General features: G+C 44.2%; 2 protein-coding genes and 1 long non-coding RNA gene across 6 annotated transcripts in view; 1 reads left to right on the forward strand and 2 right to left on the reverse strand.

The window, feature by feature from the left end:
• Positions 1 to 52550: 52550 nt before the first annotated feature.
• On the reverse strand, positions 52551 to 120357 carry pane1 (proliferation associated nuclear element). 4 transcript variants are annotated; one of them, XR_011348362.1, is made up of 8 exons: positions 120269 to 120357; positions 119314 to 119393; positions 114841 to 114939; positions 113374 to 113453; positions 112321 to 112412; positions 99637 to 99737; positions 56822 to 57142; positions 52551 to 52744 (listed from the first exon to the last, which is right to left on the reverse strand). XR_011348362.1 is itself a non-coding variant. In XM_069909997.1 (7 exons), the coding sequence occupies exons 1-7, from the start codon at positions 120323 to 120325 to the stop codon at positions 56935 to 56937; spliced, it is 717 nt and encodes a 238-aa protein (XP_069766098.1). In that variant the 5' UTR covers positions 120326 to 120357; the 3' UTR covers positions 56706 to 56934. The 4 variants fall into 4 exon arrangements, 3 of the variants coding, with proteins under 3 accessions (XP_069766098.1, XP_069766100.1, XP_069766099.1); XM_069909997.1 differs by lacking the exon at positions 52551 to 52744 and having other exon boundaries at positions 56706 to 57142; XM_069909999.1 differs by lacking the exons at positions 52551 to 52744; positions 99637 to 99737 and having other exon boundaries at positions 57120 to 57142.
• Positions 120358 to 130167: 9810 nt separating this feature from the next.
• LOC138748386 (small integral membrane protein 45) lies at positions 130168 to 136409 on the forward strand. Its single transcript, XM_069908485.1, has 2 exons — positions 130168 to 130447; positions 135707 to 136409. Exon 1 carries the CDS (start codon positions 130168 to 130170, stop codon positions 130372 to 130374), a length of 207 nt encoding a protein of 68 aa, XP_069764586.1. The 3' UTR covers positions 130375 to 130447; positions 135707 to 136409.
• The window catches only part of LOC138748388 (uncharacterized), a 29372-nt gene continuing 19696 nt past the window's right edge, over positions 134504 to 144179 (reverse strand). The window contains exon 3 of the long non-coding RNA XR_011347986.1: positions 134504 to 134772. This is a non-coding gene — a long non-coding RNA (uncharacterized lncRNA). The remainder of the gene's footprint in view (positions 134773 to 144179) is intronic.

Below are 144179 nucleotides of genomic sequence, written 5' to 3' on the forward strand. Positions count from 1 at the left end.
AGGAGGTCAAGATAAATATCTGACGCTTTGGACCTGAGCTCTTCTTCAGAATCAGAATCAGAATTATATATTTATGAACACATCACAAAATTTGTTGTTTTACAGCAGCATCACGGTGCAAACATTTTTTATAAACCACCTTACAAAATAAATAAAAATTGTGGGCAAAACAAAATCAAAGTGAGGCTTTGCCTGTGGTTCATTGTTCATTCAGGAGGGGAAGAAGCTGTCCTTGTGCAGCTGGGTGTTTGTCCAGGCTCCTGTACCTCCTTCCTGATGGTAACAGAATGAAGAGGGCGTGGCCTGGGTGGTGAGGGTCCTTGAGGATAGAGGTTGCTTTTTTAAGACACCACCACTTGTAGATATCCTTGATGGAGTGAAGTCTGGTGCCTGTGATGTCGCAGGCCAAGTTAACAACCCTCTGGAATTTATTCTTGTCCTGAGCGTTGGCACCTCCATACCAGCCAGTGCTGCAACCAGCCAGAATGTTCTCCTGGGTAGAAGTTTTCAAGAGTCTTCGGTGACATACCGAATCTCCTCAAACCCTTCACAAGGTACAGCTACTGGTGAGCCTTCTTCATGATTGCATCGATGTGGAGGCTCCAGGACAGATCCTTGGAGACGTTGACGCCCAGGAATTTGAAGTTCTTGACCCTCTCTACTGTTGATCCCTTGATGAGGACTGGGTCGTGTTCCCCTGACTTCCTCCTGAAGTCCACAATCATTTCCTTGGTTTTGCTGACATTGAATAATGTGGATTGAATAATGATCTTATAACAGGCTCGAGGCAACCTATGCACCCTCTCCTGCCCATGTTGCTCATCTAAGGAATCCTTGTTTCCCACTCTTCAGACCATCTGCTGGCAAATAGCAAGGTTTACATTTATATCCTGCCAAATCTGTGAAACTGTGATCCCACCGAAGACTTCAAAGTCAACGGTGCTCCTCCCTGTCCCTTCCTTCCTCATAACTTGCTGAGTTTCTCCAGCATTTTTGTGTATTACACATTAGACCTCAAATACAAAAGAGATCTCAAGGGGAGCCTGTGACATGATTGTGGCATAAACCAAGGTTAGACCTCATATAAATCCATCTGCAAATACTTGAAACAGATGGCCTTTGATTGAATTCAAAGCCAAAGCCTTGTGCTGACATTCGTTTATTGCCTGAGAAAAGAAAATGCTGCTTTATTAGAAAGTGAAGCTTAATATTGAAAACTGCTTTAGCCAGAACCATAGAACATTACAGCACAGATTACAATTAAGCCCCTTCAGCCTTTCTAGTCTGTGCTGAACCACTCTCTTTTGCCTAGTCCCTCTGACCTGCACCCAGTTCATATCCCTCCATTCCTCTCCCATCCACGTACCTGTCCAATGCACAGGACAGGAAAAGGATACAGAGATCTGTGAACTCACCCAGCACCATCACGGGCATCAGTCTCCACTCCATTGAGGACATCTACATGAGGTGGTTGTAATGCGCGTCGAAAGAACCAAAGACTTGTTGATCCAAACCAAGGATTTTATTAACTAAAAAACTGAAGCATATCACAAGTAGGTCGACCAGTCCAGAATGACCTGGTCTGGCTAGGAGCAATCCTTTAAGACCTGCCAGTAGGTGTGGCTACAGTCTCGGCCAATCACAGTCATCCTACACAACAATCTGTACATATACTCATTGGTGATAGAATCTGTACTATCACACTGGTGTTTTAAGAAAGCAGCCTCTATCCTCAAGGATCCCCACCACCATCCCCTCTTCACACTGATACCATCAGGAAGAAGGGACAGGAAGCTGAAGACGAACACCCAGCGGTACAAGGACAGCTCCTTTTCCTCCGCCATCAGATTTCTGAACAGACAACGACCTCAACTTTTTTTCTCTTTCTTGCACTAATTAAATATTTTTTTTAAATCTTGTATTTACGAAACTGTTATTTATTCCAGTTCTGCACCTGTCATGTACAATTACTGTTCCTGCAAAACAACAAATTTAGGGGCGCGTGTTTATGACAATAAACCTGATTTTGAGATATATGTACAGGAACATTCGGTGTAACCTCTCACTGTACCCGATCTGACTGCAGGTTGAAACCAGACGTGAAGTGAACTTCACTGATGACTGTGTTGTGATTTTCTTCATATTATATTTGTAGTCAACTGGCAGCAGATAAATAAATGAAGCCTTGACTTTCACACTATGTCATTAAATTCAAATCATTTTATCACAGTTAGATTATATGTGTACACATTAAAAGTGCTTTAACAGGAGCACAGGGATTAAGTTACCAAACCTATAATTTAGAAGCCTGTTCTAACAAGGCTGACTAGGGAAGTCAAAGACGGCATAAGAGAGGGCATACAATATTGCAAAAAGGAACAGTGGGATGGCATGGGCTTGGGTAGATTTTGAAAACTGAAGACAATTTAAAAAAGCAATAAAGGGAAACAAGAAGAAATAAGAATGTTAGCCAAAGGAGAAGAAACGTTTTTATCAGCTGTATAAAGAGTAAAAGAGAGGCAGGAGTGGACATTGAACCACTGGAAAATGGGGCTGGAGAAGTAGTACTAGCGGGGGGGGGGGGTGGGGGGGGGGGAAACAAAGAAATAGCGGGGGAACTGAATAAGTATTTCTTCACTGTGGAAGACACCAGTTAGATAGCAGTAGTTGGAGAGCCTCAGAATAAAAAGGACATCCCTTTAGAACAGAGATGAGACATTTCTTCAGCCCGAGGGCAGTGAATCTGGAATTCGTTGCCCCAGATGGGTGAGGAGGTCGTCAATGGGTAGAATGTGGATGACAGAGAGAAGGCAGGAGAATGGGGTTGAGAGGAAAAATACATCAGATGTGATTGAAATGGTGAAGCAAACTCAGTGGCCTAATTCTGCTCCAACATCTTATTGTCTAAAAATAAATTCTTCAGAAGTCATTGCTGCAGATGTCTGAAAGTTTGCTGTCTAAGCCCAGTCAAGGAGAAATCCTCCTCACAAACAGTAGTTGGATGTGTCATTGAATGGCCTAAGGTCTCCAGAAGGTGGAATATCCCAGGGGCAGGATGGGCTGATTTTCTATTTGACTCCATTCCCTTCTCAAGATTCCATTCTCTCCAGGAGTTCCCTACCAACGTCTGTCCTACGCCTCCCCAACCCCTCCCCTGGCTCCTCCTATGTCTCACATCTATCCAGAACTCCCATGTCCACAAAGTACCCTGCTCCCATCCTGGAGCACCAATTCCTGCTCCCCCCACAGCCCAGGGTTCTACTTGTACAGAGGATGGTAGGTTTCTGACAAAACACAGCACTGGAGAGACTCAGCAGATCAAACAGTGTAGTTTATGTAGCAAAGATAAAGATACCTAACCAATATTATGGGATTAAGCCCTTCATCAAGGTGTGAGCAAAATGAAGGCAGGCACCTGAATAAAATGGTGAAGGGGAGGAGAAGGAGAGGAGCACGGTCCCACAGACAGGAGGGAGGGCACAGGAGCAAACAAGGGGAGGGGAGATGGGTCTGTGAATGGACAGAGAAGGGGATGGAGAGCTGGAGGAAAGAAGACAGAGGGACAGAGAAGAGAGGGAGAACTGGGAGTGGTCTAGCCAAAACCGGAGAAGTCAGTGTTAATGCCATCCTGTTCGAGAGAGCCCAGATGGAATATTAGGTGTTGCACCTCCAATTATCAGGTGGCCCTGGTTTAGCAGTGCATGAGACCATGGACAGACATGTCAGTGTGGGAATGGGGCACAGAATCGAACTGGTTGGTCGTTGCTGCAGAGAGCAAAGGAGCTTAGTGAAGCGATCTCTCAGTCTGCGACCAGTCTCCCTCATGGAGAGGTCATAACAGGATACACAAGCGAAGTAAAGTGTTGTTTCACTTGGAAGGACAGTTTGGGGCCCCAAAAGGTGGTGAGGGAGGAGGTGTGGGTGCAGGTGTAGCACTTTCTGCGATCACAGAGGAAAGTGCCGGGGGGTAGAATTAGTGGGAAGCGATGAATGGACAAGGGAGTCTCTGAACGAAGTCAAAGGGAGGAGGAGAGGGGAAGATGTGTCTGGTGGTGGGATAATGTTGTAGGTGGCAGAAATTGTGGAGAATAATATATGTTGGTGGGGGCTGGTGGTGGGGGGGTGTTAGGTGAGGACAAGATGAATCTCATTTTGGTTGCATCTAGGAGAGGGGGCTAGAGTAGATGAGCGGAAAATAGAGGAGATGTGGGTTTAATGGCAGTAGAAGGAAGCCACGTTTTTGGAAGAAGGAGGTCATTTCAAATGATCTAGAAGGCCTCATCTTGGGAGCAGATACGACAGAGATGGAGGAATTGAGAGAAAGGAATGGAATCCTTCCAGGGGACTGGGCGTGAAGGTGTGTAGTTGAGATGCTGTGGGAGTTGGTAGGTTTGTAAAAACTCTCTATAGAAAGTTTGATTCCAGGGATAAGAAATGGGAGAGGGTCGCCAGGGATGGGCTGAGTGAATTTGAGGTTAGGTAGAAGTAGCTTTTTACTATTTTATGGCTCTACCTTCCTCAGGGCACTGTCTCTCCAGGACTGCTGATGTTCTGCCACCATCTTGTGCCTCGTGGTTTCACCTCTCCCTTCATCCAACCATCCCTCCTCCCCCTGTTCGCTGCTGTTCCCTCCCTCCCTTCTCCACCTATCACCTCCTGCCTTTGCAGCCACACCTCCCCCGTACTCTTTTAGTCGGATGCCTGCTGATATTTTTCCATAGCTTGATGAAGGCCTCAAGTCCAAAACGTCAGTTCTGTATCTTTACCTTTGCTACATAGAGGACACTGTTTGACCTGCTGAGTTTCTCCAGCGTTGTGTGTTTTTACTGCTGCTCTTCTCCTGTATGCAAGAAAGAAGAGGGTCCTGGGCCATAGAATAAAATAATGCTTCCTGTGGGAGAGCAGAAACATTTGCTTGCCGGTTAAATTTTGTTTTTGCTGCTCAAGTGGTGGGGCCTTGTCAGTGGCGAGTCCCACCCCTCACTTGTACATGAGATCAGCTCCCCTCTCACTGATGGAGTCCACCTAATAACAGACATTGCCGAGCCAAGCCATGATGCGTACAAACCACGCAAAAGGAAATTGTGCCTCTTAGCTTCTGCTCACTGTAGGTGGTCACTGGCCAAATGATGTCAAAGGGTTGCAAATTGCAAACTTTTCCTGCAGTTCGCAGCGGGTGAAGGCTGATCTTCTTGCTCCCCTGACACATTTCCGTGACGAGATTGCAGTAGAAGGGCAACATTTATGTCTGAAAGTTCAGGTTCGTCTGTCAGCCGATTGTGCCAGTACAACCCAACAAAACAGTGCTCTCCAAACCACGCTGCAGAACAGTGCAAGACACACGTACAGGCATAACACACAAATAGACATGAGACACATCCAGGCATGACACACGAACAGGCATGACACATGTACAGGCATGTACAAACAGTACATACATACATATATTAAATATATTAAATCTTCTTAATAAATAGTATAGTCAGGTCTTACTATTAGGGTCCTAATAGTTTTAGGAGTTATTCTCTGTGCCCACTGCTCCTCAATATGGTGGTCTGGTTCTAATATATCTGTATCTCTTTCCTGACAGGAGTAGCTGAAAGATGCTGTGTGCGGGGTGGGAGAGGTCCTCAATGATATTGTGAGCTGTCTTTTAAACAATGGAACAAGCTGCCACCTGACGTGGTAAATACAGGGTCACTCTTAAGTTTTAAGAATAAATTGGATAGATACATAGATGGGAGAGGACTGGAGGGTTATGTACTGGGTTTAGGTCAGTAGGACTAGCCAAATAATATTTCAGCGCAGACTAGAAGGGCTAAATGGCCTGTTTTCTGTGCTGTAGTGTTATATGGTTCAAAAAAAAAGGCAAATCCATTGATGGGGCTGTGGGGCAGACCCAGTGATCCTCTCTGCTGCTCTTACGGTCCTGTGGATTGACCTCCGCTTCATTTCTCTGCAGCAACCATACCGCACTAAGATGCAGCAGGCCAGGATGCTCTCGATGGAGAGCCTTGACCACTTCAGTCTTCTCAGGAAGAGCGGTCACTGTTTCACTTTCCTGACAAGTCAAGAGATGTTGTGCATCCAGGAAAGGTCACTTCTTAAGTGGACTCAGGAACTTAGAGCTCTCTCCACTACCAAGCTATTCGGGTGTAGAGGGGGGTAGTCATCCCTGTTCCTCCAGCAGTCCACAGTGCCAGGTGTGTTTCTATTTATTGATGTGTTGTGGGAGTCAGTGGCAAAGCCAGGATTTATTGCCTTTTCTACTCTTTCCTCCCCCATTACTTCAGTTGCTGAGCTAAAGGGGCTGCATACTGGTAAGAGGAGTTAAATAAGCAAATCTGCAGACTCTGAGGTCAAGTGCAATACATAAATGCGCTGGAGAAACCCAGCAGGTCACAAAGCGTCCATGGCAAGTAAAGGGTAACCAAAGCCTGGGGCCCAAAGTGGCGACTGTGGATGCTGCGTGACCTGAATTTCTCCAGCTGATTTGTGCACTGAACCCTGCTGATGCGGTTATTTCAGGACTGGCAACAAATGAACAGCAGAAAGACCCTCGCCGTTTCTTGGCAACATACTAGATGGTGCCAATGAACAGCAGAAAGACCCTCGCCGTTTCTTGGCAACATACTAGATGGTGCAAATGAACAGCAGAAAGACCCTCGCCGTTTCTTGGCAACATACTAGATGGTGCAAATGAAACTTTGGCTTTTTTCAAAAATGTAGACATGCAGCACGGTCACGGGTCATTTCAGCGCGTGCCACCCACTTTACACCCCATTAACCTACAACCCTCGGCATGTTTCAAATGGTGGAGGAAACCGGAGACCCCGGGGAGAACCCGCACAGACCCAGGAAGTACGCACAAACTCCTTGCAGACAGCGCGGGATTTGAACCCCGACCCCGATCGCTGGAGCTGGAACAACATTGCACTAACCGCTAAGCCAACCGTGTCGCTTATTTTGAGGAAATCCTCTTCTACATTCCTCTGGAGTCGTGATTCCACCACGCACACTTCAGTAGATTTCCACCTTCACTTGGACATAGATCATAACTCTTGAAGGAAGGGACCGGTGACAAAACGTTGAGCTATCTTCGTCATATCACAGAGGAGGTGAGTCTCAAAGATGGGCAGGGGCGGCTGAAACTAGGGATTTTGTTGGAATATCGCTTTGGGAAATTGTCAGCTCCTGAAAGGAATGAAGTCAAGATCAGCCATTCTCAACAGGTGCCCTGCACACCACCCCCCACAGGGGCCGCAGCACATATAAATGAAAGCCTTGTTTTTTTTTTAACCTCACATAGTAAATATTTTTTAAAGATTTTTATGTAGTCAGTGGATGAGAAGTGCAGAAGAAACCAAAATTAGACTCCTTCACAGGGAAGGGAGTTCATAATCTTTGAGCAGAGCCCTTGGGGCTGTGAGGGGTGGGGGGACATAGCTGAAAAAGCGTTGAGAATTGTTGGTCTAGGTTATGTATTGAATTAGATGACACAGTACACATTAAGTGTAAGAAAAGTAGGTTCCTTGGTGTTTGTGGATTATTTCCCCATTGGTTAATCAATCCTATTTTTTTTAGGTAAGTGAATGGTAGATAGATAGATAGGTACAAAAGAAGAGAAAAAAGTGAGATCGTGTCTGTGGTTCATTGTACATTCAGAAATTTGATGGCAGAGGGCAAGAAGCTGTTTTTGTACTGTTGGGTGTTCATCCTCTATCTCCTTCCTGATGGCAGCAGAGTGAAGTGGTGGGGGTCCTTGACGATAGAGGCTGTGTTCTTAAGATGACATCTCTTGTAGATGTCCTCGATGGAGTGAAGTCTGGTGCCTGTGATGTCGCTGGCCGAGTTCACAACTCTCTGCAGCCTTTCCCAGTCCCCTTTCCCAGTCCTGTGCATTGCCACTTCTGCACCAGACAGTGATGCAACTCGTGTAGAAATATGCAAGAGTCTTTAGTGACATACCAAATCTTTTCAAACTCCTAATGAACTACAGCCGCTGGTGAGCATTCTTCATGATTGCATCGACATGGAGGCCCCAGGATAGATCTTCAGTGATGTTGACACCCAAGAACTTGTTTAGTTGGAGAGAGTTACTCTCTCTTAACCTCCCAATCCTTCTTACCATATTTTTCTCTTTGTCATCTCCTCTGTGAGATTTTTTTGTTTGTCTTGGACTAATAAGTCTCTGATATGTTTCAATAATGAATGTTGGAGCAGAAGCTGTGGTAATATGTAATTACACAACTTGGTCACCAGGGGTCATCCCGGTGACCTTGTATATAAAGCAGTCCAGAGCTACAGTCTAGCCTTCCAGGTTCGTCTTGCAGAGAGACAAGACCTCTTAGTGTACATATTAGTTTATTAAAGTTGTCTTATACTCGTACTGCTGGTGTGGTTATTGTCAGTACAATTTAATAAACTAATATCATAGGTACTAGGATGGAAGCTGCTTCTGCTCCAACGCGCATTCCCGACCACCTGGAGACTCTTCCTGAGGAATGGAATCCGGGGACGACCAGCACGCATGTGCATCCAAGGACAGAGATGGCAAGGGACCACTGTACTGGAATCGTGGTGGAATGTGGGGAAGACCACAGAAGTATGATAGGGCAGGTAAGAAACAGCTAAGAGCCCTGTTTGCCCGTGGGTTCGCTGGTACAGGCGCTGCTGACCCTAAACCCCGGTCTGATCAGAATGGGGCCACTACAAGCGCGGGTGGAAGGATCTCCACAAGTCCTGCTCCCGATCGCCACGTATGTGCGGAATTCCCGATCACTCAGAGCCAGGGAAAGCAGACACCGCTATCGTCACTCTCCCAGCAGCAGTTTCCCCAGTACCATGGAGACCTGACACTATTGCTGGGATCCTTCTAAGCCAAAGACTCAAAGCCAGAGACTCAGCCAACAGCCCCAAACACCCAGGTTACTCCTCCAGCAGACACAAGCCCCACAGAGGCTCTACCAGCAGCTCCCAGTACCCCAGGGTCCGCCCTTGCTACACCTAGACCCAGAGACAATGTGGTGACTGGGAACAACCCCGGGGTGCCCCTACATTATCTAAGGGACCAGAGACTGCGGCTTAGCTGCAACCATACAGGCTGGAGCTCGACCCCAGAAATTCCAGAGCCAGCATGCACTTCAGCCGCTGGCAGAGATGCTTTCTGAATTACATGGAGGGTGCTGAGGCATCGGATAAATAGCTATTAATGCTGCTGTTAGCGCAGCTGGGAGACCACTCTTACTCCCTTATACAGGATGTCAGGTCCTACCAAGAGCCAATGAGCACTTTACAGAGGCATTAGAGTAAGGGGGATAGCGAACTCCATTCCCAGTACAGGCTCATGACCAGGTCACAACAAGTAGGGGAGTCTGCCAGAGACTTTATACTCTCTCTGAAAGACCTGGCGAGAGGCTGCAACTTTAAAGCAGTATCAACTCAGGAGTATGCGGAGGATCTTATTAGGGACAGAATTGTTACGGGCATACGGTCCACTGAGACGAAACATCGATTGCTGGAGAGAGGAATGGTGGGGCTAGATGAGGCTGAGACTATTGTAGAAGCTTTAGAAAGCACCAGGAAAGAATTGGAGGAGTCCTCAAAGGACCCTGGGGCTGGGACAAACGTCACACTGCTGGACTCTCTAGCCCCACAAAAAGAAAAGTATGCTGCCTCACAGGAATTCACAGTAGCAGCACACCTTGAGGGTCCCAAGTGCTTTTTCTGTGGACAAAGAAAGCACCCCAGAGCCCTCTGCCCTGCCAGAGAAAATGTCTGTTCCAAATGTGGAAAACGTGGGCTTTATGCAAAAGTCTGCAGAAGCCCCAAGGCCACAGCTAAGTCCCATTCTCATACTAATGAGAGGCGGGAAAGTTCTTCTTTCTCCACAGACAAACAGAAGAAGAAGAATGCCACGTGCAGCCGGCCATCTTGGACAAATGCTACAGAGCAGAGGTCACAGTCTTCAGAAGATGAATATGACGCCGAGTACTATCGGATGGAAGGACATGCCAGACTTGCTTCCCTACACATGAATCAGGTGAGTCCACACAATTTATCTGATGTCACTGTGTGCATCAAAATTAATGAAGTGAGGGTAAATTGCTTAACAGATAGTGGAAGCACTGAAAGTTTTATTGACTAGGGGTTAGTCAACTGCCTTGCCCTCCCCACACGCCCGAGTGAGCACTGGATCCTATTAGCAGCCAGCAGCCTTGCGGCTGAGGTAAAACAGTTTTGCAGGGTTACTCTAGAAATCCAGGGCACAAAATATGAAGGGTTCAAATTATTAGTACTCCCTCACCTCTGTGCCCCAGTACTATTGGGGTTAAATTTTCAGTGCCAGTTAGAAAGCATTACAATAGTGCACAGCGGGCCTCACCTCCCACTATGCCTTACGAAGAAACAACATTGCAGCCTGTCTGTCCTGAACATAGTACCCCCTCCGCTGTTCACACACCTGACCCCAGAATGCACACCAATAGCCACAAAGAGCAGGAGGTACAGCCCGAGGGACAGAGCCTTCATTAGGACAGAGGTCCGCAGGCTACAACAGAAGGGCATCATAGAGCAGAGCACCAGCCCCTGGAGAGCCCAGGTGGTTGTAGTAAAGTCAGGAGAAAAACTGCGCAGGGTAGTGGATTACAGACAGACAATCAACAAATTTACACTAGTTGCCTTCCCCCTGCCACGCATAGCAGACATGGTCAACAACATTGCGCAGTATAAGGTGTTCTCCACCATAGACCTGAAGGCAGCATACCACCAGCTGCCCATTAGAAACAGCAATCGCATTTACACGGCATTTGAGGCAGACGGCAGGCTGTATCAATTTCTGTGACTCCCCTTCGGTGTCACCAATGGAGTGTCCCTGTTTCAGAGAGAAATGGACCGAATAGTAGATGAGTTCCCACTGAAAGTGGTGTTCCCCTACTTAGACAACGTGACAATCTGTGGCCACACTCAGGAGGATCATGACACAAATTTAAAATGCTTCTTCTAGGCAGCCGAGGAAACGAACCTAACATACAACAGGGACAATTGCGTTTTTAGCGCCAGGAAGTTGCCAATCCTGGGCTACATAGTGCAGAATGGGGAAATCAGCCCAGCCCCAGCCCATATGCTCCCTCTCCTAGACCTCCCAGTGCCACACACGCTGAAAACACTAAAAAGGTGTTTGGGACTGTTCGCTTACTACGCCCAATGGATACACAACTACGCCAACAGGGCCCACCTACTTATAAAAACCTCCGTTTTCCCACTCTGCCGAGCAGCCACCAGAGCATTCAGGGACATTAGGGACCATATCGCTAAAACTACCATGTGGTCCATAGATGAGTCGATCCCGTTTCAAGTAGAAATGGATACATCCGATGTGACCAAGACGTATGACTGGTGGCCTTTTTCTCGCGAACCCTACAGGGGGTCAGAGGTAAGACACCCAGTAGTAGAGAAGGAGGCCTGAGCCACTGTGGAAGCAGTAAGGCACTGGCGACATTATCAGGCGTGCAGACACTTCACCCTCATCACGGACCAATGGTCTGTGGCTTTTATGTTCGATAACCAGAATAGGGGGAGAATTAAGAATGACAAAATCCTGTGCTGGTGGATAGAATTATCTACATTTAACTATGATATTCTATACCGCCCTGGGAGACTCAAAGAGCCCCCGAACGTGCTGTCCAGAGGCACTTGTGCCATCCTTAACCCCACGTTCCAGTTGAAGAGCTTGCACAATGAGCTGGGCCACCCGGGGGTCGCTAGAGTGTTTCACTTCATTAAAACCCAAAACCTCCCATTTTCGGTCGAGGAAGTGAGGTCAGTGAACAAGAGCAGCCCCATCTGTGCGGAATGTAAACTGCAATTTTACCGGCCAGACAAAGCCACCCTGATTAAAGCTACCAAACCTTTTGAATGCCTCAGCCTTGATTTTAAAGGCCCGCTCCCGTCCAATAATAGAAATGTCTATTTCCTAAACGTAATAGATGAATATTTCCGTTTCCCCTTCGCAATCCCGTGTTCTGATGGATCAGCAACCACTGTTATAAAATGCCTCCAACCCATCTTCAGCACATTTGGGTGCCCGAATTACATACACACAAACAGGGGAGCTGCATTCATGAGCACAGAAGTACAGCAGTACCTGCACGAGAGAGGGATTGCTACCAGCCGCACTACAAGTTACAATCCCAGGGGGAATGGACAAGTCGAAAGGGAAAATGCCACTATCTGGAAAACAGTCCTCTTAAATTTAAAAGCAAAAGACCTGCCTGTTACTAGATGGCAAGAAGTGTTGCCAGAAGCCCTACACTCTATACGTTCTTTGTTGTGTATTGCCACTAACATGACCCCACATGACCGTATCTTTTCTTTCACAAGGAAAGCCACGACGGGCACAGTGCTGCCTAAATGGACGATGACACCGGGACCTGTTCTCCTCTGGAAGCACTGCAGACCCCACAAAGCGGACCCACTGGTGGATCAAATGGAGTTGAGGCACACGAACCCTCAGTAGGCCTTCGTCACATTCCCAGATGGAAGAGAAGACTCGGTGGCCACCAGGGATCTTGCGCCAGCCGGATGTGTGAACAAAGCGGAGGAAACACAGATGTCTACGGATCAACAAGGAGCGTAGCAACAGTCACTAGAACAGTCGTCCATCGAGTCACCCCAGAGGACTAGACCACCCATCTCGGAAATCAGGACCCTGGGTACGCCCACCCCACAAAATATCACCACCCAGACGATGGCAGGACCTAATCCCATACAAGAGGATCCCCAGCCCAATCGGCCACATGGCCATCTAGTACTTCCCACTCCTACACCTCCACTTCTTCTTTTCTTCTTTGGCTTGGCTTCACGGACGAAGATTTATGGAGGGGGTAAAAAGTCCACGTCAGCTGCAGGCTCGTTTGTGGCTGACAAGTCCGATGCGGGACAGGCAGACACGGTTGCAGCGGTTGCAGGGGAAAATTGGTTGGTTGGGGTTGGGTGTTGGGTTTTTCCTCCTTTGCCTTTGCCTTTTGTCCACTAAGAAAGGCCGAAAGGCAGACCCCACTCCCCATCCCTATACCACTACTGAGGAGGTCCAGAAGGCAATGGAAGCCACGAAAAATTTTGGACTTATGAACTTACAAACAAGGGAAGGAGGATGGGGGGATGCCGGGGGGAATAACAATTTTTTAAGTGGGGGGGTGAATGTGGTGATATGTAATTACACCACTAGGTCACCAGGGGTCACCCCGGTGACCTTGTCTATAAAGCAGTCCAAAGCTACAGTCTAGCCTTCCAGGTTCGTCTTGCAGAGACAAAACCTCTTAGTGTACATATTAGTTTATTAAAGCTGTCTTATACTTGCACTGCTGGTGTGGTTATTGTCAATACAGAAACAACACTGAATCAGAGGAACTCCACAGGTCTGGATGAGCCGACAGCCACCACAGCTCAGGATTAATGCATTACTTGGTGTGAAAACAGCATCTCCTGACAACTGAGAGCTCATTTCTCAGCTCAGTCTCGCACGCCAAACCATTTGGATGTGTAAATGGCAGAGAGATGAGGATTTCTGTTGAGGTCTGAATCTAAATCTTCTCCATAAAGTGCTGGAAATTACGGTTTATAGACTGCAGGCACGTAACGGCACATTCAAGGAATTTTGCCGCTTCACAGGTGGGCCGTCTAAAACGGAATGTGCAGCCATTTGGAGGCAATTCCTGCCCTGTGATTTATCCTGCAGGACCCCAGCAACATTTTGGAGGAAGCCTGCGGTGTAAATCGTACCGGAAACATTAGTTGCCGGTGTCTTGGGTAAACTTATACCTCTCATTTTGTTCATTTTAGATTGGTCACAGTGTTTGAGCTACCGAAAGAAAATAGACACACACACCGAGAGCAGTTCAGTTTATACAAATGTTTATTACTAATTCAAAAGCTGATTTCACACTACAATATGCAAGCCCTTCCCAACTATACTTATCAACGCTTGGACTGGTCCCAACTGCCGAAGCGAGGCAACGACTGCACACTTGTAGTAGGTTGTCAGGGCGCTGGTAGCAGCTTCTCCACCTCCCCCGACCGGGACGTTGCTCGGACTCTGGCTGTTCTTCCTTCTTGACAAGGGGTGTTCCCACCCCTCGGAGAGTCTCAACTTCAGCAGCAGGACCACAGGCTTATATACCCCAAAAACAATTAATCATGTGCCTACTCCTTCTAATATTTGTCAGTCAAAATCAAAACTGAACATTACATTCTACAATTTAGAAGATTAATTATTATGGAACCAGGATGTTATAACTTCCTGGTTTATCTCGTAGATACAAAGACTTATTAAAACTTCTCGAGCAAGACAGGTTGTTACCAATTCGTCAATTTCAGAGTGTTGCATTTGACAACTGCTTTCCCTGGGCCTCACGGTGGAATTCCATTTCAAAGTGTATCTTCAGATAAGTCCCCATGGCTAAGTTTAATTACATCTGCTAGTTCTGAAAGTAAGGTGACCTGCGTGTGGACCCAGTGTCGTCAGTTCCACATAAGCAAAAAGCATCTGAGTACATGGTTTTAATCCTCCATTACATTCCACCCCTTGGTCACAATCTGTCATTTGCGAGGCCTAACCAGTATTTGAGTACAGAGGGAGCGAAAAAAGAGAAATCAAAACAACAATTACATAGATAAGCAATGACGCGAGCAACCAACGGAGGATAGTGTGGCCCACTCCCCCAAATGTAGCAGTTAGCCATGAGAAAGGATTCCAACCAAGGCTCAAATTATCCTTGTTGGCCACAATACCCAGATACTGGAGCTCACGAACAGATTTTGAAACATGCTGAACAATAACATATTTATATAAGCTGCACTTGAGGCTGGTGACCGAGGACTTCCTTGGTGTAATGCCTCGGACCGTGTCTCCCATGGGCAACTCACTCGGAACGTCCTCGACATTACAAATCCAATTGCTGGCATCAAAGCAGCTGTTAAGCCAGATCACCAGGAGTGTAAAATGGAGAACCTGGAACAAAGAAGCCTGACACATGTCACTCACGATACCGTAAGCGTTCAGTGTTTAAACAGACTAAATCATCCTGTCCCTCAATAGCTACCCACCGAGTGTTACCCTGGGCAGGTGTCACTATTTCCCCTTTTACAGGAGGGCCACTACCTGGTGGTGCCACCCATACCTTTTGTCCAACATTCTCTAGTTCGGGGATGGGGGGCAATGACTGTTATTCCTCTGGAATAGGCTGTAATTCAGGAGCGTGAAGAAGTCGGTGGAAAGGTGCACCTCCTTTTAAAGGGCGATGATTCAAATTGTCGACTGCCTGCTGCAGCACATGGCACCATCCCTTCTGGGTCCCCAGTGATGTTAACAAATGAATTTGTTCCTTCAGTAAGCTGTTCATTTGTTCAACTAACCCGGCAGCCTGCGGGTAATAAGGAATATGGTGGACCCATAAAATACCGTTGTCATTTGCCCAATCACAGATTGCTTTCCCGGAGAAGTGCGAGCCATTATCAGAATGAATCTCCTCTGGAACATCATAACGATAAATCAAATGGTTTTGTCCTTGGATAGTGCTAGCTTGGTCAGCCGTCTTGGTGGGAAAAGTAAAAACTAGGCCCGAAAAGGTGTCAACCATTACTAGGACGTAATATTTACCCATGCAGTCTAGCATGGGGCCTATGTAATCAATTTGCCAGACCGCAGCTGAGTGAGCACCCCGTTTTATTCGGCCATGCGGACCAGGTGGAACGGTATGGAACTTCACAAGCTGACATTCTGGGCATGTACATACGACCATGCGGACATCATCCTTATGGATGGATAAAGCATGTGTACGGGACCACATAGCTGATCCCTTCTCCCCCAAATGACCACTCTGTTCATGTGCCCATCGAGCCAGGGCGACGGTATCAGCACAGCTGATAGTGGCAAGCTGATCTGCTACTGCATTATGTTGAGCCATGTTAGTCGCCATATTGGTATGGGCATCAACGTGATAAACGGTTATCTCACGATGGTGGGAAGCATCCCACAACAGCTGCCACAACTCTTTGCCCCATACTGGGCGGTCATGTATCATCCAGTTGTTCTTTTGCAAATCAGGCATCCATACCACAAGTCCATTAGCCAAAGCCCAGGAATCAGTAAACAGGCGAAGAGGGTGATCATGGGGATCTAGTGGTAAAGTGACTGCCTTCAACTCAGCATACTGACTGGAGCCACCATCCCCCTCCTCCGATAACTGAGTTCCTGACCTGGGATGGTAAGCCACCTGTTCGTGTACGCGGCCCACCCCTTCAGGCCCTCTGGTCGCACGACTCTGAATATACCACTTCCATTTAACAATAGAAGACTGCTGAGCCCGCCGGATCTTTAGATTAGCATCATTAGCCAGGACCCAATTCATTATAGGAAGTGCAGGTCGCAATTGAACATCTGCATCGCCTGTCATTCTTTCAGTCTCTAGCAGGGCCCAGTAACAGGCTAGTAACTGTTGTTCAAAAACAGAATAACGAGTGGCAGCCTCAGGCATGGTACGTGACCAGAATCCTAGTGGGACTCGGCGACCCTCTTGTTTCTGCCAGAGGCTCCAGGAGGCCACATCATCAATATAATGGTGAACTGAGAGGGAAGGCGATACTGGAAGGTGGGTGAAGGTATACTGGCGCCCCTTCCAGGTAAAGGCGAACTGATCCTGTGAGTCCTCAGCTATAAGAATACTGAAGAAGGCGTTAGCGAGATCAATGACAGCATACCATGTTCCTGAGTTCCCAGTAGCAATGTTTTCAATAAGGGTGACAATGTCCGGAACTGCTGAAGCAAGTGGTGGGGCATGTTTGTTCAAAAAACGATAATCAACTGTCATTCTCCAGGAGCCGTCCGGCTTCTGGACCGGCCAAACAGGGCTATTAAAGGGCGATGTTACGGGCCTCACCACCCCTTCTTCTTGCAGAGCATCGATGGTGGCAGTAATCTCTTCCTGCCCCCCAGGGAGACGATATTGTGGAATGCACACTGGTTTCATGGGGGCTGGCACCATCACAGGATCCCACTTAGCCTGACCCACTACTAATTTTTTTGTAATAGTTCGAATTCCAAATTCAAATCCCCCTTGGCTAGTATTAAGGGCCATACCGGCCAACATATTAATACCCAGGATACACTCGTCAGTAGCAGCCACCAGGGCATGTAACCAGACAGGGGAAGGGCTATCACCCACCATGGCACAGACTTTTATTTCCTTTGCCAGGGTGACCGCTCCTCCCAACCCCTCTATTCGAAAGGCCGGTCCAGTCCAGAGGTCGGGATTACCAGGAATCACCGAGTGCTCTGCAACGGTGTCGACCAAAGCCAAGTATTGGCGATCATTACCCCCACCCCAGTGGATTGTTAACGGTATGTAGGGCCGCGGATCCCCGTGTGTGCGCCGTGTCTCGATGGAGTAGACACGGGAATCCTGCCCACACCTTCAGGCTTCAGAAGGGTTCGGGGGCTTCCAGGACCACATGCTATTGTTATCTTTAAGAGCCTGTTTAACCCATTGTTTTACCTCATCATGAGTAACTGGAGCAGGAGAAGCCAGCTCGATAGAAGCAGCAGTGGGAGCAGAAAGCACAGCTGGGCCAGGAGGACTCAGCAGCTGGGGATGATGTTCCCCTGCTTTTTGCCTAAATCGATCTCCAATGGCAGCCAGCTCTTTTACAGAGAAATCACGGATCATTGACTCCTTCCGACCCCTGTTCCCACTTTGGCTCACAGGGTCCTCCACCCAGTCTAGGGGAGGAGGTGGAGGCCATCCAACAGAGGGAGTAGGCCATAGAGCATAAGCAGGGGTTTGGGTATTTTCCCCTGGGTCCACATGGGAAACCGGGGTATCTATCCCTTCCATCTCTACCCTTACATCATCCCCCCTTCTGTCTGTTTGGGAAATCTGCTGCCTTATAGGGCGGGCGTGAATAGCAGATGGAGAGGGTAGTATGTTAGACACATGCTGAGGAGTATCTGCATTATTACCATTGTCATTCCAGATATTCCCATCCCAATCCTCAATTACATCAGGATCGTCACCATTCCTTATCATGGCATGAATACGATATGGATCGGGTTCTACTCCATGCCTTTCCTTATCTGCATAGAGCTGCTGCTGGAGTTTAATATTACGGCAAATCATTTGAACATGCTTATCTTCCCATTCTTTGGCTCTGTCCTGACTGGTGCGAACAATTTCGCTCATCATGGAACAGCATTGTCGCAGGACTTGTAGCTCCTCCTCTAATTGCTTTCTTTTGCACTGAGATTCTACTTCTCTTTGAATTAATTCTGCTTCACGCTGAACGGAGTGGCGTAATGCTGTGGCCAGCAACCAAAAACCATTTGTCAGCGTTCCCTTTTTATCAGGAAATTTACTTTGTCGAAGGAGAGTGGCAACCCGCTCTCCCAGAGGTGCACTTGATGAGTCTAACTTCTCATCCCAACTAATGGGTGGTCCCAACAAAGACAGGGTATTGGCCAACATGCCAAACCCATCGTCTTTGGAAGTCCATCCAGGAATCAAGAACTGCTCAGGGCTCACCTCTTTCTTTCGGCGAAACATCTTGAGACCAACCCTGCTCGCAGCGCCAATTGTCTTGGGTAAACTTATACCTCTCATTTTGTTCATTTTAGATTGGTCACAGTGTTTGAGCTACCGAAAGAAAATAGACACACACACCGAGAGCAGTTCAGTTTATACAAATGTTTATTACTAATTCAAAAGCTGATTTCACACTACAATATGCAAGCCCTTCCCAACTATACTTATCAACGCTTGGACTGGTCCCAACTGCCGAAGCGAGGCAACGACTGCACACTTGTAGTAGGTTGTCAGGGCGCTGGTAGCAGCTTCTCCACCTCCCCCGACCGGGACGTTGCTCGGACTCTGGCTGTTCTTCCTTCTTGACAAGGGGTGTTCCCACCCCTCGGAGAGTCTCAACTTCAGCAGCAGGACCACAGGCTTATATACCCCAAAAACAATTAATCATGTGCCTACTCCTTCTAATATTTGTCAGTCAAAATCAAAACTGAACATTACATTCTACAATTTAGAAGATTAATTATTATGGAACCAGGATGTTATAACTTCCTGGTTTATCTCGTAGATACAAAGACTTATTAAAACTTCTCGAGCAAGACAGGTTGTTACCAATTCGTCAATTTCAGAGTGTTGCATTTGACAACTGCTTTCCCTGGGCCTCACGGTGGAATTCCATTTCAAAGTGTATCTTCAGATAAGTCCCCATGGCTAAGTTTAATTACATCTGCTAGTTCTGAAAGTAAGGTGACCTGCGTGTGGACCCAGTGTCGTCAGTTCCACATAAGCAAAAAGCATCTGAGTACATGGTTTTAATCCTCCATTACAGCCGGTCATCCACTCTGCTGCACGTCCAACCCCCGGGACTGTTGCACTCAGGTACATGCAGTTTAAAAAGACGCCCAGTATGAACTGACACAAGGGCAGTAATTACATTAATTTTTTCCACGATTTTACCGACATTGCAGTTTGAAAAACACAAAAGATGTAAGGACTAGAAATAAAGGGTGTGTGTGTGTGTGAGAGTGTGTGTATATGTGTGTCAGTGTGAGTGTGAATGTCTGTGTGTGTATGAGTGTCTGTGTGTGTGTGATGAGGAGTTACTCCATTCTCATAGAGACTTTCCCACATTGACACATCTGTCCGTGGTCTCATGCATTGTTAGACTAAGACCATGCCTCTTCATTTATTTTTTTTAAATTTAGTCATGAATTCCTGCCCATGAATCTGTACCACCAAATTAACCTACACCCCTGGAACATTTCAAATGATGGGAGGAAACCAGAGCCCCCCAGGAAAACCCACGCGGACACGGGGAGAACATATAAACTCCTTATGGACAGCGCAGGATTTGAACCCCAGTCACTGGCGCTGTAAAGGTGTTGCGCTAACTGCTGCTGGGTTAAATGAAGGGTTCAAATGTGATATATCTACTTTACTGCCGATACAAAGTTGGATGCAGTATGGGCAATGAGGAGGGAGCGGAGATCCTTTATTGGGATATGGGCAGATCAGGGGAAGAAGCAAGGGCATAATGTGCAAAAATTAAAGGTCATCCCTGGTAAAACAAATAGTCGGGTAGATTATTTATGAAATGATGAGCAATTGAAAGGTGTTCTGCTGGACCTGCATGGTTTTGTGCAGGAATCACTGAGAGTTACCGTGCAGTTAAAAGAAAACAGTCAGGAAAGATCTTTAAATTTTAAAAATGTTTCTTTAAATGTTATTTACAGCACGGTAGAAGTCTATTCTGGCCATTACACCCAAATTAACCTCCAAATCCCGTACGTTTTGGAGGGTGGGAGGAAACCGGAGCACCCGAGGAAAATCGACACAGACGAGGGGAAAACGTGCAAACTCCTTACAGACAGCGTCGGATTCAAGCCCATGTCACTGGCGGTGTAATTTTTTTTCTTTGGCTTGGCTTCGCGGACGAAGATTTATGGAGGGGGTAAAAAGTCCACGTCAGCTGCAGGCTCGTTTGTGGCTGACAAGTCCGATGCGGGACAGGCAGACACGGTTGCGGCGGAAAATTGGTTGGTTGGGGTTGGGTGTTGGGTTTTTCCTCCTTTGCCTTTTGTCAGTGAGGTGGGCTCTGCAGTCTTCTTCAAAGGAGGTTGCTGCCCACCAAACTGTGAGGCGCCAAGATGCACGGTTTGAGGCGATATCAGCCCACTGGCGGTGATCAATGTGGCAGGCACCAAGAGATTTCTTTAGGCAGTCCTTGTACCTTTTCTTTGGTGCACCTCTGTCACGGTGGCCAGTGGAGAGCTCGCCATATAACACGATCTTGGGAAGGCGATGGTCCTCCATTCTGGAGACGTGACCCACCCAGCGCAGCCCTTCTCCATTAACAATGGCATGAAGCAAGGCTGTGTTCTCGCACCAACCCTCTTTTCAATCTTCTTCAGCATGATGCTGAACCAAGCCATGAAAGACCTCAACAATGAAGACGCTGTTTACATCCGGTACCGCACGGATGGCAGTCTCTTCAATCTGAGGCGCCTGCAAGCTCACACCAAGACACAAGAGAAACTTGTCCGTGAACTACTCTTTGCAGATGATGCCGCTTTAGTTGCCCATTCAGAGCCAGCTCTTCAGCGCTTGATGTCCTGCTTTGCAGAAACTGCCAAAATGTTTGGCCTGGAAGTCAGCCTGAAGAAAACTGAGGTCTTCCATCAGCCAGCTCCCCACCATGACTACCAGCCCCCCCACATCTCCATTGGGCACACAAAACTCAAAACGGTCAACCAGTTTACCTATCTCGGCTGCACCATTTCATCAGATGCAAGGATCGACAATGAGATAGACAACAGACTCGCCAAGGCAAATAGCACCTTTGGAAGACTACACAAAAGAGTCTGGAAAAACAACCAACTGACAAACCTCACAAAGATAAGCGTATACAGAGCCGTTGTCATACCCACACTCCTGTTCGGCTCCGAATCATGGGTCCTCTACCGGCATCACCTACAGCTCCTAGAACGCTTCCACCAGCGTTGTCTCCGCTCCATCCTCAACATCCACTGGAGCGCTTTCATCCCTAACGTCGAAGTACTCGAGATGGCAGAGGTCGACAGCATCGAGTCCACGCTGCTGAAGATCCAGCTGCACTGGGTGGGTCACGTCTCCAGAATGGAGGACCATCGCCTTCCCAAGATCGTGTTATATGGCGAGCTCTCCACTGGCCACCGTGACAGAGGTGCACCAAAGAAAAGATACAAGGACTGCCTAAAGAAATCTCTTGGTGCCTGCCACATTGACCACCGCCAGTGGGCTGATATCGCCTCAAACCGTGCATCTTGGCGCCTCACAGTTTGGCGGGCAGCAACCTCCTTTGAAGAAGACCGCAGAGCCCACCTCACTGACAAAAGGCAAAGGAGGAAAAACCCAACACCCAACCCCAACCAACCAATTTTCCCCTGCAGCCGCTGCAACCGTGTCTGCCTGTCCCGCATCGGACTTGTCAGCCACAAACGAGCCTGCAGCTGACATTGACTTTTTACCCCCTCCGGTGTAATAGTGCCGCGATAATCACTACACTAACCGTGTCGCCCGGGGGTCTCTCCTTTCTCTACTGGCGACATTCACCGGCAGCATGGCTCAGAAAGGGCACAAAGAGTTATTGAGGATCTCTGCCACCCATCACACAGTATCTGTGACCCACTGCCATCAGGAAGGAGGTACAGGAGCATCAACATCAGAACTGCCAGGCTTCTTGCCATAGGCTGTGAGATTGATAAACGGTGCCCTGTAACCTTGGGTGTCTTAGAAATGAAGCGACTAAATTATTCCAGAATATTTATCCATATTTATTTTCTATTTTATTTCTCTGGATGCATGTGATTATTATCTGCTGTGTGAGAAATGTGAAATATGTGTGCACCGTGGTCTAAAGAAATGCTGTTTCATCTGGTTGTGAACGTACAGTCAAATGATAATAAACTTCGAATTTTAAAAAATTTTAGAAGCCGAAACTGGCATTTAAACCCATGCCGCACAATTACACACAAATTAATTTACAACCCCGCTCATTTTCGGATGGTGGGAGGAAACCAGAGCCCCTGGCAGACACGGGGAGACACGGGGAGAACGTACAAACTCTTTGCAGGATTTAAACCCAGCTCTCTGGCTCTTTGATAACCACAACACTAACCATGAACTTGAATGTGCGTTGGCTTTTATTACACGGAGATATAAAGAAAAGCACATCTTTCTCCAATTATAGAATACTGTGATGAGAATGCATCAGGAATATTACACACAGGTACAATCTCCCTGCCGAAAGAACAATATTCTTACAAGAGGGTGGTGCAAGGAAGGTTCACCAGGTTGATTCCATTGACAGTGGCACAAGGAGTGATGAGCAAATTAGGTTTATCCCCTCTGAATTTGATAGGCTGAGACGTGATTTAATTAAAGTGTAGAGAATGGATGGGGTAGATGAGATGGGCTGGAGCTTCGAGAATCTGGGTCACAGTTTTGAAATAACAGCCAGAGAATTTGAATAAACCTGAGGAAAGATTGTTTCATCCAGAGAGTAGTGAAGCTTTGAAATTCATTTCCCAAGAGGGTTTTGGTGGCTCAGTCACAAACTCAATCAGGGATTCATTTAAGGGCTCTTACTTTTGCACTTCATTGATCTTCTTTCTCTCTCTGCACTTGTAGTTCTTTATTTGTTTACATGTGTACATTGTGTACAGATTTTTTTTGCACTACCAATCAGTGGTAATTCACCTCGCCCACAGTGAAAAGGAATCTCAGGGTCAGACGCGATGTACTCTGACAATAAATCTGAGATCTGAATCTGAGTATACGAGGGCCGACTCATCTAGATAATATTTCATGGCTCCTTTTACCTCTCTTAGTTCCCTTTTTAAATTCTCTCCTGTACTCAGAATCAGAATTTATTTTCATGAACATGTTACATAATTCGTTTCAGGTGCAAACATTGCTATAAGCCACATATTTTTTTAAAATTGTGCAAAAAGAGGAGAAAGTGAGGTTGTGTCTGTGGTTCATTGTCCAATCTGATGGCGGAGGGGAAGAAGCTGTCCTTGTGCCGCTGGGTGTTCGTCCTGGCTCCTGTACCTCCTTCCCGATAGTGGAAGAGTGAAGAGGTGGTAGGGCTCCTCGAGGATAGAGGCTACTAGCTTAAGACTCTTCCTCTTGCCAATGTCCTTGATGGAGTGAAGACTGGTGCCCGTGATAGTGCTGGCTGGGTACACAACTCTCCGTAGTCTTTTCCTGTCCTATGTATTGGCACCTCCGCCACCGGTCAGAATGCTCTCCATGGTACACCAGTGGAAATTTCCCAGAGTCCTTGGTGACATATGAAATCTCCTCAAACTCTTCACCAAGTATAGACACTGGCGAGCCTTCTTCATGATTGCATCAACATGAGAGCAGATCCTGAGGGATGTTGACACCCATGAACTTGAAGCTCTTGACCATTTCCACTGCTGACCCCTCGATGAGGACTGGTTTGCGTTCTGATTTCCTGATTTCAGGAGAACCAGGACTAAATCAGTAATGAATCCCGTAGAGTATTAAAGAAAACGGCCTCTACGAAGAGTACAACTCACTGCCACGTGGAATGGATGAGTCAAATATTACAATGGATGCAAAGAGGAGATGTATTTCATTCTTTTCATTGAAAGTTGATGCTGAGCACCACTGTAGCTGGCAGTACACTGGCATAGCAGTTAGCACAATGCCTTTACAGCGCCAGCGATTGGGACTGGGGTTCAAATTCCGCGCTGTCCGTAAGGAGTTTGTTCGTTCTCCCCATATCTGTGTGGGTTTTCCCTGGGGGCTCTGGTTTCCTTCCACAGTTCAAAACATACCGGGGGCATAGGTTAATGGGGTGTAAATTGGGCGGCGCGGGTTCGTGGTCTGAAATGGCCTGTTACCGTGTTGTATGTCTATGTCAGTGGTTCTCAACCTTTTCCTTTCCACTCACATACCACTTTAAGTAATCCTTATGCTATGCCATCGGTTCTTTGTGATTAGAAAGGGATTGTTTAAGGTGGCATGTGAGTGGAAAGAAAAAGGTAGAGAACCACTGGTCTACGTGTAGGCTTGCTTTCTCTGACCAGGCTGAGCACATTAAACTTTGTAGCATATTGTGCAAGATCAGGTGCTTTAGGCTGTGTACTTAGCAATGAATAATATGCTGACACTCCTGAACAGTGTCCTCCCACCCAGAGACCGTACTCCAGAATGGGCGAGCTTTCTGTATACAGCCAATATCCTCTACCCTACCAACTGTCCGATCCCCATATCCCTCAAACGCATCTTCATCCAAAAAGCATTCTAATCTCATCTTCAAATGTACTCGATAATCGAATAGCCAGAAATTGGTTCCACCAAAGAATTCCATAACTGCAGCAATTTCTCCTCCCACTCTCAACCCAGGCACAATAAAGGTACATTGCCACCCAAAAAGGCAGCAACCTAGAGCATGGTTTATTTGATTCAAAGCCATCATCAAACCAAAGGGGAGGATTTGACCCTTCAGCCATATAATAATCTGCTGCGTGCAGGAAGATAATCCAGAGGAGTGGGACTAATTGAAGAGCTTCTCTTTTTTTTATTATTATATATAATTTATTGAATATTTATTTTCTGTATTGCATAGTTTATTGGCATTGCCTTCTTGTTTACATTTCTCTCTTTTGTACATGTATCTTTTCTTGAGTACAATTTTTATTTTGCGTTACCAAAAAGTAGAAATTCTGCCTGCCCCACAGGGGAAAAAAAAATCTCCGGGTTGTATTTAATCTGACAATTGATCTAAACTTGGATGTGAGAGTAGAACTGAGGGACATAACCTAATTTTCTGAATGTTTTTTTTTAATTTTTATTTTTCACACTATAAACCATATTGACCAAGATACATACAGACATTTTTCTTCTTAAATATATACAGTGACATTTTCTCCCCCTTTTTCCCCCCTCCCTTCCCTCCCTCCCTCACCCCCTTCCCCATTTATTTGAAGTTCAATCTATAAGATACATTAAACCCGTTAAACAATGTTGTCACTCAATAAAAATAAACAAGAAATTTTACTGAGTCAGTTCTTTTCATTCTCTTCTCCTTCTGTCATTTTAGGTGGTGGAAGTCCACGGTAGGATTTCTCTATTGTGTTTCATGTATGGCTCCCATATCTGTTCGAATATTGTAATATTATTTCTTAAATTATATGTTATTTTTTTCCAATGGAATACACTTATTCATTTCTATATACCATTGTTGTATTCTCAAATTATCTTCTAATTTCCAGGTACATAATACATTTTTTTGCTACAGCTAGGGCTATCATAACAAATCTTTTTTGTGCTCCATCCCAATCAAGTCCAAATTCTTTGTTTCTTATATTACTTAGGAGGAAGATCTCTGGGTTTTTTGGTATATTGCTTTTTGTGATTTTATTTAATATCTGGTTTAGATCTTCCCAAAATTTTTTCACTTTCTCACATGTCCAAATTGCATGAATTGTTGTTCCCGTTTCCTTTTTACAGCAAAAACATCTGTCTGATACTGTTGGGTCCCATTTATTTAACTTTTGAGGTGTGATGTATAACCTGTGTATCCAGTTATATTGTATCATACGTAACCTCGAGTTTATTGTATAGTTCCGGAGCATAGCTTCTCCCATGTTTCATTCTTTATCTTTATGTTTAGATCTTGTTCCCATTTTTGTTTAGTTTTACCATTAGTTTCCTCGTTCTCCTTTTCTTGCAGTTTGATGTACATGTTTGTTACAAATTTTTTGATTATCATTGTGTCTGTAATCACATATTCAAAATTGCTTCCTTCTGGTAACCTCAGACTGCTTCCCAATTTGTCCTTCAAGTAAGTTTTCAGTTGGTAGTATGCAAACATTGTATCATGAGTTATATTATATTAATCCTTCATTTGTTCAAAGGATAATAATTTATTTCCTGAAAAATAATTTTCTACTCTTTTGATCCCTTTTCTCTCCCATTCTCTAAAGGAAAGGCTATCTATTGTAAAGTGGGTCTTTCCCTGTCTTTGGTATTACTGTAATTATTGCTGTTTTGTATGAATCTGGTATGCTTTGTGCTTTATCAATCTGGTTGATTACTTCCAGAAGGGGAGGGATTAATAAGTCTTTAAATGTTTTATAGAATTCTATTGGGAATCCATCCTCTCCTGGTGTTTTATTGTTCAGTAGTTTTTTTATTATCTCCTGTAATTCTTCTACTTCAAATGGTTTTATTAATTTATTTTGCTCCGCTGTTTGTAATTTCAGTAGTTCAATTTTAGTTAGAAATTCATCTAGTTTGTCTTCTTTCCCTTCATTTTCAGTTTGATATAGTTGCTCGTAGAATTCCCTGAAGTTTTCATTGATCTCCATTGGATTAGCTGATTTTGCGTCAATATTAGTTTTGGTAGTTGGTAATTTGTTTTATTCCTTTCTACATGAATCTTCTTCCAAATGTTGAGCAGATGATGTAATACCGGTGAATTCCTACATTGCACCAATTTTTCATCCCATTTATATAGTATATGTTCAGGTATCTTCTCCCCTATTTTATCTAGTTCTAATCGGGCCAATCTGGTTTTTACCTTGTTTGATAAAAATCTGATAGGTATCTTAATTGTGCGGCTCTATAATAATTTTTAAAGTTTGGTAGTTGTAAGCCTCCTTGTTTGTACCATTCTGTTAATTTATCTAGTGCTATCCTCGGTTTCCCCCCTTTCCATAAAAATTTCCTTATTATTTTCTTTAACTCCTTGAAGAATTTCTCTGTTAGGCGTATTGGTAATTACTGAAATAGGTATTGTATCCTTGGGAAAATGTTCATTTTAATACAGTTTATCCTTCCCATCAGTGTTATTGGTAAGTCTTTCCAAAGCTCTAAGTCATCTTGTAATTTTTTCATTAATGGATGGCAATTGAGTTTATATAAATGGCCGAGGTTTTTATTTATTTGTATAGCTAGGTATCGCATTGCTTGTGTTTGCCATCTAAATGACGATTCTTTCTTAAATTTTGAGAAATCTGCATTATTCATTGGCATTGCTTCACTTTTATTTGCGTTGATCTTGTACGCTGACACTTCTCCATATTCCTTCAATTTCCTATGTAATTCTTTTATTGATATTTCTGGTTCTGTTAAGTATATTATAATGTCATCTGCAAATAGACTGATTTTATATTCCTTGTCTTTTATTTTTATCCCTTTTATTTTATTTTCTGTTCTTATCAGTTCTGCTAGTGGTTCTATAGCTAACGCAAACAGTGAGGGAGATAGTGGACATCCCTGCCTTGTTGATCTGCTTAAGTTAAATTGTTTTGATATATATCCATTTACTGTCACTTTTGCCAATGGGCCCTTATATAATGCTTTAATCCAATTAATATATTTCTCTGGTAAGCTGAATTTTTGTAGTTCTTTGAATAAATAATTCCATTCTACTCTGTCAAAGGCCTTCTCTGCGTCTAAAGCAACCGCTACTGTTGGAGTTTTATTTCCTTCCACTGCATGAATTAAATTAATAAATTTACAGATATTGTCTGTTGTTCATCTTTTTTTAATAAATCCAGTTTGGTCTAGATTTACTATTTTTGGTACATAGTTGGTTAATCTGTTTGCTAATAGTTTAGCTATTATCTTATAATCTGTGTTAAGTAAAGATATTGGTCTATATGACGCTGGTGCAAGTGGGTCTTTCCCTGTCTTTGGTATTACTGTAATTATTGCTGTTTTGTATGAATCTGGTATGCTTTGTGCTTTATCAATCTGGTTGATTACTTCCAGAAGGGGAGGGATTAATAAGTCTTTAAATGTTTTATAGAATTCTATTGGGAATCCATCCTCTCCTGGTGTTTTATTGTTCAGTAGTTTTTTTATTATCTCCTGTAATTCTTCTACTTCAAATGGTTTTATTAATTTATTTTGCTCCGCTGTTTGTAATTTCAGTAGTTCAATTTTAGTTAGAAATTCATCTAGTTTGTCTTCTTTCCCTTCATTTTCAGTTTGATATAGTTGCTCGTAGAATTCCCTGAAGTTTTCATTGATCTCCATTGGATTATATGTAATTTGCTTGTCCTTTTTCCTTGATGCCAATACCATTCTTTTAGTTTGTTCTGTCTTAAGCTGCCATGCTAGAATTTTGTGCGTTTTCTCTCCTACCTCATAATATTTCTGTTTTGTCTTCATTATATTCTTCTCCACCTTATGTTTGTAGTGTTTCATATTTTATTTTTTTTATCTGCCAATTCTCTTCTTTTAGTTGTGTCTTCCTTCATTGCTAATTCTTTTTCTATATTTGCTATTTCCCTTTCCAACTGCTCTGTTTCCTGATTGTAGTCCTTCTTCATCTTGGTTATATAACTTATTATTTGCCCTCTGATGAACGCTTTCATTGCGTCCCATAGTATAAACTTATCTTTCACTGATTCCGTATTTATTTCAAAGTACATTTTAATTTGTCTTTCAATGAATTCTCTAAAATCCTGCCTTTTAAGTAGCATGGAGTTTAATCTCCATCTATACATTCTTGGTGGGATGTCCTCTAGCTCTATTGCCAATAATAGGGGTGAGTGGTCGGATAATAGTCTAGCTTTATATTCCGTTTTCCTAACTCTCCCTTGAATGTGGGCTGATAACAGGAATAGGTCTATCCTTGAATATATTTTATGTCTGCCCGAATAATATGAATATTCCTTTTCCTTTGGGTGTTGTTTCCTCCATATATCCAAAAGTTGCATTTCTTGCACCGATTTAATTATAAATTTGGTTTCTTTGTTCTTTCTGTTAGTTTTTTTTTCCAGTTTTATCTATGTTTGAACCCAAATTAAGGTTTGCTATCTTCAAAAAGATATCTTGCATAAATTTTTGATCTTCTTCATTAAATGAATATACATTGAGTAAATTCCAACATTCTGAATATATCTGACATTTTATCATTACATATCTCCCTGCTGGATCTAATATTTCCTCTTCTATTTTGATTGGAACATTTTTATTAATTAATATAGCTACTCCTCTTGCTTTTGAATTATACGACACTGCTGTTACGTGTCCTACCCAATCTCTCTTTAATTTCTTGTGTTCCGCTTCAGTTAGATGTGTTTATTGTACGAATGCTATATCAATTTTTTCTTTTTTCAGTAAATTTAACAGTTTCTTCCTTTTGATTTGGTTATGTATTCCATTAATATTTAAAGTCATATCGTTCAACATAGCCATTTCATACTTTGTTTATCTTTCCTTTCCATTTCCTCATCACCACCTTCCCTTCTTATCCATTTCTGCTTTATTGTTTTGAACACATTATAAGACAACATTTCTAAAACATAAAATATTTCCACTATTTTCATATTTAAAATTCCTTTAACCCCAATAGCCCCTCCCCTTCCTGAGTTGCCCTTTGTCCCTTGTCGGGCAACCACATCTCCCCTCTCCATATGGATTTGCGAATTCATTCGCAAGCGTCAACTGATTTCGCAATGACTGTAATTCTTCCCCACCCAGCCCCCCCAGAAAAGATTTTAATCTTCATCTATAACAAAGGTCACTCTCTTAATTCCCTCCTTACTTCCCTTCTTCCCTTTCTTTCCCTTCTTAGTTCTTACTTATAGTCTATTTTTTTTATAAATATATATATATATAGTTTGTTGTCATTTTTGTTCTTGTTACATCTCTTCATCTCTCTGTCTGTTTTGTAGTTGTTCTGCAAATTTTCGTGCTTCTTCCGGATTTGAGAATAGTCTGTTTTGCTGCCCCGGGATAACTATTTTAAGTACTGCTGGGCAGTTTAACATAAGTTTATAACCTTTTTTCCATAGGGTCGTTTTTGCTGCATTAAACTCCTTCCTCTTCTTCAGGAGTTCAAAACTTATATCTGGATAGAAAATAATTTTTTGACCTTTGTATTCCAGTGGCTTTTTGTCTTCTCTTATTTTCTTCATTGCTTTCTCCAATATATTTTCTCTTGTTGTATATCTTAGGAATTTTACTAGAATGGATCTTGGTTTTTGTTGTGGTTGTGGTTTAGGGGCTAATGTTCTGTGTGCCCTTTCTATTTCCATTCCTTCCTGTAATTCTGGTCTTCCTAGGACCCTGGGGATCCATTCTTTTATAAATTCTTTCATATTTTTGCCTTCTTCATCTTCCTTAAGGCCCACTATCTTTATATTGTTTCTTCTATTATAATTTTCCATTATATCTATCTTCTGAGCTAACAGCTCTTGTGTCTCTTTAACTTTTTTATCAGATTCTTCTAATTTCTTTTTTAAGTCATCTACTTCCATTTCTATGGCTGTTTCTCGTTCTTCAACCTTGTCTACTCTTTTTTCCTATATCTGTCATGATCATCTCTAATCTATTCACTTTTTCTTCTGCACTTTTTATTCTTCTTTTTATTTCACTGAATTCTTGTGACTGCCATTCTTTTACTGCTTCCATATATTCTTTAAAAAAATATATATCCATGTGCTTGCCCTTCCCTTCATCTTCCATTTCTCTGTGTTCTTCCTCCTCTTCTTCTGAGTCCATTCCAGGATCTGTGTCCTTTACCTCTGTCTCTTCTGGTTTTCTTGTTGGGTTGTTTGTTTTATCTTGTTGGGTATTTTTGGTCTTCTTATTTTTATTAGAAGTGTCTTGATGCTGGTCTTCTTCCTCTGGATTGGTCGTCTGTTGTTTCTTTGATTTCATTTTACTCTCTTCTTTCTTGTTCTCGTTATTTTCTATGTTCTCCTCTTGCTGTTGTGTTGTAGTTGACAGTTTCAGCTGTGGAGATCGACTCCTCAGCTGGTCCCCCCTCCCGTCAGTGTTATTTTTGTCTTGCACATCGCACATGCGCGACTCCTCGCGCATGCGCAGTTGCGCACTTTTGTTTGGCTCTGTGAGCCATTTTTGTAGTCCTGAGTTCGGGACTTCGACTGACCTCAGGGAGCAGGCTTCTCTCTCCACGGCGGGCCTCCTCGGACAGGTAAGGCCTTCACCTTCTTCTTCCGACGTCTTTCCTTCTTCTTTTCTTCCCGTTGTTTTTGGCTTTTCTTTCTTCGCTGCAATTTTCTCCACACTTTTACTTTCACTTTGTTTTGGTTTTTATGTTTGTGCCTTTGGTTTTTCTCTATCTTTTTTTTAACTTTTTTGGAGAGGGCTGGAGTTCCCCGACCGGCCACTCCTCCATCACGTGACTCCTCCATTGAAGAGCTTCTCAAAGATTCAATGACTTTGTGCTGTAAAAAACAAATGGCAGCTCTGCCACTGCTGCGGATCCAGGGAGAGCGGGAAGTGGCAACACAGTGATGCTCTGCAGGGTTCTACCACCCAGCCCTATTGCCCACGGCTCTTAAACGGCCTGTCAAAGAAGCCAACAGTGGTTTATCTCAAAATCCTGCGACTGCGGGGTTTGGACCCAAGATGGCGGCACCCGTGTCCGGCAGCAGCCTCGAGGGGTTGCGGAGCACTGGCGCAGGGCATCAGAAAATGGGTAGACCACCTGCCCCCCCCCCCACCACCGTCTGACAAGGAGAAGCGGAAGAGATGACCACGGCGGAGGACCAGTGAGAAACACACAGGTAGTGGGATGTCGGCGACTCAAGGCGAGGAACACTTGGGTTCTTCACTGAATTACGGTTGAGCCTCTGTGTAATTAATATCAAAAATAGTTTTCACTGCATATTTAATACCCTGAACCACTTAATATCCAGGGCTAGAAAAGCTGTTGGGAAGCTGACACCATTTCTTTGATCTCATAATTGACTGCAATAAATTAAAGTGCTCTGTCCAAAAAGATAAAAGGATCTATTGCTATCTCTATGGCAACTGTTGGAGAGACATCTTGCAATCAGGATAAGGAGGTAACAAGTTACTGGTTTTGAAAACTTCTTAAATGCTAAATGATTTAACTGAACTCAGGGTTTACTGTTCTGAATGATTAACAATGAATGTTTCAGAAATCCCTTCACTTGAGATGTAATCCTTAAATGGATCTGTCAGGACACCCATTCTCAAACAGATTACAGATGCGACACTAAATTCCCATCGAGCCTGGCCCTCTGCAATCCCACAATCTGAAGTGAAAGACGAAGGTCTACAGACGCTGTGATTGTAGTAAAATTCAATTTCTTGTCACGTCATAAAGACAGTGCAATATTACACAAAATTTATTTTCATCTGCCATTTTGTATTCCGAGGCTGTGCCCTCTGGTCCCAGACACCCCCAAGTATTCTCTATCCAGGCCTTTCAGTATTTGATAGGTTTCAATGAGATCCACCTCTCATCCTTCTAAACTCCAGCATGTACAGCCACAGACCCATTAAACACCCCTTATAGGATAACCTTTTCATTCTAGGGATCATTCTCACGAACCTCCTCTGGACCCTCTCTAATGCCAACACTTCCTTCCTTAGATAAGAAGCCCAAAACTACTCACAATATTCCAAGCAGTCTGACCAATGCCTTATAAACCCTCAACATTGCACATCTGCTTTCATATTCTGTCCCTCTCAAAATGAATGTTGGCATTCCATTTGCCTTCCTTAATGCCAACACTACCTGCAAGTTAACCGAACAGGAATCTTGCATGGTGATTCCCAAGTCCCTCTGCACCGATTCCTCAACTCATTGCCTGCCCGGTTAGAAAATAGTCTAGACCCTTATTCCTTAAACCAAAATGCACTGTCGTACATTTCTCTACACTGTATTCCACCGGCCATTTCCTGGCCCAATTTCTAACGGGTCTAAGTTCAGTCCTTCTGCAGACTCTCTGCTTCCTCTTCCTGTCTTTGTATCATTCACCAACGTGGGCATAAATTCTGTCATCCAAATCACGACATATTTACGTGGAAAGAACCAAGCCCTGTGGAACACCACTGGCTAACGGCAGCCCCAAATCTTTTCATCAGCTACAAAGCACAAGAGCATGAACTTTCTATCGAGCTGGATGAGCACAGCTCCAAAAACATTCATAAACCTTATGCCATCGAGGGAAAAGCAGCACTTGATTCCTACCCTTTTCACAGTCCTTCCTTTCCCCAGCACCAGGGCTCAATGGATGTCGTGTGGGCCAGATGCAAAATACCATGCAGTCCCTCCCTCACCTCGATCACTTTGATTGCATCTCCCAAATCCATGATCTCTACCACCAAAATTTAAAGGGTTTCAAGCATTTGAAGAGATTACTTGCTAAGAGTCTAATCAATATCCAAAGTCCATGGCCAAGGACATTGCAAGAACACAAGGACTTAGAAGCAAATCTTGCTCTGGCACCAAGACACAAAAGTTGTGGAGGAAATCAGCAGGTTGTGGACGTTTCAGACCCAAGCCCTTCATGCAAAAGATAGGGCCAATGCCCAAATAAGAAGATGGGGGAGGGGGGCGGAGGAGAGAAGGCAAAGGAGCAAGATGATAGGCTTGGTGCAAAGGGGAAGTAAGGAAAGAACGTGGGAGATGATGGGGCAGAGGGCTGAGAGAAGGAAGAGGGTGGGGAGCTGAAGGAGGGGAAAGTGTGGGGAAATGGAGAAAGGAAGGGGAGGGGGTGGGAAGGGGTGGGGAAATGGAGGAAGGAAGGGGAGGGGGTGGGGAGCTGGAGGAAGGAAGGGGAGGGGTGGGGAGCTGGAGGAGGGGAAGGGGTGGGGAAGGAGGAAGGAAGGGGAAGGGGTGGGGAGCTGGAGGAAGGAAGGGGAGGGGGTGGGGAGCTGGAGGAGGGAAAGGGGTGGGGAGCTGGAGGAAGGAAGGGGAGGGGTGGGGAGCTGAAGGAAGGGGAGGGGGTGGAGAGCTGGAGGAAGGAAGGGGAGGGGAGCTGGAGGGAGGGTTTGGGGAGCTGGAGGGAGGGGAGGGGTGGGGAGCTGGAGGAAGGAAGAGAGGGGATGGGGAGCTGGAGGGAGGGGGTGGGGAGCTGGAGGGAGGAAGGGGAGGGGTGGGGAGCTGGAGGGAGGTAGGTATGGGTGACAGGAAGGGGAAAGGAGTCCGACAGATGAGGGAAAGCTGTACATCAGTACCACAGTCAATATATTTAAGACGAAGGTTGGATAGATTTTTATGCTGTCGAGGAATTAAGAGGAAAAGGGAGGTTGGTGGAGATGAGCCAATCATCAGATCACCCATGATCACATTGAACGGCGGAACAGGCTCGACAGGCCGGATGGCCGACTCCTGCTCCTATTTCTTATTTATCACAGGTGCACTGAGATAAAGGCATCACTTTAAATAGATTCAGCAGCATTGCCCCAGCTGGTCGAGACCTGAGTAAGATTTGCCGAGGACAGAGGCTTCAATGTTATGCTTCACTGGCAGTAAGAAACTTTGATCATGTGTTCAGGCAGAAAGATCTGCTGCTGTAACCTTTAGAGCTGGGAAGGGTGAGTTGCTGGAGATTTTGGAGAAAGGATAATGATTTTTAAAAATGAGCTATCTCCGCTCAGTGTCTCCACCCCCGCACCCCCCCCCCCCCCCACCTACCCCCATTCCACCTCCCTGAGAGTTCAAGCACCGTATCTTGATTTACTTTTCTCAAACCTCTGCTTCTTGGCTCAGGGCACTGAGGATCCTGCTGGAAATCTGGCCCAAACAAATGCCTCAGGGTGGATATATGGGGAAGCCTAACTTGCCTTATTTGGGTCCACCATTGTATCCTGTAACTGTGGGTGTCTATAAATGAAATGAGTAAATTATTCCAAAATATTTAAATTTATTTATTTTATATTCTATCTGTGTGTATTTATGTGATCTGTACATGCTGTGCAAATGTGTGTGCACCATGATCTGGGGAAATGCAGTTTCCTCTGGTTGTCCATGGTAATGAACAAATTTCATTGCTCCCTCTCTCCAAGCTCTCAATGTTAAAGTTCACTAGCTTACTCCCCCCATAATTGCCCATCAATACCCGCTGCCCCATCTTTACTTTGTGATCTCCTGAGGAGAATTCTCTCTTCCCATTTTTCCATTGCACTCCTTCCCTCTTTTACTCACATTCTCCCACTTTAACAAACAAACCAGAGCCAGTCTGTCCTAATATCTCACTTTGTGGTCATATTTGGTTCCATCACTGTGGGTCATTTATCTTCATTAAAACAGCCCAGCATCGGAACCGGGATCCGAGAGGGTGCTGAGGAGGCCTCCTAAATGGCCCTGGGCGCTGAAGGCTTCCTCATCGTGTCGGGGGTTTGAATCTAGGTCGATGCTTTGGACTGAACTATTGTTTTGTGCGGGAGAACTGGAACCGAATCCATGGACACTCGATGACTCTCTTGCTTCTCATACTCTGACTGTAAGGGGCACCAGGCAATACTCATGGTGAATTTTGTCTGCCTTATGGCAGACCAAGGGCTGTTTTGTGTAGTATGACATTTCTGTTTTATCAGATGACATTAAAATAGTATCTGATAAGGTTGTTGAGAAATGAGATATTGCTAACCATCATCAAACAGACCTGAAATAAGTAATATTGGTTGAAATGTTTTCCTGAAGTTTCGACTAGATGATGACTCCTTCAACAGAACAGACGTTTCCAAAGGCCATACCATGGGTTTTATTTCCTTTATTACAGGATTTCAGAAAACCTTTTGAAGCAGAGATCAAAAATATGCAAATGAATTCATATCCAAATGCGGATTGAATTAAATAAGAAAGTCTGCAGATGCTGAGGTCGAATGCAATGCTGGAGAAATCTAGCAGGTCCCACAGCGTCCATAGGAGGCAAAGTTCTGGTTCAAGTTCAAGTTTATTGTCATCTGATTATACAAGTAAAGCCTGGCAAAACAGCGTCGTGGGTCCTCGAAGCAAAACACGCAGACACACAACCAAACATAACACACCCAGACAAACAGTACATATGAGGTACCTATAAGAAAATATAAGAATTAACAAATATAGTTTAATAAATAGTAGGGTCAGTGTGAGCAGTTCCTTGGGTTGTCCAGCGTTCTCACTGCCCGTGGGAAGAAGCTGTTCCTTAGCCTGGTGGCGCTGGCTCTGATCCTCCTGTATCTCTGTCCCGACAGGAGTAGCTGATAGATGCTGTGTGCAGGGTGGAAGGGGCCCCTTAATGATTTTGTGAGTTCTTCTCAGACAACGATCCCAGTAGATCATGTCGATGGGTGGGGGAGCGGGGCGTGGAGGGAGACCCAAGTGATCCACTCTTATGGTCCTGTGGATTGACCTCCAATCTGCAACAATCGTGCCCATACTGTGATGCAGCTGGCCAGAACACACACATTAGAGCTGAAGGTGGCCGGTAGCCTTGTCCGCTTCAGTCTTCTCAGGAAGTGCAGTCTTAGGCCTTCATGACTGGTGAGGAGATACAATGTTTCAGGCCTGAGCCATTTATCAAAGGTATGGGTCTGGGTATGACCTGATAAAATGCCCTGGCCCGAAATGTTGGTCATCCTTTCTCTTCCTGTAGATGCTGTGGGACCTGCTGATTTTCTCCAACATGTTTGTGCATTGCTTTTGCAAACTGAGTCTTTATATTTCTGCCGGCACATCTTCCGGCCTGCTATGTATTTCCTGTTTTGTAACCTCGACAGTGGGATTCACAATGGGCAATATGGATTATTGTGATTTCAATTATCAAATTATGTCAATATTACCTATTTACGCAGATATAATAGTTTGCAATTTAAAATTTAAAGAAGTTGTTCCTCACCAACCTCTTCTGTCATTATTAAGACTATAAAGGCCATAAAACATACAAGCAGAAATTGACCATTCAGCCCATGAAGTCTGCCCCGCCATTTAATCATGAGCTGATCCATTTCCCCACTCAGCCCCATTGCCCGGCCTTCTCCCCATAACCTCTGATGCCCTGGCTAATCAGGAACTTATCAATCTCCACCCTTAAATATACGCAATGACCCAGCCTCCACTACCGTCTATGGTCACAAATTCCACAGATTCACCACCCTCTGGCTGAAGAAATTCCTCTGCATTTCTGTTCTAAGTGAACGCCTTTCAATTGACACAACTCTGGTCCTTGTATTGAAAAATGGAAACTACAGACTCTAAAGGTGATCAAAACCACAGAAGCAGGCCTAGCTCTCGTATACCTGCACCAATGAAGCAATTAAACATACCTGAGTACTCACGAATATCTGTGAAGCCAAATGTCCCAAACATTATGGTGCCTTGAAATGAGGGGATTATGTATAAAAAGTGCTGTCATTTCTACATGGTCAAACCAAAATGTATACAAACAACCATGAATAAAATCTGGAATGTGCATTTAATCACATGTGGATTGTTTGATTACATATTTAAAACTGTTGAGCACAGGGACAAATAATGGAAAAAGTGTCTTTGCCCCAAACATTATGGAGGGCACTGCCAGCTATGTTACTAGATTCACTCCCCTGAGCTCTTTCCCCGCCTCACTTTCCCCGCCTCTCTTTCCGCGCCTCTTTCTCCATCTCTGTTTCTCCGCCTCTATTTCTCTGTCTCTGTTTTTCCGCCACTGTTTCTCTGCCTCTCTTTCTCCTTCTCTGTTTCTCCGCCTCTGTTTCTCCGCCACTGTTTCCCCGCCTCTGTTTCTCCGCCTCTGTTTCCCCGCCTCCCTTCACCCACCTCTGGTTCCCCGCCTCGAAATACTATAGTATGCTCTTCATTACCCATAAAACCTTATGATCACACCAATAATTCAGTAGTGCTCAATACATTAAAAATTTGGTACCAGATGAGATATCATTTAAAGTGGGCAGCAGCGTTGGATCAGGGCCCCTTAAGTAACAATCACTTATTATTTTGGGGTTCCACAGAACCTTGGTGTGTGAACTAAAAATTGGCTTGCATGTAGAAAGCAGAGTAGATGTGAACAAAGAGTATTCTTCCATGCAGTGAATGACTAGTGGAGTCTGGGACCCCAGCACTTTGAGATTTTTATATATGACCTCAATGAAGAAGCAGAAGGATGAGTCAGTAAGTATGCAGATGATGAGAAGGTTGGATGAGTTGTGGATGGAGCTGAGGGTTGTCGAAGGTTACAAGAGGATATAGACAGGATGCAGAGTTGGGCAGAAAAGTAGCAGATGGAGTTCAATCTGGGTAAGTGTGAGGTGATGCTGAGTTCAGGGTTAATGGTTGGAAACAGTGTGGAGGAACAGAGGAACCTTGAGGTCCAAATCCACACATCTCTCATAGCTGCCACGTAGGTTGACAGGATAGTTAAGAAGGCCTATGGGATGCTGGGCTTCACTAATAGGGGGATTGAGTTTGAGTCGAGAGGTCATGTTGCAACCTTACAAATCCCTGGTGAGACCACAGAGTATTGTGTTCATTTCTGGTCACCTCATTATAGAAGGTCGTGGAAGCTATGGGGAGGGGGCAGAGGAGATTTACGAAGATGTTGCCTGGATTGGAAAAAAAAGTCTTATGAGGCAAGGTTAGCAGAGCTAGGACTTTTCTCTTTGGAGAGAAGGATGAGAGGAGATTTAATAGAGGTCTACAAGAAGCTGAGAGGCATAGGTAGGGAGGGCAGCGGGTACCTGTTTTCCAGGGCTGAAAGCAAACACCAGGGATATCTGTACAAAGTGAAGGGAGGGAAGTTTAGGGGAGACATTAGGGGTACATTTTTTACACAGAGTTGTGAGTGCCTGGAATGCCTTGCTGAAGATAGTGGTGGAGGCTGGAACAATAGGGGCATTTAAGAGACTCTGAGACAGCCACATGGATAGAAGAAGAGTAGAGGGTTACGGGGTAGGGAGGGCTTAGTACATTTTTTTGGTAGGAATTTATAGGTCAGCTCAACATTGAGAGCCAAAGGCCTGTTCTGTACAGTAATGTTCTATGTAATATTATTCTCATCATCAGTTACTGATCCTTCTTCATTGTATGGCGAACTAAAGGTATCAAATGTCTTCAAGACCTTTATGTGGATGGAGTGTTTAGCAGCTTCACTGCTTTGTCCTCCAGCATTTCTGTGTGTTTGTCCCAGCTAATGGGCTTCAACAGGGGTTGCATGAAGTAGCCAGGCATCTCTCAGTATCAACTGGACACTTGCCACATTGATATAATAAGCTTTGAAGAAGTCCAGATATAACTTTTCCCCAAGCAGCACAATAGCTTTTACTGGGACTCTCGTGCAAGAATCCATGTTGAAGGAGCTTCTCTCAGACTACTTCCTTCCTCCACCGACCCTCCCCCCCCATCAATGTTGTCTGAAGAGGGGGCACTTCCACCCCCCACACACAGCATCTTTCAGCTGCTCCCGTCGGGGAAGAGATATAGGAGGATCAGAGCTAGCACCACCAGGCTGAGGAGCAGCCTCTTCCCACGGGCAGTGAGAACACTGACCGTCCAAAGAAACTGTTCGCACTAACAGTCCGAGACTCACACATTCATGAAACAATATTTATTTATATATCTGAATATTTGTCCTGCAGAAGTATTCTCTGTCTGTTCGTGTGTCATGTCTGGTTGTGTCTGCGTGTTTTGCACCGAGGACCGGAGAACGCAGTTTCGTCGGGTCATACTTGTACAATCAGATGACAATAAACTTAACTTGACCTTGAAGATAATACAAGGCACATTCTGGATGGCTCAGTTGTGTTCTCCCTGTGTCCAGTCAGGCTTCATACAGGTGCTCTGGCTTCCACCCTTATTCCAAGACTCACAGATTGACCAATTAATTGGCGCTTCATGCAGGTAAGTGGTAGAATCTTGTAAATGTGGGGAGACTGAAATGTTATTAGGGGAAGTGGGTGCATGACGATTGCCCAGGAATCTGGGAGGTAGGGTCGGTTTCCATGCTGAGGTTCAAATATTGCATTGATATCCAAAAGGGGAAAGATGGGAAATGGTAATGCACCAGTAAAGTTAATGTAATATCTCTGGGATTCTGTGACATCAATGTGGAAACAGGGGTTCAGATCCCATAATAGAATTCAAATCAAACTAGATTAGGATTTTTAAAAAGTAGACTCAATCTCAATAAATACGACAATAATAGATTGTCCAAACCCTTTTGGTTCACTTCAGTCTTTCAGGAGAATAAATCAGTCTTGCAAACACTGTCATCATAGGATTCCAGATTTCTTCCCACCCACCGCTCCCCCCACCAGTATGATTCACCTTTGTTAACTTAAGTAAAAACACAGAAATACTGGAGAAACTCACAGCGTCCATAGGAGGTAATGATGTATAATTGATGTTTCGGGTCTGAGGCCTTCTTCAAGGTATAAGCAAAGGGGAGGCTGGAGACCTCCACTTGTGCCCACACCTCCTCCCTCACCACCATCTTAGGCCCCAAAACAGTCCTTCCAAGTGAATTCACTTTTCACTAGTGAATCTGCAGGGGTCACCGACTCCAGCCGGTGCTCCTGCTGTGGTCTCCTCTACATCGGAGAGACTGGGTGGAGACGAGGAGCACCTCGGCTCTGTCCACGGCAATAGCGTGGATCTCCCACTGGCCACCCATCTCAATTCCCTACCCCATTCCCTTGCTGACATGTTCTCATACACTGCCAAACTGAGACCACCACAAACTGGAGGGACAACACCTCATCTTGTGGCTGGGCACCCTCAAACCAGATGGCATTAACGTCTCTGGTTTTGTTATTTTCCCCCTCCCCCTGTCTTTCCCTATGTCTTCTTTCCCCCAACTCTCTCTCTTTCTTCCCTTTTCCCTCTGCCTCCTTTCACAGAGCCAAAAATATCGCCCCTCTCCCCATCAATTCTCACCTGTCCTCATCAAATCCAATTCACACCTTATGTCTGTTGGTCTGTTCTCCTCCCCCTCCCTACTCTTCCCTTCTCCCCAGCCTTTTTATTCAGGCACCTGCCTCCTTTTTACTCATACCTTGAGGAAGGGCTCAGGCCTGAAACATCAGCTATATATCCTCTGGAGGTCAGCTGAGTTCCCCTAGCATTTCTGTGTTTTAACTACAGTCTGTAGTCTTCTGAACTTTTTTAACTGTTTAAAACCATTTAGTTTCTGGGGAGTGGTTGATTTGAATGCTACTGAGCAGAAGTGTGGAGATACTCTGCTTTTCTACTAAAATGACTTCTGATCCTTTTAGTACATCTGACAGCACAGGCACTGCTTCAGTTCAATCGCACATCTAACGGAGGGTACCTTGCACTCAATGTTAGCAAAACTAAGGAACTTAGTGGACTTCAGGAGGGGGAAATCAGGAGAACACAAACCAGTTCTCATTGAGGGGTTGACAGTGGAGAACATCTCTGTAGACCTGTCCTGGGGCCATCATTTTGATGCAATCATGAAGGTGGCGGCTCGCCAGCGGCGATACTTTGTGAGGAGATTTGGGATGTCAACAAAGACTCTGGGAAAGTTCTACAGGTGGGCTGTGGAGAGCATTCTGTCTGGTTGCATCACTGTCTAGTACGGAGGTGCCAATGCACAGGACAGGAAAAGACTACAGAGAGTTGTAAACTCAGCCTGCGCCATCATGGGCATCAGTCTTCGCTCCATTAATGACATCTTTAAGAAAGCAGCCTCCATAAATCAAGGACCCTCACTGCCCAGGCCATGCCCTCTTCTCACTGCTACCATCAGGAAGGAGGTACAGGAACCTAAGACACATACTCAACAATACAGAAACAGCTTCTTCCCCTCCGCTGTGAGATATCTGAATGGACAATGAACCACAGACACTTTCTCAGCTTTTTCCTCATTTTGCACATTATTTATTTATAAACATTATATTTACAGAAGCATAATTTATGGCAATTCTGCACAGTACCGCTGCCACAAAACAACAAATTTCATGACACATGTTCACGACAATAAGCCTGATTCTGGATCTGATTCTGATTCTGATGCCATTTTGATATTGATTCTGATCCTGATCCGGTACTCACTCAGCACTACACCAAAGCATCAACATCAGTTTTGTGGGGCTTGAACCTAAGATTTTCTGACTCAGAAGTGTGACTGGCATCCGTTATTTCACCAAGTCTGACTTACGCACAAGTAGCAGCGGATTGCAATTTTCAGTAATTATCTATCTTGTCCATCTCTAATTTATAAATAGCACCTACATTTAACTCTAAGTCTCATAAAATACTTTGTAGAGTGAGATGGATTATTCTGCAACAAACTAACAGGTTATCTTTAACATCGTGGAAGAAGTTTTATGAAGAAAGGACTGTCGCTAACATAATTGGCAGGCAGCCCATTTTAATGCAACACCTGCTCAGCGAGATATTATTTACAAGCTAAGTTGTAGCCTTAACCTTAGTCAAGGACGCTAACAGCGATTGAAATTCTTCAAATTAGACAAAACTAAGAATTGAATATACAAAAATTGTAATAAAAATGTCTTGATTACATCCAGGAGGGGCGGTATTAATAGGTCTTTAAATGTTTTGTAGAATTCTATTGGGAGTCCATCCTCTCCTGGTGTCTTATTATTTGGTAATTTTTTTATTATCTCTTGTATTTCTACTGTTCCAAATGGTTCTGTTATTTTATTTTGTTCCTCTATTTGTAGTTTTGGTAGTTCAATTTTAGTCAAAAATTCATCTATTTTCCCTTCTTTCCCTTCGTTTTCAGTTCGGTATAATTGTTCATAGAATTCTCTGAAGTTTTCCCTAATTTCTTTTGGATTATATGTAATTTGTTTGTCTTTTTTCCTTGTTGCCAATACCATTTTCTTAGTTTGCTCTGTCTTAAGCTGCCATGCTAAGATTTTGTGTGTTTTTTCACCTAGTTCATAATATTTCTGTTTTGTCTTCATTATATTCTTCTCCACCTTATATGTTTGTAATGTTTCATATTTTATTTTTTTATCCGCCAATTCTCTTCTTTTGGTTGTATCTTCCTTTATTGCTAATTTTTTTTCTATGTTTACTATTTCCCTTTCCAACTGCTCTGTTTCCTGATTATAGTCCTTCTTCATCTTGGTTACATAACTTATTATTTGCCCTCTAATGAATGCTTTCATTGCGTCCCATAGTATAAACTTATCTTCCACTGATTCCGTATTTACTTCAAAATACATTTTAAATTGTTTTTCAATAAATTCTCTAAAATCCTGTCTTTTAAGTAGCATGGGGTTTAATCTCCATCTATACATTCTTGGAGGGATGTCCTCTAGCTTTACTGTCAGTATTAAGGGTGAATGGTCCGATAGCATTCTCGCTTTATATTCTGTTTTTCTTACTCTATCTTGCATACTAGCTGATAACAAAAATAGGTCTATTCTTGAGTATGTTTTATGTCTAGCTGAGTAGTATGAGTATTCCTTTTCTTTTGGGTTTTGTTTCCTCCATATGTCCACAAGTTTCATTTCTTGCATTGATTTAATTATAAATTTGGTTACTTTGTTCTTCCTGTTAATTATTTTCCCCGTTTTATCCATATTTGGATCCAAATTCAGATTGAAATCCCCTCCTATTAGTATGTTCCCTTGCGTATTAGCTACCTTCAAAAAGATATCTTGCATAAACTTTTGATCTTCTTCGTTAGGTGAATATATATTAAGTAGATTCCAAAGCTCCGAATATATCTGACATTTTATCATAACATATCTCCCTGCTGGATCTATTATTTCCTCTTCTATTTTAAATGGCACATTTTTGCTAATTAATATAGCCACTCCTCTTGCTTTTGAATTATACGATGCTGCTGTTACATGTCCTACCCAATCTCTCTTTAATTTCTTGTGCTCCAATTCAGTTAAGTGTGTTTCTTGGACAAATGCTATATCTATTTATTCCTTTTTCAGTAAATTTAGTAGTTTCTTCCTTTTAATTTGGTTATGTATTCCATTAATATTTAAAGTCATATAGTTCAGCGTAGCCATTTTATATTTTGTTTATCTTCTCTTTCCGTTTTTCCATCATTACCTTTCCTCCTTTTCCATTTCTGTTTTCTTATTTTCAACTCTTTACCAGACAACATTCCTACAACATCCAACATTTTCCTTATTCTCCTATTTCTATCTTATTTATCCCCAATCTCCCCTTCCCCTCCTGAGTTGTCCTTTATCCCTTGTCGGACAACCACATCTCCCCTCTCCATTTGGATTTGCGAATCCACTCGCAAGCGTCAACTGATTTTGCAGTGACCGCTATTTCCCCTCACCCCGCCCCCCCCCCAGAAAAGATTTCACTTTTCATATGTCACAAAGGTCACTCTTTTAATTCCCTCCTTATTCTCTCTATTCCCTTACCTTCCCTTATTAATTCTTGTCTATACTATCTATATTTTCCTCTAAGTACAGATACATTCACGTATGCACATTGTCTCTATTCACTCATACCTCTTTACCCACATACATATCAATCGTGATCATTTTAACTCTCATTACCCGTCTTCCTCCCTCAGTCTATTTTTGTAATTTTTTGCAAATTTTCGTGCTTCTTCTGGATCCGAGAATAGTCTGTTTTGTTGTCCTGGAATAAATATTTTCAATACCGCAGGATGCTTCAGTATAAATTTATACCCTTTCTTCCATAAAATCGCCTTTGCTGTATTGAACTCTTTTCTCTTCTTTAGGAGTTCAAAACTTATATCTGGATAAATGAAGATTTTTTGCCCTTTATACTCCAGTGGTTTGTTGCCCTCTCTTACTTTTTCCATTGTCTTCTCCAGTACCTTTTCTCTTGTAGTATATCTTAGGAATTTTACTACAATAGATCTTGGTTTTTGTTGTGGTTGTGGTTTAGAGGCCAATACTCTATGTGCCCTTTCTATTTCCATTTCTTGCTGTAGTTCTGGACATCCTAGGGTCTTAGGGATCCACTCTTTTATAAACTCCCTCATATTCTTGCCTTCTTCATCTTCCTTAAGGCCCACTATCTTTATGTTATTTCTTCTGTTATAATTTTCCATTGTATCTATTTTTTGAGCTAGTAGTTCTTGTGTCTCTTTAGTTTTTTTATTAGATTCCTCCAATTTCTTTTTTAAGTCTTCTACCTCCATTTCTGCTGCTACTGCCCGCTCTTCCATCTTGTCTATTTTCTTTCCCATTTCTGTTAAGGTCATCTCTATTTTATTCATTTTCTCTTCTGTGTTGTTTATTCTTTTTCTTAAATCCTTAAATTCCTGTGTTTGCCATTCTTTAAATGACTCCATGTATCCTTTAATAAGAGAAAGTATATCCTTTACCTTGCCTTTCTTTTCTTCTTCTATTTCCCTGTACTCTTCCTCTTCTTCTTCCTCTGGGTTGGCCATTTGTTGTTTCTTTGGTGCCCTTTCCTTCTCTTCTTTCTTGTTTCTATTGTCTTCTGTGGTCTCTTCTTGCTGCAGGTGTTCTGCAGCTGTCGTTGCCGGCTGTGGAGATCGACTCCCCAGCTGGTCCCCCCTCCCGTCGGTGTGTTTTTTTTCATTCACATCGCGCATGCGCGATTCCTCACGCATGCGCGGTTGCGCACTTTTACTCGGCTCAGCGAGCCATTTTTGTAGTCCATTATTTACCGACCTGAGGGAGCGGGTTTCTCTCTCCGCAGCGGGCCTCTTTGGACAGGTAAGGCCTTCACCTTTTTCCTCCTTTGTCTTCTCTTCCTCTCTTCTTACCGTTGCTTTCGATTTTTCTTTTTTTGTCGCCATCTTCTTTCCACCTTTATACTCACTTTTCTGTAACTTTTATTTCTGTGCCTTTGTGTTTTCCTTTGTTTTTCCCGACTTTTCTGGAGAGGGCTGGAGTTCACCGTCCGGCCACTACTCCATCACGTGACTCCTCCCGTAATAAAAATGTCTTGATGTAGTTCTCACTGGATTTATTCCATGATGTAATCCTATTTCAGTAAGAGCTTGTTTGTCTCTTTGCATAAATGTATGCGCTTGTAGTAGTAGATTTCAGAGTTGGAGAGCAGTGGACGCTGTCACCAACTCTCCATGAGATATGATGTGAAATAAAGCCTGTGAAATGATAATCGAGGTCTCCAAACATTCATAAAGCCGTGTAAAGAGCACAATTTACAGGATTACAATATTAAAATGAAAAGGAAGATCAATTAGTCCCAAGCAAGGGCAGCCTGATAGGGCTAGTAAGGGGCTCATTCAGGAGCCAAATAGCTGTGGGGAAGAAATTGTCTTTAAGCTTGTTGGTGCACGCTTTCACACACTTAACCTTCTCCCCATGAGAGGAGGGGTGTGATGGGCCCTTCATGTGTCGCTGCCTTTCCCGGGCAGCGGGAGATGGGAAAGAAATCCATGGAGGAGAGGGAATCTTTATGTCCTAAGCTGCATTCAACACCTTCTGTAGCTTCTTCCTAACTCGAGCAGGGAAGCTCCCGTCCCACACTCTGATGCATCCAGCAAGTCTGTTTTGGATGGTGCATCTGTAAAAGTTGTCGAGGGACAAGGGGGACACATCAAACTTCCTTAGTTTTCTAAGAAAGTTGAGGCATTAATGTGTTTTATTGACCATCGTTGCAATGTGATTGGCCCAGGTCAAGGAGATGTTTATTTCCAAGAAATTGAAGCTATCTACACTTTCGATTTCAGTGCCATTAATGTGGACTTTGCCCCTTCTCCTGAAGTCAATTATCCTTTTTTTTAAATTTAGACATACCGCACGGTAACAGGCCATTTCAGCCCACATGCCTGTGCTGCCCAATTACACCCAATTAACCTACACCCCCGGTATGTTTCGAACAGTGGGAGGAAACTGGAGTCCTGGGGAAAATCAGGGGACAAAATATAAACTCCTTACAGTTCGCACAGGATTCGAACCCCTGTGCTGATTGCTGGTGATGTAAAAGTGCTGCAGAAACTGCTACGCCATCCGCACTCCCCTTTGTCTTATTGAAGTTGAGAGAGAGGTTGTTATCTTGGCACCATGCCACTAGACTTTCAATCTATTTCTCGTGTTCTGTGGAGACGTTGGTGTATGTGAACATGAAGTTGGAACAGAATTTAGCTGTACTGTGGATGGGTGTAGGGGGAGAAAAGTAGGGAATCAGAATCAGAATTTATTGTCAGGAACAAGTCATGAAATTTGTTGATTTGATACAAACCACCTTACAAAATAAATAAAAATAGTGCAAGAAAATGTCAAAGTGAGGCCATGCCTGCGGTTCATTGTTCATTCAGGAATCTGATGGCAGAGAGGAAGAAGTTGTCCTTGTGCCACTGGGTGTTCGTCTTTAGGCTCCTGAACCTCCTTCCTGATGGTAGCAGAGTGAAGAGAGCATGGCCTGGGTGGTGGGGGTCCTTGAGGATTGAGGATGCTTTCTTAAGACACCACGTCTCGTAGAAGTCCTCGATGGAGTGAAGTCTGGTGCCCGTGATGTCGCAGGCCGAGTTCACAACCCTCTGTAGTATTTTCATGTCCTGCGCATTGGCACCTCCGTACCAGACAGTGATGCAACTAGCCAGAATGCTCTCCATGGTCCACCTGTAGAAGTTTTCAAGAGTCTTTGGTGACATACCAAATCTCCTCAAACTCCTCATGAAGTATAGCCACTGGTGAGGCTTCTTCCTGATTTGTGAAATGGCTTTGGGAATAAAATCCCTGAGGAAAAATCCAGAGTCGAAGGCACTGATTGCTGTACCCAGCATTGGCTTTGCAACTCCTGTGATGCTACTGGCACCAAACTGTATTGACTTTTATTTAGCATGGAGGGTGGTGGGGGGGGGGGGGGGGGGGGAATCCCCACTGCATATGCAACAGATGGATCTCCAATATCAACTCTGCGCCCTGGAGAAGTCACTCCAACAAACCAGTGACTACCACAGGCACGGTATCCATGGTACACCACGACCGACAGAGGCCTCGAATGAGACTTGAACGGTTTTCTTGTTTGTAAGTAATTTATTGTGAATAATGTATATTTTTGGTTAAAAGATCACATAACAATAAAAGAATCCTGAATTTGTGAAAACAAGCTCCTCAATGGACACTTGTCAGTCAGACCTATTAAAGCATCATTACAACACATCACCAGCCTGAATTCCTGAGCTTTAATTGTCAAGAGTTTTAAAAATATAGAACCGATCATATTTTGATTCTTTTTCCTGTAGTTATTACAGAAATCCCAAAGGTCTCAAAGAACATCATGTGCATTTTTCACAGGCTTTTCAGCTCTCTCTTTTCTCAGTAATTAGGTGTGGCTTCCATCTCAGTTTATGAAAATACTGCAATCTGTGCTAAACCACATTTCACACTAGGAGCTGCCTTATGCAAAACCAAAACCAAGTGTTGAATTAATTGGTTACATTTGTTGAATGCCTCTTCTAACTTGAGTAAATTGTCACCCCACTGTTCTTTTGCATATGAATGTCTGCAGAGATGTTCTGTGTCACTTGAAAACTCAGCTTCAGTCCATCTCATCAATTCCCAAGAACTCTACACTTGGCCCTGATTTGCATTCAAAGATCTGCTTATTTCCTATCAGCTTAAGGGCTTATCTAAAACATTTCTTAAAGGGGAATGGATGTTGTCACTGATTCCACTATTTCCACTGATTACTTTCCAGATATTGATAAACAAGAAAGTCTGCAGATGCTAATGCAGCAGGCCACGTGGCGTAGGAAGGCAGCGTCACCAACGTTTTAGGCCTGAGCCCTTGATCAAGGTAATGAACGAAAAGCAGGCAGACTCCTGAATTTAAAAAAAGGTGGGGGGGGGGGGGGGGGGTGGAAGGAGGAGAGAAGAGGCCTACAGGTAAGAAGAGGTCATAGCCGGGCAGAGGTGGGACGGTAGAAGCTGAGAAATGGAGAGGGTCGAGGATAGTCCTCGGAAAGAAGCACTGGTGTCACTAGGGGGGTGTGGACCAAAATGACTGTTGCAGTGTTACAGAGAATTTTTGTTTTTAAATAAAAAATATCCCCGTCATTAGTTATCACACAAAAAAAACATTTTTTGTCAGCCCAGCTTAAATGTATCAATATACATACAAGGCTAAAACTCGAAGCTTTTCTTTTCTGCGCTCCGGTCAGAGCTGTAATTGTTACCCAATTACAACGACCTTCGAATCACACACCACCAGCACGTGCTGATGTTTTCGCTGCTGCTGTGTGTATGATACCACTGTGTGATGCTGCCACAAAACAATGAATTTCGTGACATGGTAATGACAATAAATTCTGATACAACCAGTCAGTATAGTCTCCTCAGGGTAAACTGGAAAAACACCTCACCCTCCGTCTGGGCACCCTCCAACCCAATGGCATTAACATCAACTTCTGGTTTACTGAGACAAAGGCGAGCAGCAGGGACGTGGTATGAGAACAAACCCTCTTTGCTTTTTTTAAAAAAAAAGAAACATTTGTAAAAAATAAAAATTTTTAAAATCGACTTCTCCGGTTTCTGCTATCCCTCACTTCCCCCAAACCCTTCCCACCCCCCCCCCCCCCCATGTCTCCTTTCCTCCAGCTCTGTCTCTCATTCTTTCTCTTCCCTTTTCCCTCTGCATACTTTCACAGAGCCAAAATTACCCCCACTCAACTCTCCCCTCTCTCTCCTGTCCTCCCATCCAATGAACACCTTGTGTTTGTTGGTCTGTCCTCCACCCCCTCCCCATTCTTCTCCTCTCTCCACCCTTTTAATTCAGACGCCTGCCTTTTTTAAAACTCCTTACATTGAAGAAGGGCTCAGGCCCAAAAAGTTGGTAATATCTCCTAAAGACGCTGCGAGACTTTTGTGTTTCAATCTACAGTGGAGAATGGATTAACTATGGTGGAGATAGATTAACTGTGCTTGGAAGGTGAGCTTACTCTTGCTTAACCGACATCATGCTGGATTAAGAAAAGTGAGCAACGATTTTCACTTAACTACAGTGTCAACAGAATCTCACGCCTTGATGAAGGGCTCAGGCCCAAAACGTTGGTGATGTATCTTCACCTTTGCTACATAAAGGCACTGTTTAACCTGTTGATTTTCTCCAGCATTTGTGTTTTTTCAATGGTTTCCATCAATTGTCTTCCTCAACTGATTCCCTCTAGAGAGGCACCATGGAAGTGATGGAGCCAAGGCAGAAGTTTTCCAATGCCAGTGGATCAAAGTTGTCTCCTGCATGGCATGGAGACAGGCCATAGGGCCTTGCTGTGTGGTGTCTGGTATTGTTGGTGGCTGAGCTCCCTCTAATGGTCCAGGTTAGTCTGGGTGAGTGTTAACCGTGTCACAACACACAGGAAGTGACATGACAGCCTTGTTTTCCTGCTGGGTTAGAAACAGAAAGCTCTGAGAATCAGACACAATCTGAGTTATCGACAGAGGCTGCTTTAGTCTAAATGTTTTCAGATTATGTGTGCGTGTGTGTGTGCGCACATGCGCACATGGGCTTGTGCGGTCTGCATTCACAGCAATAGCTTGAACACTAATTACTGATGACTGCTGAATACTGTCATCAACAAAATGGGTGGAATAGTTAGCATGGTGGTTTGCATAACATGTTAAACCATCAGCAATTGGGGTTCGAATCCAGCGCAGTCTGTAAGAAGCTTGTACGTTCTCCATGTCTGTGTGGGTTCCCTCCAGGGGCTCCGTTTTCCTCCTACCCTTCAAAACGTACCAGGGTTGTAGGTTCATTGGGGTTTTTGGGCGGCACAGGTTCATTACCATGATGAATGTCTAAATTAAATTAAAACCCAGTTCCTGTTATTGCATTCTCCACAGCCTACAGCATCACTAAATCTCAGAGAGAAACCTGGCCCATGAAAGCTGACAACACTCCCCATCAATTACATCTGAAAGGTCCACATGCTGTTGTTGGCCACACACAACCTGTTTTGTGAGAAGTTATCACCTTGCATTTGCCTGATACCTTTAATGCTGCAAAAGCCCCATTGGAGTGAGGAAATTCAACAAATTTTTATCCAGACACGCATGACTGAAAGATTGCCCTGAAAGGTAGATTTTCAGGAGGATGTTGGGGAGAGGCAGATAAACTTTAAGAAATTCAGAGCCAAGATTTGGCAGCTAAAGACTTGGCCTTCAAGGGAAGTGTGAGGTCATTTGGAGATGATAGCAAGGCCGGAATTGGAGGAATGCTGCAACAGGGTACAGAGAGAAGAGGCTCAGGAGTGATTTGAAGATCGAGTGGGAATTTTAACGTAGAGGTGGATTGAAGTTCCACGTCGTACAGCAGGTAGAAGGATAATAATAATGTGGATGAGAAGTAGAAATGTGGCAGTCCGCATGATATCATTCACACGAGAAGACAAAAAATAATCAAATGCAACGATAGGTCACCTGACTCAAACTGTCCTGCTGCTCAACAAGGATAGGATTCCCCTTGTCCTCACGTACCACCCCAGCAGACAGTCTCCACATCCAACTTATCATTCTCTGTCATCATCACCATCTACTACACGATCCCACCACTTATTTTCCTCCCCTCTCCGCCTTCTAGAGACCACTCCCTCCGTGACTTCCTTGTTCACTCCTTCCTTCCCACCAATCATCCCCTTGACACCTACCCCTGTGGCTGCAGGAGACAGACACATAGAACCACACAGCACAGAAAACAGGCCCTTCTTGACTGCACCAAACTATTTTTCTGCCTGGTCCCGCTGATTTGCACCCAGTCCATATCCCTCTATGCCCCTCCCATCCACATGCCTGTCCACATTTTTATTGAATGTTAAAATTGAGCCCGCATTCACCTCTTCACCACACGCCCAGCACTCTCTGTGTGAATAAATTCCCCCTAAACTTTTCCCTTTCACCCTTAACTCATGTCCTCTGGTTTGTATCTCACCCACCCTCAGCAGGAAAAACATTTACTCTGTCTGTTCCCCTCATAATTTTGTATACCTCTATCAAATCTCCCCTCCTTCTACCTTCCAGGGAGGTATAATAAAGTCCTAACCTGTTTAACCTTTCCCTGTAACTTAGTTCCTGAAGTTCTGGCAACATCCTAGTAAATCTTCTCTGCACTCTTTCAATCTTTTTGATATTTTTCCTGTAGTTAGGTGACCAAAACTGCACATAATACTCCAAATTTGGCCTCATCAATATCTTATACAACTTTACCACAACATCCAAACTCATATTCAATACTTTCAGGTCACAGATTTATTGTCAGAGTACAAGGCACAGCACAATTAGCGTAGTGGTTAGTGCAACACTATTTTACTGTAGAGCCAGCGATTCCGATCGGGACAGGGATTCGAATCCCGCGGTGTCTGAAAGGAGTTTGTACGACCTCCCTGTGTTTGCGTGGATTTTCACTGGGGGCTCCGGTTTCCTCCCACCATTTGAAATGTACCGGGGTGGGGGATTGTAAATTGGGCGGCACAGACTCGTGGGCCGAAATGGCCTGTTACCAGGCTGTACGTCTAAAAATGATATTACATACAGCCATGAGATTATTTTTCCTGTGATCCAGGCAGAATTACCATCTATTGGTACTGTGGAAAAAAAACTGTTCACAATCTACACATGCAAACAAATAAAGAAATGTCAAACAAACTGACTGTGCGATACAGAGAGAAAAAAATCAATAAAGTGCACAAGTAAGAGTCCTTAAATGAGTCCAATGTGCCAAAAGCTCTCTCAACAACCCTATCTACCCAATGTGTATCTTTCAGTTACTGCCATGAGCTTTTGTATATTGTGAATGACAATGGTCAATGCTAAAAGTAATTGAAAGAAAGAACATTTTTTAATTTAATACTGCTTGTTTTTTTCTCTCTAAATTCTTGCATTTATTTTTGCAGATGACCTCTCGATCCCACTAATAATGGGTGAAATAACCCCCCCCCCCCACCATTTCTTCTACCTCTCTCTGTCTCTCTCACTCTCTGAACAAAAACAGTTCCTTGAAATATCACTGCCTACTTACACTCCATGAGTGAGGTTATGTGTGATGACGCTTTGGATGGGGACATTTTGCAAAGTTTAAGATGTGATGTGCTGTCACAGAAACTTTCCTTTTCTTGAGAACTACTTCAAAGTGATTCCACTTCCTCAGTGAGCAAAGTGCTCGCCAATCACTGGCTCAGCACACTCTGCTGGGAGGAAGGGTGAAACACTGGCACAATCTCACAGGGAGATAAAGTCCCGCAAAACCCGGCTAGCTCTGCACTGAAAGGGATGTGTCCCGAAGGTTATGAGGAGGACGCACTGTCTTTGGAATGTGTTCTGGACATCACAGGTAGGAATGCAAGAATGATCACTACTAGAATCCATGTGCATGCGTGTGCATCTGAGTGTGTGTTCATGTAGTCAGGGATAATTGTGTAAACCCAGTGCAAGTGTGAATATGAGTGTGTATGCATATACTTGTTATTTGTGTGCATGTGTATAATGTGTGTGTGTTGGCACGTCTGTATGTGCGTGAGGCTGTGTTTGTGTGTATGCATGTGCGTGTATAGTATGTAGTGTGTGAGTTAGTGTGTGTGTGCATGTGAGATTGTAGGTGGTGTTTTCTGTGTATGCATGTGCGTGTGTATAGTATGTAGTGTGTGGTGTGTAGTGTGCGTGTGAGAGTATGTGTGTGGTTTTTTGTGTGTACGCAGGTGTGTGTGTGAGTGTTGAAAGAAATGCTTGAAATTTTGAGTGGAGGCATGTGAGAATGGGTGGGTCTGGCATGAGCTTGTGGTGCCAGTGTATATTCGGATGCACGCATGTGTGCGGAATTCTGTCTGCGAGAGACTGTGTGTGTTTGAACTTCCACCTTATTAGGACACTCAGTGAGTACTGCTAGCTTCAGCAATGCTGATAAACACTCGGCTGCAAGGGTTCCGTACCAGCTGCCTGCACCACCACAGAGAGGTTCAGTAATCAGTCAATCGCAAAAAGTGCCATCCAATTGTCTTCATGCCCACGGCATCCAGATTGGTTCAATATTCTCAGTGAGTTAGTAGATTGACTTGGTGACAGGAGAGCAAGGGTGAGAGTTTTGCAAATTGGAAACCTGTACACAGTGATCTTTGTCAATGAATACCATGTATACTCAGGTAATTGTACCACGTAGAAAATGAATCCCCCCATTTTCTTTGGCCCCAACCACCCGCCCATCCGAGCTCCCGACACTCAAACTGTGGACTCAACCTGGAGTTCCCAAGGCCACAACCGTGGATCTTCAACCTAGCCACCCCGAACACCAGAGCTCCCAATGCCTTGGCTGCGGACCCTCACCCCGGCTGTCCGCCAGTGCTCCTGACACCCTGGCTACAGACTCTCTGAGGCCCTGGCCATCCACCCATCCAAAGCTCTCAATGCCCCAAACGCGGACTCATCACCTAGTCCATCACCTTGATCGTAATTGTGCTTAAATTGGTATCTGTGTAAAAGTCAACCCCTCAAATTGACCCAAAAAATTGGACCAAATATTCGACGTTTACACGAGTATATATGGCATGAACAATTTGGAAAAGAATGTGACTGGTTAGGTTTGCGGAAGACACCAAAATTAGTGCAGCACTTCTCAGGTTTTGGCTGTGGAACCCTTAGACCTCTGTCAAAGTTTCTTCCGACTAACTACATAAAACACAAAATACTTTCATGATTTCAGTCCATGCACCCCCCCCCCCCAAAATGTGCTTCGGCCCCCAGGGGTTGAGTATGGTCCCCGTTTGAGAGTGGACGTTGAACAGTTTGTCTGTTACAGCAAGATCGAGATCACTTGGGGAAAGAAGGGAATGGCTGATGGAATTTAATTCAAGATAAGCAGAAAATGATGAATTTTGAGAAGTTAAATTACAGAATCAGAAGTTATTGAACATGTTATGATATTCATTATTTTGTGGCAGCATCACAGTGTAAACATTTATATAAATTACATTTAAAAATAAATTTGTGTGCAAATTTGCAAAAAGAAGAGAAAGTGAGGTTGTGCCTGTGGTTCATTGTCCATTTAGAAATCTGATGGCGAAGTGGAAGAAGCCGTCCTTGTGCCGCTGGGTGTTCGTCTTCAGGCTCCTTCCCGATGGTAGCAGAGTCTTACACTCATAGACATACATAAACACACCCACACTCTCTCTCACACTCAAACTACATACACTCTCTCTCCATTCACACATACAATACACACACTTTCATACTCATAGACTAACACAAACACACACACACTATACTGTTACAAGCCCAGAGGACCCCAAAACCCAGCAGCAACAGAAATTCACAAAGACAAATGGCTTAACAAAAGTTGCTTTTAATTATCTTTAAACATGAAAACAGGATCAAACTTTATCTATTACTATCCACTTAACAACCTAACTTTAACCCCCTTCTAATTTTAAGCACACATGTATGTAATGTGTGTTTAAATTTAGAAAAGTTATTTGATTCACAGTCCAATCTCACTTCTCATTCTTCCAAGTTCACTGGTTACAGGCAGTTCTTATACCGTGCACTGAATTTAACATTTATGAATTTCACCAGGCCTTGGTGCTTGAAAGGTAAATGGCTACCACTCAGGAAAGGTCTTCTTGGTTTTCAGAGAGAGAGATTTGTTGTTCACTGGACACAAACTGATTCCTTCTAATCAACCATGTCACCGTCTTGCTGAAGAAACTAGCCCCATCAGGGTTTTCCAGATGATAACCGAGTTCCTTTTTGTTTCCCTTACTTCAAGTGAAACATTAGGCAGTCAGTCCTCTCCTCTTGTATGAACCACAAGGGCTTTGACCAGGCTGAACTAAGCACTAACAACCAATCTTCAAAATGGTGTTTTTCCACAAGCTTGCCAGCTTGTCCTGTTCCAGTCCCAGCTGCTGCTCCTGTTTTGAATTCTCTCTCCCTCTCACTCAGAAAAAACCCTGTTTGACTCTCTCTGTTTGCAAAACACACTCAGACAGACTGCGGCTCCGAACCTAATCCTCCGAGTTCTTTCATCTGTTGCTTATCAAAACAACAGTACATTAGTGAAGTCTCTATAGGCACTCCCCAAAGCTTTTGCAAAGAAACTCGGAGCCAGCCTGTCTGGCTTGAGCAGACTCCAGGATTTTAAATGAGATCTGTTTTGAAGTGTTTGCATGTGACCTATATTCAAAAACTTGCCACAATTTATCCTTTAAAACATGTCTACTTACAACACAAACACAACATATTCTGTCACAATACACACATGCCTACATACACTCTCAATTCACACACACACACACACACACAGTCTCTCATGAATCATTTCCCCTTTTTGTCCCAGTGATTAGATACAACTAATGAGCATCTCCACAAGGTCAAGAGCAGATCCCACAGCCAAATTGAACCAGAGGAGCAGAAGTGTGGTGGTGCAGACTGAGATAAGAGCCCATGGCAGAAGAGTGAAAGGTGCAAATAGCTCCAGAGCCCAGATGTACTTTACAGAGGTGACTAGAGATCTGAAGAGCAGTGGTTTATTTGTGGCTCAAAGGGGTAATGTCAGACGAGGAAGTGGTGAGGAGTGAGCTGTGAAGGAAGTGGTAACTAACCTTGTAAAATCGTCCTACAGCAACGTGATTATGAGAAGCACTTGGTCACAGCTGGGCTGAAAGGTGCAGCGTAAGTTAGTTCCACTGTTGTAATGCTGCTGACTCTCTTCCATTCAATTCTTCCTTGAACCATAGCATTTTTCTGTGACTGTGACTAACTTCCCCAGCCCTGGTAAATGAGGAGGTTGTAGACCACATGCAGGCAAAACTGGCAGAACAAAGGGCACAGACATTGTGGATCCGTCCTGTACCGCGCTCTTCAATTTCCTCTGCATCCTCTCTGGAGCAATAACATCTTTCCTTCGATGTACTGTCCTAGAACTATCAACAAACACATAAGATTTAAGATTCTTTTATTGTCATGTAATAAAGCAGATGTAATATTACACGAAACTGCCTTGAGTCTACTGTAAAGCAGTCAAAGATTCACCGTTAGCAGAATTTACCCGACACTCTTTACAGTCAGAGAAAGAGAAGCAAAAGGGAGGTCCCCCCAGAGTCACTGAGTGTCTGGATTCACCTCCAGTGCTTCCACAGACTCTGCAGCCACAAAGACTTCAGTCCAAACCATCGGCAACCCAAGCTCCAGATTCAAACCCGACACAATCAGGAGGCCTTTAGTGCCTGAGCCCCCTCGTGAGGTTTAAACATGACTAGAGAAAAATCTAACAAAGGTGCAGGCTATTGTTTTTTGAAGCTATGCAGGGCAAAGAATTCCAAATAGAAGCTTCAGGATTTACAACCAGCGCCAAAGGAGATATATATATCACCATATACAGAACCCTCCTAGTCCCACTGACTAGCACCTGGTCCATACCCCTCCAATCTTCTCCCCTCCATGTAACTATCCAGCTTAACAGAAATCTGAGAGTTGTCTCTGGTCTCGAGGGAAATTCCATGTCGAGGAGGTGCCATGTCCTGGTTCCTTTAAACTCAAAGTATCCAAGTTCCAGCATCAGTTCTCAGGGCAAGAGGCAGTGAAACAGAAATTCCCTTTCCATTGAAATTAGATAAGTATCTGAAAGGAGTTGAATTTTTAAAAATTCATTTATGAGATGCCAAGGCTGGAAATTATTGTTCATCAGGTAGAGAAGGCAACAGAATCTGCCCTCTTAAAACTCACTCCTTCAGCTGGGGAAGGGAGTTCCCGGATTTAGTCAGGTAAAGTTTATTGTCATCTGATTGGACAAGTACACTGAAACCTCATTAAAACGCGATTCGTTAATCCGCGGAATCGCTTACAGCGTGGGTGTCTGTGGACCCCAAACTTTGCAAATTTTGAAAGATAGATGGATGGATTATTGATATGCATTTTGCCCTCAAAATCCATTTCAAAGGGAACCAATTGAAATTATAAATTATTTTAACTTATTTTTAATAGATGCGTTTGACTGACATTTTGTATATTTACATCTTGAATTTAGTTTCTTTGAAGGTGTTAATCTGCATAAATTACCTCCATTATCATGAGTCGATTTACTTCTCACCTATTTTACACCGTGCTTGATCAAATAGTGCCACTTTAATTATGTTTCTTTTCTTTGGCTGTTCCATGACTTGGCTGAAACGTGGTATGAAATCTTGGACCCCATCTACCACGTTCTAATGAGGTTTTACTGTACAAACCGACGAAACTGCATTCTCCAATCCTCAGTGCAAAACACAGAGACATAAAACCAGACGTAACACACATACAGACAAACAATACACATACAGGATAAGTATTTCATCTATACGAATGAATAAATAAATATTGTTTCATGAATATGAGAGTCTCAGAGGGTGAGTGTGAGCAGTTCCTTTGGTCGTTCCGCATTCTCACTGCCTGTGGAAGAAGCTGTTCCTCAGCCTGGTGGTGCTGGCTCTGATCCTCCTGGATCTCTTCCCCGACAAGAGCAGCTGGAAGACACTGTGTGCAGGGTGGGAGGGGTCTTCCCTTAGACACAGCACAGTGAGGGACTGGCGATACATTTCATAAGCAGGATAGTGGAAATCTGGAGTAAAACAGGAAAGTCTGGAGATGCTGAGATTGTTGTTGAAACCCAAGAGATGCTGGAGGTTCTCAGCCGGTCTCGCAGCATCCAGAGGAGGTAAAGATATATGTTTATATAAGTGCGGCAGTGAGGATCACTAGAGTCTTCCCCCACCCCCCCACCATCCCCATCAATGTGATCTGAAGATGGCGCACAATTTCATTGTGCACCCTCTTCCTCCCTGCCCACAGCATCTTTCAGCTGCTCCCGTCGGGGAAGAGATACAGGAGCATCAGAGCCAACACCACCAGGCTGAGGAACAGCTTCTTCCCATGGGCAGTGAGAATGGTGAACGATCAAAGGAACTGCTCGCATTGACCATCTGAGATTCTCACACTCATATTTATTCATATAGATGAAATACTTGTCCTGTATTTGCATTGTTTTGTATATTTTATTTATTAAAGATATAGTATACAGACAAATAAAGAAATACAAATATACAAAACTTTTCTCCCTTTATTCCCCCTCCCCCCTCATACCCTCCCCTCCTCAAAGCTACTCCAAATAAAATAATTGGAGTTAACATTTACTTATTGTTGTGTTGGGTGCCATCTCTTTCCGGGAAGAAATAAAAACTTTATTACATTACTAAACCCATATATTTCATACAGGTCCCACACCTTAATAAAAAAGAGTAATTATCATGTAAGTTATCTTTTCCAGTGGAATACACGTTCGCAACTCAGTGTGCCATCTCTGAATATTCAACGCAATTTCATTTTTCCAGGTAATAGCTATACATTTTCTAGCCACTGCTAAAGCCAGTCAAATAAACACAAGTTGGGACTTCTCCAATTTTAACCCTAAAATCAATGTTGTACTGTATCCCAACAAAAATAACATCGGGTCAAGTTCCAATGAATGTATGAAAGAACCAGTCTCTTTACCACATCGAAAACATAAATCTGAAGAACTAAATACATATTTATTTAACTTCTCAAGAGTTAAATACAGTTGTTAAAGAAAATTATAATGAATCAGTCTGTATCTCACATTTATTAGTTTAGTCATACTGTCTTCACACATAATCATCCATTCTTCCTGAGATATTGGAAGAGCTAAGTCTCCCTCCCATTTAATTCTCAATTTATAGAAATCTGGCTTACTCATTTTACGTTGTAACAAAGCGTACATTTCTGAAATAAATTCTTTTTTGTCTCCATCTGTAAGTTTCAAATTTCGTTCGCTTAGGTAAATTTAACTCACGTCCAAAATTATCTAACAACAAAGCATGAACTTGCTAATATGCAAACAATGTATTTGACATAATTCCAAATTTTTCTTTAAATGTCTACATTTTCTATTAAAGAAAAGAACCAGCTTCATAACAGTCTTGTACCAACTTAATACCTTGCTGTTCCCATGATTTCAAATATTGATTATTCATTGTATATGCATTGTTTGACTGTATGTGTGTTATGTCTGGTTGTGTGTCTGTGTGTTTTGCACCAAGGACTGGTGAACACTGTTTCGTCGGGTTGTACTTGTACAATTAGATGACAATAAATTTGACTTGATTTGATTAGAATCCAAGGCAATTTGAGAAATGAAATTCCTAATAGGGCTCTGAGTCACCGACATTTTAGAAAAGCAAAGGTTACCCAGAAGATACAATAACAGGGGTTTCTTTCATTGACCTGATCTTCTTGATGCAATTCCAGTCCCTGAAGAATCCAGCACAGAGAGCTGGTTCGCAACTGTTGACATACCAGACTTGATAAAGGGTGTGAATGTGGACTACTCCTGGATTGTATACACCACTGTGGCATCAGCTGCACTTGTTGCTGGGCTGATGGTCATTGTCTTCATCTCAGTACTCATTAAGTGGCAGAGGACAGAAGGCAGAAGAGGTAAGCACGATGAGCTCATGATCCACTATAACGTTCAGTACGATGCTATTACATTACCAATGATCGGGATTGGGGTTTGAAACTTGCATTGTCTGTGAGGAGTTTGCACATTCTCTCCATGTCTGCCTGGGTTTACTCCGAGTGCTCTGGTTTCCTCCCACCATTCTATATGTACCAGGGGTTGCAGGTCATTTTGGTATGATTGGGAGGCATGGACTCATGGGCTGGAAGGGCCTGTTACTATGCTGTATGTCTACATTTAAAGCTGGTCAGGTTTTAGCTCCTGTTCACCTCGAGTTGGACCAAAGGGTAGAACTGACAGGATTTTTCTTCTTAAACCAACGCAGGGGTCAAGTGCAATACACCAACGAACTGGAGAAACTCAGCAGTTCATGCAGTGTCTGCAGGAAGTAAAGGGGAACCAACGCTTCAGGGCTGGGCCCTCTGCTGGGAGCCAGTATTCATCATAAAGGCTGCGTATTTCTATAATATGGGCCCGGATGGGAGATAGCCTTCATTACTGGCCTCCATTAAAGCAGGAAGCGGGAGTGGTGTGGGAATCAGTGATCATTTCTGCAGTTCATCACAGGAAAAATGTAGCCCCACTCAAAGTGCCGATCAAGGTGGAATGCTAACACTTAGAAAAGATTGTTCCAAGAATTCAGACCTGTACTTTCTTGACGTCTTTTTAAAACTCCAAACCCTTTCAAAGACTTCTACATTTCAAAGTGCGTCTGATGGCATTCCCTCTGGGAATGCTGAATTATTTCATCTTTCATTTCTTTGATCCAGTCTTCTTTTCTGTCAGCCCTTTGCTTTGCTCTGTTTCCCGCACTCGCAACAAGATTTTTGAAGGTAGACTCATCCCCTTGTCCCTCCCTCTATAGTGTCACCTCAGTGGCTGATATTTTGTGCTCAGAGTGGGAGATTAAAGACACTTAGAAGATCTTCATCACCCACATTTCTATCACCATTAGTTTGTTTTAAACTTTTCTTTTAGGAGAAAGATTTTTTACTTTACAATGTCTAAAATTGCACTATGTTGTCACTGGTTTATCACCAAGAACATGATTTTATTCCGGATTTGACACTTTTTTTTATTTAACACATTTTCATTCAGCCAAGTGTAAGTGGGACATTTTGGTCAGTATGGGCAAGTTGGACCAAAGGGCCTATTTCCACGCTGTGCGACTCTATAACTAGATCACCTAACACGGCACTGAAAGGGTTTCAAAACTAGATTAAAAAAAAAATTATTAACAAAAAAAAATCAAGGAATTTAAATACGCTTCAAACACAAGCCAACGCTGAAGTCCACAAAGTGTGTGTGCAAATAATACATGGATTTTCACAGGTACAAATCTTTTACTTTTTCCAGTTAATAATATCGAGGAGGCGCCAGAAGAGGCTGATAAATTGAATGGGATTGCCTCAAGAAATGGGAGTTACTGCTCGCAAGAGAACAACAGCAATTCTCAAGCGGTGAATTGGATTTCCAAAGACTTGGAGGGATTCAGGAATACAGGAGCTTCCCAGTTCAACAATGGCTGCACTAGAAATCATCTGCCAGAGAAGAATCCCAACATTTACCAGAGCATGGATCACAGTTTTCCACTGCCTGCGACTGAACTGGGAGCAACTGTCCTGGTCACCACCAAAACTACCCAGAGATACAGTGAAAATTCCAAATGCTAAACTTCCTTGAAGAAACTTCTCAGGGAGGGAGCCAAGATCAGGTTAGAGTGACTGTGGCAGATCTGAACCTGTTATAATCACAATATTCCAGTCAGGAACTTCTCTCCAGGGATTTCCTGATTGCCTGTCTGTCTGGATTTTTCGCCAAATCTGCAGATATCCCAGGGGAAATCGCTGAGAGCACAGTTGCATCAATTCACTGGGGGCTCATCAGATCCTTGGTTGCAGTCAAAGCACAGATAACTTCCAAAGTAGCTGAACAAAAGCAAAATGCTGCAGATGCTGCCAAGAGGAAATAGAAGCAGAAAATGCTTGTAAAGTACAGGCAGGATGTGTGCAGTGAGGTACAGGTCAACCTGAATCATCAACCCTGTCTCTCTCCCCAACTTAAGACCATAAGAACATTCAGCCCATCAAGTCTGCCCCACCATTTAATCACGAGGTTATCCATTTCCCCACTCAACCCCACTGACTGGCCTTCTATCCATCACCTGGCTAACCAAGAACCTATTAATCTCGGCTTTAAATACACCCAATGACTTGGCCTCCACAACTGTCGGTGGCAACAAATTCCACAGATTCACCACCCTCTGGCTGAAGAAATTCCTCTGCACCTCTATTCTCGGCAGACACCCATCAGACTTGAAGTTGTCCTCTCTTGTCCTACTCTCCCACTGTGGGAAATAACTTTTTACAACTACTATGCCCAAGCCTTTCAACATTCAAAACATTTCCATAAGATCGTCCTTCATTCTCCTAAATTTGCTTCCTCTTCTGTTGAATCATTTCAGTATTTTCTGCTTTTAATGCCAAATGAATTCACAGGTTCAGAAACTTTCATGTATTAAGTTTTATACAGTTATGACACTGGTTCAATGTACTCTGTGTTTAAGCACTAATGTTGTTTGGAGTAGGGAGGAGGGGTTGTGCTATAAAGGTATTTAATTTCTTAGCTAAGCTGTGTTGAATTAGGAGATGCCAGAAGGAAGTTGTGGCACGTCGGGAATGGGAAAATAGGATTAGATATCAAGTAATTCTGTGGGAGTAGCTCAAGATTCATTATTCGAGATTCTTTTATTGTCATGTAATAAAACAGATGTAATACAACACAAAATTACATTTTGTCTGTCATAAGACAGACAGATTTGCCATCAGCAGAAATTGCCTGGTGCCCCTTACAGTCAGAGAAAGAGAAGTAAAAGAGCGTCCCCCCCCCCAAAGTCACCGAGTGCCCGTGGATTTGCCTCCAGTGCTCCTACAGCTCCTGCAGTCGCACAGACTCCAATCCAAACCATCAGCAGCCTGAGCTCCACATCTGAAACTCCAACATGACAGGAAGCCTTCATCGCCTTTAGGGCCCTTCCGGCCCTCAGCACCCTCTCGAATCGCGGTACCCCTTCAGCCAGTCTCAAGCAAATCTCGACAGTCTGCAGCCCGGGGTGAGACCATTGACTGCAGCCACCAGCAGCTTGTGTGCTCTTCAGCCGCAGAACCCCTCACTGATCCACTGCCATGGTCACCATCCCATGGGTTTCTCCTCTGCTTCTCCTTCTCAAATCTGCGGGTGTTCTCCCCATTATGTGCCCTGCGCCAGTCCCCTGCCTCCCCGGAGTTTGCAACCCCTCGAGGCCGCTGCCGAACACAGGCACCTCCATTGCAGGATTTAAATAAAAAGCCACTGTTGCCTCCTTTAATAGGCTGTTTAAAGCCTGCACGAAGCTGTCAGTGTCTGGACTGGGCGGTAGAACCCTTCGGAGCAGCGCTGTGTCTCCGCTCCCCACTCTCTGTGGGTCTGCACCAGCAGCAGAGCACTACCATTGCAGAGAAACCAAAAGCATAGGATGCATCACCCTCACCAAATAACTGAAGAAGCAGCACTCAGCAGCATGCCCGGTTGGGTGGACACCAGGGCAGCCAATCCCTCTTCATTCTGTGAAAGTCTGCAGACGCTGTGATTGTAGTAAAAACAAAGAAACACTGGAGGAACTCAGCCCGCCTCACAGTGTCCATAAGAGGCAAAGATGTAGGAGCAATATTTCTGGCCTGAGCCCTTCATCAAGGTACGAGCAGGAAGCAGGAGGGCACTTGAATAAAAAGATGTGGGGAGGACAGAAGGCGGGGTAGGGGGAACACAGGCCAAAAGGCCTTCGCTGGACATAGCTACCTGCTTTTTGCTCATATCCTGAAGAAGGGCTCAGGCCCAAAATATCGGTAAGATAGCGTTACCTCCTAAGGATGCTGAGAGACCAGCTGAGTTCCACCAGCATTTCCTTGCGTTTTTTTAGCCTTCACATTCAGTATGGGGCCCCGCAGTGCATTCACCCGAATGTTCTGTTTCAAGAGGCTGTTCTCTAGGGTGGCTGGGGCATTGCCTGAGTCCACAGACTCGGAGGCTGCTGGGCCGGGAGAAGGGCTGGACCTAAAAACCTGGCTGTGGATTGGTGCAGCAGGTCGGCCTGATGGGCAGTACCTGGGATCCACTAGAAAGCCCACTGTATTGAAACTTGGCAAACCTCATGTTCTTGGATTACACTTTGGACTCTAAGCATGGTTAAAGGAACCTGAGAAAAGATTTATTAGGATGTTGAGGAACCGAGTTACAGGTAAAGGTTCAGACTTTATTCCCTGGAGTGTAGAAGAATGAGGGGAGATTTGATAGAGATGTACAAAATTGTGATGGGTATAGACAGAGTAAATGTGAGTCTGCTTTTTCCACTGAGGGTAAATGAGATGCAAACCAAAGGACATGGGTTAAGGGTGAAAGGGGAAATGTTTGGGGGAACTTCTTCACCCAGAGAGTGGTGGGAGTGTGGAACGAGCTGCCAGCTGAAGTGGCGAATGCAGGCTCAATTTTAACTTTTAAGAAGAATTTGGACAGGTACATGGATGGTAGAGGTATGGAGGGCTATGATCCAGGTTCAGATCAGTGGGACTAGGTCACTGTGGCACTGTGTTGTTACTCCCCCCTCTGTTGTTCGAGTGGCTTTCCTTCTGTCTCCGCTCCACAGTGCCCTCACATTGGCTGTCAGTAATTGGACAGATACATGGATCGGATGGGTTTAGAGCAGTGGATCTCAACCTTTTTCTTTCCTCTCACATCCCACCTTAAGTAATCCCTTACTAAACACAGAGCACCTGTGCCATAGGATGAAAGTGGGGAAAACATAGGTTGAGAACCACTGGTTTAGAGAATATGGGACTAGTGTGGGTGGGACATTTTCGTCGGCATAGACAAGTTGGGACAAAGGGCCAGATTCCACACTGTGTGACTCTATGATGTTTTATAAGTGATTATGTTTTGCCTTGTTATTGTATTGGGAAATGAAGAATCAGGAAACTTACTGTTAATTCACAAATGACCTCCTGTTATTTTGCTATTGCCTGGTTCACGTTCCAATGCTTTTTTCGAATTGTTGGGATGGCTACATTTTTATTGAACTATTTATAATGTCTTTCAAGTTTATTTATCATCTGATCGCACAGGTTACAACTCGACAAAACAGCGTTCTCCAGTCCTCAGTGCAAAAACGTGGAGACACACAACCAGACCTAACACACATACAATGCACATGCAGGACAAACGTACCTATTTAAATAAATGTTATGTAAATAAATAAAGTCTCAGGGTTAATGAGAGCAGCTTGAAAGAACATACAAACAGACCATTTCCAGAAAATAAATGCTTGAAAATTGTATCATGGACTGTTTGTGGGAGATGAATCCTGAATAAAGGCATCTTGTTTAAAATAAACCCTTTTGCTAATACTCAGAACTGTTGGGAGGGACGTTTGGCAAGTGTGTTTGATTCTTTTCCATGAGTGTACATTTTGATTTTCAGTCTAAGAATCCAACCAAATTTCTTCAATTATACAGCTTAATCTATACAGTAACTTTGCTGTCCAAAAATAATTTTTACTCAACTTTCAAATTAATAATCATTTGTGTTAAATTTAAATTTTAAATTTAAATGTAGACATACAGCACAGTAATATGAGTCTGTGCTGCTCAAATGTACACCCAATTAACCTCCACCCCCTCTCCCTCCCCCCCCCCCCCCACGCCGGGGTACATTCTGAGTGGAGGAAACCCACACAGATAGGGGGAGAATATACAAACTCCCTACAGACAAGCTGGGATTCAAACCCCGGTTCCGATTGCTGGTGCTGTACCAACCATGGTCCAAAAATCTAGGGGGACATCACATAATGTATAGGAGGAAGGAGGCGGCCTCCCGAAGCTCCCGGGAAATTATTATCAGAAAAGGAAAAAGATAAAGGGGTCTACAAGAACTTACGTAGGAAGAAAAGGGAGAACTTACTCTTAAGGTGAAAATCTTTAAGAAAAATAAGCAATCGCCAGTATTCTTGATCTTCCAGGAGATGTGGAGTTTCTTAGTGGAAGAGGGCCTACTTACAAGGAGAAGCCAGGTGTGAGAGATGGGAAAATTGATCTAAAATTATGAACATGGAAGAAACTAAAGTTCATCAGTAAAATGGCTGAAACCAGTTCAAACAGGATAAGTTTGGGGCTTAGGATGCAGGAAAGCAGAGTCAGCACGATTAACATAAGAATCTTCTATCCTTTGTGACAAGACCATAGGACTAAGATAAGGAATGGTAAGGTACAATAGAATGTAGGAAGTTGAGGTAGTCTGGATCAGATAAGGGTCTCCTAGCCCTGGACAGAAGTACCAAGTCATACATTTCTAATTAGCTAACCATACACAGATTTATACATATGAAATTAGCCAACCCTAGATAGAATGAGTCAACTCTGCATATCAAGAGACTGTAGCCCCGAGAATCAGGAAGGTGTGAATAAGGACAATGACATGAAGGGACACCGACAGGATAACCCCCCCTGGTTCTCCAAGTATACTGAAATTGCACGTAGGCAGGCAGGATTGCCTAATGCCAAACCTCTCCAGCAGGAGGCAGAAGAATGTAAGGGGGAGGGTATTCCTACACTGAAATCAACTGTATAAAAGTTGGGTGAGCCCCAGTGTGTGTGTGTATTCCCAGGGTAAGGGGAAGCACCCAACTTTGCATTGTTGTAGTAATAAATGTTCTTTGTTCTCAATTTTTGTCTCGAGCAATTTCTTTAAAGGTACTTTAATTCCTAACAAATGGGGGCTCGTCCGGGATCACACTCCCTCCACTGACAGAGTACCCCGACGACGAGAGTAGGTGCACCCCGGCTGATTCAGCTGGACTCACGGGCGACGGGTGGCTGGTCAGTGGAAGAAGCGAGTGATATCCGAGAAGAGGCATTGAGAACAAACGGCGGAAGGACGCGCGCTAGAGCAGTACTGCCAGAACTCGGTAAGAGTATTTTACTTGTTCCTAAGTATGGGAATAGCGGGCAGTAGAGATGAGAGTCCTGACACAGGACGTGACCACCAGATAGCTACGTACAGCCCGCTTGGGATGATGTTATCTGAGTGGGGCACAGGAAAGACCCGCGGTAAAGACAAACTGACGACGGTCAGGTATTGTTGTAATGAATGAGTGAGATACCCGGTTAAAGGGAGCTCCGTGTACTGGCCAAAATTCGGATCCGAGGATGAATGGATGTGTGAAGCTTTGAACTTATGGCTCTATCAAAACCAGCCAGACAATGTTGAGAGCAGGGAATATGCAGCCTGCTGGCTCAAGGGATCCATTGAACAGCTGGTTTTGAATGAGAAAGAATCCAGGGATAAGAGAGAGGAGGAACCTCTTGTCCCTGAATCACAGGGTTGGGATGTGTTACATTCCCTCCCTCCACCCTATGTTCCTCCTATGCCAGCTCCTATCTTTCCTTCCCCTCCTATGACCTACCCTTCTGCACCTTCCCCACCTCCCCCACCACTAGAGAAGAGAGAAGAGAGCAGGAGTGGTATGATAACTTGCTCACAAAGCACTCGATTACCACCTCTGTTGGCAGGAGAGAGAGGTAACTTTAATTCAGAACAGTGTGAGACTCTTCAGGAAGAAAGGGCAGAACCCTTTGATTCATTTCCCAGGGAGCAGGAACCCAGACCTAATAAGCCAGAAACCAATTGGATGAGACCACTGCGGGAAGTTCCCATGAGAGAGGGTCTCGGTTTCGTAAATGTGCCCCTGACCAGTACTGAAGTGTGTAACTTTAAGAAAGAACTGACCTCCCTGATAGAAGATCCCCAGGGATGTGCCGAACAGTTAGACCAATTTTTGGGACCAAATATATATACAATATGGGGGTCTCGACATAGAATCCCCAGCAGGGGAACAATTGGTACTAACAGGTTTTGTTACCAACTCAGCCCCAGACATTAAGAGAAAATTACAAAAGACAGAAAATTGGCATGAGCAGGGAATAACCCAGCTTCTACAGATCACACAAAAAGCATTTGTCCAGACATCTGAGGATAAGCAGAAAGCAAAGGCTAACATTTTGATGCAAGCAGTTAAAGGAATAGTAGATGAGTAACATGAAAAAAAAAAAGGCAGGGACTGTGTGCCAGCTCCTGAATGTTGGGAGAAGTGCAGGGAGTGGGAGAGTAGAGACCAGAGATAATTTCATAAATCACGACTTCCCACTTCAGTCACTGACCAATATTGATTAAAATTCATGCTAAAAATTAAATGTCATAAATGATCGTTTTTCAATACTGTAGAATTAGCGAATTTAACTACCAGTTAATTCCAATTTATGAAATAAATTGTATTTAAATGTGATTTTGCACAGGGAGTACCTGAGAGTTGAGTGATGTTATAACATTTGCAGGGAGAAATGTTTGCGCAAATAGGGTGAGTTCTATACATCTTAACTTTAAGTGTATGTGAGATAAAGAAAGGATCTGATGTGTAAAGTGGCTGGATCAGCCAGTTGAAGGGGGAGTGTGCATGTCCCTTTAAGTGCACTGTGGCACTTGAAATTGAGGCTTCAGGCTCTTGTCTTGCAGTTAGAGGTATGGAGCCCTATCAACACATTTAATACATTTCTTCTACACATTCAGCAGTCAAGGTCCGTGAGTTTAAAGATCACCCACCTCTGGAGAATAAAGATACCTCTGGGGATTCCTATGGGGATTCCTATAAGTTTAATCATTCATTTCTCTGGTGCATTTTCCTCTGGAGTGAAATTAATGCCTCAGCACAATTTCTCTGTATTGCCGCTGTTATTTAATTCATGATAACTTTCCCCATTCATCAGGTTTATATTTAAATCCGGTAGTGCAGAAGTTACATTGTAAATAATCACGGAGGTAAACCCTGCGCGACTGGATTCAGCTTAATGGAGAAATAAACCTGCGAACTGGTCTATGGTGCTGTGTGAGTATTGCAATAGGTGGAATATGATTTAAATTGGTGGCATAGTTCAGAACAATTGGGTGCATAAGAATAATAATATCATTGAGAACTCACAGATCTTGTACCAGATGCTATTCAGTACATCTTGACTTAAGGACTGGAAAAATTGGCATGTTAGAATGAGATTGGCATGGTACCAATATTTCTTGATTCAATAATGACTCCACAAGCTCCAGGATTCATGCAGCAGAACTTTTAAGTGGAATATAATAGAAACTAGCCTGTACTTAAATTATTGTGTGTGCAATCTTCATAAGAACATCTTTAACTTTTTTTTGGTGCCTGTTTTACAGACTGTTTTAAATAAGGCCAGCTCCTGTGAGCTGTGGCACAAGGCATTTTACTTAAGGCAGAACTAAAGGTTGAATATGTTTCAAGTTCTCTTGCAGGGGCTCTTGTGCTGCAATGTCTGTTATGTACTCACTCTAACAAATTGGAGGGTTGTGCCCCATACAGACAAGCAGCTCCAACTGCATTTTAATAAGGTCTAACATATTCAAAACCCATGCAAATATGGTTTGTGTTTCATTTTACAATTTTTACACTAACACAAAGGAAAGTCAGATTGTTACAAAGTGCCGTAATTTAACATTTTTTTTCGTTTCTTTAATGGTTTATTCAGTTATTGTTGTATTTTACTTGTCTTTTGATTATTCAGTTATTGTTGTATTTTATTGCAGTTTTCAATGAGCTTGACATTTATTGTGGTTTTATTCAGTTCTTATTGTATTTTATTGCAGTTTTCAATGAGCTTTACATTTATTGTGTTTTATTCAGTTCTTATTGTATTTTATTGCAGTTTTCAATGAGCTTTACATTTATTGTGCTTTATTCAGTTCTTATTGTATTTTAGTGCTGTTTTTAATGAGCTTTACATGTATTGTTCATTGTTGTTTACTAATTTCTTTGGAATATTGTTCGTTAATGTTTTAAGCCCCCCTGGAATAGGGGCAGCAGAGGTTACAATTCAGCTCCTTTAGAATGTAGACAGGGCATAGATTTAATGTATAATCATAATGGGATATAAGGGATCCCAATACGGACCAGGGGAATTAAACAGCTTTAGTGGAGTACATCTAATTTGTATCATAGCCTACACAGGTATTAAAGACAGGAGTTTTGAAGCGATAGCACAAAGGACATGGTGGGACAAAGACAGACAGAATGGTAGTCAGCATTGTACATGTAACAGAGAGAGAGAGAGTTAATACATATGCTAATGTACACAGACAGGCTGCAACTCACAAGTTCAATGATATATATGCTAATGTTAGCAGACAAGCTGCAACACACAGTTAAATCACAAGAAACAATCCCCCCTGCTTGGTCACTTTTCATCACCCCATGAAAGGGAGCACCAGTTTCCAACAACGTGAGCTGCTTGACACTTTAATATCAGGCTCCAAACAGCCTTCGGAGATCGGTGGCCCTAGGGTTCGGGGCTGAAGAGGACATCAGATACGAGCCACAATCAAACGGAACCGCCTGACTACTGCTACTCGTTCGCTGCTGAAGGCAGCGCTTCTCATAGACTGCTACTCGTTCGCTGCTGAAGGCAGCGCTTCTCATAGACTGCTACTTGTTCGCTGCTGAAGGCAGCGCCTCTCACAGACTTCGTCGGGACAACACTTAACAAAGGTCGTGTGCTTCAAAGACACTGCTTCAATATTTCAACGTATGGGATGGACTAGACTCTTTACTGAGAACTGGAGCCTGATACTCCAAACCCTAATAAGCAGCTGGACTCACTCCCCTGACCTTCATGGTGCTCCCCTACCTAAAGACTTTACACAGACATTACAATTCGGTTATTGACCAGCTGGGTAAAACTACACCTTACACTTGAAAGATCAGTGTTACTGATCTAAAAGAAAAGTGAGGAGAGGGGGTGGGGGATCAGTCACACTGACACTAGTAACCAAAGATCAGTAACACTGATCATGGTGAAAGATCAGTATTACTGATCTAAAAGAAAAGTGAGGATTGTGAGAGATGGGAAAATTGATCTAAAATTATGAACATGGAAGAAACTAAAGTTCATCAGTAAAATGGCTGAAACCAGTTCAAACAGGATAAGTTTGGGGCTTAGGATGCAGGAAAGCAGAGTCAGCACGATTAACATAAGAATCTTCTATCCTTTGTGACAAGACCATAGGACTAAGATAAGGAATGGTAAGGTACAATAGAATGTAGGAAGTTGAGGTAGTCTGGATCAGATAAGGGTCTCCTAGCCCTGGACAGAAGTACCAAGTCATACATTTCTAATTAGCTAACCATACACAGATTTATACATATGAAATTAGCCAACCCTAGATAGAATGAGTCAACTCTGCATATCAAGAGACTGTAGCCCCGAGAATCAGGAAGGTGTGAATAAGGACAATGACATGAAGGGACACCGACAGGATAACCCCCCCTGGTTCTCCAAGTATACTGAAATTGCACGTAGGCAGGCAGGATTGCCTAATGCCAAACCTCTCCAGCAGGAGGCAGAAGAATGTAAGGGGGAGGGTATTCCTACACTGAAATCAACTGTATAAAAGTTGGGTGAGCCCCAGTGTGTGTGTGTATTCCCAGGGTAAGGGGAAGCACCCAACTTTGCATTGTTGTAGTAATAAATGTTCTTTGTTCTCAATTTTTGTCTCGAGCAATTTCTTTAAAGGTACTTTAATTCCTAACACAGGGGTTGTAGCCCGTCCTGGCCCCTGCGCAGATAACTCAATGTCTGGGAGGAACGGCTGCGTCTTTGGCATCGGGGCCAAGAGATGCTCTGGAAGAAGAAGAAGACAAGAGACTGTGCATGCACACCTCTGTGCACATGCACGATGCTCAGCGTCACCGACAGAAGCAAGGAGGTGGAGGAACAACTCTCTTTCAAAATGGCGATTTAGACAACGATCAAAAAAAACAGAAGATGAACTGATAAATGTTCAACAAAGCAATAGCACTAATAAAGATAGAGTGCAAGTTAAAGAGAAATATACTTACAAAGATATAATGAAAACACTTTTAATTAAAGATCAAAATACAAATAAGAAATTGGATCACCTTTTAAAAGCTGTGACCAGATCAGAGGTAGAAATTCGGACTTTAAATGAAAGAGTGACTGAAGTGGAGGAAAAAGTCGACGAAACAGCAGAAAGAGTGGACATTGTGGAAAAAGAATTAAGTGAATGGGCCACAGAAAAAGCAAAAATATGGGAAAAGGTGGATTCTTTAGAAAATTTTAGCAGGCGTAATAATGTTTAAAAAAGGGGGACTGAAAGAGGGAGAGGAGGGGGGGCAAAGCTTATCTGCTTCTTTCAAGGATGGTTACTTAAACTTTTGAGAGTACAAAATGTCAGAACTGAAATAGAAATTGAGAAGGTGTACAGATCCCCTTTCTCTCGTCCAGGACACACTGTATACTCATTCAAAATCGTGAAAACATATTAAGAGCAGCAGCAAAGAAGATTAAGGAGAGAGAGAAGGACAACCTCTCAAAATAGAAGGTGAAAAAATATTTTTTTATCCAGACATTAGTGCTATGCTTTTAAAACACAGATGGGAATTTAATCCACTGAAAAGCACCCTCTGGAAACAAGGTTACAACTCTGTGCTGCATCAACCAGCTACTTCGCAAATCACGAGGCCAAATGGGCAAAACAAGATCTTTACTGTCATTGAATTTTTTGAACAAGTTACCAACAAATTCAGAGAGAATGAAAGAACTTCTACGAATATGAAATTTTAAAAATCTGAATAATTATATTTTACCTTCCTATGTATTTGGAATTGTTTGATGTTAATTCTTTGGAAAAAAAGAGTAAAATTCTCTTGGAATTGTTTTACCTGGGAGCTTTGGGGTGGGGGGGGGGGAGCTAGCCTCCAGAACCTATACATATGTTTTATATTTTTATCTTGGGAAAAGTTGACTGTGCTGAGTCTTAGGTCTGTGAAGGGAGTGTGGTATGGGGAAATAGAAAGATAGTTTTTAAATAAATATAATGATGATAAGAGATATAATCCAATCTGAGAAGATAATGTGGTCACTTTAACTTGTTTTTTGCATATATGTAATTCATACTGACATCCCCTGTACCTAGTAAAGTCAGGAAAAATAGACTCTTCTTGTTTGGATGATACTTCTAAGACACTTCTCTCTTTCTTCTGATTTTCTTTGATTTCTTTTTGGGGATTTTTATTTTATTTTCTATTGGGGGAGGGAAGATTTGATTTGGGTTTTAAAAGCCATCATGTAACATGATTACATATTAAGATATTGATATATGAATTTTGAATGTAAATGCATGTACAACTTGAAAAATTCAAAATTAAATATTCCAAACGAAAGTCCTAAAACCCAGACTGCTTGGGGATTGGGTTGGTCCGGAGTTTGGGATTTTCCAGATTCTCGGGCAGTACTTTTAAAACTCAAATTTAAGGAGAATAAACAGGTAAATTTTAATGGTTTATCAACGAAACGTTTTTTTCATCTAAAATACAAAGTACAAAAAAAAAACCAAACACAACTGTAAATACTTTTTCTTATATTTCCACAACTTCCGCATGTTTGCTTGTTGCCACTGGGCATCTGTGGCGCTTACTCATTCACGCAAAAGCCGAGAGTTTTTGATAAGTCCGGACTTCAGATTTACTGTCCGAGTACACACATGACATCACATACAACCCTGAGATTCCTTTATCCTGCAGGCCAGGAAGAATAATCACTTATTGGTCAAGCAAAAAAAAGTACCCATGTAAATTAATAAAGAAATGTAAACAAACTGACTGTGCAATACAGAGAAAATTTTAAAAATCAATAAAGTGCAAGTGAAGAGCCCTTAAATGAGCCCCTGATTGAGTTTGTTGTTGGAGAGTCTGATGGTGGAGGGTAGTGGCTATTCTTGAACCTGGTGGTGCGAGTCTTGTGGGACTTGCACCTCTTTCTTGATGGCAGCAGTGAGAACAGACCATGTGCTGGGTGGTGTAGATCCTTGATGATTGCTGCTGCTCTCCGACAGCAGCGTTCCCTGTATATGTTCTCGATGGTGGGGAGAGTTGCCTGCAATGTCCTGTGATGCATTGGTCACTGCACTCTACAGATGGTGCAGAATCGTGCATTATATCTGCCTGGGCCTCTGATCTGAGTCAAAGAAAGAAACTGTCCCTGGGAACAACAGGGCGCAATGTTCATCCTACGTCAGAATGATGCGATACTGGCTTCAGTCATGCGAGGTTTCTGTTTAATCTCAGTGGGTTCCAGAGCTACTGGGCACTAATGGAACAACTAAGTTTAGTGCCAGATGCAATATTGCTGGCTCTCCACTCAGCTCTGGATCACCTAACCCAATTCGTACATATGGCTGCTCTTCATCGACTACAGCTGAGCTTTCGATACCATTATTCTTTCAGTGCTGGTCAACAAGCTCCAAACCCTCGGCCTCTGTACCCCACTCTGCAACTGGATCCTTGACCATCTCATCGGAAGACCCCAGTCAGTACAAATTGGAAACAACGTCTCTTCCTCACTGATCATCTACACAGGCACACCCTGAGGATGTGTGCTTAGCCCACTGCTCTACTCATTATACACCCATCACTATGGCCAGGCACAATTCCAATGCTATCTACAAGTTTGCCGATGACACCACAATTGTCGGCAGAATCACAAACAGTAATGAGGAAGCGAACAGGAGGGAGATAGATCAGCTCTTTGAGTAGTGTCACACCAACAACCTTGCACTCAATGTCAGCTAAACCAAGGAGATCAGACAACAATCAGGGACTGTATTGCACAGTCAGTTTGTTTACATTTTTTTATTTGTTTATATGTTTATGTCTATTTTTGAGTAGCTTTTTTACACTAACAATAAGTGGTAATTCTGCCACTCCCGCAGGAAAATGAATCTCAGGACTGTATATGATGTCATGTATGTACTCTGACAATAAACCTGAACTTTGATCACTCCATAGGTACTTCTTCTGAGCCTGTATCTATATAAATCATAAGTCCATAAGACATAGAAAAGTGATACAGACCATCAAGTTTTCCCCACCGTTCCATCATGAGCTGATCCATTTTCCCACTCAACCCCACTGCCCGGCCTTCTCCTCATATCCTTTGATGCCCTGGCTAATCAAGAACCCATCAATCTCTCCCTTAAATACACTCAATGACCTGGTCTCCACAACCATCTGTGGCAACAAGTTCCATAGATTCACCAGCCCCTGGCTAAAAATGTTCCCCCACATCTCTGTTCTAAGCCCTCTAATCTTGCAATGAAGTATCATTTTTTTGGTAAAAGTCTGTTTCCTGAAATCAACATCCGTAGATGATCTATTTTAAAATAGTTTTATGTTTCTTGTCATTTTTTTTTTTAAAAAAACCACATCATTCAGAATATTGCTCAGTCAGTGAATATTTGCTTCTCTATTTTAGGGAAATGAATGTGAGCTTTTTTATGAGGACATCTTGATGTGTTACATTGTCCTGTTGGGCTGTGTTAGTTCTGTTTTGTTGCATTTATTGTGTGTTGTGTTCTGCATAGTACAGTGCTTGTTGTGTTTCATTGTGTGTGTGTGTGTGTGTGTGTGTGTGTGTGTGTGTGTGTGTGTGTGTGTGTGTGTGTGTGTGTGTGTGTGTGTGTGTTGTATTGTTGAAATCCATATACAGATCTGCTGCTCTGCCCTCGTCAACCTTATTGGTCACATCTTCAAAAACTTCCGTCAGATTGTAAGACATGACCACTCACTTAAAAAACCGTGCTGACTCTCCCTGCTCATGCCATGTCGATCCAAGTGCACATATATATTCTTCCTCAGAGTAATCCCTAATAATTTATAGAGTGGATGAGTTGTAGGACTTAGAACATTCTTGCCATTTGACACATGGTGTTGTGCCGATCTAATATAAACTGACTCAAACACAAAACCTTCCCTACCTCACATCCGTAACCCTCTATTTTTCTTTCATCCGTGTGCGTGTTTAAGAGCCTTTTAAATGTCCCTATTGTACCAACATTGATATTGCGAACTACTAGATTACCCCCCCTCCCCCAATAATCTATCTTCCTTTCAATCACATTAGGTTCATGACCTGCTTGCAGCGAGACACGATATTCAACAGCCAGTTAACCTATGAACGTCCACGTCTTGGGGATGTGTGAGGAAATGCAAGCAGCTGCAAGAGGAATGTGCAAACTCCACACAGGCAGTATCAAACCGTGTCACTGGAGCAGTGAGCCTGGACTTCCACCACCTTAATTTTTTTTTAAAGTTTAAACAAACAGCATGGTAAGAGGCCCTTCCAGCCCACAAGTCCGTGCTGTCCAATTACACCCAAATAACCTACAACCACCCCCCTATATGTTTCAAAGTGTGGGAGGAAACCAGAGCCCCTGGGGAAAACCCACGCAGAGAAGGGGAGAAAGTAAAAACTCCTTACAGACAGCATGGGTTTCGAACTCGGGCCCTGATTGCTGGCACAGACTGCTACGCTAACCATGCTGCCCAGGACTAACCTGCTAGAGAACTGTGATACCCTGGAATTGACATCCCCTATCCTGGCAATCTTGTGCTCTCAGGCCGGAACCTGCCCATCATTTGGGGTTCCTCAGTACGTTCCGGTTTCATCCAAAGATATACAAAGGTTAATTGGTCACATTAGTGTGCAAGGGTGGCTCAGGCTTGTAGTTTGGAAGGCCCTGTTCACCTCAAATTAAATCTAAATTAATTTCCAATTTCTCCCTTGGCCACCTCAGAGGCTCTCATTTGAATGTGACAAAGAGAGCATGAAACTCATTGGTTGTTTATGATTGAATTTGACTCAATTTGTGTACGTCCCTGATCTGAATAAGAATCATGATGTGAAAGGAACCCACAGACCCATCAGTGTTTGAGAAGTGGCTGGCAACTGAGCTAGGAGCTCGTCCTGTCTTTCTCTTTCTCTCTGCTGCACCTGCCCTGTTTAACCCAGTTATTTTAGTCAGACACTTCTGACTGTGAGTTATTCTTTTACTCTACACCTGAAAATAGACAGGCCCCCGGTCCCCAGGGAAATGGGGGAGGAGGTTTGCAGAACAATGAGGCTGGTCACTGGTCAATGATCTGGGCCATTGTGAGGAAGGAGAGCTGGTGTTCACTGATCGCTTCACAAGGTGATCGAAAGCCTCTGAGATACACTACTCTATAGTAGAGAGAGCAAAGAGCTCCAAGTTCCTTGGAGTCTACTTAACTAGAGACCTATCATGGACGCACAATATTGTCAGGAGGGTGCAACAGGGTCTGCACATCCTGAGAAGACTGAAGCCGGCAAGGCTATCGGTCACCATCATCACGAGCTACAGGAGCTCTATTGTGAGCGTCCTGGCCGGTTGCATCAGTGCGGTTCAGTTGCTGCAGAAAAAAGGATCAGAGGTCAATCCATAGGACCATAAAAGTGGCAGAGAGGATCACTGGGGTCTCCCTCTACACCACCCCACCCCACCCCCATCCATCGACATGATCTACCAGGATTGTTGTCTGAAGAGGGCGTGCAAAATCTTTGAGGGCTCTTTCCATCCTGCACACAGCATCTTTCAGCTGTTCCCGTCGGGGAAGAGATACAGGAGGATCAGAGCCAGCACCACCAGGATGAGGAACAGCTTCTTCCCAGTGAGATTGGTGAACGGCCAAAGGAACTGCTCGCACTAACCATCCAAGACTCACATATTCATAAAACAATATTTAAATATATTTGTATATATGAATAATTGTCCTGTATATGGAATGTTTGACTCTGGGAGGGTTATGTCTGGTTGTGTGTCTGTGTGTTTTGCACCAAGGACTGGTTGTCTTGTAGGGTTGTATTCGTACAATCAGATGACAATAAACTTGACTTGACTATATTCGGTCAGTTGCAGTGGACAGATTTCAGATATATTGTTGGAGTAAATACATGACATCACATGCAACCCTGAGGTTCTTATTCCTGTGGGCCATGCAGAATTACCACTAATTGGTAGTGCAAAAAACTGTACTCAACATACACATGTAAACAGATAAAGAAATGTAAACAAATTGACTGTACAATATAAAGAGGAAAAAAAACAAAATGCAAAAGAGTCCTTAAATGAGCCCCTGATTGAGTTTGTTGTTGAGAAGTTTGATGGTGGAGGGGGGAGCAGCTGTTCCTGAACCTGGTGGTGCGAGTCTTGTGGCACCAATACCTCTTTCCTGATAGCAGCAGTGAGAACAGAGTGAGTTCTGGGTGGGGTGAGTCCTTGATGATCGCTGCTGCTCTCCAATGGCAGCGTTCCCCATAGATGTTCGCAATGGTGGGGAGGGTTTTCCCTATGATGTCCTGAGCTGTCTTCTCTAACTTTTGCAGGGCTTTATGCTCAGGGGTATTGGTGTTCCCCCATTCCAGATCGTCAGCACACTTTCCACCACACCGCTGTAGAAACTTTCCAGGGTTTCTGCAAACTCCTGAGGAAGTAGAGGGGTTAACATGGTTTCTTCACGATGCCATTAGTGTGTTGGGTTCAGGAAAGATCGTCCAAAATAGTGACTCCCAAGAACTTAAATTTGCTCAACCTCTCCATCCTAATGATTACTGGATCATACATCTCTTGTTTTCCCTTCATGAAGTCAATTATCAGCCTGCTCATTGACAGGACTGTGGAGGTGATGTTAACCCATTGTGAACAGAGCAGACTCACAAGCATCTGTCAAAAGTGAAGCCATTCATCATGCAGGGCCATGATGTAGAAAGCAGTGGAGATCATCAGCTGTAGCAGTGATGACTCCAGTCAACCCTGGACACCCACAATGCCCCAGCTCCACTGGAGAGAGAAAGGGATCTCTCTGCTAGTCACCTACACTCAGCAAGCCAGACAGCATCCATGGAGGGAAAGAGATGGTTGCCCATAGAACACTACAGCAGAGAAACAGGCCATTTGGCCCATCTCATCAGTGCCAAACTACTGTTCTGCCTAGTCCGATTGATGTACCCAGTCCAAATCCATGTACCTGACTGCTTTTTAAGTTAAATGTTGAAATCAAGCCTGCATTCACCACTTCAGCTGACAGCTCGTTCCGCCCTCTCACCGCTCCCTGCGGGAAGTTCCCCCAACATCTCACTTTATGCACTTAACCCATGTCCTTTGGTTCTAGTCTCACCCAACCTCAGTGGAAAAAGCTTGCTAGCATTTGCTCTGTCTGTATCCCCTATAACATTTCATGTCGAGGCAGCCACCCCTTGCAATGATGGCTCTGTGTTTTGACAATGTCACAGGACACCCATTGTGCCTTGAAAAACCAGGGAGCTGGGTTCATCGTGGACCATGCTTCCACTACAGGATATCCTTTTGCTGTGGTTGTGGCTATGTTGGTAATTCCATCCAACTGGGGACCTTTATGTGGTATCAAGTGAAATCAATACGTACCGGGGGTTGTAAGTCAATTAAGCGTAATCGGGTGGCATGGGTTCATGGACTGAAAGGGCCCAGTAATGTTCTGTATATCTAAATTTAAATTTAAAAATTTAAATCAGTTATCAAAGAGTTTCAGGTAATTCCTGCTGCTTGCGACCAGAGCCAGCAGTTGTGACGTTGAATTAGCTACAGCAACAGGTGGCTGGTGTCTCCTCTCGGTTCTGCCAACAGACCATCAAGACTACACCAGACCTTTCCTTTAGAGAATGGGAAAAAAAAGGGATTAAAAGAATAGAAAATTGTTTTTCAGGAAGTAGATTCTTATCCTTTGAACAAATGAGAGATAAGTACAATATAACTGGAGATACAGCGCTGGCATATTACCAATTGAGATCCTACTTGAAGGATAAATTAGGAAGCAGTTTGAGTTTGCCAGAGGCAAGTAACCTTGAATATGTGATTACAGATACAATGTTAATCAAAAGATTTATAACAAATATGCATATTAAACTGCAAGAAAAGGAGAATGAGGAAACAAATGGTAAAACTAAACAAAAATGGGAACAAGATTTAAATATAAAGATAAAAAAGGAAACATGGGAGAAATTATGTTCTGGAACGATGAGAAATACAATAAATACGAGGCTACGTATGATACAATATAATTGGTTACACAGACTATATACTACACCGCAAAAGTTAAATAAATGGGACCCAACAGTATCTGATAGATGTTTTCGATGTAAAAAAGAAATGTGAACAACAATTCATGCAATCTGGACATGTGAGAGAGTAGAAAAATTTTGGGATGATCTCAATCAGATATTAAATAAAATAACAGAAAACAATATACCAAAGAATCCAGAGATCTTTCTCCTAAGTAACATAAAAAACAAAGAATTTAGAATTGATTTGGAGGATGCACAAAAAAGATTTGTTAAGATAGCCCTAGCCGTAGCAAAAAAATGTATTATGTCAACCTGGAAATTGGAAGATAATTTGAAAATACAACAATGGTATATAGAAATGAATAAATGTATTCCATTAGAAAAAATAACATATAGTTTAAGAAATAATATTGAAATATTCGAACAAGTATGGGAGCCTTACATTAAATACAATAGCGAAAACCTACCGGGAACAAACATTACCTAAGTTGATGGAAGGAGAAGGAAAGAAAAGAATGGACTCAGTAGAATTTCTGGTGTATTTTTGTTGAATGACAACATTGTCTGACTGGTTTAATGCAACCTAGATTGTATACCTAAAATGGATGGGGGGGGGGGTGGGGGGGTGGCTTGGGAGGAGGGAGGGGTGGGAGAAAAAGTCACTGTATATGTGTGAAAAAGAAAAAGTGTATATCATGGCTAATGTGATTTATGGTGTGAAAAATAAAAAATTTAAAAAAAAAAGACTACACCAGCTCTCTCGGCAGATCCATCGCCCACGTCACAGTTACACAGTGTGGAAACAGACCCTGTCTCTCCCAAAATGTCCCATCCAAAATATAGCCCCATGTTGATGTTTCTTCACATCCCCAAGCCCTGCCTTATAATCACACAGTTCCTCATTCAGACAAGTAAAAACATAAAGCTGGAGAAATTCAACAGGTCAAAGAGGATATTTTATGTAGCAAAGATAAAGGTACATAACCAACGTTTTGGGCTTGAGCCAAGGCCGGATTAATGTAGCAAGACTAGCAAATGCTTCGGGCCCCATAATTTCAAGGGCTCCAGCAGATCTTTGTGCAGCAGGCTACCAGATTCTACTGATAGTCTGTTAATAACCCCATTTAAAGGTGATAATTGGCTAAAATCGCTAACCTTAAATTTAATCGGGGTTAACACAGACTATCCCCAGCAGCTCGCGCAATGGCCATCTTAGTTACCCCTTAATTCCCCACACAGCTGGAACCGCTCTGTGTTTCCCTGGCACTGACCCTGGCAGTGGTTCCAGCTGTGTGGGAGATTATGGGTAACCAAGACAGCCATTGATCCCGCATGCCGCCAACCTCTGCTGTTAGTTTTTTTTTTAACAAAATGTGTGTTTTAACAGGGGAGGGGCTTAATTTCAGTGTAAGTGTTTCCCTTCCTCACCGTGCATGCACCAGCTGGCACTATTTAGGGCCCTTTTCAAACACTTACTACAGGCTGCACAATACCTTAATCCGGCACTGGTATGAGAGAGCCCTTGATCAAGGTATGGACAAAATGTCGGCAGGCACCTCCTTGTAAACCATTGTACTCAGACACCTGCCGACATTTGGCTCATACCTTGATGAAGGGCTCAGGCCTGTAACTTTGGTGATGTATCTTTATCTTTGCTATATTGACGTCCTGTTTTGCGGAAACTGCCAAAATGTTTGGCCTGGAAGTCAGCCTGAAGAAAACTGAGGTCCTCCATCAGCCAGCTCCCCACCATGACTACCAGCCCTCCGACATCTCCATCGGGCACACAAAACTCAAAACAGTCAACCAGTTTACCTATCTCGGCTGCACCATTTCATCAGATGCAAGGATCGACAACGAGATAGACAACAGACTCGCCAAGGCAAATAGCGCCTTTGGAAGACTACACAAAAAAGTCTGGAAAAACAACCAACTGAAAAACCTCACAAAGATAAGCGTATACAGAGCCGTTGTCATACCCACACTCCTGTTCGGCTCCGAATCATGGGTCCTCTACCGGCATCACCTACGGCTCCTAGAACGCTTCCACCAGCGTTGTCTCCGCTCCATCCTCAACATTCATTGGAGCGACTTCATCCCAAACATCGAAGTACTCGAGATGGCAGAGGCCGACAGCATCGAATCCACGCTACTGAAGATCCAACTGTGCTGGGTAGGTCACGTCTCCAGAATGGAGGACCATCGCCTTCCCAAGATCGTGTTATATGGCGAGCTCTCCACTGGCCATCGTGTCAGAGGTGCACCAAAGAAGAGGTACAAGGACTGCCTAAAGAAATCTCTTGGTGCCTGCCCCATTGACCACCGCCAGTGGGCTGATATCGCCTCAAACCGTGCATCTTGGTGCCTCACAGTTCAGCGGGCAGCAACCTCCTTTGAAGAAGACCGCAGAGCCCACCTCACTGACAAAAGACAAAGGAGGAAAAACCCAACACCCAACCCTACCAACAAATTTTCCCCTGCAACCGCTGCAACTGTGTCTGCCTGTCCTGCATCGGACTTGTCAGCCACAAACGAGCCTGCAGCTGACGTGGACATTTACCCCTACATAAATCTTCGTCCGCGAAGCCAACCCAAAGAGAAAAAAGATAAGGGACACTGTTTGAACTGCTGAGTTTCTCCAGCTGTGTTTTTACTTCAACCGTAGTGTCTACAGACACCCCATCATACATTTTTTTTAACCATACAGTACAGTAGAAGGCCCTCACACTGCATGTAACCCCTACCATCCTTGAATGTTTTTGGACCTGGTACGATTATATCCCAATTGTCCAACTCCTCTACACTCGGATCTCTTCCTCCTACCCGCAACACCATCTCACTCACTCCGACATCGCTCTGCTCCACCAGGGCATCACCAGCTCTCCACAACATTTAATCCAGACACAGTGATCCCTACTGCCTGCCCCTCGCAGGAAAATCAGAACAGCTGGCTCCACCACTTCTGTCTGGAACATCCCCTTGACCTTGCCACTGCCCTGGAGGGAAGTAAACTAGTGCAGTTATGCAATTTTAGATTTATTAACTCACAAAATCGAACCAAACTGAAGAAGTGCTTTTGGGAGAGAGGCTGCTAATTGGAAGGAGCTAAGGTTTAAAAAAATAGAGGCTCTGCCGGAGCTGCTGTAACATCAGCACTCTCACTGGTGCAGACCCAGAGAGAGCAGGGAGAGGAGACACAGCGCTGCTCCACAGGGTGCTACTGCCCAGCTCAGCTACCGACGGTTCCTCACAGGTTCTAAATTAAAGGAACCGACAGTGATTTATTTCAAAATCCTGTAACTGTGAGGTCTGTGCCCAAGATGGCGCCGCCCGTGTATGGCAGCGGTTTTGAGGGGTTGCAGACTCCGGGGAAGTGGAGGCGCAGAAAACAGGGAGACCATCCCCCGTTTGAGAAGGAGAAGCAGAGTCGATGACCCACGGGACGGTAACCACAGTGGCCGACCAGCGAGGGGCTCTGAGGCTGCAGGGAAAACTGTTGGCCACTCAAGGAGAGAAACCCATGCAGGCTGCGGACTTCTAGCGACTTGCGGACAAAGGACTCACATCAGGTCATGGATTGCTGGAGACTGGCTCGAGACTAGCTGAAAAGATCCCAGTTATTGGAACCAGGATGCGAGGGGGTGCTGGAGGCTTCCTGATTGTGTCGTAGGTTTGGAACTCGGGTTATGATGGTTCGGAATGGACTCTGTGCAGCTGCGGACACTGCGGAAGTGCTGGAGGCGAATCTACGGACACTCGGTGTCTCTCAAGGGACTCTCTTTTCCTTCTCTTTCTCCTATCATTAGGGACGCCGGGCTCACGGCAACTCTTTGTTTGACTTATGGCAGTCAAAAGTTAAAGTATATTGTGTATTTTTAATGTATTATTTCGTGACAAAAAAAGGAACCTTGTACCTTGCGTTAACTGCACAGCAGAACAATGTCGTCCACACTCCCTCTAAACTCTCACTACCGCAGTGCTCATGGGAAATACTGCAGCACGACTTCCTATCTCCTGCTATGCCTCGCACTGGCCCTGGGGAACAGTGATCAAAAGCAGAAGCAACATTTTCAGTGGAATCCATGAACCGTGATAATGGCCAGAGGAAGAAACCCCAAAACCCCACTTTTGGAATTAGTTACAGAGAGGCACTGCTCACTCACAAAAAAGTCCAAAGATGCAAATCAGGTGGGGTGGGGGGGGGAGGGGGGTGGTCAAGGAACACAACTGGAAACAGACTGTGACCAAAATTACCACTAGCTTCATGTTACAAGATTTGTATAAACGTTCTGTGGTCGATTCTGTATTCCAGGAGACTGCAAAGTGTACCCGAGTCAAGGATCAAGGTTCATTTTTAATACAAAAATGTAACATCTTGATTATACTTCAACTTCTACTTGCTGTAAAACAAACACAGAGTCTCCGTGAGCATTGCCCAACACCCCTAACAATAAGAGCTAAGTGTCTGTGGATTCGCCTCCAGCGCAGATTCCAGTCCAAAACATCGACAAACCGAGCTCCAGGTCCAACTTCTAACACGATCGGGAAAGCCTTCAGCACCCAAGACCTTTCAGGAGCCCTTCTTTCCCTCAGCACTTCCTCGAATCCCAGTTCTGAAATCTGGTTCCCATAAGGTGGTCTCCAGCAGCCCACGTGGGTCCCGCAGCCACTGTCCCCCTCATTGTGGTCACCGTCCTGTCGGTCATCTACTCTGCTCCTCCTCCTCAGTGGGAAGTGTTCCCCCGCTTCTGGTGTCCTGCACCAGTTTGCTGCTCCTCTGGAGTCTGCAACCCCTCATGGTACGTTGCCCGGCACAGACGTTGTGGTAGCAGGATTTTTAAAAATCACGTTGGCGCCTTTAACAGGTCATTTAAAGTCTCTATGTAGCCACTGGCATCAGGACCAGGCAGTAGGACCCTGCGGAGCAGTGCTGTTTCTCCGCTCCCCGCTCTCCCAGGGTCCACACTAGCGACAGGGCTGCTGATACAGCAACTCCAGCAGCACTGCCATTTTTTTCCAAAGGCAGTTCGGCTCTCCCTTTCTGCCAACATCCGGTGAATCTTCTCTGCACTTTCTCCAGTGTAATCACTTCCTTTGTGTGGGTCGTCTTGGAAATTGTACACAATTCTCCAGTTTGTGACAAAGTTGTGCCAACACCTCCCTGTTCTTATACTCGGAGCTCTGACTAATGAAGGTCACCATCCCCCTCTATCTGCCTGCACGGCAACGCTAAGGGGTTTGGACGTACGTCTACATCCCTTTTATTCCTAAATACTCCTCAGGTCTCTACTGTTTGTGATATTCATTCTAACCTCATTAGACTGCCCACAAAATGCATTGGTCACACTGATCAGGATTAACTTCCATTTGCCCTGCCCAATTTATCAGCCAATCAATATTGTTCTGAATTCTATAGCTTCCTTTTTTTCTTTATCAGACCCTCGATAATCCTCAGCATCCAGGATTCCCAAGTCTGGCCACGCTTGCACTACCAGATGGTGACCATGACAGCAGACCAGCAAGAGGCTCAGCGGCTGAGGGGCCCACACAGGCTGCAGGCGACTTACAGTCGGGGGATTCGCATGGGCTGCTGGAGACCGACTGGCTCATGGGAATCAGGTATCGGAGCCGGGACTCGAGGTGGCGCTTTGGGAGCTGAAAGCTTCCTGATCTTGTCGGAGGTTTGGATCTGGATCTCAGGTTGTTGATGGATTGAACAGGGGTCTGAGGGCAGCAGGAGCACTGGAGGAAAATCCACAAACACTCGGTGTCTCTGTGAAAGGCAGCCCACATTATAAAATAAACAGCAGAAAATAGCCGAACCAATTAAGCGTAACACAGTTTCTTAATTAAACCTTGGTAACGCTGAGGGGTGATAAGGGAAGAGTTTAGTAACTCGTTCTCTACACTGAATCCCCACTCAAGCATCAGAGTGTTTACCATACTTTTATACACCTTTGGGTAGGGGACCTTTACAAGTTTCATATGAGTTTCACACAGCTGGCAATTTTGTGTTTACAATAACATGATCCCCTGTGGTGTCGAGAAACGGTGGGGAAATGCCAGGGTGCCCTTTACTCAAGCAGTATTGACGTTCTTGTGGTGTTAGTTACCATCTCGCTACATCACAGAGAAGGTCATGTTTAGAAGGCAATGATATTCCCACCATCTTACAGGTACCTATTGTATCTTCTCACCTAATTCATTAACCCTTCATTAAGCATATTTGTTAAACATCTTCTTTCACATCTCTGAAGGGACTCTCTTTTGCTTCTCTTTCTCTCGTACTGTGAGGGGAAAATGGCAATACAGAAGGCAAATATCTGTCTTACTGCCGGCAGAAGGCAATTTCATGTAATATTATATGGCCAGCTCTCCACCGTGACAGAGGTGCACCAAAGAAGAGGTACAAGGACTGCCTAAAGAAATCTCTTGGTGCCTGCCCCATTGACCACTGCCAGTGGGCTGATCTCGCCTCAAACTGTGCATCTTGGCGCCTCACAGTTCGGTGGGCAGCAACCTCCTTTGAAGAAGACCGCAGAGCCCACCTCACTGACAAAAGACAAAGGAGGAAAAACCCAACACCCAACCCTAACGAACCAATTTTCCACTGCAACCACTGCAACCGTGTCTGCCTGTCTCGCATCGGACTTGTCAGCCACAAACGAGCCTGCAGCTGACGTGGACATTTACCCCTCCATAAATCTTCGTCTGCGAAGCCAAGCCAGAGAGAGAGAGAGAGAGAGAGAGATGTTCTGTACTATTACTTGACAATAAAGGAGTAATTGAATCTTGTTGGCCCTGAACTCTATCTCACTTTTAAACGACTTCCAGATTTACCTTCAAGTTTTGCTCCCAGACTCTCATTTGCCCTCCTGATATTGAAAACTGATCTTCATCCAATTAAAGGCACCTAATTTCCTGATTTCATACCTTTCCAAAACCACATTGAAATTTACTGAGATGTGGACCATCTCCACAAAAAAAAGCTTCTCTGAAGTGAGGCAGGAAGGTTACCTTTCCAGGCCTGACCACTGTACAGCCCTCAGTCAATACAATAGGTTACCTGACGCAAGTTACTAGGCACAAATCACCCACTTCAGTTCCTGCTCTTTAGTGGTCACTGAACTTGTTTATTTTCATTATGTGATGACATTGTTTAATGGGTTTAGTGTATCATATGTGTTGAACGTTGAGTGGGTGGGGAGGGAGTTGGGAAGGAAAAAATGACACTGTGTATATTCAAGAGGGAAAGGTTTATGTGTATTTTGGTAAATATGGTTCATAGTATGAAAAAATTTTTTTAAATTTTTTAAAAGAGCACTTTACTGCATTTGTGAAGCAGTAAAGGGTTCTTTATTTATATATATATATATATATGAAGATATAAATTAAAATGTAAATATTTTTTAATGGTCATCAATCTCACAGCCTACAGGAAGAAGCTATTCCCCAGCCTAGCGATCCTGATTTTGAGGCTCCTATGCCTCTTTCTTGACAATAGTGGGTCAAAGATGTTGTGGGCCGGATGGAAAGGGTCTCAATAATTCTTTGAACCCGATTAAGCTTCTTTGTTCACTATTTAAACTCACTTGCACATGCTCCCAAACCTAACATCGGAGAGAGGTGAGCATCTCCCACTGCACGAAGACGGAGAACAAGGTGAAACTCGAAAGTCTGCAGATGCTGTGATTGTAGTAAACACACTAAAATGCTGGAGGAACACACCCAGTCTTACGTTTCAGGCCTGAACCCTTCTTCAAGGTGTTTGTAAAATGCAGGCAGATGCCTAAAATAAAAAGGCTGGGAGGGAGAAGAATGGGCAGGGGGAAGAGTACAGACCAACAGACAAATGGTGATAGTTGTGTATAAGAGGACAGGAGAGGAAAGGTGGCTCAGTAAATAAAGACAGAGGGATAGAGGGAAGGCAGAGAGAGAGAGCTAGAGCAAAGAAGAAAGAGGGATGGGAAGGGGGATTAACATAAACCAGAGAAGTCAATGTTAATGCCATCTGGTTGGAGGGTAGCTCGGTCAGAAGATGAGGTGTTGTTTCCCCAATTTGCAGGTGGTCTCAGACTGGCAGACTATGGGCAGACGCCTCGGCAAGGGAATGGGATGGGGAATTGAAATGGGTGGCCACGAGGAGGTCCGTGCTATTGGAATGGACAAAGTGATCTCCCAGTCTGCACCCAGATGTAGAGGAGACCACAACGGGAGCCCCAGATGCAGTAGATGGCCCCTGCAGATTCACAAATGAAGTTCTGCAAGGAGGTTTACTAAACGTGTTTGATCGTCCTTTGGCCAAGACCTATTTTGTGGTCACTGTGCATCATAAAGGGATAGAAATGCAGACACTTAACCACAGGTTCAGCTTACAGAAGCAGAACGAGAAGCACCTGCAAAGTCTCTGAAAACTTTCTGCACCAGCCTATCTTTTGTTTGTTTTTACATATCTTCATTCACCAGCCAATGGAAGTGCCTGTGTGGCCTCTGGGATAGGGAGCAGGGTCCAAGAAGGAGATTACTAATATGTAAAAGGTCCCATCCTAGCAGTGCACCAAGCTCAACGGCAGTTGTTTGCCCAGGCAGTTCCTGAGTTTGAGAGCCAGCCAGAGGTTCAAGGCAGCCCTGGGGTGGAAATAAAAATGCAACCTTGATCGAGTGGGACGGGGAAGGAGTGGGGGGTGGGGGGGAGGGGATAAGTTGGGGGTTTCCACTCCGTATGCTTGTGTCTCCAACACAGGCAGATGGAGAATCCAAGTTCGAAGGTCACTTCATGAAAACGCCTTGGTGGTTGAGCTCACAGAGGCCAGTGGAACAAGATATAAGATGGCCATGTGGAACTATATGACTATAAACATTAATGGAATACATAAACAAGTTAAAAAGAAGAGGCTATTAAATTTACTGAAAAAAGAAAAAATAGATATAGCATTTGTCCAGGAAACTCATCTAACTGAAGTGGAACATAACAAATTAAAGAGAGATTGGGTAGGACACGTAGCGGCAGCATCATATAATTCAAAAGATAGAGGTGTAGCCATATTAATTAATAAAAATGTACCAATCAAAATAGAGGAGGAAATAATAGATCCAGCAGGGAGGTATGTAATGATAAAGTGTCAGATATATTCAGAATTTTGGAATTTGCTCAATATATATGCACCTAATGAGGAGGATCAAAAGTTTATGCAGGATATTTTTTTGAAGATTGTAGATACACAAGGAAATATATTGATAGGAGAGGAATTTAACCATAATTTAGATCCAATGTTGGGTAAAACTGGACAAAAGACAAGTAAAAAGAATAAAGTGGACAAATTTATGGTTAAATCAATGCAGGAAATGAAACTTATGGATATATGGAGGAGGCAGCACCCAAGAGAGAAGGGATATTCATATTATTCGAGTAGGCATAAAACATACTCAAGGATTGACATGTTCCTGTTGTCAGCCTATATTCAAGGGAGAGTTAGGAAAACTGAGTATAAAACTAGACTACTATCTGATCATTCATCCCTGTTATTAGCAATAGAACTGGAGGACATCCCACCAAGAACATATAGATGGAGATTAAACTCCATGCTACTTAAAAGACAGGATTTTAGAGAATTTATTGAACGCCAAATTAAAACATATTTTGAAATAAACATGGAATCAGTGAAAGACAAATTTATATTATGGGACACAATGAAAGCCTTCATTAGAGGGCAGATAATAAGTTATGTAACTAAGATGAAAAAGGACTACAATCGGAAAAATGAGCAGTTGGAAAGGGAGATAGTAACTACAGAAAAGGAACTAGTAAAAAGGGATGATATAACAAAAAAGAAAATTGGTGGACAAAAAAATAAAATAAGAAACATTACAAACGTACAAGGTGGAGAAGAACATAATGAAAACAAAGCAAAAGTATTACGAACTGGGAGAAAAAAAACACACAAGATATTAGTTTGGCAACTTAAAACAGAACAAGCTTTAGCTTCAAGGAAAAAGGACAAACAAATTACATATAACACAATAGAGATTCATGAAAACTTTAAGGAATTTTACGAACAATTATACCAAACTGAGGAGGAGGGGAAAGATGATAAAATAGAAGAGTTTTTAGCTAAAATTGAACTGCCGAAATTGCAAGAGGAACAAATCAAATTGATAAAACCATTTGAAATAGAAGAACAGGATACATTAAAAAAGCTGCCGAACAATAAAACACCAGAAGAGGATGGATTCCCAATAGAATTCTATAAAACATTTAAAGAGTTATTAATTCCTCCTCTCCTGCAAGTAATGAACCAGATAGAAGAAACACAAAACTTGCCAGATTCATGTAAGACTGCAATAATTACAGTAATAAAAGGGGAAGGATCCATTAACACCAACATCATATTACAGGAAAGTGGAGTCCAGGGAAGTATATTGGCCTGGATTGAAAATTGGTTGTCTGACAGGAGGCATTCTCTACTCCTCGGTGAAAAATACGGAGAGACACAACCAGATATAACGCACAACCAGACACACAATACACACGCAGGGTCAGTGTTGGGGGAGATTTACAAGGATGTTTCTGTGACTAAGTTACAGGGAAAGGTTAAACACCTGAGGACTTTATTCCCTGGAGCGTCAAAGAATGAGGGGAGATTTGATATACAAAATTATGAAGGGTTTCAAAACAATTTTTCCACTGAGGTTGGTTGAAACAGGAACTAGCAGATAAGGTTAAGAGATGTTTTGAGGGAAGATTAGTGGGAACTACTTCACGCAGAGTGGTGAGAGTGTTGTACCAGCTGCCAGCTGAATTGCTGAATGGAGGCTCGAGTTTGATATTTAAGAAGTATTTGGATGCATCTGTGGATGGGAGAGGTATGGAGGTCTACAGTCTTTGTGAAGGTCAATGTACTAGGCAGAAAAATAAGTCAGCACTGAGAAGATGGGCCAAGTGGCCTGTTTCTGTCCTGTAATGTTCCAAGGTTCAATGGATGGAAGGTCACTGACGAAGCAGCTGCAGGTGGCTGGCTCTATCTAGAACAATGGTTCTCAACCTTTTTCTTTCCACTCACAGACCACCTTAAGTAATCCCTTTGCCATTGGTGCTCTGCGATTAGTGAGGGATTACTTAAAGTGGTCTGTGAGTGGGGATAAAAGGTTGAGAACCACTGCTCTAGATCCAATTGTTAGTGAAATATTTTGCTTGAGAAAAATTGTCATTGGCCTATTTCCTTTGGCATTACGAAACCATACACATAACGAGTCAATTAGGGACGATTAAAACACAGGTTTTCAACCTTTTTCTTCCCACTCACATACCACCTTACGTAATCCCTTACAAATCGCAGAGCACCTATGGCATAGGGAATACTTAAGGAGGTATATGTGAGTGGAAAGAAAATGTTTACAAACAACTGCTCTGGAGTTGTGCATTGAGAAGGGATGATTCACCTTCTACATGCCTTCCGCTGGGCACCGTATGTCTTAACCATCAGAGAGACATCCCCAGGGCGCCTGTGGCCTTCATCTCTGCCAGCGTTCTGGCAAAATGCCACATTTGATTGTATTGCCTTGATGTCAAGGGCAGTCGCTCTTATTTCCAGAACTTAAGCTCTTTGATCCACACTCGGAACAGGGGTGTGACGAGGTCTCGAGGCACGTGGTCCCCTAAAGTCAAAATGGCCAAAGGCGAGTCTCAATGAGGAGACCTGAGCTCAAACACTGACCCACTATTTACATTCTGGGATGTAGCCTGACCTGCTGAGTTGGTGAGGGATTGTTGCTTCAAACCTTGTTGACAAATGACTAATGATGGAGAGAAGATTGAAGGGTGGGTACTGCCCTGGTTTTGGTAACAGACCATATGGGGGCAACTTTCTATTTTGTCACTTCCCATGTATCACAAATATTGCTCAGATCCAGTAATTTATGATAATCCATTGTCATTTGCAAAAGGAGTAAATTGCAAAGGAGCTGCTTTAAATTAAATTTAGACATACAGCAGGTTAATAGGTCTTTCCAGCCCACGAGCCCATGCTGCCCAATTACACCCAATTTACCTGTACCCTCGGTACGTTTGAACAGTGGGAGGAAACCGGAGCCCCCGGGGAAACTCACGCAGACATGGGGAGAACAAACAAACTCCTTACAAACAGAGCGGGATTCGAACCCAGATGGCTGGTGCTGTAAGGACGTCATGGTAACCACTACGTTAACTGTGCTGCCAGATATGCGAGACCTTAATTTAGACATACAGCACGGTAGGTCCATGCTGCCCCATTGCACCCAATTGGCCTAATACCCCTGGTACGTTTTGAAGGGTGAGAGCAAACCAGACTTTTCGGGAAAAACCCACACAGACTCAGGGAGAACAATACATACTCTTTACAGAGAGCGCGGAATTTGAACCTGGGTCACTGGTGCTGTAACAGCGTTGCACTAACTGCTATGTTAATCTTACCATCAATGTGAGGACATAAGTGAGTACAATGTGAAGATTTTTCCAAGGCTCTTCCTGTGAGAGGAGAAGGAAGGCTAGCATCTGATCACCTTCTTCCTTCCAGCCACCATCCCCCAGTGGCCTCCTCACCTCAGCCTTGACCCTGTAATATTCCCCAGACAACCCTCCATGAAACTCACTTATTTAGGTGGCTCCTGAATCACCTCTTCCAGAGCAGAGCCCACGCAGGGAGCCAACGGCACCCCGGGCCACTGGATATAATCGTACTTGGGTATGGCACTAGCCTCTGCATCTCCCACAGGAAGAGTCTGAGACTGTAGATCCATCAAATGGGGTTAACAGACAGCAGAGAAGACCTTGACAAGTCACAGGTGAGATCTGTCCAGGTTTAATCTGACTGTTGTATGTGTCAGAGTTAGCTGTAAATTAGACACAAATCTGCCCTTTTGTGCTTCATTGAAACTCCTACAGATCAGTTCACCCAGAGTAATACACAGTATATCTTCAATTTACAGATACAAAAGTCTCCAGACCTTGTTCCTTGAGGAAGGGCTCAAGCCAAACAGGTTTCTCCAGCATTTGCTTTATGCTTTTGCTCCTATTTACAGGCATTTGGGCATTGAGGCCATTTCTGGAATAATGTCGAGGATTCCACTTTTGATCATGTTCCAGCTGAATATATAATGTCATTACGTACAATGACGTCAGAGGTTGGTGCACACACTTTGAAGTTAGAAGGTTACAACGTTCCACTGCAGGGATGCAACCACAAGCTGAGGTTGCTACTCCTGAAGAAGTAATGAGACATTGAACTGAAGACCCTGTCTCACCAACTCAGTTAAGGTTTAAAAAAAAAATCCCATGGCACCAATTCAAAATAGTAGTGAGCCCTGGTAACACATTCCTCAAACTGCATTACTAAAGTTGATTAAATGATCATTAGCTTGTTGTTTATTGAAGTTATTCAGGTATAAATTAGCTGATGTCTTTCCGATGCCACACTGGACAACGAAGATTTTTTTCTTCGGACTTTGGGCTGCTGATCACCTTAAAATTTTCCTATCATGTACAGTTTTTTTAGATATAACCTATTTTTGTGAATTCCTGTCGTATTTTAAGTCTACTTCAAGCGTACAAAGTCATGAAGTGTCACATGTCATTGAAAATTCATTTTCTTCATTCTCACTTGGACGTCTTCCCTGCTGATCTCGGTGCCATCAGTGACAAACATGGTGAAAGGTTTCAACAGGACATCGCAACCATGGAAAAGTGGTATCAGAGCAACTGGAATCCATCAATGCCAGCCGACTATTGTTGGACACTGACATGAGAGACATCAGATGCTGAGTACAAACGAAAATCAGCGGCAAAACATTTTTAGGTCAGTTGAACCGAAGTAATGTGTCAGTATTGTTATGCGATTAAACACGCTAAATTCAATAAAAGTTAATTCAATGTTTCTCCAGTTCCCTACAAGATATATCACTGGTCAGTGAAGCGCCACTTTCATTGAATCATGTATCTGTTTTCACGCACGCACAATCACACACCCATGTTCGTACATTTGTTTATAAAATATCCTAAATTATACCCATTGACCATCCCGAGCACTGAAAGGAAATAACGTACAGGGACAGCAGGTTAATTGATATATTTGGGGTACACAGGCTCATGGGCAAGGGTCTATAACCGTGCTGTACATCTCTACGTCTCTCTGCTCTGCAGGCTATAGAAGGTCGTTTGGTTCCATTTCCCCATTAAAACTTCCTAACCAGACACGTTAAGTACACTGCAGTCATATAAGACATGCTTTCCCTGGCAGCAGGTTATAGGATTACCTTCCAAGTTAAACACCTGCTGCATTTCAACAACCTGTACACTTCCCAGGAGGACTCTCTCCCTCAGAAGCACCAACTCATCCATTACCATCTCAACAGCTGAGGTCACAATAGTTTCCCCAGTTGATAAAAAAAGTTTGGAAATTACTTTGAATGTAGTAAATAGTAGTTCAGGACATAAATCATACAAGAACCAAGAATGTGACAGTCATTTGTGCGCATTGAAGAACTGCTGTATGGAAATGACATTAACATCAATGTGTTTAATCACCAGCTTGTGATGTCAAACTAACTCCCACATCATACCCTCTCCACAACCACCACCTTCTGCAGAAAATCACCCCACCCCAAATCTCTCACTAGCTTCAAGAATGTTTTCTCTTTCAGAAATTAGAGACAAATCTGCCTTCTCGTGCTTCAGAAAAAAAAATCATGTCTTTATTTCAAGGAAGTTGTAGAACTCAGACATAACTAGGACTTAGACACTTGGCCGTGGCTGGGAAGTCTAACCGAGTGAAGTTCATCTGATACACTGCTTCTGTTCGTTCAACCCAGCAGACATGCACAGGCAGAGACAGACATATGCACACACATATTTTTCTCTTTCCCACACACACACACAATCTCTCTTCCCCCCCCTCCCCACATACACACACTCTCTATGACACACACATACCTCTCCAACACACATAATCGTACTCCTTCAATGGGTGTGAAATATCCTCATCTTGCTTCCATTGCACTACCACCAAGTTTAAGTTCCTCAGCTTATATTTACAAGTCCTGTAGAAATTTACTTTGTACAAATTGATAATGAGAAAAAATTTATTCTAGAGATACAGCATGGCAACAGGTCTTTCTGGCCCATGAGCCCATGCTGACCAAATACACCCATGTAACCAATTAATCTATTAACCCCATCCATCTTTGGAACATGGGAGAAAGCCAGATCACCCAGACGAAACCCATGTAGACACAGGGAGAACGTACAAACCCTTTACAGAGAGTGATAGATGTGAAACCAGAGCTACCAGCACAGTGTGTTAACCATGCCGCTCCCACACATACACAGAATGTACAGGTGCACCAAAATTCTTTCTTCCTGTAGCCAAGCAGGTCAGATACATCAATTACAATACAGCACCGATATTCCAAAATGGTTGGGACCTGGCCTATTTTGGATGAACGATATTTTTGGAGAACTGGTCATTTTTTAAAAACAACCCAGTAGCGACAGCAAATCACTTGTAACATTTTGTAAACAACAAGGCAAGGCTTTTTAAGCATAAAAAAATATTTAATTCTCACCCAAAAAATCAACCTGAACAAAATAAGTTTTTTTTTTAATTAAAATTTTTTTCAACCTGTGACGACATCAGTTTGGCTCTGAAAAAATTTTGGATAACTGAGGATTTCTGATCGCTTTGGATATCTTCATTTATCCAAAATTTTTCCGAGGCAAAATTATGTTATTTTGGCTTTGAAATTTTTCAGCTAAGTGAGGATTTCTGATTTTTCTGAAATCTTCAATTATCCAAAACATTTTTGGAGACCAACTTGCTGTCCAAAAAATTGTTGGACACTAAGGATTTTGGATAATCCGATATTGGATAATCAGAATTGTACTGTAGTACATAAACTATCTCTTTCTGCACTCTGGTAAGATAGAGGATAGACAAACAATAAATATTCAAGATTCCTTTGTCATGGACAGAACATGTAATATTACATGAAATTGCCTTCTGCCTGCCATAAGCCAGAGTCACCATTAGCGTCGACCGTCGTTTCAATAGTGTGAACAGTCCTTTCTCAGTCCCCATTTATGACTGGGAGAGTACAGGGAAGTTCAAGAGCTGGATACCTGCTGGGGAAAGAAAACTGCTCATGAACCCAGAGGCTGGACTAGGCTTTTGTACCTTCAGCGAAAGGAGAGGTTGTGAGCAGGGTGATAGGGGTCCTTTGTGTCGTTGGCTACCTTCTTGAGGCACCACTTCACATAGACGGGAGGATGGAGCCTATGATGGACCAGGCTGTGTTTGCTCACTTTCTCCAGCCTTCTGCGTTCCTGGGCACTCGAATTACTAAACGAGGCTGTGATGCCACCAGTCAGCCGAGGGATGCCAGTGTTGATGTGAAAGGTGAAAGTCTGCAGATGTTGTGGTTGTAGTAAAAACACCCGGAAATGCTGGAGGAACTCAGCCGGTCTTGCAGTGTCCAGAGATTACCGACTTTTTGGGTCTGAGCCCTTTTCTCACAGGAACCTTACTGGGGCAAATATTGCATTAAATCGCATTTAAAGAATAAATAAATTAGTGCAAAAGAAGAGAAAGTCTGTGGTTCATTGTCCATTCAGAAATCCAATGACAGAGGGGAAGAAGCTGTTTTTGTACCGTTGGGTGTTCGTCTTCAGGCTCCTGTCCCTCCTTCCGGATGGTAGCAGAGTGAAGAGAGTATGGCCTGAGTGGTGGGGGTCCTTGAGGATAGAGACTGCTTTCATAAGACACCACCTCTTATAGATGTTCTTGATGATGGCATGGGCTGAGTTCACAACCCTCTGTAGTCTTTTCCCGTCCTGAGCATTGGCGTCTTCATATCAGACAGTGATGCAACCAGTCTGAATGTTCCCCATGGTACACCTGGAGAAATTTGCAAGAGTCTTTTGTGACAGACCCAATCTCCTCAAACTCCTCACGAAATATAGCCACTGGCAAGCCTTCTTCATGATTGCATCGACATGGGGACCCAGGACAGATCTTCAGAGATGAGGGCCTTCAATAACACCCCAGTCTTTTTAAAACCCCAGTTAAAATCAAATTTCTCTGCCCAAGGAAGCAGTAAAAACTGCCTCATTAATTATATTTAAGACAGTTTTTTAATTTTTAGTTTAGTCATATTGTGCAGTAACAGGCCCTTTCAGCCCATGAGCCCGTGCCGCCCAATTACACCCAATTAACTTGCATCACCGGTACATTTTTGAATGGTGTGGAAACCCAAGCCCCCCCGGGGAAAACCCATGCAGACAACGGAAGAACGTACAAACTCCTTTCAGACACTGCGGGATTCGAACCCAAGCCCCAATCACTGGTGCTGTAACAGCGTTGCGCTAACCACATTACCCCCTAAGATAGATCATTGCGTTTGAAGGGAATTGAAGCTGATGGGGAAAAGGCAGGTGAGTGGAGCCGAGTCTGTGGCCAGATCAGCCGTGATCTCAATGAATGGGGAGTAGGCTGGACAGGTCGCTTGGCTGACTCCTGCTGCTATTTCTTATGTTCTTAATTAAATCAAACTGCAGATGCTGGAGATCTCAATCAGAAAATGTTGGAAATGTTCATCAGATCAGGCAGTGTCTGAGGTAAGAGACTGGATGTTCTAACAAAGGGTTTAAGATCTGAAACCTTTACATCCCGTTGATGCACCGAGAATTTCCATTAATTTCTCTTTTAAAACTACAGTTTGATACCACCTCCCTGAGTCCCTCTGCTCAAAACCCTTGACAGTGCCCTTAGCCCTCCAGAGAGCTGATTGGATAATGTGGGTGGAAGACACATGTCTTCCTCAAGAGAGCAGCAATGACAATAGGATATAGGGTCCCAAATCTCAACGTATACAGTGAGATCATGCCCAATCCTTCAAATGGAGATAACAGTGAATGAACCACATATGTGAGACAAGATTAGCAATTTGCACTGCAAATCTTCCATAATTAGAGGTAAGTTCAATGCAAAGTGAGAGATCCAACAGCAATGCAGGATTAATACCTAAACCGTGGCATTCAGAGTCTTGATTAAAAGTGGTGCACAAACTTCTCAAAACAGTCCAACAATTTAAATGCTCCCAATAACTCATCATTATATCATTGGTTCTAAGATTTGGATGGCACAGGTAACCTAGCAGTCAGCGCAACTCCAGTGACGTCTACAAGGAGTTTGTACGTCTGCATGGGTTTCCTCCATGCAGCATGGTAACAGGTCCTTCTGGCCCACAAGCCCATGCCACCCAATTACATCCAATTGACCTACAACCTCCATACGTTTTGAAGGGTGGGAGAAAACCAGAGCCCCCTGAGGAAAGCCAAACAGACATGAGGAGAACATACAAACTCCTTGCAGACAGCGCGGGATTCGAATCCTAGTCGCTGGCAGTGCAAATGTTGAGCTAACCGCTAAGCTGATCGTGCTCCCCAAAGATATACGGTATACATAGGTGAATTGGTCACATAGGTGGTTTTGGATGGCATGAACTTGTTTATGTGCTACATTCCTAAATTTAAACAAAATCTCAGTCCACCCCAGAATACTTACTGCTCGCGAAATACTTGGTAGCGCTGCAAGTAGGAACCAATATCCAGTCAACAGGTTCCAAAGCACTTACAACCAGATTACCCGATTTATCACAACTGGAAATACCACCGAGGGGAGGGTGGGGGGAAATCTCCCCTAAATAAACATCACCTCTAATGGACAGGTCTTCTATTTAATCTCTTCTGAAGTTGACTTCAAAAATGCTCCCTCTGCATGCTCTGCAGTGCCAATTTATATTGTTCACTGACCCCAGAGTTTGGTGAGACCATAGATGACCATTTCGCACTGGTGACTGCATGGTGTTTTTGGCATGAAGCAACAAAACAGGAAACCACAGGAGAAGATAGATCTGGAAAGCAATGATGAATTTACTAAAATTAGATTCACCGTCATAACTGAACCGAGATGAACACTTTAACAATCATCGATGTTTTCCTGCCAAGATTCTGAAATCTGGCAGGAGAACATCTGCCACAAGCTGACAACCTCATCTGCTGGATTGGGGAAAAGGAGGTCGTTCCAGAAGCCCTGAGAAATGCCATAATCTGGCAGGAAATGGAGGAGCCTCTCTGCTGTGTGCCACAAGGAAGGTCGAGTGAAACAGGAAAGTCTGCAGACACTGGGATTTAGCGCAAACACACCGAAATGCTAGAGGAACCCAACCAGTCTTTCAGCGTCAATGGGAGACAAATATATGTTGCTGACGACACTTCAAGGAATATTCCCAGAAGAAGGGCTTTGGCCCGAAACGTCAGCAGGAATAATAAAAAAAACAGGAAATCTCAGAATAGTCAGTGCTGGCTGGGGGAGGAGTCCAGTCTAACAAAAGGTGTTAATTGGATTGAAAAGGAGAGAGGTGAGAATTGATTTTGTCTGTGTGAAAGGAGACAGGAAAAGGGAGAGAGATAGAGCTGAGGGAAGAAGTGAGGGGGGGGGCGGGGGGGTTTAACGAAAGCCAGAGAAGTCGATGTTAATTCCATCTGGTTGGAGGTGTTCCTCCAATCTTAAGGTTGACTCAGTCTGGTGGTGCATAAGACCATGTCAGAAAGGGAATGGGATGGAGAATTGAAATGGGTGGCCACTGGGAGATCCACCCAAGGAATGTCACCAGGACCATCCTCACCAATCTCTTGACAGAAGCCTGAGCTGCTTCCCCAGGGCACAGGGGCTCTGATGATCTCCACACAGCTCACGGAGCAACACCAACTGACCTCAGTAAAGACCTTGACTGTCAATTGAGGGGGATTTTGGAGACCCTCATTAAACCTGGCTGCTCATAGAAATCCAGCTCTGGGGCGGTATACAAAGCTGTTACAGTAACCACGGGTGCAGGCATATTGAATCTTTGTGTCAAAGGTGTCGAGCAAGGTTGTAATTTTTGGCAATGCACTTCTAAATCTTTCTCACTGCAACTTGCCCTCGACAAGCTATCTGCTGGAGTGGAGTTAATCGACAGGATCATGTGAGATTGTTCAACCTAACTCACCTTCACCCCAGAACCAAGCATGTCCCAATTAGTCATCACTGAATTGTTCACCAAATCGGGATTTATTGTCATGAACATGTCATGAAATTTGTTGTTTTGCGGCAGCTTCACAGTGCAAACATTTATATAAACCACATTACAAAATAAATAAGTTAAAATAGTGCAAGAAAAACTAAAAGATAAAGTAATGTACCATCTATAGATCATTGTTCATTCAGGAATCTGATGGCAGAGGGGAAGAAGCTGTCCTTGTGATGCTGGGTGCTCGTCTTCAGGCTCCTGTACCTTTATCCTGATGGTAGCGGAGTTAAGAGGGTGTGGCCTGGATGGTGGGGGTCCTTGAAGATAGAGGCTATTTTTTTAAGACACCGCCTCATGTAGATGTCCTTGATGGAGCCCATGATGTCACAGGCCGAGTTAACAACCCTCTGGAGTTTATTCTTCTGCTGAATGTTGGCATCTCTATACCAGGCAGTGATGCAACCGGTCAGAATGCTCTCCAAGGTTCGCCTGTAGAAGTTTTCAAGAGTCTTTAGTGATGGACCAAATCTCCTCAAATTCCTCATAAAGTACAGTAGAGCCCCTAGTGATCCTTCTTTGTGATTGCAACAACATGGAGGCTCCAGGACAGATCTTCGGAGACGTTGACACCCAGAAATTTTAATTCTTGACCCTGTCCATCAATCACTGACCCACCAATGTGGACTGATTCGTGTTCTCCTGGTTTCCTCAACATCTCTTTGGTTTTGCTAACATTAAGTGCAAGGTTGTTGACCCCACTCAACTAGCTGACCTATCTCCCTCCTGTACGCTTTCTCATTGCTGTCTGTAATCCTGCTGATGACCGTGGTGTCATTGGTAAATTTAAAGATAGGATTGTAATTGTGCCTGGCCACACTGTCATAGATGTAGAGTGTGAATTTAACTGTGGAAGACACACCTAACATGCAAGATCCACCTCCCCTCACAGTACAAGACCATCCTCCACCACAATCACTGGACGAAAGACAGCCCAGGAACCAAAATTCACAGAGTAATGAGCAGAAGGAATCCCTGTCCTCCTGTGTTCTTTTGAGATTCGCTCTACTTTCCGCAGCCACCTTGAAGCACTGGAAAAATCCGACCACTGATATCTCCACAAAATCTTCTCTCGCTGCCAGATGAAGTATCAATGCACTCCTCACAGTGACGAGCACCAAGACAATATTTGCATAGCACCTGTACTGAGTGGCTGCCCAGGCATGCTTGGACTGACCCAAACAGCTTACTTTACGGGCAATTTCTTGTAGACAAAATATGACAGGAAATCATAAAAATAGGTTATATGTAAAAAACAGCATGTGATAGAAATATTTTAACGTGATTTTCATGATCATCAGGCTCATAAAATATGTGCAAAAGTGATATGGAAAAAAATTCTTCATTGTCCAGCGTCATCAGACAGACTATTAGGTTTTTCTTGGAAAGGAGCTGCACCCCATCTGACTTCTCAGAATGCATGGTTCATGATTACTCAGAGGTAGAGGAGGGGGCAGCATTCTGGTGGTGTGGGGAATGCCTGGAAGTCCACACAAAGAGCCAGCAAAAAGCACCTCCAGCTGCAACTCTGACAGAGTCTAGAGCAGCCGTTCTCAAGCTTTTTTCAGCTGTGGCCCTCCAAGACTCTGCTCAAACTTTATAGGCTCCTTCCCTATGAAACTTTGGTTTCTTTCCTATTTCTCTCCTACTGACTCGATTTAAAAAAAATATAACGCATATACATGAGTAATAGTTGAATTTTGTGGACCAATTTTAGGATAACATTTAGGGGGGGGTCGACTATTACACGGATACTACTTTTGACCATAGAAAGTACCTGCATTGTTCGAGACGATGGGAGCTTGGATGGGTGGGTGGGAGGCCGGGACTGGGTAGTAAGTCTGTGTTCGAGCTGTTGGGAACTCGGATGTGTGGTCGGGCGACTGGGAAGTAAGTCGGTAGCTCAGATGGGCAGGCGGCCAGGGCCTAGGTGAGAGTCCGCGGTCGGGGCATCAGGAGCTCCAGTGGGTAGATGGCTGGGGCCAAAAATAGGCAGTTTGACTTTTACATGATATTGACTATTACATGCATATAAACGGTTAAAAAAAAATTATGTTAAATGAGGTGAAAAAAAAAGGCTTTTACTTAAATGTGATGTGGAAAGACCATATTCTGCACAGGTCCATAGCAGAACGTTGAGCACCGACACGCTGAACACTGGCACACCTCAGGGCTGTGTGCTCAGCCCGCTCCCGTTCACACTACTGAACCATGACTGCATCACCAGATCTAGCTCCAACAGTCACTGAGTTTGCAGATAACACGACAATAGTTGGCCTCACCAGCAATAACCATGAGTCGCACTGTAGAGGTGGAAAATCTTGTGATATGGTGCAACAGTAACAACCTGAGTCTCAATGTGGACAAGACAAAGGAGATGATCGTGAACTTCACAAGGACTAGGAATGACCCCCCTCCACTACACATTAATAACTCGTTAGTGGAGAGAGGAGAGAGCACCAAATTCTTCTGAGTCCACTTTAACTAGTGACCTATCCTGGACACAACATCTCCTCGCTTGTCAGGAAGGCTCAACAGCGATAGCACTTCCTGAGAAGACTAAGGTGGGCAAAGCTACCTGATACCATCCTATCAACTTTCTACAGGATCACCATTGACCTCATTAATCACCTTATAATCCACAGAGCCACACTGGCAGCAAACCAAAATACTATCTAACCAGTGCCAACCAAGCCTGGCCCTCACCCTTCATGCAATCTGCCTTTGAATGAAATTTGAGTGTGATTGCATTCTTTGAAAGGAAACTGTGAAAGAACCAGATAGCTGCATAAAACCAAGAACCATACGCAGTTACAATTTGATCTATTATCTCTGTTTAAGAGTACAGGATTACAGTAGGCAGGCTTTATGGACCATTGCACGCTATACTTGCCAGTTTTCATTCTGAAGAACACTGCCACCATCTTCTGACAACCTGCCCTCATTGCAGCTTATTCACTGCTTTCAAACACACAATATTTCAGAAACCTCCAGACATGTAGCCACGGAAAATGTTTTTTTTTAAACTTTATTTAAGATTTTATAACATGAATAACATATAGGATTACATTTTTAAAAAATTAATAAAATAATAAAATTACAATACAATATATAAATACAATAAATAAACTATACCCTCCCCAATAATTATTACACATTAATAACCCAACTCAAATTAGTCCAACCCCCCCTTTCCCCCAAAATAAAGAGTGAAGAATTAATAAAGTTAATAATATGTGAGAAAAAAAACCCACTTACAAAAAAAACAAAAACATAACCGATTAAAATACTAACAAAAAGAAAAGTAATTAATACTAAGATATCAGACTTAAAAAACATATTTAAATCAAACTTAAATGCATATATTTAACAAACGGAGTTAAGATGAAACATATATTTAACTCAAACTAAATATAAAAAAATTAGTAAAGTTAGTAACATTATCTATCAAAAATTCTTAAACAATAATCAATCCTTAAAAAAAAATTGTAGCATGAAAAAAAAGATGAAAAAAAAACTTTCTCTATAGAGATAAACCTTCACCAAATATCAACTAACTTCACATCTATCATCATATTAGTCACATAAACCACCATCTTAAAACAAAATTCAAACCTCATTAAGCATTGTACAATTAAATTTTAGTACTCTTCCACCATTTTTCCCTTTTACTCTTGAATAGTTATCCAATAAATGCTCCAATACCACATTTAAATATCCCCAATCATTACGTTAAAATTTAGATATCCAAATAATAAAAACACATCTACAACGAAATCTATATCTTCAACAAATGGAGCATAAACCACAAACAAAATTCAAGCCTCGTTAAGAATTGTACAATTCAATTTATAACTTTCACCATTATTCCTTTCGTTCTATAACTAAAATAGCAAAATAATATACACCAGAATTACCACTCCTTTCACCTTAAAGTTAAAGAAAAAATATTAAAACTTATCCATCCCATTCACATTTAAGTTTCAGATATTCCTTATCTACTGAATAAACTTTACAAAATAAAAACCACATCAATTTTTAGTTTTTTAAACAATCAAATACTTTCTTATGCTTTTTTTTTTATATTTAAACAAAAAAAACCCCTTCACTCTTTAATCTAATAATACAAAAAAAAGGAAAAAAAAACGGGTAGGAGGTTAAAAATACTCCCTCTCGTCTAAACCGCGCAATGCGGTAACTCCCAAAAAAAAATGGGTGTGAGATAACTCACACGTAGCAGATGACTTTCAGGAAATAGTGCCTATCCAGTTCTCTCCCCCAACTCTCACTTCATCTTAAACTAACATCATCATTATTTAATATCTTTTTTTTTTTAAATTATAAAAAAAAAGGACAACTCTTCTTTTAATCAGCTCCAACTGCCGAGTCACCATTACAACCATTCCTTCTTGGAGCACGGCTCTTTTCTTCCATCTCTTGTCTCCTTAGAGATCGCGGCGGACTATGTCTCTGTTGAAACTGAGTAATTGGCAGCTCTTGAGCAAATGCTATAGCTTCCTTTGGAGAATCAAAGAACTTTGGTTGGCAACCATCTTGAAAAACCTTCAAAACAGCTGGATATCTAAAGGTTGCCTTGTAACCTTTCTTCCACAACAACTCTTTAGCAGGATTGAATTCCCGCCATTGGAACATAACTTCTTGACTCAAATCCGCATAGAAGAAAACTCGATAATTTTGAATCTCTGTTGTGCATTTCTAATAGCCACTCGTAAAATTATTTCTGTCATAATAATTCAAGCAACGAACCAAAACAGGTCTTGGACTTTGACCTGAAACAGGTCTTCTACGCAAGACTCTGTGAGCACGTTCCAGTATTATACCTTCCGGGAAATGTTCTTGACCCAACACCTGCAGAATTCATTCAGTAAAAAATTTTCTTGGGTCTGGTCCCTCACCTTCCGGCAAACCAATAATCTTTATATTGTTCCGTCTGGATTGGTTTTCCAAATAATCAATCTTTTTCACCAAATTTTTATTTTGAGTTTGTAAGTCTTCGACCATTTTGGTCACATCAGAAACTTGATCCCATATTTCGTCTATATCTTCTTCACACGAATTAAATTTATCTCTCACTTCAAGCTTAAAAGCTCCAAACTCAGCCATCTGTTGAGAATGTATTTTCAAAGTACCAAGTTCAGTCATAATCTTGGATAATCCCTGCATTGTATAAGATAATTTAGATTCAAGATTCACAAAAATCTTTTCAATTGGAAGAGATTTTGGCTCAACAGATTCCTGCTTCTTCTCCAAAGGATCTTCTATTCCTTCCTTCATTCTGGTTGCCTTCCTTGTAGTATGACTGCATGTGGAAACCCCAGCCACAGCCTCTCCAGCAATGACTGGAAGACGCTGGCCAGGGTTTTCCCCAGTCCATAATGTATTAAATTCTCCCAGTAGATCAAGTTGTATAGGTTCTTGTACCTCAAGAGATGCAGTTTGCAGCGCCACCTCTACAGTTGACAAATGCCTTTGAGTAACTCTTTGTTCTAAAGGCTGTTTGGCGCCCTCTTTAGGGGTCTCTACCAATGTAACATAGAGCTCTACATCCGAACACTGTACCTCTCTCCTGGGATCCATTTCACGCTGAGTCCCGGTGTCTTTCCTGTAGGTAGGCTCCAAAACTTGAACTTTTGGAAAATGTAGTTTTTTGATGATCTGTTGTCGTTTTTTTTTTGCTCTTTTCCACCAATTGTACCATCATAAGTTAAATTAACAGCACTGAAATTATCTAAACTTTTAAAGAATTTTAACGGGCATTTCTAGACAAAACAATAAGATAGAGTCAGGAGAGGACTGGAAGGCACGTCTGATCCTTAAGCCATCTTGCCACACCCTAGCCACGGAAAATGTGAACATAGTGGCCCAAGATATGGCTTTTGAGATGTGTGGAAATCTGGAGACCAGGATTAAATCTTAAAACAAACAAGGGTGGCATGGCTGGCATAGTGGTTAGCACATCGCTGTTACAGCACCAATGATCGGGACCGGAGTTCGAATCCCATGTTGTCTGTAAAGAGTTTGTACGTTCTCCCCGTGTCTTCATGGGTTTTCCCCGGGGGCTCCAGTTTCCTCCCACCATTCAAAACGAACCTGATGTTGTAGGTCAACTGGGTGTAAATGGGCAGCATTTACAGTCCATGGGCCTGTTACTGTGGAGTACGCCTAAATTTTTTTATTTTAAAAATAATTAAATTTAAAATTTAAGATATGTAGCTATCAGACAAGGATCCTCATCCTTTTCTACTGTCTTCCCATTGGCTGCTCCATTCCAGTGCCACTGTATTTCTCATCAACCTTCTCAATATAACATTCTCAATTGGTGGGGAGATCATCAAGATGCGTAATAACCCTGTCCTACATTTTTAAATTTAGACATAGAGCAGTCCATGCCACCTAATTTACACCCAATTACCTACACCCCCTGTAGTGATAGAGTGCTACCACCAGGGATCAGAGACGGAGTGTGTAGCATCTGGGGAATGGTGTTGTATCTTGGGTAGATTCAAGATGGATGCCTCCACATGTGGTCTGGGCATGTGTATGTTCTGTCCTGCTGAGTTCCTCCAGCACATTTGTGCCTTGTTCCAGTTCTACACCATCTGCAGACTCCTTGTTTAATCCCCAGCACTCTGTTCTGTTCCACCAGCTTCCTCAGATCCCCTCCCCAACACTGAGTGGGCTTCATTACCCTTGCTTTGTTGACGTTCCAGCCTCTGAAGGGACCAATTTCTTGAACCACTTCCCTCTTCAAGTGCTCCATTAGTGCAATAATGTGGCATCTTCATGACCCCAAAGAATTTTACTGCCATTAAATACTTTTGGAGTCACTGTTTCAACGTGGAAAAAAAATACCCATGACTTCACAGCAAGAGCCCATAGCAGCACTGAGCAGACAACCATGCAATTTGTTTTCAGACAACACATTGAGAGTTCAATGAAGCAATGTTCCAAGGCACTGTGAGCCTTTAGCTCGAGCTGACTCTTGCACATAAGGCTACGGACATCGGTTCTAGGAAGAATGTTTTCTTATAAAAGTCCAGGTTTATTTATCACCCCATTGCGCAACCTGACAAAACAGCGTTAAGCGGTCCTCGGTGCAAAACATGCAGACATTCAACCAGACACAACATACACACTGACAAGCAATACATATGTAGTACAAATATATCTATATAAAAATAAATGATGTTTAATAAATAATAGTCACAAAGGGTTTGAGAGAGCCGTTCATTTGGTCATTCAGCATTCTTACTGCCCGTGGCAAGAAGCTGTTCCTCAGTCTGTTGGTGGTGGCTCTGACCCTCCTCCCAGAGGGAGTAGTTGAAAGATGCTATGTGCGGGATGGAAGGGGTCGTCAGCGATTCTGCGTGTGCTCGTCAGACAATAGACTCATTTAAGGACTCTTATTTTAGAACCTAGAACACTACAGTACAGTTCAGGTCCTTCGGCCCTCGATGTTGTGCTAACCCATACACAATATTCCTTAAAACAATTACTAAACCATCCCTGCCCCATAACTCTCTCTTTTACTTCTTGTGCCTAAGAGTCTCTTAAATGCCTGTATTATTCCAGCCTCCACCATCATCCTTGGCAAGGCATTCCAGGCACCTACCACTCTGTAAAAAAAAAACTTACCCCTGATATCTCCCCTTCACTTTGTACACACGTCCCCTGGTGTTTACTACTCCTGCCCTGAGAAAAAGGCACTGTCTGTCCACCCTATCTATGCCTCTCATAATTTTGTAGACCCCTATCAAGTCTCCTCTCATCCTTTTACAGACCAGAGAAAAGTCTCAGGGTTCCAATGTGATGTCATGTACATACTCTGGCAATAAATTTGAAGTTCGAACAATGTCTGTGCAAAGCCATGCCTCTCCTCAAAGGTTTGTTGTGGCTCTGAATGGAGGGGGGGGGAGGGAGTGGAAGAGATATAGGGACAAGTTTTGCATTTTCTGCATTTACAGTGGGAAGTGGTGTAGGATGTGTAGGGAAGGAAGAGTGGACTAGGGAGTCTCCTTAGAGGGACTGGGTCCCTCTGAAAAGTGGATAGGGGTGGGGAGAGGAAGATGTGGCATGTCAGATCCAGTTGAAAGAAAAGATCAAAAGGACTGCTCTTGATCTACCTGGGGGAGAAGGGACAGGTGGAGGAGAGAGGGGTGCAGGTTTTATCAATTATAGCAAAGGAGAATCCATATATATATATATATATATAATGAACATTCCAGATGTCCGAGTTGAAAGCCTCATCTAGGAACGGATGTGTTGGAGCATTTGGGGGAAAAGGATTACCTGAGGCAAAAGTCTCAGAGGGAGGGCAAGCAATCCAGGTCGCTGTGGGAGACAGAAGGTTTGTAATAATTATCCGTGGATGGTTTGTCCCTTGAGATGGAGTCAAGGAAGGGGAGAGAGGCTTCAGAAACACTCCAGGTAAATTTAAGGACAGGTTGAAAGATGGCAGTGAAGTAATGAAATCTAAATTTCAAATTTAGACATACAACATGGTAACAGGTCATTTCGGCCCATGAGTCTGTGCTGTCCAATTTACACCCAATTAACCTACAACTCCCACAACGTTTCAAATGGTGGAAGGAAACCCATGCAGATACGGGAAGAATGTATATACTCCTAACAGACAGCACAGGGTTCGAACCCTGGTCCTAATTGCTGTCACTATAGAGGTGTTGCACTAACTGCTAAGCAGCTGTGCCGCCCAAATGGTCGAGTTCTGCTCAAGTACAAGAGTACACCAATAGAGTTCTCAGTGTAGGGAAGTGGTACCTGAATGGGATTGGTTAATGGGGCTGTGGAACTCCTTCAGCCTCTAACATTAGGGTAGTTAATAGTTCCACGTTCAACCAGAACACTGTTAGGTGGACTTGAATTCTTCCACATTCCTTGATTCAAAATGTGAATTGCTTTAATGTCATGCCCATTCTAGAACCGCAACTCAAAAAGCCAGTTAACTATATTTGAATGTTCACCTTGACCCAAGGGTGAAAAGCAATCAGTTTCTTCAGCTATTACTCTATTTTAAAACATAATTAGAAAAATCCACCTCATTTGAAACCGACAAAATGTTTAATGCACGTTTTATTTTCACTGTGCATGCATTACTTAGGAAGAAACCATTCCTTAGAACCCCAAGACTGAAAAATCCATTCATTAGTTTTTTTTGTTGAATTCTAGCTCAAACTTTCTCAATTTCAATTCAAACTCTATTCTCAACCCCACCCCACTCTCAAATACTGCTCATTAATAAACCAGTGACACTCCAAAATTATTGCACACAGCAAATAAACGTCCTCCCCAACTATCACATCTCTACGCCAGCCAAACTCACAATAATCAGCCAGCATCTCAGATAAGATAACCGCTTCCAAAGGGCATTAATTGGGTGGGAAATTCAAATGTAAATTGAAGTTCAAAATTTAGAATGAGTTCCAAGTAGACAAACATTTGGTGGTTTCATGCTCCTAAGTCAGCCGTGTCCATAATACAATATCCTGTTTAACTTTTCTCCACTTCAGTATTGAAGGAAGGCCTCATCAGAGAACTAAGAGCAAGGGCTGAGACACCTGGGACCAGGCCTGCAGCGACCTTCAACATCTGAAGAAGCCTCCTGGCGGTCGCTGCTCTTCTTTCTGAGGACTGATTTTTTAAAAGAAAAAGCAAATGTCACTCAAGCCCAACTGAAAGCTGAAGACACACAGATCAAAATACAAAGTTAGAAAGTCCACAACTTGCACCTCAACAACAAACTCAATCAGGGCCTTGTTTAAGGAGTCTTACTTTGTTTACATGTGAATGTTGAGACAGCTTTTTTTTTTGCACTGGCAATAAGTGGTGATTTCGGTTTGCCCGCAGAAAAAAAGAATCTCAGGGTTGAATGTGATGTCTCGTATGTACTCTGACAATAAATCCAAAATCAGTCCAGGAGCTGTGAAGGGTTCGTGTTAACCTTTCACCCTTGGTTCATCTCACTCCATCATTCACATGGGTCGTTACTCTTTTCCAATCGATCTGATGACTCTCCACTGATAGAACAAAGATCAACTCTAAAGATGTAAATGTCCACCTCATTGGTGAAGAATTCTTTTAACATCCAAGTTGTTATTCTATGGCCCTTAATTCACAACTTTGAGCAGTAGGATGGAGGAGAAAGAGCCTCCCGCCAGGCAGCTTCTGGGAATCGGTACCAGTGGTTGAGGAGGTGCGATGGACAGCAGGCAGCTGGATACAAGGCTCGAGCTGGGCACTCAGTGGGGGCAGAGGCAATTACATCACAGGTGCCGGCTTGATGCTCCATCACTCACTTTCTCCTCAGGGACTTCCTTTCTTTTGCACAAAATGGTGCAGAGCTTGGTGCTTGCAAATCTTTCACTGTTTCTTGTTAAACGTGACAATAAATAAATCTAAATCCAAAAATACTGTCTTGAAACAAGAGCGGAATTAAAATATTCAGGGATTCACAAAAGAGCCATTTTTTATTATGGAGAAGTAAATGGAACTTAGAGGACATTGCAATCTTTATTGGACTTGAATTTAAATTCCAGCTTCATTTCATTTCCCTGAAAGCACAACTTTACATTAAACTAAAGCCAACACAACGGAGTAGCACGGTTAGCATAGCGGTTAACGCAACACTGTTCCAACGCCAGCAACCGGGGTTTGAATCCGGCGCTGTCTGTACATTCTCCCTGTATCTGTAAGGGTTTTCCCAGGGGCTTCTGTCTCCTCCAACTGTTCAAAATGTACTGGGGGTTATAGGTCAATTGGGTGTAATTGGGCGGCACAGGCTCGTGGACCGGAATGGCCTGTTACTGTGTTGTGCGTCTAAGTTAAATTAAAAACATTTTCACTTATTAACTCTCTAATCAAATTTTCAGAATTATTATTCTGATCTCAGATTATATTGTTTCGAGAAGATTTGGCGAAAATTCCCCAACTTTGAAAGTAATCTCTGCAGTAATGGATTTTCAATGATGAATCTCAGAATAAACCAACTTCCCATCATAAACCAGAAGGAAGCAAAACATTTTGAAAATTGTACAAAAATCTTAAAATAGCCCCCCCCCCCACCCGATAGATTGCAACCAGGAAGCACTGCTCCTCGGTCAGGAATCACCATCTCTGTCACCAGCCATAATATTAAAATGAAAAGAGGAAATTTTCCTTCCCACTCTACAATAGAACATGAGACTTCCGTACAGATTTGCCAACTCTATAGTCAGAATGGGTAGAAGTTTTATAAAAAAAAACAAGATGATGCAATGATGGATGTTACAATATGTGCGTGACACAAGAGCACCACAGCTAACTGGAGAGACATCTTCACAATTATTCATACCTCAAGCTCAGCAGGAATGAGAGGGCTCAAGTAGGAATCTGCCAGTTGCTTTAAAGTGTACATCTCCACTGACTGGTGCTTAACAGACTTGTCTAGATCAGGAAAACAAACAACAACTGAATTGCAGTAGAGCATACAATGGTACAGCACTGAAACATGCCCTTTGACCCACACGTATGTGCAAATAATGTCAAAATCAAACCAAAACTGCTGCTTGCACTTGATCCCTCCTTCATATTAATGTGTTTATCCAGAAGCTACTTAAACACCACTATTTTATCTGCTTCCACCACTAATATTCCTGGCAGCTTATTGCAGGTACCTACCTGCATATAAAATACACCAAAATCCCTGGTTATCCAGCACATATGGGGATTGGTGGATGCCAGATAAGTGAATTGTCCTGTTGTTTTGAGATTGCGTGTTGTGTGATTGGCGAAATAACAGCAACTTTAAATCCATATTTTTTACCTATTTCTTTTCTGTGATTATTTTTGGCGGTTCCTTGAGGCTGCCGGTTGCTTGAATCGTGGATAACAAGTATTTTCCCCACACATCTCCCTCCCGTTCACCTTAAGTATTGCACTGGGGAAAAGATTCTGACCATTCATCCTATCAATGCCTCTCATGGTTTTATACACTTTGGCCAGGTCCTTCTTTAGCCTCCTATGGTCAATGTAAAGCCTTGAAGACATCTTTATAGATCCAGAGCTCAGTGCCTTTCTGCTTTAACTTCTGTTATGCAGAATCTGACAAGCATCTGTGGTTTCATTAATCCATTCATTCTGTTCACCCTCATTTGGTTTCTCACCCACATGATCTAAATGTGATGAGGTCGCCGTCGAATTTCAATCAAGATTAGATTTTGAAGTGGTTACATTTCACTGAACTCTAAAAAGTCAAGCATCAGATAAAAGTCCCAGATGATGATAGAAAATCTGACTTGGGGGGGATGGGGGGGGTGCAGGGTGAGAGAAATGGAAAAATTAGGGTTTTCATGGTCCTACAAGTGTGGTACAAAGTTTCACATTACTTTCATGGCAGTGAACTTACCCCCAACCGCTAGAAAGCAAACTTTTCCAAGAAAGAAGTTCACGTCAACATAGGCCAAAGATGACCTCACAGTTTCTACACTGAAATTAAAAAAAAACAAAGCTCAATGCACAATTTCCTTCAGTTATTTCTTTGGCTTGGCTTCGCGGACGAAGATTTATGGAGGGGTAAATGTCCACGTCAGCTGCAGGCTCGTTTGTGGCTGACAAGTCCGATGCGGGACAGGCAGACACGGTTGCAAGGGAAAATTTGTTAGTTGGGGTTGGGTGTTGGGTTTTTCCTCCTTTGTCTTTTGTCAGTAAGGTGGGCTCTGCGGTCTTCTTCAAAGGAGGTTGCTGCCTGCCGAACTGTTGAGGCGCCAAGATGCATGGTGCATCTTGGCACCTTCAGTTATACTTGCAATTTAAATAGGAAAGGAGAAAGAAATTGTACCTTAGTGCTACCATGTTGCACATAAATCATTATAGTTCTCAGCTGAATGGAGCAAAACATGAAAATCTTCAGGCGCAGTGGTTGAAGCAAAAAACTAAACACTGGAGAAACTCAGCAGGTCTCACAGCACATTCTTTATATAGCAAAGAGCAAGATACCTGTCTAGCACTTTGGGCTTGAGCACTTCATCAAGGTCTGAGCAAATTGTAGGCAGGCTCTTGAATAAAATGGAGCTCAGTCCCACAGGCAGGAGGTAAGAGAGGGAGGGCACAACAAAAAATAGGGGGAAAAGGAATGGCTCTGTGAATGAAGGGGTGGAGGGTTGGAGGAAAGGGGAAGAGAGGGAGAACATGGTCTAGCAGAAACCAGAGAAATAGATGTTAATGTCATCCGGTTGGAGAGTGTTCAGATGGAATATTAGGTTTAATTTATGGGTGGCTTTGGTTTGGCAGTCCATGACACCGTGGACAGACATGTTGGCATGAGAGTGGGACACAGAATTAATATGGTTGGCCACTGGGAGTTCCTTGTCATTGATGCGGACAGAGCAAAGGTGCTCAGTGAAGCATCTCCCAGTCTGCATTCAGTCTCCCCGATGGAGAGGAGACCATAACGGGAGCACCAGATGCAGTAGATGACCCCTGCAGATTCACAAGTGAAGTGTGCTTCACTTGAAAGGACTGTTTGGGGCCCCAAAAGGTGGTGAGGGAGGAGATGTGGGCACTCTTAGCTGCTTTATTCTGACTTCATAGTATATATCTTGTATAAAATCAGAACCACTTTTAAGATTTCATCTCACTTATCTGCACCTTTGATTTATTTTCCCTGTTTGCAATGTTTTAACATGAATGTCCAGCATTCAAAACACATTTGAACAGAAACATAGGCTGGAAGGGCCTGTTACTAGGCTGTGCATCTAAATTTAAAAATGTTGAGGCTCTGATAGCTTCTCCCCATGAACTGTGAAACAGACTGCCATTAGATTTACACAATAGGATCAAAGATGTTCTGGTTTTAAAGATCATTGCAACTCACCTGTGTTGATTACGCACATCCATCAGGAACACAATGAGGTCTATCCGAGGCCGGATGTGCTCATTTTCCACTGGTAACGGCAGCCGTTTTGCTAAGTGGCTAAGGGAAAAAGTTAGTTATATTAGGATTGCAAGAGCAATTTATCTAATAAAACTGAAAGCGAGTGTTAGTTTAATACTTCCTTGGTGAAAAAAAATCAATGAACACTGAATTTGCTGAAAGCTAATTAACAGGAAAAATTCCACAAGTATAGTTACTGTTAACTCACTCCCCAGTGCAAAAAGACAAGAGAGGATGCCATGGGGTGGCACGGTTGGCATAGCGGATAGTGCCAGAGATCAGAACTGGGTTCAAATCCCGCGCTGTCTGCAAGGAGTCTGTATGTTCTCGGGGTTTTTCCTCGGGGGCTCTGATTCCTCCCACCGTTCAAAATGTACTGGGGGTTGTAGATTAATTGGGCAATGTGGGCTTGTGGGCTGAAATGGCCTGTTACAGTACTGTATGTCTAAATATTTTTAAATCAAAAATTTAAATTTTTTTTTAAATTTTTCAATCAAAATTTAAAAAGAAAGTATATTTTAGCCTTCATCCTAGACTAAATAACAACAGGGAAGGTTATTTTTTTTTTTAATGTGTGTATATACACATACACATACAGTTGGTGTCGTACAAAATAAAAATGAGAAAACAAACACCATGAAGAGGCAGGCAGGGTGGTGAAGACATTGATTTGGCAGCCATGCCTTCATCGGTCAGAGCACAAGGACTGGATCGTCATTTACAATTATATAAGAAATTGATGAGGCCACAGTTGTGGAGGGTTGTCCGCTCAGGATGTCATTAAGCTGGAAAGGGTGTGAAAAAGAAATAGTGTATATCATGGCTAATGTGATTTATGGTGTGAAAAATAAAAAATTTTAAAAAAAAAGCTGGAAAGGGTGTAGAAAAGATTCACAAGGATGTGATCAGGACTGGAGACCTTGAATATAAAGGAGAGGCTGGGACTTCTCTCCCTGCAGTACAGGAGGCTGAGAGATATACAAAGTCATGAAGTAAAGATATATAACTGATGTTTCATGCCTGAACCCTCATTAAAGTCTTCAAAGATTATGCAGAAAAGGTAGGAGAATGGGAATGAGAGGAAAATACATAAGCCATGATTGAAATGGCAAATGGGCCAAATTGAATAATTCTGCTCCAACATCCTGTGGTCTGACTGAAGGACCAAAGGGCTTGTGTCAGTGGTGCATCACTACCTACTTAGAGGCTAAGTTGAAACAGCATGGAATACGAAATACTGATCAAATGCTAAAAAATGTGGCTGACATTCAATGGTCAGCACAGCAGTGGTCTGAAGAGCCTGTTTCCATTCTGTACAACTCTAAATGACAGTCTATTCTCAGGTCATTTTAAACAAACTTTTGCTGCAAGTGTTTTTATAACATTCCAGATGGATTGCTTGACCTCCAAATATCAGGTTTAAAATCTTACTCCCCAGATCCTCACATGGAGAAATGGGTTGGAATAGTCAAACTGCAAATGACAACTGGGAGCCACAGGAGTGGTATGTATTGTGGAATGAAGTTCCAGTGGAGCGAGTGATTGAGGAAAATGGAGATTAACATGTGGATGGCACACTGAATCAACTTCAAACGTTTTCTTAAAGGAACTGGTATGAAAGAACGAACAAACGTAAAGAATGCAAGTACAGTAGATCCAGATACCCAAAATCCAGATACTACAAAAAGGAGTGGTATGTATTGTGGAATGAAGTTCCAGTGGAGCGAGTGATTGAGGAAAATGGAGATTAACATGTGGATGGAACACTGAATCAACTTCAAACGTTTTCTTAAAGGAACTGGTATGAAAGAACGAACAAACGTAAAGAATCCAAGTACAGTAGATCCAGATACCCAAAATCCGGATACTACAAATCCCGACCATCCAAGAATCCAGACTTTTTGAAAACTCTCAAACTTTTTAATTTTAACGGCTTTTGCGTGTGTAAGTACCACAGACGTACAGTGGCATTTTTCTCTTTAAAACTGCTTGTTTTGATAAATGAAGTAAGCCCCAAGCAGTCCTGATTTTTGGATTTCTACTGTATTCAAATAAAGAAATCACCAAAAGATAGTGCTGTTAGCATTTAGACATGATCAAAATGATTAATAGAACATTAAACTTTACTTCAAAGAACAGAATTCTTGACATGCTTCAGTTAAGGTTATGGTTGGACTTCAGCTGGAGAAGTGTTATTCTGAGGACATCAGGCATGAAAATAATGTGCCCAGCCAACAGACAAATGTTTGCAAGGCGGATTTGTCAGAATGATATTAGACCAATGGCACAAGTTTATTCTCTTGGGTTCGAATGGTTTCAGGGAAATCTAATCTGTTTCCCCCTTCACATGGCTCCTCTGTTCTCTTTCTGGATTTCTCCATCTTAAGGAATAAATAGCCACAAAGCCTTGAGATGACTTGACAAATCTTTCTCCCATGCAGCCCTTCAAAAAAATTCCTTTCCATGCTCCTAGATCTTCCATCTCCACTGCATTGGATTGAATGATGAGACATTACAAAGCAGGTGCCTCTTAAATCCCCTTTCTTCCTAAACTGTGACTTCCCTTCCACCCTGTGAACAGACCCCACCACTGCATCTATTGCCCAAACCTCTGCTCTTGCTCCATCTCCCACTGGACAGACTTCCTCCGGTCTTTACCTTCCAACCCACTAGCCGCCACATGTCCTTCATAAGTTCTGCCAGTTCCAACAAAATTCCGCACCAGAAAGAATCTTCTCTCCCTTTTCAGCATGAGATTACTTCCTTCACAACTCCCTGATCCACTCATCCAACCATAAGTGCTGCACCACTCTGCTCCCTGACCAGCATCCAGGGTCTCAAACCATCTTCCTCCACAAAGCAGCCATTCGCTTGCACACCTTCCAATCTCATGGCCTGAAATCGGTGTTCACAAGGCAGCCTCATCTGCACTGGAGAAGACCATCGTGGGCTGGATGAGTGCTCTGGAGAACACCTACATTCAATCCATAGTTGTGACCCTTAACTTCTGATTGCCCTCCACTTCCATTGGTCATCCCACTCTGACCCATCTGTCTGTGGCATCTTGCATTGTTACGAGGTCCAAGGCAAGCCCAACTCACCAGTCTGGGCGTACAATGTCAGACTTATATTAATTCTGTTACAATTTGTATCAGAACTGACACATGACCCATCTATGATTTTACCTCTGTTTTTCCTCCTCTTAGTTGAATTTGGTCAGACGAGGAAGCTGAATCTGATTCTAACAGATATAACAATCATCTGGTCTCCTCCTACCAGATGTTCTTTGTTCTACCTGAAACTAATTTATCTTCTCCCTCCCAATTCTAACAAAGGACTTTCAACATAAAATGTTCCTCTTTCCACAGACATTGCCTGAACTGTTAAATGTTTCCATCATTTTCTGATTTATAGCATTTGCATTACTTCACATTTCAGACCAGTTAGCGTTGTAAGGAGTTTGTACGTTCTCCCCGTGTCTGCGTGAGTTTCCTCCGGGCACCCCGGTTTCCTCCCACCCTCCAAGACATGACAGCAGGCTGTTGGCGACTGGAGGCGAATAGCCCACGCAAGCTGCTGGTTGCTGGCGACTGCGGTCAAAGGAATCACACCAGGCTGTGGACAGCTGGACACAAACTGAAGTGAGGGGGGGGGGGGGGGAGAATCAGAACCAGGATGCGAGAGGGTGCCAACGGGGCTTAAGGCTTGCTGATCGCATCGGAGGTTTGGATCTGGAGCTCAGGTTGCTGATGGTTTGGACTGAAGTCTGTGTGTTTCTGGAGTCTGCAGGAGCGCTGGAGATGAATTCACAGACACTCAGTAACTCTGAAGGGACTCTCCTTTGCTTCTCTGTCTCTCTCTGATTGTAAGGGGCGCTGGGCAATTTCTGCTGATGGCCTTACAATAGGCTAAAGGAAATTAAATGTAATATTACATCTGTTTTATTACATGAAAATAAAAGTTTTTCTGAAGTTCCTCCAACAGCTCACAATAACAGCTACTGCATTCAGAATTGTGACCAGGAAACACCCATGATTTGAATGACAGAACAAATCAGAGAAACTTTTGTCACAAATGCAACATTTATGAAATAAAGGTAATCCATCTGACAGCAGATTACTTCTACAGACCACAATGATTTGGCGTTTGAAATTTCAGCAGAACTTACTGTGATAGTACAGGTCTATCACCAATGTACATAGTGTATATAGTTACTGTATCTAGACTGTGCTTACAGCGATTGGCTGAGAGCTAAGCTACTCCTATTGTCTGGGCCTTAAAGGGTTGTGTCCCTAGCCAGGTCGGATCATTCCGGACTGGTCGGCCACCTGTGAAGAGCTCCGGTCTTTTGCTAATAAAAGCCTTGGTTTGGATCAACAAGTCTTTGGTTCTTTCGACGAGCTCTACACTTACACATTCACTTCAAAGGACCTGTTCCCCTTCAGAATTGCTGCCGCAAGTTGGTCCAGGTGAAGTCCTTCAACTCCAACTAACTGAAAAGAGAGAAATATTTAAACAACTTATACATTAAACTAACTTTTTTTGGCTTCAACCTCAAGTGATAAATTATTCCTAATTGAAAACATAAATTCCAGATTGGCAAGTGCCAATAGCTACCTCACCAGTCTTAGTAAGACAATTGAACACGGGGAATTACAGTGTGATCACGTCTCGTGGAGGGGATGTCTTCAATTTAATGGGATAGGGTTCAGATGGCAGGAGGGAGGGGGAGAGCAAGGATGAGGGTTGGGAAGAGGGGGGAGGAAGAAGGGGGGAGGAAGAAGGGGGGAGGAAGAAGGGGGGAGGAAGAAGGGGGGGAAGAAGGGGGGGGGAAGAAGGGGGGAGGAAGAAGGGGGAGGAAGAAGGGGGGAGGAAGAAGGGGGGAGGAAGAAGGGGGGGAAGAAGGGGGGAGGAAGAAGGGGGGAGGAAGAAGGGGGGAGGAAGAAGGGGGAGGAAGAAGGGGGGAGGAAGAAGGGGGGAGGAAGAAGGGGGGAGGAAGAAGGGGGGAGGAAGAAGGGGGGAGGAAGAAGGGGGGAGGAAGAAGGGGGGAGGAAGAAGGGGGGAGGAAGAAGGGGGGAGGAAGAAGGGGGGAGGAAGAAGGGGGGAGGAAGAAGGGGGGAGGAAGAAGGGGGGAGGAAGAAGGGGGGAGGAAGAAGGCGGGAGGAAGAAGGGGGGAGGAAGAAGGGGGGAGGAAGAAGGGGGGAGGAAGAAGGGGGGAGGAAGAAGGGGGGAGGAAGAAGGGGGGAGGAAGAAGGGGGAGGAAGAAGGGGGGAGGAAGAAGGGGGGAGGAAGAAGGGGGGAGGAAGAAGGGGGAGGAAGAAGGGGGGAGGAAGAAGGGGGGAGGAAGAGGGGCTCGGTCCCGCCGTACCAGCAGGGTGGCCGTGTTGAGGTCCGGGTGCCTGTCGAACGGCCTCATCGCCGCCATCGCCGCCGTTTTGAAAAGCCCTCCCTCCGCGCGCACTGGTCGCGCAGCACGCCGCGCGCCATGACGTCACGCCGTCGGCGAGCTGAAGGCGGGCCGCAGCGCCGCCTGCAGGTGGGAGGAGCGCCAGCTGGACGTCTCCTTGGTCCGGGTCCGACGTCACGGTGCCTTAAACTCGGTAGTGATGCAAGTGTTGGGACTGTGAGATGCAGGAGGATGTCCGCGGGCCCGGGCAACTTCCCTGCAGCTCCATGGGCCGAAACCATTCATGGAACCTGAACATTTCTCTGCATGGATGGTGCCCAAGTTGAGGTTCGTCAGGTTACCTGAAGTTCATCACCGACAGCCCTGAGATCCTTTTTCTGACCATCTGACTCTCCCCTGCAATTGTTGGCCATCTGAACGCTGCCTGATCTGCTCAATGCTTCCAGGATTTGCTGGTTTATTTTGTTTTTTATGTCCAAAATAGCCATTTTTATATTCAGAACCTTGAACAGTACAGACCCTTCAGCCCCCAAAGTCCTACTGACCCATGTCAGCCTACTCCACGATCTAAACCTACCCAGCTCATGCCCATCACTCTCTATTTTCCTTCCATTCGTGTGCCTGTCTCTCTTCAATGCCCCCATCGTTCCAGCCTCCACCACCACCCCTGGCAAGGCATTCCAGGCACCCACAACTCTCTGCGTAAAAAAACTTACCTCTGAAGTCTCCCCTAAACTTCCTTCACTATGTTTGCTGATCCCACCCTGGGAAAAAGGTGCCGACTGTCCACCTTATCTATGCCTCTCAGAATCTTGTAGACCTCCCTTCGAAGAAAGATGAAAGGAGACTTAATGGAGTGGGCAGATTGTTGGTGACTCAGAAGCAGGAATTATTGTCATGGACAAGTCTGAAATTCAATGTTTTGTGACAGCATCATTGTAAAAACATCCAAATTATATAATGGTCTTATAACATTAGTATAAAAATTAAGTATTGATTATTCAGAAATCTGATGGCGGAGGAGAAGAAACTGCCCTTGTGCCACTGGGTGCTCGTTTTCAGACTCCTGTACGTCTTACACCAAAATTAGACAGTCTTTTCAGTGTCTTTAGGTGACAAAGATACATTGCCGACATTTTGGGTCTGAGCCCTTCTTCAAGGAATAAGCAGAAGAAATAGTCATATAAAATAAGCATACATCTAACATTTTCTCTGATTGTGGTTCATCCAATCCTAGGATACACTTGAAAGAGAGATTGCAGCAAGTTTGCTGATGACACCGTGGTTGTTGGCAGAATCACGCAAGGAAGCGTGCAGGAGGGAGATAGATCAGCTGGTTTAGTGGTGTCACAACAACCTTGCACTTACAAAACTAAGGAGCTGATGTGGATTTGAGGAGGGGGAAATCAGGAGAACACAAACTCCTCCTCATCGAGGGGTCAGCAGTGGAAAGAATTAAGAACTTCAAATTCCTGGGTGTCAACATCTCTGAAGATCCATCCTGAGGCCTCCATATCAATGCAATCAGGAAGAAGTCTCGCCAGTAGCTATATTTCATGAGGAGTTTGAAAAGATTTGGTGTGTCACCGAAGACTCTTGCAAATTTCTACAGGTGGACCGTGGAGAGCATTCTGACCGGTTGCATCACTGTCTGGTACGGAGGTGTCTAATGTACATGACAGGAAAATACTACAGAGGGTTGTGAACTCAGCCAGCGCCATCACAGTCTTCACTCCATCAAGGACATCTATAACAGTCAGTGTCTTAAGAAAGCAGCCTCTATTATCAAGGGGTCCCACCATCCAGGCCATGCCCTCTTCACACTACTACTATCAGGAAGGAGGTACAAGACCCTGAAATTGACACCCAGTGGCACAAGGACAGCTCCTTCCCCTCCTCCATCAGATGTCTGAATAGGCAATGAACCACAGTCACTACCTCACTTCCTCTTCTTTTGCACTCAGGTGCCTTGCCTTGCCGCTCTCTCCATCTGCTGTGATCTCTGACCCTCCGAATTGTAGTTGTTGCCTTCCCCGATCTCCTTCGGTGAAGGCTCCATCTTTGAGCTGAGACCGTGGTCGATGTTGAGTTCATGATTAGACAAGGGGAAAAATGCTGAAGTGGTTTCCTGTTGCCTTCTTCAGTTACATTGTCTATGCCGGACGGGTAACCCTGGCAATGATCAACAGATTCATCTGCTCAATGTTTTTAGTTTTAAAATCATAAATTCCAATTTGTAGAATCTGCCTGTAAAAATCATCCACCCTCTGCAATCCCTGGCTTCACGTGACCCTGATTGGGAGGCTAAACAGGTCTGACACCTTGCCCAAGGGTGACCTGTAGGCTATTGGCCAGAAGGAGCGCCTTCCATCTCTTTTTGCTAAGCAATTTCACAGCACTAGCCCTGATAATGCATTTACACTAATTCATCTGTATTTTTAACAAAATTTACAGCAATGTTTGCACTGTGGCGCTGCATCAAAACAGCAAATTTCGTGACATGTTCATGTCAATAAATTCTGATTCTGATTGAGTTTTGGGGATGGCAGGCTTGTCACATGACACAGTTTAGGTGGACGGCAGTGAAACTGCTTTGGGTTTCGAAGAGGTTGCCTCTTTGAAATGTAAAAGAAAACGTTTGGCAGTGATGAAGTTTCTCCAAGCTGAGTGTCTAGAAGCAAGGATCACAGCCTTCAGATTAAGGCTACTGAGAGAAGAAATTTCTGCAGCGGGAGGTGAGTGATTGTGTTTCTCTCTCCGAGAGGACCTCGGGGGCTCAGTGCATTAACGGCAAGGCTCAGTCAGTTTTTGATGACCAAGGGAATAAATGCAGGAAAGTGATGTTGAGGTAACACAATCGTTGAATGGCTGAGAGGATTGTTCCTATTATTCCTCAGTCAGACCTCCATTTGGGGTTGATAAATGTGGTGAGCAACCTTGTACCTTCTGCAGTATTTGAAGATGTCGCTGTAAATGTAAATGCTGTGCGGTTGTTGGCAATGAGAGACAATCCTGTCACCTTGGGCTGCAGCTGATGTCGCAGCGTGTCATTGATTTGATCTTTATCCGCTGCTGCAGATGGATTTAAAATCTGTCGGCCTCAACCAGGCAAAGCAACTCTACACTGAATGGCTTTTTGTAAATAAAAAATCCTTATCAGGGACGTCATAATGTTTCACACAACTGAGAAATATTCAGCTTTTCAATGCCTCTGTGTCTTGCTCTTCTGGGGGTTTATAGGTTCTGTTTGTTGTGATGTTTCAACCATCTCTCTCTCTCTCTCACACACACATTCACATTCTCCTTTTCTCTCTTGTTCTCTCTTTTTCTTTCCCTTCTCTTCTCAGTACCACAAGGAACAGCTCGGCGAGCTGGTTGCCATGGCAATGGGTGGATTTTTTTTAAAAATTGCTTGGCCAGAAGCGAAATGCCACAGATTGGCTGAGAAGTATCCTGGGAGGGACTTCTCAGGCTAGAGATTTGCCCGAATAGTGATGTGTTAGGAAGATAGAGAGACCGTGGGGTGGGGGGGGGGGTGTGGGGGGGGGGGGAGAGAGAGAAAGAGAGAGGGAGAGAGAGAGAGAAAAAATATATAATATGGTATATTTATATATAAGAGTGAGATATATGTACCGTATATCTGCATGTTAGAGAGAGGAGAGAGAGGAAGATATATATAGTGTATCTATATAAGTTAGAGAGTGAGTGAGTGAGAGAGAGAGAGAGAGAAGTTAGGAGGATACAGAGAGAACCATCTCTCCAGCTGACATCTGCAGGACGTGTCTAACTCCATCAGATCCAGAACCCATCTGAAGAAAGGGGACCTTGAAGAGGACGCAGGAAGCGGCTGTCCTTGCGCGACCTTCACCCCACCCCCACCCCGTCCTCCTTCCTCAAACCCCGCCGGCTCCACAAAAGAGTAAGTCTGGTTCCATCCGGTCAGCACTTCCCTGACGCGTTTCTGTGACTGCACCCCGCACGATGGGTGAGGCACACGATGACCTGCCCTCGACCGGCAGCCGTGCCGTGCGAACTCAAACCTCTCAGACTCGCTGTCTAGGCCTGCTCAGTCCCACTCGCTGCCGGCTACTCGGCCTTGCCCCCACACTCGTGTGTTCGCATGTTCCCAAGGGCCATCCAGGGAAGTGTCAAAACGCTGCATTGATTTGTTTTTAATGGTGATACCTCTCACAGTCACAGGACTTTTTAACGCACTTTATAATGCTGACATATGGTTGAGGTACAGTCATAGTTGTATGGGAAGTCATGCTCAAAACCAACTCCCACAAACTAAATTAATACCCAAATGATCTGCTTTAGTGCTGATAGTTAAGGGATAATTGCTTACATTCGAGGGAACACCTCTGTCTTAGCCCTTTGGTCTCTGTGTCCTAGTTTTCAGCGCATATACTCCGTGTCCTGGTTTTCAGAGACGGGCTTTATATCCAATCACCAGCTGGTTTGTACTGGTGTTCGTACTGGAGTTTACCCATGGTAAATGGCCAGAGACCAAAGGGTTAAACACAAAAGTCTGCAGATGCTGTGATTGTAGTAAAAATACCAAAATTCTGGAGGAACTCACAGCTGGTCTCTCAGCGTCCACAGGAGACAAAGATATATCATGGCATTTCGGACCTGAGCCCTTCTTCAAGGAATAAGCAGAATCTCAGAATACAGACAATGCCAGTGGGGGAGGAATCCAGACCAACTCAAGGTGTTAATTGGATTTGAGAAGTGGAGAGGTGAGAAAGGAGGCAGGGAAGGGAGAGAAGGAGCTGGGAGGAAGGCGACAGGGGAAGAAGTGAGTGGGGGGGAGGATTTATGTAATGCCATCTGGGTGGAGGGGACCCAGATGGAAGATGAGGTGTTTGTTCCTCCAATTTCTCAATCTGGCAGTGCATGAGGCCTGTGGCCGGATGTGTCGGCATGGGATGGCGAATTAAAATGGGTGGCCACTGGGAGATCCCCGCTATTGGAACGGACAGAGCTGAGGTGTTCGATAGAGCAGATCAAACAGTGTGCTTCATATAGCAAAGATAAAGACACATAAAACCAACATTTCGGGCTTGACCCCTTCATCAAAGTCCATCAACCATTCCTTGATGAAGGGCTCAAGCCCAAAACATTGGTGATGTATCCTGATCTTTGCTACATAAAGTTCACTGTTTGACCTACTGAATTTCTCCAGCTTTGTTTTTTTCCCCCAAAAAATATACTTTATTCATAATAAATTATTTACAAAACAAGAAAACCATTCAAGACTTTTTACACTCACAATGTCAGTCATTCTCATTAACGTACATTGTTACATTGTCTCAATACCCCATTACCACTCCTGTGGCACCATGTCGTTACTCCTCCCTGTTGTTTGAGGGGCTTCCCCTCGGTCTCAGCCCCTCAGTGCCTGGTAATGGAAAGCTCTAGACCAGGTGTAGCCAACCTTTTAATTTTACATTTTTAATTCAGACATACAGCACGGTAACAGGCCATTTCTGGCCACGTGTACATACCAGGAGTGTAGGTTAATTGGGCACCACGGACGCATAGGCCGAAATGCCCTATTACTGTGCTGTATGTCTAAATTAAAAGTGTAAAATTAAAAGGTTGGCTACCCCTACTCTAGGCTGTGCTCTAATGATTGGGACCAGGATTTGAGTCCCACTCTGTCTGTAGCAAGTTTGTACTAACGGCGGCAGATTCAAACGTGCCGGCCCATGGGAGTTGTTGGGCCACAGAGTGCTGGATAGGAGAGGTACAACCTGTATTGAGTCCAGGAGTTGGGATGTTATGGTAAAGTTGGATATGACATTGGTGAGGCCAAATTTGAAGTATTGTGGGCAGTTTTGGTCACCAAACTACAGGGAAGTTATCAATAAGACAGAAAGAGTGCAGAGAAGATTTATTAGGATGTTGCCTGGACGGAAGGAGCTGAGTTAAGGGAAAGATTAAAACAGGTTAGAACTTTATTCCCTGGTGTGTAGAAGAATGAGGAGAGATTTGATAGATATGTTTATGCGGGATATAAACAGAGTAAGTGTAAATAGACTTTTTCCACTGAGGGTGGGTGAGATAAAAACCAGAAGACATGGATTAAGGAAAGGGGAAAGGTTTAGGGGGAACTTCTTCACAGAGAGAGTGGTGGGAGTGTGGAACAAGCTGCCAGTTGAAGTGGTGAATGTGGGCTCAATTTTAATTTTTAGAACAATTTGGACAGGTCCATGAATTGAATGGGTATGGTTTGGGTGGCAGGTCGGTGGGACTAGGGAGAATAATAGTTTGGCATGGACTAGAAGGGCTGAAGGGCCTGTTTCTGGGCTGTATTGTTCTATGGATCTATGGTCAAGAATTGAACACAAATGACCGGATGTGGCTGGGGTGTTTCCAGAGCCAGATGGATAAACCAGTCTCGCCCTGTGTACTGTGAACCATTTTGGAGCTCAGAACTCCACATCCTTGCATCTGCAGTGGTCTGAGTGGAACATGGCACTTCCAGATAGTGGGCCATGCATAACTTGGGCTCACCCCCTTTCCATGGGTTGTCATTTGACCTTGAACTATGTGCTGAGCTTGGCCTGTCCTCTGACCTTAGAATGATCACTAACCTTGGACTGACCACTGTCCTTGGACTGACCACCAACCTCAGGCAGTTCACTGACCTTCGCTCATCCTCTGATCTTGACCATCCACTGACCTTGGGCATTTCATTGATCTTAGGCTACCCTCTGACCTTGGCCTATCCTGACACCTTGGGAGACCCAGTTGACCTCCTGCAGAACTGACTGAAGGCCACTCAATGCCTCCAGAATAATTCTTCCTCCAGTCGCTAGGACCCTCCTTCAAGGGGCTGCCCATGGGGCCAACTCTTTTGAAGAGTCAGGTTCACAGCTGGCCACACAGGTAAAGTCGGGGCTCAGATGGGTGCATTCAACACTCTCACAGACTCTTCAGAGACACAAGGTGCTCCCTAAATCTCTCCAAAGAATCAGGTCAAGATTTTCCACTTGGACCATCTCGAGGAGAATATACTTTGCATGACATCATGGAATTTGAACCCTGGTTGTTGGCACGGTAATCTCCAACCGTCTCCTTTCCTGTAGTTCTGTCTCTCTCTTTCTTCCCTTTTCCACAGTCTCCTTTCCCCCAGCTCTGCATCCCCCCCCGCCCCACCACCACCACCCAAACCCCTCCCCCATCATTTCTCTCCCCACATTCATTTAAAACTTTTTGCCTTTTGTTCTGGACTCCCTCACCCCCCCCACCACCACCTCGGCTCTTTGTTTTAATTCAGGTGCCCGCTTGCATTTACCCATACTGGGAAGAAGGGCTCGGGCCTGCCATACATCTTCACTTTCTATGGACGCTGACATTTCTGTGTTTTGTACTGGGCAGATCACCCCACCCTTACTCTGGGTTGAGGTTTCAACCAGAGCATTATGGTCTCAGCTGCACAAAATCATGCAACTGATTAAATTTAGCTGCTAAAACAAGAGCAGCTGTGAAGCATTCATTATTATGGATGAGCAGTTCAGTGTTTGTTCGCTCCCCTCCCCGCAAGATGACAAATGTGACCATTTCCACGTGTGACAGTCATTCCCTAAAAAGGGAGCAATTGAGGGGGTTAACTAGAGCAAGAAAAATGAGACGGGGGCCTGGGGGGTCAGCGACTGTGGGAATCACTGGATCAGAGGCGGAACAACGGCAATCTATAATGTGGATTAGCTTGATTGTGCAAAATCTGCTGTACTCATTCCCCCACGCCATTTTTAACCTTCATTTTCTCCTGAGCTTGGACCACGAAAGATATCAAATTTAAATTTAGACATACAGCATGGTAACAGGCCATTTCAGCCCACGAGTCCATGCCGCCCAATTAACCTACACCCCCAGTATATTTTGAAGGGTGGGAGGAAACCGGAGCCCCCAGAGAAAACCCACGCAGACACAGGGGGAGCGTCCAAACTCCTTACAGACAGTGTGGGATTCGAACCCCAGTCCCAATCACTGGCGCTGTAACAGCATTGCACTAACTGCTACACCAACCATGCCACTCCTCAATCAATAAGATTGAAAATGTGCAGAGAAAATTTACAAGGATGTTGCCTGGACTTGGGGAACTGAGTTACAGGGGAAGGTTAAACAGATTAGGACTTTATTCCATGGAGCCTTAGAGATTTGATGGTGGTGCATGAAATGACGAGGGGGACAGGCAGAGTAAGTACAAGCAGGCATTTTTCACTGAGAGTGGGCGAGACAAGAACCAGGGGACATGGGTTGAGGGTGAAAGGTGAGATGAAAGATTCAGGGGAACTTCTTCACACAGAGTGTTGAGAGCGTGGAACGAGCTGCCAGCTGTATCTGGGCTCGATTTGGGCATTTAAGTAAAATTTGGGTAGGTACATGGATGGGAGAGGTATCGAGGGATATGGTGTGGGTGCAGGTGAATGGGATAGGTGGAATAATAGTTCAGCACAGAATAGATGGGCTGAAGGGCAACTGTTTCTGTGCTATAGTCTTCTAAAGTTGCATGGTTTTGTACTTTCCTCTGTAGTCTACACAACTCTCCGCTCTGCTGTTGATTTGTCAATATGCTACTACCTCCAGATTGAGCTGACTTATCTGAATAGCATGCAAAACAGAGTGTTTTTCCCCCCACTGTACCACCTGCATGTGACAAGAAACAATTCAATTAGTTCCAATTGTGTTCAGTTCTGGTCATCACACAACAGGAAGGATGTGGGTGCCATAGAGAGGGGGCAGAGGAGATTTACAAGGATGCTGCCTGAATTGGCAAGCATGTCTCATGAGGGGAGGTTGAGTGAACTTGGTCTTTTCTCCTCTGAGCGACAGAGAGTGAGGGGTGACCCATCAATGGTGGACAAGACCATGTGGATGACTAGAGAGTTTTTTCCCCCAAGGATGAAATGGCTAACATGAGAGTTTTACAGGGCTTGGTTGGATTTTCACACAGAGAGTGATGGGTGCATGGAATACGCGGCCAGCAATGCTGGTGGAGGCAGGGACAACTGGGGTCTTTGGAGATTATTAGAGAGAATTGAGCAAAATGAAGGGTGACGCAGTCAGGAAATTCTAGGCAGTTGTTAGTCAATTATTAGGTCAACTCAGCAATGAGATGTGACAGTAAAGGAATGATGAGAGGCTTAGATAGGGTGGACACCCCGCACCTTTTTTCCTGGAGGGACAAAAGCAAATACCAGAGGACATCTGTTCAAGGTTCATTCACAAGACCCTGAGACAGGCGTATGGGTTATGGATGTGAGGAAGAGAAGGTTTCGATTGTTGGGGGGTAGGTTTCCAAAGGTCAGTGCAACATCGTGGGCTGAAGGGCCTGTACTGTGCTGGTATGTTCTATGATCAACAATGGCCATGGAATCTGCAGCTAGAAGCCCGTGTACATTTGCCCTTCCGTTATGCATCAAACACAAATCCCACTGAAGAACGAGGAGAGATTTGATGGAGGTATTTAAAATGATGAGGGGGGACAGGCAGAGGAAATGTAGGTCAGCTTTACCCACTGAGGGTGGGTGAGATACAAACCAGAGATCATGGGTGAGGGGCAAAAGGGGAAAAGTTTAGGGGGAACTTCTTCACACAGAGAGTGGTGGGGGTGTGGAACGAGCTGTTTGCTAAAGTGGTGATTGCAGGTTCAATTTTAACATTTAAGAGGAATTTGGACGGTACATGGATGGGTGGGGGGCGTAAGGAGGGCTATGAACTGGGTGCAGGTCAGTGGGACTGGGTAAAGAAAAATGGTTTAGTACAGCCTAGAAGGGCCGAAGGGGCCTGTTTTGGTGCTGTAGTGTTCTATGATCCTCCCAACTGCTGTTTCCTTTGTTTCAGGCATGCCTCAGTTCCTTGACTGGTTCGTTCCCGTCTACTTGATGATTTCCATCCTGATCCTGGTTGGGTTTGGCGCCTGCATTTACTACTTTGAGCCTGGCCTCCAGGAAGCCCACAAGTGGCGGACCCAGCGACCTATCACCGAGGGGGAAGTTCGCAAAACGTTAATGATCCGAGACAACTTGGGCTTCAGGCCGCCGGAGGTGTGAACCTTCCAGCAAGATGACCACGTCCAGCCACATGGTTGAGTACCATGTCCTCCACTGACACTGCGCCTCACAGGTAAAGCAATCCAGAGACCAGTTAACTATTCCAAAATTCTTCACACAGACTCTCTCATCTCAACTAGAGTTCCCAGTCGCCAAACATTTCAATTCCCATCACCATTTCCACACAGACACATCTGCCCTTGACCTTCCAAGGTGAGGACAAATGTAAACTCGAGGAACAACACGCCATCTTCCTCCTGGATGGCCTTAAACACAACAGCATGAACATCTAGTTTTCCATCTCTGTTTGGTCCCACCATTACCGTCTCTTCTTTACCACACAGTTAGCACGGCGGTTAGCGCAACACCTTTACAGTGCCAATGACCCGAGTTCGAGCCCAGTGCTGTACCTAAGGAGTTTACGTGTCCTGCCCTTGTCTCCATGGGAAACCCATGGAGATAAGAGGAAACAAGCTCTGGTTTCCTCCCATGTTTCAATGATGTACGGGGTTAGTCGGTTAATTGGTATTTGGGGATCGTGGGCTTGTGCACCGGAAGGGCCTGTTACCTGCTGTGGTGTTGAAATTAAAAATTAAATTGAAAATACATCTGTTCTTACTTTTCTCACGAACCTACCCCTCTCCCATTGGACTCTCCCACTTTCTTCCCAATATTTTATCACCTTTATCCCCTCCCCAGTTTCTCCCACCCCTGGTACAGTTCCCGCTTTAGCCTCAATGAAAGGTCCCAACCCGAAACATTGACTGACCATTTCTCTCCATGGATGTGGCCTGACCCATTGAGTCCTTTCAGCTTCTCTTTGTTTACATCATGATAACATGTTGATAACAATTTGTTTTTAATTTGGAAACAAACTTACCCCTAGAGCTGAATATGGGGTCTGTTTGGTGAGGTTGTAGTGATAACTGATAGTAGTTCAAATTCAAGTTTATATCATCTGATTGCACAAATAACATCCAATGGATAAGGAATGTTAGTCAGTCTGGGTTGCACTCCCATTGGCTCATTGGTCAGTCTGGGATGGACTCCCATTGGACAGCACATGTTGGGCAGTCTGGGGTGGACTCTCGTTGGACAGCACACATTGGCCAATGTGGGATGGACTTATTGCAAGGCTATGGGGAGGAAGTCATGTGACTTTGGGACAGATGGTGAGCTGCTGGAGGAAGGTGCAGCCCACATTCTGATGCTCCTTGAGTAACAAGGGTGGGATAAAAGTGTAATGGGTCAAAAGGAAAACACAAAATTCTGCAGACTCCGCGGTTGAGTAAAAACACGATGCTGGAGAAACTCAGCAGATCAAACAATCTAATTAAATATAGCAAAGATAGAGGTACATAACCACTGTTTCAGGCTTGAGGCCTTCATCAAGGCATTGAAAATGTTGGTAGGCATCAGAATAAAAGGGTGAGGGGGGAGGGGTGGTTGTAAAGTCAGGAGGTAATAGTTAGAGAAGGAAGGGAGGGCACAGCAGCAAGCAGGGGAGAGGAGTGATGGCTGGGGGAATAGAGAGGGAAGGGAATGGAGAGCTGACAGGGGGAAGGGAAGGGAAGGGGAAAGAGAGCAGGCTAGCAGAAACCGGAGAAGTCAATGTTAATGCCATCCGGCTGGAGAGGGCCCAGACGGAAAATCAGGCATTGTTCCTCCAATTTACAGGTGGTCTTGGTGGGATAGTACATGAGGCTATAGACAGACTGGTGAGTCTGGGAGTGGGACACAGGACTGAAATGGTTGGCTACTGGGAGATCCCTGTCACTGGTGCAAAGGTGCTCTCCGATGTAGAGAAGGCCACAAAGGGAGCACCAGGTCCTGTAAATCAATCCTGCGGATACACAAATGAAGTGCTGCTTCACCTGAAATGCTTGTTTTGGGCCCTGGACTGTGGTGAGGGAGGAGATGTGGGAGCGAAGGTGCTCAGCTTAATTTTCAAGCCGAAATTTGCTTGGAATCCTCACGACAAAAAGGGACGTTGAAGGTTGTTCACTGTAGATCTTATCCTGGTCACACAGGGGCTCTGCTCAGTGTCTCTGTCTCTCTCTCTTTCTCCCACCTGCATCCACATCTTTTAGACATACAGCACGGTAACAGGCCATTTCGGCCCACGAGCCCGTGCCACCCAATTTACACCCAATTAACCTACACCCCAGTACATTTTGAACGGTGGGGGGAAACCCATGCAGACGTGGGGAGAACGTGCAAACTCCTTACAGATTCAAACCCCGGCGGTGTAAAGGCGTTGTGCTAACCGCTGCGCCATCTGTGCAGTCCATAGAACATTCCAGCACAATTCATGCCCTTCAGCCCCAATTTTTTGCTGACCTCCGTAACAATCTCACCCTTCCCTACCTCACATCCATAACCCTCTATTGTTCTTACATCCATGTGCCTGTCCAAGAATCTTTTAAATGCCCCTATTCCACCCTGTCTGTGTGAGTTTCCCCCGGGTGTTCCAGTTTACTCCCACTTTCCAAAGATGCACGGGGTTGGAAGTTAATTGGTCACATGGATATAATGGGGCTCATGGGGCCAGATCTCTAAATTAGATTTAAAAATCAATTGTTCCAAGTACTTTGTTGGAAGTGAGCTTGTCAAAGAGCCTGCTTGATGACTGTACGAGGCTTATTCATGAATAAAAAACGACAACAGAGGTAAAGAATGCACCTTGATTAATGTTCCAATATTTCTTTTAAATGCCCAGTCTCAACAAATTACCCCTTGACTGTGATTGGTCACTGGAGAAGAACGGAGCTGAAATGACTGAATTCTGCCGGGGAAGGGAAAGATTTTGCTGTTTTCATTTTGTTCCATCTGGAAGGTGGAGGTGGAGAGAAATCAGTGGAGATGAAGGGAAAGGCTCTGCATGGCATTGAGCTGGTGTGTGGATGGGGGTGGGGGGGAGATGTGGATAGAAGGTGAAACATCATTGCCTACACTGTCCTTCCTCCGTTTACTGTGGTTTAGACTTAGAAAGTGAAGGATCCGTTTCGATGCTGAATCTCAAAATTAGAATCCAAATTCATTGTCATGAGCCCATCAGGATATTTGTTGTTTCACAGCAGAATTATTAGGCAAATATTGCAAAAAATAAACAAAGATTAGTGCAAAACAAGAGAGAAAGCAAGGCAGTGTCTGTGGCTTATTGTCCATTCAGGAATCTGATGGCGGAGGGGAAGAAGTTGTCCTTGTGCCACTGGGTGTTCATCTTCAGGCTCCTGCTCGATGGTAGCAGTGAGAAGAGGGCATGGTCTGGGCAGTGGGGGTCCTTGAGGAGAGAGGCTGCTTTCTTGTGAAAATGCACCTTAAAGATGCCCTGAAGACTGGTGCCTGTGATGACACTGGCCGAGTTCATAACACTCTGTAGCCTTTTCCTATCCTGTCTATTGGCACGTCCATACCCGGCAGTGGTGCAACCAGTCAGAATGCTCTCCACGGTCCACCTGTAGAAGTTTTCAAGGGTCTTTAGTGACGGACCAAATCTCCTCAAACTCCTCATAAAGTCACTGTGTATTTTCAAGAGGGAAATGTTTGTGTGTATTTTGGTCAGTATGGTTCATAGTGTGAAAAATTTTTAAAAATTTTTTAAAAACATGAAAAAAAAAACTCCTCATAAAGTACAGTAGAGCCCCTGGTGAGCCTTCTTTGGAGGCTCCCGGACAGACCCTGAGAGATGTTGATGTCCAAGAATTTTAATTCTTGACCCTCTCCACTACTGACCCATCGATGAGGACTGGGTCATGTTCTCCCGATTTCCTCCTGAAATCCACAATCATCTCCTTGGTTTTGCTGACCTATCTCTTCATGTATACATCCTCATGTGATTCTGCTGAGGGCCATGGAGTCCTCGGTAAATTTATAGTCACACAGTCATGGGGGAAGAGCGAGCACTCAAAGTCTGTAGTGTACATAGACCTTGGTCGTCTCTCATTCCACTCCCTCACTCTTACAAACAATGTTCTAGGTTCAACTTTATTGTCACGTGCACCAAGAGGCTGCGATAGGGCTTGTTTGATGAGCAGCCCAGCAGATATCTCGTACATAGTACAACCAGTAAGACACGGTACACAAGAACAAAAGAGAAGATCAGTTGGGATGGAATAACAGCCTCATTTTATTGTTTAGGGGTTCATTCGGGAGTCTGACAGTGGTGGAAAATATGGAGGAGGGTGAAGAGAGTGTGGCCGGAGTTGAGTGAGTCTATGAATACATGGGCAGCCTTTCCAAGACAGCGGGAGTTAAAGGCGGAGTCGTTGGAGGGGAGGAGGGGTGTGTGTGATGATCTAAGCCACGTTCACAACCTTCTGTAGTCTTGGTAGAGCAGTTCCAGTCCCTCGCAGTGTTGCACCCTGACAGGATATTTTCAATAAATCTGTGGAGTGACTAACAGTGGAGAGCATTGCTTTTAATTACTCACGCCCAGGAAAAGAATCTATAACAAAGATTTAGTGAGAGATCAAATGCATTTACTTTTCGATTGCTCTATCCATTACCTGGCTCAGAGACAGGGTCGTTGTTTTAACGATATTCACCAATCAGATTTCTGAACCACTGATAAACAAAGGGAATATTTTCCAACATCGTCATTGCAGGATCCATGGTGATGTTTAAGATGGTTGTAATCTTTAAGTCAAGTTCTTCCTCGCCATTCCATGACCCCACTCCGAAACACAAATGCTGCTACTTTCCAAGGAAACTGAGATTTTTTACAGATGTAACAGTAATGGGGCCTTCCATAGATTTATAGAACATTGCAGCACAGAAACAGACCCCTTTGGCCCTTCTAGTCTGTGACAAACCATTATTCTGCCCAGTCCCACCTACCTGCACCCAGTCCATAGCCCTCCCATCCACGTACCTGTCCAAATTCTTCTTAAATGTTAAAATTGAGCCCGCATTCACCACTTCATCTGGCAGCTCGTTCCATCTCCCACCACTCTCTGAGTAAAGAAGTTCCCCCTCATGTTTCCACTAAACTTTTTCTCTTTCACCCATGTCCTCTACCCTCAGTAGAAAAAGCCAATCTACATTTACTCTGTCTATCCTCCTCAACATTTTATATACCTCAATCAGATCCCCCCTCATTCTTCTTCTGGCCCACAAGCTCATGCTGCCAATTACACCCTATTAACCTACAACCCTTGTTAGATTTTTCAAAGGGTGAGAGGAAACTGGAGCACCCGGAGGAAACCCACGCAGACACAGGGAAACAGTGCAGGATTCGAAACGGAGTTAACAGCGTTACGTTAACCGTGCCACTAGTCCCACTTGGCACTAGGTTCCGCTAACTGAAGATGTTGTGGGGTTTTTTTTGCAGGTCTGAGTGAACGATCTGGATCCGCTGCAGATTTCCCTTGGTTTCAGCACTTCTCTCCTGACACGGCTGACTGTGATCTCTGTCTGGGTACCTTGCAAATGCTCAGATTGAAGCCCACAATCCAATTATTGTAGTGTGTACTGCATTATCCCTGAATTGCTTCAACTCCAACTGAAGTGACCATCAATCACATCGCATTTGCTTGCATAAAAGTAATTGCATTAAATGAATATACCAACAAATTTAAAATGCTTTAGATTATTGCTGGAACGTCATCAAAAACTCTTCCTCATTGGAAAGCCATATTTGCTACTGATACCGATTGTGTGCAATAGTTTGTAAATGTTAAGTAAAAACGGACATTTCATCAAATAATTAATTCCCAATCAATCCGAGCTGTGTAAACTGCAATCCTGTTCTTTACACTTGAATAAAGGAGCCATGTTTCAAATCGATTTAACCAACCCTTGTTCATCCAAGCCATTTAGATAATAACAAACCAAAATTGCCTCTACTGAGATGAACCCATAATTAAGACAATTGCATTTCAGTATTTTTCCCCTCTATGCTACTGCAACCCAAATGAACCATTCAGGCAGACTCAGCACAACTCAATCCTTACAACAATCCACCTCCAGGGTGATTCAAGATTCCCTGTCAGAACCCATAATATTACCCAATGCTGCCTTCTGCCTGCCGTAAGGCAGACAAAGAGTTGCCATTAGTGTTGCCCGGCTCCCTTTAGTAGGAGAGAGAGAGAATCAAATGAGAGTCCCTTCAGAGCCACCAAGTGTCCGTGGATTCGTCCCCAGCGCTCCCGCAACCTCTAAGGCAGCGCAGACTCCTGTTCGATCCATCGGCCACCAGATCCAAATCTCCGACACGATCAGCACCAAAGGCCCCTTCGGGAGCCCCTTCTTGCCCTCAGCCCCCTCACAAATCCCGGCTCTGCTACCTGATTCCCCCAAGTCTATCTCCAGCAGCCCGTGGGTCCCCCGACCGCAAGTCGCCCGCCAGCCTGTGTGGGTCCTTCAGCCGCTGAGCCTCTCGCTGGTCTGCTGCCGTGGTCACCAACCTTTAGGGTCGCCTCCTTTGCTTTTCCTTCTCAACGGGGTGGGATTTATGATGCCCTGCACTGGCCCGCTGCTCCCCCCAATCGTTTGCTTCCCCTCATGGCTGCTGCCGAGCTCACCTTGGGCTCAGACCCCACGGTCGCAGGGTTTTAAATGAAAACGCCTCGGCTCCTCCAACAGACCGTTTAACGCCTGTATGGAACCGCCAGCATTAGTACTGGGCGGTTGAAGCCTTCTGAGCAGGGCTGTGTCTCCACTCGCTGCTCTCCCGGGTCCGCCCCACTGGCATTGCTGCCTAATAGCAGCTCCAGTGTCATTTTATCTCCACCTTTAAAAATTTACCACATTGCTCCCCATTCACCAGGATCGAAGAACAGCCTTTTAACAACATCCGCCCCTCGGATTCATCAAATTCCAGTCAGAGAAGCCTCCCAAACCATCTTCTCCATAAACCCTATATTCTCCCACAATACTTCAATACTCTGTTAAGGGCAACTCTCTGTCCATAACCCTGCATCAAGCGATAGGAAATAATTGGCCTCGTAGAATATTTGTATCATTCAAGTGTGCTCGAAATTTGTAAAATCAGATCCTGTTTGTTAAAAAAGTGGGTAACCCGGCCAAGGGTTGTGAGACAGCATAAACACATCTTGAATTAAAATATTGATCATGTCTAACTGATTTGCCTATCATTCTAATTCTTTACAGTCTACAGAAGCACTAAGTGATTCAATCTTTGCGGTAAGACGGGGGGAAAAAATAGAAAAACTTAAAGGAACATGAGGGGCATGTTTCTATCCCATTGTGGCAAGTAGTGAATTTATCCACCCATTGGGATAGAGGAAGAAAATGAAGAGCCCGCCACAGAGCCCATTACAGCTCGACATGGAAGATAAATTCTCGGTTTGCCTCAACAAAGAAGTCTAAGAAGGGATGGGAGGAGGGAGGGGTGGGGGAGAAAATGGCTCTGTATATGTGTGAAAAGGAAAAAGTGTGTATCATGGTTAATGTGATTTATGGTGTGAAAAATAAAAAATTTAAAAAAAACAAAGAAGTCTAAGAAGGCAGAAGAATAAGATTTCTTGCCTTACCCTCGTCCACAGAAATCTCTCTGAGAATTGAACAGCCGCCACTTCATGCGGCTCTCATTTGGCCAAAAATCCAGATGTAAAACATGAAGGTTTGCAGCACCGTGCTTGAAATAAAAACACAAAGCTGGAGAAACTCAGCAGGTCAAGCAGTGAACTTTATAGAGCAAAGGTAAAAATACACGACCGACGTTTCGGGCTTGAGTCCTTCATCAAGGTATGGAAAAATGTCGGCAGGCGTCTGAGCAAGAGTTCGAAGGGGGAAGGGGTGGACACAAAGGCAGAAGGGGGAGGGAGGGGACAGGAGTGATTGGGGGAGGAGAAGTTGTTCTCCTTTCCTTGACGAAGGAATCCAGCCTGAAACTTTGGTTGTGTATTTTTACCTTTGCTGAGTTTCTCACTAATCCAAATGATATCCATAATAAACACCAGACAGGTATTTATTGTGGATTGCAAAATGTTACTAGGATCTGGGAACATCACTTGCCCAACCAGCTGTTTGATTCTTAAAGGTCTATTTTAATTTTTTTGCAAAAAGACAATAAAAGAATTTTCAGAAGATTTAATCTCTCAAGATCTCTTTCCCTTTTACAGGGCAGAGAACTGCTCGTTACATGGCATGTGTTCCCAAAGTAACCATGTCGACACCAATCAAAGCAGGGCAGGAGGATCAATGAGGCCCTGGGACGTGTCTCAACGCTGGGAGACACATGCCAGGCAGATAAAACTCCTTCCACCACAGCCCAACATAGTGGGGGGGGTCACCTGCCTTTATTCCAGGGCCAGTTATATCAAAGGGCTGCTTATAGAGGCAACTGGCAAGGCTGCAGATAGCTATATCCCAGATTTAACCTGATCTGAAACTGCCTGCTTATCAGGGTTCAAATTATGTTCAGAGAAACACAGAAGGTGCTGGATGAACTCAGCCGTTTTGGGCCTGAGCCTTTCCTCAAGTTATGAGGAAAAAGCAGACAGGCACCTGAATAAAAAGGCTGGGGGAGGAGTACAGACCAACAGACAAAGGACATGCAGAGGAGGCCAGGAGAGAGGAGGAAGAGGATTGATTGGGAGGGGGGGGAGAATGCAGAGCTGGAGAGGGAAGGAGAGAGAGCTAGAGGAAAGGAGACATAGGAGACATTGGGCTAACAGAAACCGGAGTAGTCGATATTAATGCCATCCGGTTGGATGACGCCCAGGTGGAAGATAAGGTGTTGTTCCTCAGTTTGTAGGTGGTCACAATCTGGAGATCGTGGACAGGGTTAGACCTACAGTGCAGTAACAGGCCTTGAGGACCCACACCACCCAGGCCATGCCCTCTTCACTCTGCTACCATCGTGAAGGAGGTCCAGGAGCCTGAAGATGAGCACCCAGCGGCCCAGGGCAGCTTCTTCCCCTCCGCCATCCGATTCCTGAATGAACAATGAACCAAAGACACAGCCTCACTTTGACTTTTCGAGCACGATTTTTATTTATTTTTGTAAGGTGATTTGTATAAATGTTTGCACTGTCCCGCAGAACACCGAATTTCGTGACTTGTTCATGACAATAAATTCTGATTCAGATTCTGAATAAAATGGGGTTGGTGTAAATGGGTAGCTGGGCATCAGCACAGACTGGCTGGGCTGAAGGGCCTGTGCAGCCTGACCCTGTGACTGTCTAGGGGAGAGCCATTAACAAGGTCCAATTGTCCTTCCATCTAAGGCCAGTGGGTGTGAATGTTGGATGCCTGATTTAATTCCAGTGCAGGACTGAGATTTGATCTGACAAACAAGGAGCAAAAACTTCCATAATTTTGGACAAATAAACTTCTTTCACCCGAAACAATACCCGGTTTCATCCGTGTGACACATGAGCATAAAAAGTGCCTTGTTCACACACTCTGCTGATGTGTGGCCTTAGGAATGATTGCAATTTATGCCCAGGCCATTTGCACGGATCTGCTACCGGGCCGTGATGGGTTGGTGGGGGGTGGGGGGGAGTGGTCAGCAACTCCTAATGCACAGAACCCGGGGACTGGGTGGGGACAGTGTGGTGGGGAGGGCTAAATTGGGGGTGGTGGGGTCAGGAACTCTCAATGTCTGTACTGTCTCAGAGACCCCAGGACTGAGCTAGGGGGTTTCTATGGGGATGGGTGTCCGTCAGGAATGAAGGAACCAATGGGTGGGATTCTGAGTTCCATCAGGTTCCTCCCACTAGTCAGAGTAGATGTAGAAAGGCTGTTTCCCAAGGTGGGAGAGTCGAGGGCAAGAGGGCAAAACTTCAGGGTTGAAGGACGTTTGCTTAGAATGGAGATGCAGAGGAATTTCTTCAGCCAGAGGGTGGTGAATCTGTGGAATTTGTTGCCACCAGCAGTTGGGGAGGCCAGGTCACTGGGTGTATTTAAGGCAGAGATTGATATGTTCTTGATTAGCCAGGGCATCCAAGGTTAAGAGGAGAAGGCCGGGCGATGGGGCTGAGTGGGGAAATGGATCAGCTCATGATTAAATGGTGGGGCAAACTCAATGGGCTGAATGGCTTATTTCTGCTCTTATATCTTACGGATTCTTTGTGAGGGGTTAAGGGGGATTCTGTGTGGGAGGAGGGGTGGATTCTGAGCCAGGAGGGGAGATTCTGTGTTGGGAGGGAGGGGATTCTGTTGGAGGGAAGGATATTCCATGAAAGGAGAGGTTTTCTGTGCCAGGATGGGATGTTCTGTGTGGGTGGGGTAGAAGAGATTCTGTGTGGGGTGGGGGGAGGGTTCTGTGTGGGTACAGAGAAGGGATATTGCATGAGGGAGGATTTCTCCTTCGGGAGGCATGGGTGGGAGGGGAGAGGTGGGATTTCACATGGAGAGGGGTGAGTTTCTGTGTCGGGGAAGGGGGATTTCTGTGTGTGGGGGAGAAGGATTTCTGTGTTGTAGGAGGGAGAGGGGATTCAATGTGAGGGGGGGATTTTCTGTGCCAGGAGGGGAGGGGGTTCTGTGTGGGAAATTCTGTGTGGGGAGGGAGGAAATTTGTGAGTGGAGATGACTATAAAGAGCTGCTTGTGTGGACGCCTGGGATCCTCTACAGTTGCCGTGAGTCCGTGGGGGCGCGGAGTGCGTGCCAACATTCCACTCTCCCAGCTCGGGGCAGCCTCTGGGCAGCCACTGTGCCACAGTTTGGGCAGGGCACAGGCTGTCGGTTCTCCTGGAGACATCGGGCCACAACAGCTGCGGGGCCATGTCCTGATCACTGCCACTCTGTGTGGGACAGCAGGTACGTGACAGCTAAGTTCTGTACTGCGGCTGCAAGTTTGTGTACTCTTGCTATTGACCAGGAAACTCCACCATGTCCCAGGAACTCTGGGGAGCCCATCGATTGGCAGCGATGGAGGATTCAGCTTCTCGCTGTTTGCTGAAGGTTGCATCTTTTGTGTTTAGATGCTAAGTTAATTTGGAGAATTGTGGGCAGATTTGGTCACCAAACTACAGGAAAGATGTCAGTCAGATAGAAAGAGTGCAGAGAAGGTTTACTTGGATGTTGCCCAGACGTCAGGAACTGAGTTAAGGGAAAGGTTAACCAGGATAGGACTTTATTCCTTGGAGAGTGGAAGCATGAGGGAATATTTGATTGAGGTATTTTTAAAATTATGAGGAGGGTAGACAGAGTAAATGTAGGTCGGCTTTTTGCACTGAGATACAAACAAGAGGACATGGGTTAAGGGTAAAAGGGGAAAAGTTTAGGGGGAACATGAGGGGAAACCTCACCATGAGCTGTGTGACTGTGCAACGAGGGGTAAATTTAACATTTAAGAAGAATTTGGATGGTACGTGGATGGGAGGGGTATTGAGGGCTATGGACTGGGTGCAGGTCTACAGGACTAGGTAGAATAATAGTTCAGCACTGACTAGAAGGGCCGAAGAGCCTATTTCTGTGCTGTAATGTTTTATGGTTCTCTGACAGAGGGACTCCAGCATGGCTGGGTGCCTTCTTGCCCTGTCTTTGGACCCGTCCCCTTTCAATCAGCGGTGGGTTTACCCCAGCGGAGAGACTGCTGTGTCTCAGGTGTTGGATCAAGGGAGGGTACCATCATCAGCCTTGCAGTTTCAACATTAAATTTAGCCATAGTGTTGAAATTTAAATTTAGACATACCACATGGCCCACGAGCCCATGCCACCCAATTACAGCCAATTGACCTACAACCCCCAGAATGTTTTGAAGGGTGGGAGGAAACCGGAGCCCCTGGGGAAAACCCACATAGACAACTGGAAGTACATATGAACCCCTTACAGACAGCGCAGGATTTGAACCCCGGTCCTGATCGCTGGAGCTGTAACAGTGCTGTGCTAACCATGCTACCCCAAATCCAAAATAAAAATATGTTGTGCTCTGGCAAACTGGGAACAGCTCCACAGACATTTGTGGGGACCCTGACACTTGTCAGGTCAACTTCTCAGGTTCTTGATAATCCCACTGTATTTATCCCCAAATTACATCAAGAGAAAAATCTGTGGATCAAAGAACAGTTCAGGTCAAACACTATGCTGGGGAAACTCCACAGGTCAAACAGTGTACTTTTTCGAGCAAATATAGAGATACTTAGCCAACATTTCTGGCTTGAGCCCTTCATCAAGGTATGAGCAGGTGCCTGTCTGCCTTATAAGGAAAGGTTGAGTGAACTTGCCTTTTCTCCTTGCAGCGGCGGAGGGCTGAGGGGTGACCTGATCTGAGGAACTGATTGTACGGACGGCCAGAGGCTTTTCAGGGCTGAAATGGCTAACTCGAGGGGGCATAGTTTTAAGATGCTTGGGATTAAGTACGGGGGGGGGGGGAGATGCAAGAGGCATACAGAGAGTGGTGGGTGCGGGGAATGTGCTCCCAGCAACAGTGGTGGAGGTGGGTACAATAGGGTCTTTTAAGACACAATTAGGTAGGAGTAAAATGGAGGGTTACGCCTAGAGAAATTCGAGGCAGCTGTAGATTAGGTTATGGGTCAGCACAAGAGTATGGACTGAAGGGCCTGTAGAATTTAAATTTAATTTAGACATAGAGTACAGTAACAGGCCCTTCCAGTGCATGTGCCTGTGCTACCCATTTGACCTACATTTCAAAGGGTGGGGGGGGGGAAACTAGAGTCCCCAGGTAAACCCACATAGACACAGTGATGACGTACAAACTCCTAATGTGCCCTACTACACTAACCATGTCCCCCTACACTACCTATCCCCTATACTAACATGTCTCCCTACACTACCCATCCCCCTATACTAACATGTCCCCCAACACTAACTTTGCCCCTACACTAACCATGTCCCCTCTATACTAACCATGCCCCCATACTAACTGTCCCCCCTACACTAACCATGTCCCCTCTATACTAACCATGCCCCCATACTAACTGTCCCCCCTACACTAACCGTGTCCCCCCTACACTAACCCTGTCCCCTACACTATCCGTGCCCCTACACTAACCCTGTCCTCTACACCAACTGTACCCCCTTACACTAACTGTGTCCCCTACACTAACTGTGTCCCCTACACTAACCCTGTCCCCTACACTAACCCTGTCCCCTACACTAACCCTGCCCCCTACACCAACTGTGCCCCCTACACTAACCGTGCCCCCCGCACTAACCCTGTCCCCTCTGCACTAACCCTGTCCCCTACACCAACTGTGCCCCCTACACTAACCGTGCCCCCTGCACTAACCCTGTCCCCTCTGTACTAACCCTGTCCCCTACACTAACTGTGCCCCCTACACTAACCATGCTCCCCTCTACACTAACCCTGTCCCCTACACTAACCATGTCCTCTACACTAACCCTGTCCCCTACACTAACTGTGCCCCGTACATTATCCGTGCTCCCCTACACTACCTATGTCCCCTCTACATTAAACCTGTCCCTCTACACTAACTGTGCCCCCCTATGCAGGTTCTAAGGATTTTAATATTTTCTTTGTGTTGCAGGGGGACCTGTGGCAACAATCATGGAGAGGCAGTTTGGTTTTACTCCACGCATCTTGAGGAGGGCTCCATCGAGTCCAATGCCAGCTCAGGAGAATCAGGGACAGGGGGGAGGGTGGCACTTCCCCAACCTGCTCCAGAGTCAGGGAGCCACACAACCCATCTTGAGCCCTATCCTCAAGCGCAAGATCACCATCGATTCCTTCTCACGGCGTGCTGACCAGCCGTTGGGTAACCGCAGCCAGGACACCAGCCCAGGCTCCCCTCAGCCCCCTGCCGTAAGGGCAGGCTCACTGGAGCCGGCTCTGGGCCCCAGCCAATGGCAGGGCTGCCTCCCAGTCAGTCTGCCTGCCAGTTGTGTCGACAGAGGGACCAAGATACCAACA

Source organism: Narcine bancroftii, chromosome 13 (assembly GCF_036971445.1).
Source record: "Narcine bancroftii isolate sNarBan1 chromosome 13, sNarBan1.hap1, whole genome shotgun sequence".
NCBI classification, from domain to species: domain Eukaryota; kingdom Metazoa; phylum Chordata; class Chondrichthyes; order Torpediniformes; family Narcinidae; genus Narcine; species Narcine bancroftii.

Coding starts and splice junctions, on each gene's coding strand:
- pane1 (XM_069909997.1), bottom strand. CDS start 120,325: ATGGCGGCGATGAGGCCGTTCGACAGGCACCCGGACCTCAACACGGCC. Junction 99,738..112,320: donor TCATTCCTGCTGAGCTTGAG/GTATGAATAATT, acceptor ATTGCTTTCCAG/ATCTATCTTCTCCTGTGGTT. Junction 57,143..99,636: donor TGGTCTCACCAAACTCTGGG/GTCAGTGAACAA, acceptor GTTTGTTGATAG/TTCTAGGACAGTACATCGAA.
- LOC138748386 (XM_069908485.1), top strand. CDS start 130,168: ATGCCTCAGTTCCTTGACTGGTTCGTTCCCGTCTACTTGATGATTTCC.